At 42.9% G+C, this 138,481-nt stretch overlaps 4 protein-coding genes across 15 annotated transcripts; 1 reads left to right on the top strand and 3 right to left on the bottom strand.

Moving 5' to 3' along the window:
- Positions 1-2,196: 2,196 nt before the first annotated feature.
- On the bottom strand, positions 2,197-28,740 carry MEP1A (meprin A subunit alpha). Its single transcript, XM_042236872.2, has 14 exons — positions 28,662-28,740; positions 28,552-28,576; positions 28,413-28,463; positions 27,352-27,392; positions 25,949-26,024; positions 22,959-23,076; positions 19,946-20,121; positions 14,161-14,382; positions 13,532-13,681; positions 9,632-9,847; positions 7,379-7,852; positions 5,750-5,923; positions 4,342-4,639; positions 2,197-2,992 (listed from the first exon to the last, which is right to left on the bottom strand). Exons 1-14 carry the CDS (start codon positions 28,728-28,730, stop codon positions 2,836-2,838), a joined length of 2,247 nt encoding a protein of 748 aa, XP_042092806.1. The 5' UTR covers positions 28,731-28,740; the 3' UTR covers positions 2,197-2,835.
- A 35,864-nt stretch (positions 28,741-64,604) lies between these two features.
- On the bottom strand, positions 64,605-89,953 carry ANKRD66 (ankyrin repeat domain 66). 3 transcript variants are annotated; one of them, XM_027958359.3, is made up of 4 exons: positions 89,894-89,953; positions 76,928-77,105; positions 74,976-75,204; positions 64,605-66,842 (listed from the first exon to the last, which is right to left on the bottom strand). In XM_027958359.3, exons 2-4 carry the CDS (start codon positions 77,088-77,090, stop codon positions 66,641-66,643), a joined length of 594 nt encoding a protein of 197 aa, XP_027814160.1. In that variant the 5' UTR covers positions 77,091-77,105; positions 89,894-89,953; the 3' UTR covers positions 64,605-66,640. The 3 variants fall into 3 exon arrangements, with proteins under 3 accessions (XP_027814160.1, XP_060259208.1, XP_027814158.2); XM_060403225.1 differs by lacking the exon at positions 89,894-89,953 and adding an exon at positions 80,290-80,347; XM_027958357.3 differs by lacking the exon at positions 89,894-89,953 and adding an exon at positions 80,290-80,347 and having other exon boundaries at positions 74,976-75,114.
- PLA2G7 (phospholipase A2 group VII) lies at positions 89,141-127,860 on the top strand. Of its 10 annotated transcripts, none has more exons than XM_060403224.1 (13): positions 89,480-89,688; positions 90,825-90,966; positions 102,148-102,290; positions 107,965-108,086; positions 108,537-108,681; positions 110,575-110,668; positions 113,168-113,236; positions 114,202-114,328; positions 115,659-115,772; positions 117,014-117,105; positions 118,457-118,627; positions 121,530-121,678; positions 125,875-127,860. In XM_060403224.1, the coding sequence occupies exons 3-13, from the start codon at positions 102,182-102,184 to the stop codon at positions 125,877-125,879; spliced, it is 1,197 nt and encodes a 398-aa protein (XP_060259207.1). In that variant the 5' UTR covers positions 89,480-89,688; positions 90,825-90,966; positions 102,148-102,181; the 3' UTR covers positions 125,880-127,860. The 10 variants fall into 10 exon arrangements, 9 of the variants coding, with proteins under 9 accessions (XP_060259202.1, XP_027814155.1, XP_060259207.1 ...); XM_060403218.1 differs by lacking the exon at positions 125,875-127,860 and adding an exon at positions 122,318-122,569; XM_060403219.1 differs by lacking the exons at positions 89,480-89,688; positions 90,825-90,966; positions 125,875-127,860 and adding exons at positions 89,141-89,317; positions 122,318-122,569.
- TDRD6 (tudor domain containing 6) lies at positions 124,911-136,432 on the bottom strand. Its single transcript, XM_027958745.3, has 4 exons — positions 130,239-136,432; positions 129,083-129,207; positions 127,978-128,067; positions 124,911-125,474 (listed from the first exon to the last, which is right to left on the bottom strand). The coding sequence occupies exons 1-4, from the start codon at positions 136,291-136,293 to the stop codon at positions 125,445-125,447; spliced, it is 6,300 nt and encodes a 2,099-aa protein (XP_027814546.2). The 5' UTR covers positions 136,294-136,432; the 3' UTR covers positions 124,911-125,444.
- Between the last annotated feature and the right edge of the window lie 2,049 nt (positions 136,433-138,481).

The following is a 138,481-nucleotide window of genomic DNA, read 5'->3' as shown; positions in this document are numbered from 1 at the left end:
CTAGTCTCTGGGACACACAATGAAGAGGGGGCCACTGACTCTGCAGCCAAATGTGATCCAAGAAGATTCAGAAGTAAACAGTACAGCTGCCGAAAGGGCCGGCCCCTTGGGGCAGAGGGACAAGCTGACCCGGCTTTGCATGAGAGGCAGATGACTTCCGACTGCAGGGGAATGTCATATGCCTGGGAAATTACTCATAGCCCTCAGGATAGCTCTCAGCCCTTCTCTCTTGTGCAGGACATCCTTTTAACAAACAAAATCACAAGGAGAGATGAGGCTTAACATGGACCAACCTCCAGGAGAGGGACACAACATAGGACAGGAAATGTACCCTCCATGGAAAACAGCTGATAACTCTCTATGTCAACCAACATTTATTGAGTTCTTGCTATTTATTTGGTGCTGTCCTAGAATCTAATTTAAGCCTGACAACAACCCCTGACAGGGTGGAGGAAGTATTCTTTTTCTCTTCATTTTACAGATGAATAAACTAAGCACAGAGAGGTTAATCACTTTCCCAGAGTCACACAGCTCAAGAATGATACCGAATGCAGTGTCTGACCTAGAACATGAGCACATCGCCACCTCACTTGTTGCTTTCCTGTGATGGAGACAGACTCCCACGGTGGGGAGTGTTCTGAACACAGGAAACAAGAGAGGGAGAATCAGATGACACGAAGGGTGGAGAAGCTAAGACATCTCCAACCTTAATTCCACTTTATAATTTCATCTTGGGGCAGCCCATGCTAGTGTTCTGTGCAAACATGGAACCACTTCCTTTTCCAGTCTCTGATGGAGCATGAAAGGATGCCAGCTTTGCTGAAAGTAGATCTCTCCAATCTGAAAGTTAGACAGCACTCTGCACATATTTTAACTCTACGCTGTTGTCTATCACCCCATTTTATTACTCTGTAACCCTGCAGATGTTAAAGTGGGCTTACAGACGTCACTGGTGGTCCAGTGGCTAAGATTCTATGCTCCCGATGCAGCAGGCTGGGGTTTGATCCCTGGTCAGGGAAGTAGATCTCACATTCCACAACTAAAGATGCTGCAACAAGGACCCCATATGCTACAACTAAGACCCAGTACAACCAAATAAATAAACAGGTTTTAAATAAAATAAAGTGAGCTGGGAGGAGGTAGACAGCTATTACTTCCATCCGACAGATTAGTAAAGGAAGACCGAGCGTATGAGTGATTTTATGACAGTTGCAGAGCAAGTTACTAATAGATGGCCCACTCAAGCCTGTAGCCAGGGAGCCTAAAGTTCAGGCCTCTTTTCTGTCCACTAAAGCAGCAGTTCTCGCATCAGCATCACCTGGGAACCTGCTAGATGTGCAAATTCTTAGACTCCATCCCAGAGCTACTGAATGACAAATTCTGGGGGCAGTGCCTGTGATCTGTGTTTTAACCAATCCCCCTGGGTGCTGATGCAGCAAAGGTGCTGACACACCTTTGGCTAGAGAGTCAGTGTTCGGTGCAGAAGTTGCACCTGCTACAGACTCTTCTCACACCTGTGCATGAAAGGGACTCTTCTTAACCCCTTATGTTTATTTCCAGAACGGCCATGAAGTATATGCTTAGAAGGCTGATAATGTAACACCTTCCCAGGTGGCGCAGTATGGTGCAGTAGTGAAGAATCCACCTGCCAACGTAGGAGACGCAGAAGACTCAGGTTTGATCCCTGGGTCGGGAAGATCCCCTGGAGGAGGAAATGGCAACCCACTCCAGTATCCTTGCCTGGAGAATCCCATGATCAGAGGAGCCTGGCGGGCTACAGTCCGTAGGGTCACAAAGAGTTGGACACGACTGAGCAGCTGAGCACACACGAGGGATAGCCTGGACTACTCAGGCTCTGTTAAGTACTGATATTTTCTTTTAGGGAACTTCTGGAGCCAGCGTTTTCTGGGGCTTGTGTGGACTGAGGATGGGAACCTCAGCTCTCCTTATTTGATCTCTCTTGCAGCTTTCTCACCCCGGGCAGTTTGGTCTCCTTAGGAGCTGTGGAAAGAAAGTATGTCTACAAATACTTTCTTCTACCTAATACTTTCAATTTGTTAATAAGATAATTTTATATAGGAATAGTATATCAAATATATTTTAAAACTTAAAAAGAACTGAGGAAGACCTTTTGAATGATTATTCCCCACCCCCACCAAATGGACACACACACAAATTCGCATACAATTCTGGATGTTTTGAAGGTACTGACAAAATAGTTGTTGAATTTATTAAAGACTTTCCCCTCAAATCAGAGGAGGAAAGCAAATGCTGTTGCTTGGAGAAGCCTTTATTTAAAATTCTTTAACACACAAGATCCTCAAAGAATGATAACACTATTGTGTCCGATGGAAAAACAGGTATTTGAGAATTGGATTCTGATACAAAAAGAAGTGTGCATTTCATTGTCCATGTCTTACCTGCAGTCGAAAGCAGAGAGTTTCTATAGCTTAGTTATTCATTCAGATATTGGTCCATTCATTTGCTTTTGTTAAGTGATCCCCCGTGCTGGGCCAGGCAGGCTCCCAGGCTAACATGGTAAAGGAGGGTCTGCCCACATGGAGCTTACCGTCTTTGAGAAAGACAGTCTGTTAAAGAAATAATTTACAATCAAGTGATATGAGTGCTGTCACAGGACACCCTGGGTACATTGGGAGCATGGAGCAGGGTAACAGAACCATGTGGGGGCAGGGCTATAGAAAACAGAAGGGTCACACAGGAGGCTGGAGGCAAAACGAGGCTGAAGAAAACAGCCCCAAACTACACTGAGCAGCGGAAGCAAAGGGAGGGCCCAAGGGCAGGGGCATTTCTGCTTCTGGCTGACGTCCTTGGGCATCACTGCCTTGACGTTTGGTAAAGGATGGAGGTGATGGTGAAGGTCAAGAAGATCACGCTGGCCACGCCTCCGATCAGCAGGCCCAGGACGCTGCTGTGCACCTGTATGGCCTGACATCGCTCCCCCGTGTAGAAGAAGGCCTGACCTGAGACGCACCTGGGGAGACAGGACAGAGGGGAGGGTGGGAACCACATAAGCCCCCAGGGCTTCCTGACCCAGAGACCGACTCAGCAACAACAGCTTTGTTAAGAGCATTTGCATTCGCTAACCCCCATTTCTTGGCTTTGCTAATTGGAATTTGGTTACCGAAGATGTTGGCTCTAAGTACTGGGAATTCTGTAGTATTGTATCAATGTATCTGCACATTTGGAATTCTCTCAAAATAAAACTTTAACAAAGAAGAAACAAAGTGGAGATCAAAAAATGCTGAGAAGGGAACTTCCTGCTAATCCAGTGGTTAGGATTCTGCACTTTCACTGCAGAAAGGGTTCTGCATTGGGTTGGATCCCTGGTCAGAGAACTAAGATCCCACATGTCACAGAGTGTGGCCAAGAAAAAAATTTAGTAATTAAAGAAAATTTCCTTTACTATTAAAAAAAAAGGGAAAAATAATATAAAAATCCATGATGAATAAAAAAAGTCAAAGTTTAAAGAAAAAAAAGAGGTGAGAAGAAATGTTAATATTTTGAACCAATCAGACCAGCTCCCACATCTGCTACTATTGTGTCAAATGAAAGTGATGCTTCTGTCATCCCATACATCCTTTTATGAAATATTTTATACAAGCAACAAGCATCATCAAAAGAACTAGTAAATGTAACTAAGTACAGACAGTCCGACCGGGATGCAGGTCCCAGCTCCAACATTTACAGACAAATTACTTATGTCTCTAAGTTTCAAATTGCTTATGCCCTACTTATGTCTCTAAGTTTCAAATTTCGTGTGCCATAAAGGAAGGGCCTTTATGTCACAGGGTGGCTGTGAGGAATAATTCAGATCATGAATACATACTGCTTGGGGAAGCACACGACATACAGTAAGCAGCCCCCAAATATCAGATATTTTTATTACTATCATTGAAAACATAACTATGATTATGGGACGAACTAGTGGACAGTAGAAATAATCATAATTAATAACTCATAATAATATCTATAGTCAGGGAAGATTTAAGCTTGGTCCTGAGTCTCACCGTGATGGAGCATGGAAGCTAAAAGCTCTGGGTCACTTTCAGGACCAAGCAGGAGAGTTCAAAATTCCAACAACATTCAAGCTGTTGTTGACGATGCCCCAGAGGAGATTCAGGACTCTTCTGCTCTGGCAGGACCCTTGCTCTGCCCGTCAATTCGGGGCACAGCCTCGAAGTCAAGAGCAGCCACAGTTGACCACCTGATGCTACGGATGCCTGACCTGAGACTGTGCCTTCTAGCAGGGTAAGAAGACATGGGGCTCCTCTCTGCCACCCCTCACCTGTGCCCCCCCATCACCTCGACCACAGAGCCTACCTGCAGCTCACCATGCCCTTCACGTTCACGCAGATGCCCTCGTTTTGACAAGGGTTCGGGTCACACGGGTCTCTGAAGTACTGTGGCCAGTTGTGGTCCTCCAAGGGGCCCGTGTTGTCCACTGACCGCTTCTGTCGGCGGCTCTGCCCCTGGTCCAGGCTGCTCGGGAGGGCTGTCTCTAAGGGGGCCTTTCTCGAATCTTCTGAGGTCTGCTGCTCCTGGCCATGGAGAACAAGGCCTTGGGGGCGCAGCCTGCTGTTTTGAACTTGAACTTCAGTCTGGTTAAGATGGGTGATATCTTGAGGAAATAGACAAAGAGACATGAGGGCAACAATGCACTTCCGCTCCCGGAGAAAGTCCCTGGGCCGCGTCCACCTCTCTTGGACCTCACCTTTAGTGACACAGGAAAGTGGCTTTGAATCCAGTAGATTTTTTTCATGTCAGCTATTTATTTTTTTTATTGATGTATATAGCTGACAGATATTATATTAGTTTTAAGGTGTTCGGCATAGTAATTTGACATTTTTATAGATTACACTCCCCATAGGTGAAGGTGAAGTCGCTCAGTCGTGTCCGACTCTTTGCGACCCTGTGGACTGTAACCTACTAGGCTTCTCGGTCCATGGGATTCTCCAGGCAAGAATACTGGAGTGGATTGCCATTTCCTTCTCCAGGGGATCTTCCCAACCGAGGGATCGAACCCGGGTCTCCCGTATTGGAGGCAGACGCTTTAACCTCTGGGCCACCAGGGAAGCCCTAAGGTTATTATAAATATTGACTATATGCCCTATGTTGTACATTACGCCCTTGTAATTTATTTCATACATAGGAGTTTGTACCTCTTAATCCCCTCCCCCTAATTTGTCCCTTCCTCTACTACTCTGGTTCTCTATATCTGTGAGTTTATTATATTTGTTCATTTCTTTTGTTTTTCAGATTTCACATATAAGTGAAAACATAGAATATTTGGCTTTCTCTGTCTGACTGATTTCATTAAGCATAATACTCTCCAAGTCCATCCATGTTGTCACACATGGCAAGACTTCATTCTTTTTATGCTGTGTTTATTTTTTAAAGGAGTCAAATCATGGTTTTATTTATTCTGACTTAAAAAAAGAAGCATAATGTGAGCATGGATAGACTGATTGAGACTACACGGAAGTCAGTCTGAAAACTGTCACATTTGATTAATTATGCAAAAAGATGGCACTAAAATTGTAGTTTCTTCCAAGGACAGTTAAAATCAAGATAGAAGTCTTTGAAAAAAATGAGTAAAACGTTGTTCCCTTAGAGCACATCTATTTTTTAACCTAGTTGCCCCCCAGAATATCCCCACCTTTCATGAGCTGCTTAATCAGTAGAACACCCAGAACATAGGATTACATATTCAGGAAAGCCAGCAAAATACCTTCAAAGTCCACAAACATTATCAGGTCATCATTTTTAAGGAAGCTTCTCCTTTTCAGCATTTGGTGGGAGATGACAGCACTCCAACCCCAGTCAATGCTTCTGAAACAGTCACAGCTGTTGTCATAGGACCCCACGACCGAGGGCCTGTCCCAGATGATGGAGCCATTTATAGCTGCATAGTTACAGATAACAGAAAGTCACATCATCGCTTTAGCTTTCACTTTCCATTTGTCTTTGATGAGTATAGAGAGTTTTGCTGGATTTTTTAAATTAAAATATAATTGACTTACAATGGTGTGTTAATTTCTACTGTATAGCAAAGTGAGTCAGTTATACATGTATGTATATAAACATTTTTTAAACATTCTTTTCTATTATGGTTTATCATAGGATACTGAATATAGTTCTCTGTACTATACAGTAGAACCTTGTTTATCCATAAGGGCTTTGTTAATCAAAAAAAAATGTGTTGGAAAAAAATCAGGTTATTTACTTTTTCCAGGAGAATTAAAACTGAGAATTGGGAGAGGGAGGAGCAGAGAACCACTGCTCTGAAGGGTCATGGCCCACTCCTGAGTGACTTCCTCAATGAAGGGGAAGAGACAGCTATATCATCTTCCTTTCAAGGCTTACATCTCTTCTTTTGAAAAAAATAATAACTTGCCAGTTCCTTTGTTATGCAAATTTGCTTCCTAGACATACTGGCAATCAGTAGTAATTTAGGAGTCAGTGCATCAGTTTAGCACAGAGCCTCACAAACTCTGAGTATTTAATAAATGACTAGCAGGATCTGTCTTCTTGGACTGAGCTCGGTGAAGCAGAATCTGCCTGATTTGCTTGTATTCTAAGGAATTGGCACAGAATTTGGCACATTGCAGATCCTGTCTAGATGCGCGATGGATGAATTTATGAACACGAGAGAAGATGACATTGAAAATTTTAATTTACCTAGAAAAACGAAGTTGTTACTAAAGGGGAAAAGGAGTAGGGGGGATAAATTGGGAGTTTGGGATCCGCAGCTACAAACTACTGTATATAAAATAGATAAATAGCAAAGTCCTACCGGATGACACATGGAACTAAATTCAACAGCCTGTAATAAACCATCAGAGCAAAGACTATGAAAAAGAATATATATGTATGAGTGAATCACTCTGCTATACACCAGAAACTAACACAACATTGTAAATAAACTGTGCATCAATTAAAGAAAAAAGAAAAATTTAACTTAATGCTCCAACATGATGATATTTTTAAAGTTTATTTTAAATTGGAGGATAATTGCTTTATAATGTAAATTGCTTTACAATGTCGTGTTGGTTTCCGCTGTACAACGTGAATCAGCCATAAATATACATATATCCCCTCTCTCCCAATCCCCAAACCCAGCCCTCCAGGCCATCACAGAGCTCCTGGCTGAGCTCCCTGTGTTATGCAGCAGCTTCCCACTAGCTGTCTATTTCAGGCATGGTAGTCTTAGCAGCAGCAGCAGCAGCAGCAGCAGCAGTGGATATACCAATATGTGCCCAAGAGGGAAGTGTGAGAAGAAAGTTAATTTCTCCTACACAGATGGGAACCGGATCGGTTGGCCTTTCCAGGTGGAGGAGCAGTTCTTCCAACCGCCTACCTGTAGACGTCTGGGTCTTGGAGGTAGTAAACACCATGCTGGAGGACATTCTCTTCCTGACATCGGCTTCTTGATCGAGTATTGTCATGATCACCTGTCTGTTCTCCACTGGCCACTCGAGGACAGCATCGTTCTCTCCACTGCACAGGTGAAAGGTGAGTCCCAAGTACCCAGAGCTCCCAGAGCTCGTTCTGCCCTGAGGGTACAAGCTCAACCCCAGACCGTAGCCCTCTGAATTATAGAATCGAGGGCTCTGGAGTTTGTCCCCTTTCACCGTGTTCTGCAGGACCTGGGAGAAATTCCGGACTGTCCAAACCCCCGTGGGGCATGGGGTTTCCGTCAGAGTGATGTCATCCAAGTAAATTCCCCCACTCGAGTTCTGGGGGTCACCTTTTGTGCCCTGGAAAAGGTAGCGAAACTTCTTTTCCTCTCTGAATGTCACATGGGCAATTTTCCAATTGTGGTCAAAATCTCCTGAGGATAGAGAATAAAATTGGTGACAACTGTGGCCAACATTTTTGGAGCAGTCTTTTGAGCCTGGTACTGTGGCAAGCGCTTTACATGAATGATCTCATGTAATCTTCACAAATGAACACAGGAGAGATCTGCTATAAACTTGTTAAGGAATGTTTCCAAAGTCATATATCTGATATGGGAAAACAGTTAAACAAGAAAGAAAGCAAAAAAGGACCCACTCTGATTTATCATGAAAATCTTAATCATGAATTTGTTTTCTATTATTATTTCATCCTGCAGGTTCTTTCCCCTGGTACAAATGCACCATATCCCTTAATATTAGCACTGCATGCTCCAAACATTTGATAAGACAAAAGTCAAAAGATGGCAATTTCACATGTCCGTATTTACAATCCTTATAACACAGCAAATTCTCGCCTCTTAAAGGGCACCTACCTGTCATCCCTCCATTTAATAAAGATGCTCTGTAAATTTCAGCCAGAAAAGTGAACTCCTCAAAACCATTATTTGTAGCATTTTCTACTCACAGAGTGGCCTGAGTAGAGACAATCTGGGCCCCTGTTCTTCTGAGTAGTCTTTTACAAAGGAAGCCTCCTCCCTTCAAGAGCAGCAGCTTATGGGGACTTTTCTGGTGGTCCAGAGGTTAAAACTCCATGCTTCCACTACAGAGGGCATGGGTTCAATCCCTGGTTGGAGAACTAAGATCCCTCATACGCGGAGGCATGGCCAAAATATTAAAAAATATATATATAAAACCAACATTGACTGGCTTTGGGGACTTCCCTGGCAGTCCAACAGTTAAGATTCCACTCTTCTAATAAAGGAGGCATGAGTTTGATCGCTTGTCAGAGAAATAAGATCCCACAAGTTCCATGGCACAGCCAAAAAAAATGTTTTTTTAAGAAAGAGCAGCCACTTCTTCTGGAAGTACAGAGAATGCTTCCTTTACCTGGATTCCTCATTTAAATTGAGAAATTCTTTGCTGAATGAAAAAAATAGAAAAACACATTTTCCCCTCTCTGTTTATGAATGAACCACCACCACAATAAAAGGAATGTAAGTACTTAGCTTTTATAATCCTGGATCCTGATTTTCAGTCAGATTGCTCTCACATCCCCCTAACTACCTTGGCATTTTATTAATATGATTTTCGTGATCTTTTCATAGAAATACACAAAATATCACTTAGGAATATATAAATGATTTTTAATGAAGTTAATGTATATGAATGGCTTACTTTCCACCAAATTCATGAGTAGGTTTCGAGGTACTTCAGTGTATTAAATAATGGTATCCTTCACTTTGCTGAAACAGATGCAGAAACAGTTGTGGTCCACTATCTAACCACGTTCTTTCCCCCAGCATCAATTCCTGCTTGCTTTAACCTTCCGGTCTCCACCCTTGAATCACCAGTTTTCTCTGTCCTGGCTTTCTCCAAAGTTCCAGAGAAAACTGGATTTTTACATTCCAATTGTTTCCTTTCTTCTTTCCCTGATTGGCCTCTTACAATAGTATAGTTCAACCTCACCTGAAACCGCAGCTTTTGAATGGTTAAAGCATCCATTGAGTGGTTAAAGCATGCCAGGCATTATGCATTTGGGAGACAAGAAGGGAGGCCAAGGAAAAGGAGGAGGAGACAGAGGAGAGGAAGACGGGGAGGATGTGGAGGAATGGAGACAGGCAGGAGGGTGGAAAGGGCGGGGGAGGGGAAGGAGGGCAAAGAGCACAGTCCTGGGTGCGAAGCCCAATCAGTCCCCGCAGGACGCCTCCAGGTACCTTGAAAGGTCTTCACCTTGACCAGCTTGCGCACGTTGCCAGTACTGTCATCCCTCCTGATCCAGACGACCAGTCTGTCTGAAGGGCTGCCTGACATTCTATAGAAAAACTGCAGGCATTGCTGCTTCCTCTTTGGGTAAAGAATCCGAGACTCCAACATGGCCGCCTCCTCCGCTGCCCCGAAGCTGGTGTTCAAGTACATGAAGTAGCCGGCGCCTATGGACAGAGGACCCCAAAGTCCCATCTCTGCCCATCCACACCCCCGGCTTCCCTCAGCCCGGGTAAGGTGACAACGGTGAGCCCCGGCCCTCATCCAGGCAACAAAGGCTGGAGCTCTTTGGGGAAACTGGAAAGGTTGTTTGTCAGCAAATACTTTGTCTCCATAGACAGAACTGCTGGTCGAAGCCGTAGCACTCCACTGTCTCTTTTTGATCACCTTTGTTCCCAAAGCTAGGGAATGTACACCTTTGACTTAAGGAAATACAGGGTTTAAGCAAAGTTTGATGGAATTTAGTGTCTATGAGATGAATTCCATCTTCTTCATTACATTTGTTGTTAAAGATTCATCCCAAGAAAAAGAGCAGGCCTCCTAGTTATGTCAAAAACTGTGGGATTCCAAGTTTTAAGGGTTGGATTTTACATATTCACAATGATAAGGATTCAGTTTCAACCTTTTCTAGCCTAATAACTGGGTATAGATCAGTAGTAAAGAATCACCTTTCCTATGTTGAAAGAAGAGGCATTCAAGGCATGTTAGGGACCAATTGAAGGTTTCTCCTGAATGGAAAGAAAGCCTTGGAAGGACACTTAAAATAGGAGGTAAAGGGTCTATATTTGTGCCAGAGGTTGGGTTCGCCCAACTCAGGTATCTCAAAATTCTCTCCCTTCAAACAGGCAAGTGGCTAAACACATACATCACTTGGAAAACCAGCTCACTTCTTCAAAGTCAAGGGCAATGAACAATTTTCACATATAAAGAAGTCATTTAAACTTACTCCAGTAGTCATGTATGGATGTGAGAGTTGGACTATAAAGAAAGCTGAGTGCCAAAGAACTGATGCTTTTGTTGATATTTTATGGCTTATTTTGCAATAGTTTTCTGAATTAGAATTGATGCTTTTGAACTGTGGCCTTGGAGAAGACTCTTGAGAGTCCTTGGACTGCAAGGAGATCCAACCAGTCCATCCTAAAGGAAATCAGTCCTGAATATTCATTGGAAGGACTGATGCTGAAGCTGAAACTCCAATACTTTGGCCACCTGATGCGAAGAACTGACTCACTGGAAAAGGCCCTGATGCTGGGAAAGATTGAAGGCAGGAGAAGGGAACAACAGAGGGTGAGATGATTGGATGGCATCAGCGACTCAATGGACATGAGTGTGAGTAAGCTCCGGGAATTGGTGATGGACAGGGAAGCCTGGTGTGCTGCAGTCCATGGGGTCACAAAGAGTCAGACATGACTGAGCTACTGAACTGAACTGAACTGAACTGAATACTCAACCTCTTACCAAATGCTCCGCTCAAAACATTTCACCAAGTAAAAAGGAAGTGAACATCTGGTACAGTTCTGCGTTCTGTGACACTATAAATCCCTGCTTCATCCTGCCTCATACATGGGGCACATGCCTTCCTCATTGACTGCAAGCAATGATGTTTAAAGAAGCTTTCCACAAAGCTGAAAAATACAGTAATGGCTTTACTATTTCATCAGGGAAAATTATATTTTCCTGTATGTTCTTCTCAATACTTGATCTTACAAGCCTGAGACTTATGTGTTGTGAATTGCCGAGGGCTTGGGTTAAGGTAAACAAGAGCTCACAGGTCTAAGAAGGTGTCTAGGTGGTCCTTGATCAGGAATTCCACCAGATAAAGTCAGAAGTGTGAAGTGCAAATTCAGATCGGGGAGTTAGGAGACCTGAATTCTTGCCCTGATGCTGCCACTGACTGGGTGTGCACTCATCTTTCTGGGAAGCGGGAAGTGGGAAGTGGCTTCTATCCTTCAAGCTCTTTGGGTCTATGCATCTACCCAAATAATGCAGTGCTCTCTAGCAGAGGAAACCTGGTCCCATTAAGTGCCTCCTGTGGAAGAAGCACAGTGGCTGATCAAGTTAACCTGATAGTTTTTCAAGATCATTCTTCTGGGTCGTGGTCCATTCCTTTCCTACTAAAGTGCTAGAATAGTCAGTCAGCAGATTCTTCTCACACAGAGATCACGTTTCTGTTTAGCTGGAACTTGCACGTTAACCTAGTAGCAAGCCTACAGGAGAGATTAGATTAGAGGCTACAATGGGGATTGAGAGAGAACTTCAGTTATAAACCACCCTTTGGACACTGGAGATTATACATTTAATAATCTGATATGTGACAGAGACTTTCACCCTCTATCAAGGTGGGAGGAAGAGGGGCCATGGTTTACAACCTCTGACAGTCCCCCTGGTGGCCTGGTGTCTTGGTGATAAGCTGGGTTCCTTCTGTGAAGGAACTCTAACCAACAGTCACACAGGTATGGACTAAGGGACTTGATAACAGCCCAATCTTTAAAGGGCAATTATAATCTGTTACCCCACCTGCTTGCAAATAGGGTTGACATGATTTCAATACCAAGCACATAATAAAAGGGTCTTAAGATAGAAATTTAAAGATAAATAGAACCTCCAGAGGAAAGGGAAAGATGGGAGGAAAAAGTAATAGGGAGTGGAGCGGCTGGACTGCCCTTTAAGGCTCTGTATGCTTTAGCTCCTTCCATGCTCACAATGAAGTATCAATAGCTTGATGGCTTGTTATTGTTATTTAGTCGCTCAGTTGTGTCCAACTCTTTGTGACCCCCATGGACCCCAGGCTCCTCTGTCCATGGGATTCTCCAGGCAAGAATACTGGAGTGGGTTGCCACTTCCTTCTCCAAGCTTGATGGCTTACAAAAGCCAAAAGGCTTAACAGCAGCAACAGAAACAACTTCTTGTGGTCACAATTAGCCAGATGGAGCCAGATTTTAAACCCAGGTCTCCCCTGATTTTATGGCTTTTTTTTCACTGCACAAATCATGTGTAGGAACTATCTGAAGTTATGCTATTCATTATGGTGGCTACCAAACATGCATGCTGATCAATCATCTGAACTGTGGTCAGTCCAAAGTGAAATGTGCTTTAAGGAAAAAACACCACCAGAATTTCAAATACTCACTATAAAAAAGGGTGAAGTACCTCATTAACAGCTTTCATATTGATTACACATTGAAATGCTAAGATTTTGGATATATTGGATTAAATAAAATATATTATTGAAGAGACTCTTTTGTTGCTTTTTTTATGTGACTGTTAGAAAATTTTACATTACATATGTGGTTCGCATTGTAGTTCTGTTGGAGGGCACTGCTCTAGAGACATTACCCTAATTTACAAACTTTCATCCTTTTTTTTTAATTAAATTTTTTTTATTGAAGTATAGTTGATTTACAGTGTCATAATAGTTTTAAGTATGCAGAACAATGATTCAGTTTTATATATATAAACTGAATTTAGTGATTCAGTTTTATGTATATATATATGTATATTATATATATGTATATACTACAACTCTCCCTTATAAGTTATTACAAAATAATGAGTATAGTACCCTGCACTACACACTATTGTATATAAAATAGACAATCTGTAAGTACAAAGTTGTATCTTATCAACCATCTATCTGTATCAGTTTTGTTATTGCTTATCTTTCTTTTGCATGTCCAGAACCTGGATGCTTTCTATTGAGTTAATAATAAAGATATGAGAAATGTTTTTTGTCCTCATTTAGAGTGTCAGGTTTGATAACAAACATTCCTACTGAAGCAAAACCTGCGGCTGCCGTTACCCCTTGAATCTGGTGGGCCACCTCAGCGTAGCTTCTCGCTGCCTTTACTGACCTGTGCATTGTCCCGCCAAGGTGTGATCCGCTTGTCCAGGCTGAGTATTGTCCTCATGGACCCAGTCAGTGTCATCTCTGGTACCCTGAATCATCCCACAGATGTTTGCTTTCTCAAAATCACAATGGTCCAAAAAGGTATGAGTTGTGGCTGCAAATGATATTTTTGTCACCTGGTTAAACACTTGAGGCATACAAAAAGAATGTGTCTCAGAAGACTAGTGAAGCCACTTTGGACGACTCCTCTCTGAGGATTAGATGACTCTAGGAGCCACTAAGCCCGACAAAGAATTCTGCAAGATGCAAAATACTTTCAAGCCTGTAACTATCTTGAGCTTTACGTGATGATGCATCCTTCAGAAGGAAGCCAAAGAAGAAGGACAATTCCAGCTCCTTTCATTGGTCCAATACTCTCATTTCATAAAACGCAACTACATAATTGATTTTCGTAACCATTCTGTCAGGTAGGTGTTGTATTTTTTTCTAAGGAGAGAGAAACTAAGTTTATGTAGTCTGTGCATTTCCCTTAATGAAATGGACAGGAAATCACAAAATTAACACAAAGGAAAATGTACAGAAAACCTATAAGGTCAATGGGGGTACCCAGTCTTCAGACTCAGAGGTACTCACTGCAGTTGTACATTCGATTCAGCCTCTCCAAATCAATGGCACTGAAATCCATACGCTGCCCAATGATGGAGTTAAACTCAGGGATCTTGGCCGTGATGGTAGGGACACTATCATTCTTGTTAAATGAGAGAGGCCGGTAGTGCATCAGAGACTCGTAATCATAGGGTGTGTTGAGGTCTGTGATGAAGTTGTCATCATAGGTATTAAAGTTGTGCTGGTAACCTGTCAGGAAGGGAGTCCATAGGTCCTGAGTAGTCATGCCATTTCTCTATCCTACCCTTTGACTAGATACTCAAGCAGAGACCAAAAAGGGGAGGGGCAGAATAAAATTTCTTTAAGTATATATAAACATTTAACATATTTTATAATTATATAATATATATGCAGAAGGCAATGGCACCCCACTCCAGTACTCTTGCCTGGAAAATCCCATGGGCAGAGGAGCCTGGTAGGCTGCAGTCCATGGGGAGCCTGGTGGGCTGCCGTCTATGGGGTTGCACAGAGTCGGACACGACTGAAGCGACTTAGCAGCAGCAGCAGCATAATATATGTAATTATTATGTATTTATTAATATTTACTAATAATATTGCAATGTACTGTTGTTATTTAGCCACTAAGTCACGTCTGACTCTTTGCAACCCATGGACTATAGCCCACCAGGCTCTTCTGTCCATGGGATTTCCAGGCAAGACTACTGAGGTGGGTAGCTATTTCCTTCTCCAGGGAATATTCCCAACACAGGGATCAAACCCACATCGTCTACACTAGCAGATGGATTATTTACCAGTGAACCACCAGGGAAGCCCTATTATAATGTATTAGAATGCTGTATAATAGTATATAAAGTTATTATAATGAATATTAAAGTACATGTTATATTAGTAACAAATCTACACATAGAATTGATGCTTTTAAACTGTGGTGTTGGAGAAGATTCTTGAGAGTCCCTTGGACTGAAAGGAGATCCATCCTAAAGGAGATAAGTCCTGAGTGTTCATTGGAAGGACTGATGTTGAAGCTGAAGCTCCAATACTTTCGCCACCTGATTCAAAGAACTGACTCATTTGAAAAGACCCTGATGCTGGGAAAGATTGAAGGCAGGAGGAGAAGGGGAAGACAGAGGATGAGATGGTTGGATGGCATCACCGACTCAAAGGACATGAATTTGAGTAAACTTCAGGAGCTGGTGATGGACAGGGAGGCCTGGTGTGCTGCAGTCCATGGGGTTGAAAAGACGTGGACACGACTAAATGACTGAAATGACTGATAAACACATATATAATAGTATATAATATAAAATGTATGTTGTTAAATGTATATTTAAATCAAAGTTTCATTTTTATTCATACAAATGTGTGTGTATGCATAAGACTTTAAGAAAGAGAAGATAAGCTATCAAAGTGGAGGCAGATATTCCTTATGGCATAAAAAAAGAATTTTTGAATTCAGAAAAATATTCAGGATTGATTCATCTCACTAACAGCCTAGTACCTCATCCACCAAGAGTTATACCTGGACAACTCTCCAACAAGTTAGGAAAAAGAAACCTGAGGGGCAAAGGGAAAGTTTAGCAGCTAACAAGAACATCACATCCGATAAATCAAGGCTCACATTCTCCTTTTCCATAAAATTCCCCATGATGAAAAAAATAAAATAGGAAGAAAACAGACTTTCCTTTCAAAATAGAAAAGGAAAATATTTTTGATGAGATGAGGCCAAGGAAGAGAATATGCACTGTAAAGTGAAACGTCGAAATGAGACACCACTCAGATGTCCTTTTAATTCAGCAGCCACTAGTAACTTACTGTTGTGGCTGTAGGAATGGGAAGTTTACAGATTTTTCATTTTCTCCTTAGGGAGTGACAGGAAAACTGAATGAGAATGCTCAACTCTCCCAATCACAACTTTCCACTTTCATCTCCCTCTCCCTTTTTAGCTTCCCATCCAACTGTATTTAATAATTAGAAGAAAATGTGATCACCTTTCAAAGAAATCAATGCAGGCACACTCAAGATTGGAGCACTCTGGCAGGTGGTCTCCAGATACTTTCGGAAAAGTCCGTGAACCCCTCTGATCCAAAACTTGTTTAACTATAAAACGAGAATACTGATGTTTCATCCTTCCAATTCACAAGGGTTTTGTGGGGACTTAACCCAAGAGGGATCAAAGGTAGGACTGACTGCAAGAAATAAATGACCCAAATAGGGAAGGAAGAAAGTCATTCCTTCTAGAGCACTTGGTCCTTTGATGGTAGTTAAGAGGGTAACATGATGAAAAGTATCAGAGTGGTATGAGGACTGAGGACTAAGTTCTGGGATCTCCTGGTGACTCTCAGCAGCATCTTAGGCAAGGTATTTTCAATTCACCAGCTGCTTTCCTTAACTTTCAATATAATCATTGGATTAGAAGAGATGACTTTATTCTTTATTATTCAAGGAGACTTATCAGAATGCTTTACCCAATAAATGTTTTAATACATTTTAAAATTTAATTCAACACAGTTTTGTCATGCCTACTATTTACTGGGAGCTGTGCTAGGTGGGTGGTGGCCCCTGGAAGTGACTAGGACAGGCATGGTCCTGCCTTCAAGGAATTCGTAACCGAGGGCTTGAAGAGGAAGTGACCTTGTAAAGCAGAGATCATAGGCAAGCCTTTTATGTAAAAGGTCAGGTAGAAAATACTTTTGGCTTTGCAAGCTGTATGGTGTCTGTCACAACTACTAAACTCTACTGATACAGCTGAAAACCAACCATAGGTAATACATAAACAAGTGGGAGTGGCTGTGTTTCCATAAAGCTTTATTTACAAAAGCAGATATGACCCACAGGCTGTAGTTCTGTAATTTGCAGATCCCTGCTAAACCTCAGAAGTGTTCTCCTTGATGGAAAAAAACAGATTCAGGAAACACAATTCTGACTTCAGAAACAGAGATGGATTTGGAGAGAGAATTGTATCGCCAATAGAGTCTCTAAGGTAAAGTAAGGTAAGGTGAAGTTGCTAAGTCATGTCCAACTCTTTGCAACCCCACAGACTGTAGCTTACCAGGCTCCTCTGTCCATAGGATTCTCCAGGCAAGAGTACTGGAGTGGGTTGCCATTTCCTTCTCCAGAGATCTTCTTGACCCAGGGATCGAACCCAGGTCTCCTACATTGTAGGCAGACGCTTTACCCTCTGAGCCACCAGGGAAGTCTCTTCTTAGGTTAAATAATGAGACTGCCATCAACTGGAGACAAGATGCAGCAAAAGTCATAAATTACCCTGAGTAATAATACTGCCATTGCTTATGATCTTAACTGGACTGAATGTCTCGCTTGAGAACATTTCTCCAGTGATGGTAGGCAGTTTAGGTATAAGGAGTTACACCTGATGAAAACATAGACCAGAGATGAGCAAACACGGTGAGTCATCCACGCTCAACCCAGAGCTGAGCACATCTGCAAATTCTCCTGGCAAACGTGCAGAATCCCTCAAGAAAGGGGATTTCCTATAGCCTTTGTTGTTGTCGTTTACTCACTAAGTCTTGTCTGACTTTTGCGACCCCATGGATTGTAGCCCATCAGGTGCTTCTATCCATTGGATTTTCTAGGCAAGAATACTGGAGTGGGTTGCCATTTCCTACTCTAGGGGATCTTCCCAACCCAGGGATGAAACCAGTGTCTCCTGCATCACAGGCAGTTTCTTTATATAAAGGAAGATCTATAAAGTTTCTTTTGTATAAAGGAAAATCCTTTATATAGCCTGCATGCACGCTAAATCACTTCAGCTGTGTCTGACTCTTTGCAACCCTGTGGACTATAGCCTGCCAGGCTCCTCTGTCCATGGGATTCTCCAGGCAAGAATACTGGAGTGGGTTGCCATGCCCTCCTCCCAGGGATCTTCCCATCCAGGGATCAAATCCACGACTCCTGCATTGCAGGTGGATTCTTTACCACTGAGCCACCAGGGAAGCCCTCATTTAGCCTAAAACCATCTTAAAAGCTCTGAGCATCATGTTCTTCAAGACCTGAAAATGCACATATTTTCTGCTTCCTCATGTCCTTTTCAGCAGAGTTTAGTATACAGAGGAGAAAGTGAGAAATTCAGGCCTCTAGCAAACACAGACAAAGTCTAAAAACCCCCTGAGCCTCATATTCTGAGATTTGGTTCTTTGACTTTTGACCTGCCCTCTTCTATCCCCTCTACTCCTTTGACTTTTGACCTGCCCTCTTCTGTCCCCTCTACTCTGGGTCTGGGTTCAGACCCAGATATAAAGCAATTAGGCCTGGAGACAAGCACATGTTCTTGATCTATTATTTCATACCTGGTAATGGATTAGGGTTTTTGGTTAAGTTTTTATTGACACTGTTATAATATTGCTTCTTTTTTATGTTTCGGTTTTTTGGCCACAGGCGTGTGGGATCTCAGCTCCCTAACCAGGGGTCAGACCCTCACTCCCTGTATTGGAAGGTGAAGTTTCAACCCCTGGACCGCCAGGGAAGTCCTTGGATTAGGATTTTACAAACCGCATGCTTTCTCCTCCTCCCACCAGCACTCCACATTCATAAAATATCAGAATAGGAGGTGTCGAGAGGGACACGTACTGTAAACCCCATAGGCACTTTTGATAGAATTAGCCATCTGTACGCCCTCCTCCTGTGAGAACCAGTGATGCGGCTTCCTCCCAAGGAGCTACTTCTGGCAGAAGTCTTTTGGGGATTCACATTTTATTTTAAAGTATGGCCGGTACTTCCAAGTTCATAAAACTATTAGAGATGCACTACCATCTATGAAGTCATATGTGAACCTGAGATCTAAATGAAACAGATAATTACAAGGCCATGATTTGCTTCATGAAAACCATGAGTGGTCATTGCTAAGGCATTTCCAATCCATTAAGGTTTCATTAAGCTATCACTGCCAAAAATAATGCTTTTCCACCTCCTGGACTAATTTCTATTTAAAAACTAGGTGTTTTCAGAAACGTGGCATGGAATTTTCCCCCACCCATTGGGCAACTCTTTGATAATAATATTTTCATGTACTCAAAAGCATTCAGCTTAGTTGTCTCAAACAAAGAAGGTAGGTAGTGTTGAAGGGAATTCAACAAAACTAAAAAACATCAGAATTGTTAGGATAACTGCAAAATAATATGTGAAATAAAACTGTGTTATCCTTTACAAAGTATGGGCTGGGGGCAAAAAAAAAAAAAAGAGTCACTTAGGAAGGAGAAAGAAAAGATTTATATGTTTTGGTTAATCAAAACTCCAAACTATTAGCTACAGTCAACAAAATTGGAAGTATAATTTCAACTAAAAGAGCTTTTTTTTTTTCTAATGTAGTTGTTGTTCTGTTTTTAAACATCTATCGTTGATTTGGTAGAGCACAAAAGTCCTCAAGTGTCTCAAGGTTATTATACAGTTTCTACTTTCCTAAAGTTACATGAGATTTCACATCCAGAAAAAAGGACCCTCACATCCTCAAGGATCTAGCTCATCTTACACACTAAGACAGGAAGTAGAATTTTAGATAGTTTCAACAATAACACTGAAGCAAAACAAAAGCATCTGATTAACTTTTCAACCCCATATTGAGATGAACACCATTCCTCATTTCCTGAGACCCTTATCTGGGATCAATTATGATCAGATCAACTCAGCCCAGAGGAGAGGTCATAGTCTGAGTTCCTCCTGGAGAAACTGAAGCTCCTGTTCACACATAGGTTTGGCCTGGTCATCCCAGGGTTGATCCCAGCAAGTGATAAACATAATAGCAAATCCCACCCAACCACCTTGGGTTCATACACACCTGGAAGTATTTCATCCCACCAGATATTCACATAATCATCTCTGTCCGTCCTTGACTGCTCATGGTAAAACCCCAGAGCATGCAAAATCTCATGTTCGACAATGGCCTTGTAGTCACATCCCTGACCAATGGAGAGGTTCTGCCCCACGTGTCGGTCACCAACCTCAGACCAGCACCTTTAGAAAGGAGAGAAATTTTCTTTTATTTAGAAAATTTTCAAGTGGCTGTAATTCCTCAGTTTCCAGAATACAAATTTGAAGGTTAGGTTTGATTTTAAGAAGAAGTTATTATTAGCCTTTTCATAAGCTCATGGTTCAACCTGCGTGACTGGTTAAAAAAGCAACATTTCCTGGAGGGATTATTATGTAGGCTTTACAAGTGACAGACCGTTATAAAGGTGGTATCTACTTAGAAGCAAATCAAACCTAATAATGCATCAGGTAAAAAGAAGGAAAAAAATGGCTATTTTCTTCACCTTCACAAACCCATGGGGCATTCCAAAAAATAACGCTATTGCTTTTATACCACAAAGTTGTCTCTGAGTGGTGGCTGTGGTTGATTTATACTTTCTCCTTTACATTTTAATGACTTTTCAAATTTCCGGTAATGAGAAGGTATATGTTTTATGATTATGAAAAAGACCCTTATTAAAAATGCAAGTTCATCAAGTTCATATCTTGGGATTTTTCCCAATCTGCAGCATTATGACAGCACACAGCAGGTTGCCTAACTTATGTCTAAAAGGCTCTAGGCAAGAAGGACCCATAAATTCCCTCAGAAAATAGTGGACTCAGGAACTGCTGTCAGAGACTCTAAATTCCTCGTATGCAGGCTCTTTCCCTCTTTTTCCCAATTATTTTTGTTTTTGCTCAGAAACCTGATTTTCCATCTCTATTAGCAAACCAGGAGCCGTACACAAATTGTCTCCTTGCCCCCTTTGAGTTGAGGAACAAGGCTCTATACACTGATCAGAGCTCAACAGAATGAGAGATTTACCAATTATTTTAAATGCTACCAATGAAGGGTGAGTTCCTTGGTGACAATCACATTAAATTACCTGCTATTGCTTTCCCCAAATTGCTAACATCATATATGTTCAAATGCTAATAGACTTGAATTCTACTCAAAAACGAATCTTAGTTATTTTCTAACAGCTTTATTAAGGTGTAATTTACATACCATAAAATCCACCAATTTTAAGGGTACAATTTAACGATCTTTAGTAAATGTATTGAGCTATCCAAATATCACCATGTTCGCCTTGCCTCTCAGATAGTTTGCAATTCTTACCAAGTCAGAATTTACTCTGCAAAATATCCACAATCCAGAGGAAGCATATATTATTTATCATTTTTAGCATCCCTCCCTCAAAGAAAAGTATAAGTCGTAAAATACCATAGCATTACCATTCTGAAATTTTGACCTTATCTTTCTGGAAGAGCCCCGTTAACCTCCAGCTTCAGAGCATCAGTATCTCCAAGGGTTTGGGGTGCTTTGGGCCAGTTATTCTTTGGAACTTCTTCCTCCCTTTTCCTCTCCCTCTAACTTAAATGTAAGAGACATCCCAATCACAGGCAATAAGAGTCCCTAGATTGATGTTTTGTTTTTTCTACGAAAGAATTTTATTTTCAAAAAACTTTATAATTTACTATCTGTTTATCTTTTATTGAAATATAATGTCTTTATAATGTTAGTTTCTGCTGTACAACACCACGAATCAGCTATATATATGTATATCTCCTCCCCCTTGGACCTCCCTCTCACCCTTCCCCCATTCCACCCATCTCGGCCACCACAGAGCACGGAGCTGAGCTTCCTGTGTTATACAGGATTTCACCTCTCTTCCCACTCTCCATTTGTTCTGCCTTCTTCTCTGCCTCTCCAGTCTTCTCCCTTCTGCATCTCTCTGACGCTCAGCGCTGCTCCCCCTGACCCTTCGATTCCGGCTGCGTTAGAGACCCTGCGTCTGCACTCACCCTAGCATATTACAGCTTTTCACTTGTTATTACCCCCACGGCCCCTCCTGCCAAGTGCGTACCTTGTGAGGTCTAAGACTCTTTCCTTTAGAAACTAAAATGAACGCTAACTTCCTTCTTTACCTTTGTTAGTCATCCATGGGGATAAACAAAATCCCCACCTTCACAACTAGACAACCAAATCCAGGCAACACCTAGAGGCTGTGATGGGAACTGCAATATGAAGAGAAACCTCCAGGTAGGTCTTTTTGTTTTAAGTTTGTATTGGCCTATAGCTGCTTTACAATGTTCTGTTAGTTTCTGCTGAACAGCAAAGTGAATTGGCTATATGTATACATATATCCCCTCTTTTTTTTTTGGATTTCCTTCCGATTTAGGTCACCGCAGAGTACTGAGTTTCCTGTGCTCGACAGTAGGTTCTCATTAGTTACGTGTTTTATGCATAGTATCAATAGTGTGTATATGCCAATCCCAATCGTCCCACTCATCCCATCCTCTTTTCCCCTCCTTGGTATCCCATGTTTGTTCTCTACGCCTGAGGTACATATATATAATGAAATATTACTCCACCATTAAAAAGAATGAAATTGTGCCGTTTGCAGAGGTGTAGATGGGCCTAGAGACTTTCATACATAGTGAAGTAAATCAGAAAGAGAAAAGCAAATATATAATATCACTTACATTGATAGAACTTTTCAGAAAAGTCTAGCCAACGGAGTACTAATAATCGAAAACAGTACCATCAAGAGAATGCAGCTTTGATAAACTTGATTTTTTTTTTTAAAGGTTGTAATTTAAAACATGACCTCAACCCAGAAAAGGACTGAGATGAGTCTCCCTGGTTCCTAGAGGTATCCAAACAATGCATTCTTTATAGAGCACAATAAAAATGTGATGCCACTTAAAAAAATTCACAGTGAAATATTTGATTTTGCTTTTAGTTTCTTTCCAATTTCTTTGTTTAGTCTTTGAAAGGGATGTGTCGCTTTTTATAAATCAGAGGATGGATTTCACACTCTGTAACATTTCATACTCACCCACTAAACTCCTGAAAGATGATGTATGAGCTCTCGCCTTCATAGGGCTTGAAATCCACGCAGGACTTGAGGCGGAACATTTCAAAGGCATAGAGAATGGCTCCTTTGGCATTCAGTGCTGTAGAAAACAATAAAACTATCAATGAGCCTTAGCTAGATCTTGGATAATATATATAACTTAGAAACATAGAAACTCATGCTGCTGTATCAAATCCACTGAAGTCCATGATAAATTTTTTGATAGTAAATGTAGCCCTTGGAAACGAAAACTGACAAACCATTTGTGTATATAAACACACTAAATGTTAAATACATAATGTGTGTGTGTATATATATATATTTATCTACAAAATAACAATACACTTATGGTATGTGTGGCTGAACAAAATCATAAAATAATTTCCCCACTTTCTCCCTTTCGTTTTCCCTCATTTAAGCAAAAATTCTGAGTGCATTGCCTCAAGAGACCAATATGGTCGAGCAGAATTGACATCACTTCTGTCTTCCGGAAAAACAGATAAATTACCTTGGAGAGAAGCAGTGAGAGTGGGGTTCCTTCCCCCAATCTAAAGAGACTCTCCCTCTTGCTGGAGAAAGACAGCTGAGAGAGGTTTGAGGGTTCTGAAATCATAAGAAGTTAAGTGTAATATTTATGCAGCTTCCCTGTAGGATCCCCATGAGATGACAAGGCTAGACAGGGAGTTCTGCAGACAGCCTTAGAAAAGATTTCTGTAACCCAAGTTTGGAACCAAAGCAGCAAAAACCTATGTACCTGAGTCAGCAAGAACAGTAGATGCCTGTTAGTAACCTTTGTGGATTGATGACCAAAGATCAAATGTCACTCCTCTTGCTTAACCTGCACGTGTGCCTGCCTTGGTATTGTGTAAGACAAGGACGAGGTGGAGGAGAAAGATACACCAGAGGAAAGGAGACTGTTTCTTGCTTTGTGTGTGTGTGGATTTTAACCCCATCAACTCGTTGGTTGTAGGTCTCTAAGTTAAAAATTAAGCTAAGTTCTATAAAATTAAATTGTATTCTTGCATACTTGATTTTTGGGGATTCTCCCAAAGAGTTTATCATTTTTGGCACTTTACCATGTACTTATCTCACATTTTTCTGGTCTTTATTTAAGGAACTCTTGAGTTGGAGACTCTACACTCAGATGTCATAAAATCATATTAAGGTCATTAAAGGAAGTCACTGGAATAATTAGTAAATAAATTATAGAAACATCACAGAACAACAGCAAGAGCATGCATTAAACCTGTTTGAAGGTTTTCATGAACTTTTATGTATTCTCATGGAGTAACATCTTTAAATTGAAGATATGTACCCCAGACAGCTTGGTTGCCACAAAATATAAGAAAAAAGTTTGATTATAATTAAAGTCATGCTGTCTATAAGACTGTGTTTCTTTTGTTATCTTCAACCCAAATGGTGGAAACACTGAGAGTGGTGGATTTAAAAATCCCATCTCATCTGTTTGCAGGGTAGGAATACAGATGCAGACGTAGAGAGTGGCCATGTGGCCTCAGTGAGGGGAGGGAAGGGTTGGACAGATTGGGAGATTAGGACTGACATACACTCACTACCATGTGTAAAATAGATAGCTAGTGAGGGCCAATGGCGTAGCACAGGGAGCTCAGCTAGGTGCTCTGTGATGACCTGGAAGGGTGGGATTGGGAGGGGAGGAGGAAGGGAAGTTCAGGAGGGAGGAGATATATGTATTCACACAGCAGATTCACTTTGCTGTACGGCAGAAATTCACACAACATTGTAAAGCAATCATACTCCAATGAAGAACATAACTGAGAACAATAGCACTTGTTTCTATGTAGCTCTTCTCCAGAAAAGGCGCTGGAAGCAACACTGGCAAAAGTGATGGAAAATCTTGAAACACAATCTGCGTCTCCTGAGAGCCGGAGCAGCCCAGCAGCTCATCAAGACTGAGCAACGCTGTCCCAGCTTCCCCTCTGCTCTGGAGTCTTCCCATCCGCAGAGGATGGGCCTCCCAGACAGGCAGCGCGTCATCGTGGCTGTTGAGCCGTCAGTCAGCTGCTTGAGGTCAGCCAGTGTCCACACATGGCTTCTAATATTTATTTTATTTCCACCAACTATTATTTCCAACAATGAGCAAAATCTAACTTATTTTTCTTGAGATAGAGAAGAACAGAAAATTTTAATACCAAGGAACGAGAATGATGAACATATGAAATAAAGCCTTTTCTATTTCTCAAAAGTGTGACATGTTTGTTTTGCAACAGAAAGGGAAGAAATCAATATGCTGAAACTGGTATCCTGGTACTATATTTAGAGTCACTTAAATAGGTGTTGGAGAAGACTCCTGACAGTCCCTTGGACTGCAAGGAGATCCAACCAGTCCATTCTGAAGGAGATCAGCCCTGGGATTTCTTTGGAAGGAATGATGCTAAAGCTGAAACTCCAGTACTTTGGCCACTTCATGCGAAGAGTTGACTCATTGGAAAAGACTCTGATGCTGGGAGGGATTGGGGGCAGGAGGAGAAGGGGACGACAGAGGATGAGATGGCTGGATGGCATCACTGACTCGATGGGTGCGAGTCTGAGTGAACTCCAGGAGTTGGTGATGGACAGGGAGGCCTGGCGTGCTGCGATTCATGGGGTCGGGAGGAGTCGGACACGACTGAGCGACTGAACTGAACTGAAACAAACTCTTATCTCAGGTGCACATTTTCATTGCTATGATGTCAAATCGTATTTCATTTCTGTTCTTTGTGTTGCTCTCTTGGTCTAATTAACATGTTAGTGTGTTCTGCATTTTAAAAGTACTATTTGATATTCTGTATCTTAGACTGGTTAAGCAGCATGGGTTTCCATAATCAAAGAATCCTCAGAGCTTAGAGACTCCCTTAGATGCTGGCAGTTACTCAACTTTGAAGCTGATGACCAGGAAGAGAGGGGAGAGAGAAGAGTTCAACTCAAGGCTTCTAATGAAGAACAAGTAGTGTTACCCAGATTGTCAGCCAAGATGTAAGGAATGGGGAACTTCCACCTGGTGCTTGGATCTCTCAGGCCATTTCTGGAATTCTGCAGAAACAAAAGGCAAAGCTGACTGGACAGCTGGTCTCCTTGGCTTCCTTTCCCCTTCTGTAAACTCCCATATCACAAACAATCTGTCACACTATTCAAATAGTCAAGTTGTCTTCAAATTATAAAAACAATAAATATTCATTACAGACAATATAGAAATTTCCAGATAAATTTTTAAGACCAAATTAAGGATGCGTGTTCCTTGAAAGAAAAGCTATGACTAACCTACACAGCATATTAAAAGCAGAGATATTACTTTGCTGATAAAGATCCATATAGTCAAAATTATGTTTTTCCAGTAGTTATGTATGGATGTGAGAGTTGGACCATAAAAAGACTGAGCACCAAAGAACTGATTCTTCCTAACCGTGGTGGTTGGAGAAGGCAATGGCAACCGACTCCAGTACTCTTGCCTGGAAAATCCCATGGACCGAGGAGCCTGGAAGGCTGTGGTCCTTGGGGTCGCTGAGGGTCAGACACGACTGAGCGACTTCACTTTCACTTCTCACTTTCATGCATTGGAGAAGGAAATGGCAACCCACTCCAGTGTTCTTGCTTGGAGAATCCCAGGGATGGCGCAGCCTGGTGGGCTGCTGTTTATGGGGTTGCACAAGAGTTGGACACGACTGAAGCAACTTAGCAGTAGCAGTAACCGTGGTGGTGAGGATTCTTGAGAGTCCCTTGGACTGCAAGTGGGTCAAACCAGTCAGTCCTAAAGAAAACCAACCCTGAATGGTCATTGGAAGGACTGATGCTAAAGCTGAAGCGCCAATACTTTGGTCACCTGAAGAAGAGCCTACTCATTGGAAAAGACCCTGATGCAGGGAAAGATTGAAGGCAAGAGAAGAAGGGGACGACAGAGGATGAGATGGTTGGATGGCATCACCAACTCAATGGACATGAGTTTGAGCACACTCTGGGAGCTGGTGACGGACAGGGAAGATTGGGGTGCTGCAGTCCATGGGACTGCAAAGAGTCAGATGTGACTCAGTGATTGAACAACAATGAAAGAGACCTACATTTCCTCAAAACTGAAATAGTCACTTTCAGTATGGCGGTGGATTTCCTTCTCTCTCATTCTTCGTTTCTTAGGAAAATTGGGTGGACAAGGAATTTAATAATTATAGACTCTTTTTTCTGGTCGCTAATGATTTCATCTTTTTTTAACCAGCAACCAAAGCGGAAGTCTTTGTCCATACAAATTATGGCTGAGATTCTTTCATCTTCATAATGGTCATCTCAGGGCTGGACACAGAGCAGAGGCTCACTGTCCTGTCACAGCCAGTCCTGTGGGAATGTTCTGGTGTCCCTAGAAGGTACTCACCTGCAGGAGGATGTCCCCTTGAAAGAGGTCCAATCCTGCAGCTAGATGTGGATTTAAAAAGAGAAAGATTTGAACAAGAATTGCTAAAATGCATCTCTTATAAAATGAGTCCTTTCTATCGTTGTCTTTAGTTGTTGATCTTTATGTGGTTAAACTCTTTTTAAAACAATACAAAAATCCATTTTAATTGAACAAATGTAAAAGCTAATAAATATCATATATCGTCATATCCACTGTTGCCATTTTTTTGGAACAAGAAAACTTGGAGGGTATTCTGCTTAGTAAAGTAAGTCAGACAGAGAAAGACAAGTATTCTATGTTATCACTTACATGTGAAATCTAAAAAATAAAACAAACTAGTGAATAATAAAACACAAACATAGAGACACCGAGAACAAACTGTTTACCAGTGAAGATTGAAAAGGAGGTTAGGAAGGGCAAGAGAAAGGTAGGGGATAAAGAAGTACAAACTACTGTTTATAAAATAAATGTCACAAAGATACAGTGTACAGCACAGGAAATATATCCAATATCTTATAGTAACTATGAATGGAATATTATCTATAAAAATATTTGATCACTATGTTGTACATCTGAAAGGAATGTAATAGTGTAAATCAACTATACGTCAATGAAAAAAAGAAATCTTGTCCAAGAATCTTGAAAAGTGAGAGGTGAATTAGAAGGAAACTTTTTGGTCATCGGTATCAAAACTCTTGCACTCGAGGGATCGAAATGGGACTTCTGAGATAGGAAGTGAGGTACTAGGTGATCATTTCAAAATGAAGACTGGAAAAATGATTTTTTTATAAACAAAAATTTTGTTATATATTTCTAGAGCCACTGAATACTCACTAGTTCTAGAAAGTTCAGTCTAACCATTATTCTCTTTTCATGTTTCCATTTTTCAGAAATGCTGAAAATTCTAATGAAGCACCAATGAATAGTTCTCTCCTAAAGTTACTCAATATCATACTCTGAAAGTTAAGAGATTTTCAGCAATTCTATTGCAGGGTTTTAAATTATTTAAAGATATTAATAATGGCAGAAATTACACCCACCTAAGTTGATTTCTGAAATATCCTTCTGTTCGTCAAATTCTCCATCATATACTGTTAAAAGTGGGGAGAAAATTGTTATCAGTCTTGCTGAGCAAAGAAAAGTTCAGAAAACTCTCTATGTATTTCAATTAGTTCTTACCACTTCCTTTAGAAAGATGGTTAATCTGAAAGAAATAAATATACAGAAAAAGGATAACATATACTAGAATTAATATTTCTAAATACCCTGAAGAGCAGAACTCTACTTACCGATACAGCTGCTATGCGGGCAAAAAACAAGATGAAAGAAAGAATGCAAGCCAATCTCGTCCAAATCATTGTTGCAAGTGAACAGATTTTAGCAAAGACACCTTGTGATAAGCAAAGACACCTTGGACCTTGCTCTGGCTGTCTTATTAGAAACTTTGACCCTTACATATGTTCTGTAGCATTGAAGTCACAAGAGAAACTATCTTTGCTGCTTTGAGGACAGATACAAAGTTTCACAGAAAAGCTCAAGTTCCAGAAACTAGAGAAGTTTGAAAAAGTCAATACTGAGATGAGCACATAAAAATAAGTAACATTCCTACATACCAGCAATAACCATTCATATACATAGCATAATATAACAGGTAAAAGATCCATTTCATAATAGGAATAAAAGCTATCTATAAAATGATAACAAATTACTTAAATAAAAATGAATTAGAGTTGCATGTAAATATAAAGTAATTATTGAAGAACATAAAGAGCTGTGTATACACACACATATATATTTATTTACTATATGAAATATTCATGGACAGGAAGACTCAGTATAATAAAGATGGCCATTCGTTTGATATTAGTCTATAAACAATGTTATTTCAATAAAAATCTTTTTAAAAATATTTAATTGAAGCATAGTTGATTTACAATGTGGTATCTGTTTTGGGTGTACAGCACAGTGATTCAGTTTTATATATATATATGCATGTATTTTAGATTCTTTTCCTGTATAGTTTATTACAAAATATTGAGTAGAGTTTCCTGTGCTATACAGTAGGTCCTTGTTGGTTATCTGTGTTTTATATTTTATATACAGTAACATGGATATGTTAGTCTCAACCTCCTAATTTTCCCTCCTTCCCCCTTTCCCCTTTGGTAGCCATAGTTTGTTTCCTATGTCTGTGAGTCTCTTTCCATTTTGAAAATAAACTAAATATATCTTTTTTTCTTGATTCCCCACATAAGTGATATCATATGATATTTGTCTTTCTCCATTTGCTTTATTGCACTTAGTATGATAATATCTGTGTCCATCCATGTGGCCCCAAACAGTATTGTTTCATTCTTCGTTCTGGCTGAGGAATATTCCATTGTATATCTGTACCACATCTTCTTTATCTGTTCCTCTGTCGATGGAGATTTAGATTGCTATCAGCCAAATGAGATTTTATCTTTCCCTGTCTTCTTAGACTTATTTGCACAACTTACTCTAGTGGTGAAGTTGAAATCAGATGAATAGAAAAATTGAATCCTACATCTACCACTGGGCAGGTGTGGCATTTTGAGCATTTGCTTTCCATGTGTCAAAAAAAAGAGGGGTACCTATTTCATGGGTCTAATGTTGAGATTCAATGAGACAACCTATGTAAACCACAAGTACCAGGAACATAGGAAGCACTCAGTAAACTATAACATTTTTATCCATGTACACACCTCCTGGCAAAGGACAGGCGTCCTCTCTGCTTAGCAGAACCTCGGGGTGGGAGCATATGTCTTCAGCAGATACAGCTTCTCCCTGGTGAGTTTCACTTTATGATCTCGATTGCAGGTGTTAATTAGTTACCATTTATTTGCAGTCCCAGGCACTTCTGGCCCCAGGGTGTCAAGTGAGCAAGACTGGAGCCTCAAGCCCTAGGTTTGAAGGGGCCTGTACCTTTGCAGTTAAAAGACAGATTATGCAATCCTTGGGGCAAGGTCCGTGTTTTATTTTCTGTACTTGCGCTGATGTTTGGCACACAGTAGGCTGTTGGTGATCATGTTGAGTGAAATACAGTAAAAATGCCATTTTTTAAAAAATGTTTTACATGTAGTGATATGCTCTGAGTTCAGTGAGGGCATTTTACAAATCAACCAGTAGAGAAAGCAGTGTGAATACTGAAAGAAGAAGGCCATCGGCAGGTGGAAAGAGGGACAGCGCTCCCTGAAGTGTTTCAGACATGCTCTAGCTTCATGAAAGCCCAGGCCAGACCTGCTCAGGACTAAGACTGGAGGCTGCCAACATCCTCTCACCCCGTCTCCTTCTCCGGAGTGTCCTCTACCAACTGCTTCCTCCACTTTCTGCTCTCTTCTGAGACACCTGGTCCTTCTCCTTCACCCACAGAGTTCTGCCCTCAGGTTAATCTCCAAAACACCTGCCTTTGCTGTACCTTCAGGGAATCAGCCTGTTCCCTGGGGATTAGAAGCTTTTAGAGGAAGAGTTGGCAACTCTTTTTCTGAAAAGGTCAAAGGGTAAATACTTCAGGCTGTACAGATCCTGTAGTCTCTGTGGCAACTATTCAAATCAGCTCTTGCAGCTGGAAGGCAGCCAAAGACCTGAGCATAAAGGAGTGAGTGTGGCCATGTCCCCAAAAAACTTTGTTAACAAAAATATGTAAAGGGGCATAACTTACTGACCCCTGAGTTTTAGAGAATTGACTCCTCAAGATGGTGGAGAGCAGTTCAGTTCAGTCGCTCAGTCATGTCCAACTCTTTGCGACCCATGGACTGCAGCATGCCAAGCTTCCCTGTCCATCACCAACTCCCAGAGTTTACTCAAGCTCATGTCCATCGAGTCGGTGATGCCATCTAACCATCTCATCCTCTGTCATCCCCTTCTCCTCCTGCCTTCAATTTTTCCCAGCATCAGGGTCTTTTCAAATGAGTCAGTTATTCTCATCAGGTGGCCAAAGTATTGGAGTTTCAGCTTCAGCATCAGTCCTTCCAATGAATATCAGGACTGATTTCCTTTAGGATGGACTGGTTGGATCTCCTTGCAGTCCAAGGGACTCTCAAGAGTCTTCTCCAAGGCCACAGTTCAAAAGCATCAGTTCTTCAGTGCTCAGCTTTCTTTATAGTCCAATTCTCACATCCATACATGACTACTGGAAAAACCATAGCCTTGACTAGACACACCTTTGTTGGCAAAGTAATGTCTCTGCTTTTTAGATGCTGTCTAGGTTGGTCATGACTTTCCTTCCAAGGAGCAAGCATCTTTTAATTTCATGGCTGCAGTCACCATCTGCAATGATTTTGAAGCCCCCCAAAATAAAGTCTGTCACTGTTTCCACTGTTTCCCCATCTACTTGCCATGAAGTGATGGGGCTGGAGACTATGATCTTAGTTTTCTGAACGTTGAGCTTTAAGCCAACTTTTTCACTCTCCTCTTTCACTTTCATCAAGAGGCTCTTTAGTTCCTCTTCACTTTCTGCCAGAAGGGTGGTGTCATCTGTATATCTGAGGTTATTGATATTTCTCCCAGCAATCTTGATTCTAGCTTGTGTTCCTCCAGCCCAGCGTTTCTCATGATGTACTCTGCATATAAGTTAAATAAGCAGGGTGACAATATACAGCCTTGACGTACTCCATGGTGGAGATGGAGATGGTGATAACAGTTATAACAGAAAAAACAGCAGCAGCAACTGACAAGTATTGACCTGTATCAAAATATAGTTTTTATTGTGGCCTGGGCCACTATTCATTTAATCTTGAGAATAATTCTATGAAGTAGGCACTATCTATCCCCATTTTATAGACTGAGAAACTGTATACATACACAATGGAATATTACTCAGCCATAAATAGAATTAAATAATGTCATTTGCAGAAACAAGGATGAACCTAGAGAGTATCACATTAGGTACAGTAAGACAGACAGAGAAAGACAAATATCACATGAGATTGCTTATATGGGGATACTAAATAAAGATACAAATGAGCTTATTTACAAGACAGAAATAGACTCCCAGACATAGAAAGCAAATTTAATGGTTACCAAAGGGAAAAGGGAGGGAGGGATAAATTAGCATTTGGGATTAACAGATACACACTGCTCTCCACATCCAAGCGGGCTTTCCATAGGCTTTCATCTTGATTTCAGCATTTCCTCCTCTATCGGATCTAAAGAAGATATTGTCACCCACATTTTATAGTGTGAGGAAGACACACAAGAAGCTTACTTCATTTTTTCCCAATTCCCTTCCTATTTATTGAATCCTCATACAATACTTGAAATTGAAGCAGACTCAGCTGAGAGCTCGAAGATTGCCCACTGATTTTAGGAAAAGTCTCTAACTCCTGCTGATAACAAGGGTGATCACTCTCCAAGAGGTCAAGTTGGACCATGACATGTGGGAGGAAAGACTAAATACACGAGAATTGTTGATTAAAGGGAAGATAAAAAGAGGGGGAGAAATAAACTGGGAGATTGGGATTGACAGATACACACTATTATATATGAAATAAATAGCTAATAAGGACCTACTGAACAGCACAGGGAACTCTACTCAGTACTCTGGAATGACCTACAGGCAAAAGGAACCTAAAAAAGAGTGAATATATGTATAACTGATTCACTTTGCTATACAGCAGAAAGTAATGAAACATTGTAAATCAACTATACTCCAATAAATAATTTTTAAAAATAAAGGGAGGGTACAATTGGGATGGGCTTTTCTCTGAAAGGAAATATGACTCTCAAGAGGAAGAGGTCTAGCTAGTTTCTACTGTCAAAGGATAAAACGAAAACAATGTAATGAATTTGCTGTCCTTTAAGGGGAAACAATTGATGGCCTGGGGGAGTAGAGGGTGTCACAGGTCTCCCGAGGGATTTGGGGCAAGCGTTTCATAGAGCATTTGAAGAAGTGATCAGAAACCAAGGCATAACTGGCTGGGGTTGCATATCTGACCTAATTTAGAAAGATCAAGAAGCAAGGAAACAAGCATTGACCCCAGAGTTGGCTTGGCATTTGGGGACTGACCCGAATAGATTTTCTGTTTGTCATCAAGCAGAGAATTCACGAGAAAATGAAAGCTTTGTTTGGCTGATGTATTGCCCTGGGCAGCAGTGGGTCCATCCTGAGCCTAGAAACGTATTTCAACACTACTATCCCTGAAGTCAGGAGACAAAGAAACAGGCTAAAATTTCAGAAAAGACACTCAGTTGTTGGAGGCAAAGCCCTTCCTGATCATCTGAGGATTCTTGGATCCTGCTGTGTTTCAAGGAGTCAGACAGCATTAGCCACAGAGAATAATGCCAGAGCCGCCAGCTGGAGGGGGAGGCAAGTGTGAACAGATGAAATTCTTCAGAAAGAGATGATGATGGAAAAGGAATAGGTGGGGCCTTGCTTGGGGATTTTTCTTTGTCCTGGGAAATCATTCAGTTTTGAGGTCATCTAATGGAAGCAAGATGATGGTAAGTCGGATGTCTCACTTGATTCAGAGAACAAGAGTCTCAGCCTTCTTAGAAAACAAATGAGAATTGCCATCTCATTTCCCTTTGAAAACCACAGCATTGTTTTTGGTACAGTGAATTCTGCTATGCAAGGGGCCAGCAGGTCCATTCAGACCAATTACATTATCTGCCACTTGAACTGGAATCTGAGTTAGCACCAGGGAAAGGTAAAGGGAAGGCCTCCATAGGAGCATTATGGGAGGTTTCAGGGATAATTGGTCAAAGTCAATCAGGAGGCTTCCTAAATTAGCAACCGGTCTGTTTACGTTCCTAGGTTGAATCAAAATTTTCAAAATAAGTTGATCTCATTATCAGTGGGGAAGATGGCAGTGGCAGCCACTTTTCACAGCAATGTTCACTAATGAGAACAGCTCTGCACGCACAGGCAAGCAGGAACATCAGTCACTGATGCCCTGTGAATAGATGGACTACATCAAGGGTTCCCAAGCCCGAACAGCCTGGTTCAGAACTGGGCTGCAGAGCAGGAGGTGAGCAAAGGGCAAGCAAGCTAAGCTTCAACGTATATTTACAGCCACTCCTCATCTTGTTCTCCCATAACCCTCAGATGAGACTGTCTAGTTGCAGGAAAACAAGCTCAGGGCTCCCATTGAGTCTGTCTTATGGTGAGTTGTGTAATTATCTCATTAGATGTCACACTGTAATAATAATAGAAACAGAATGCACAAAAAATGTAATGCACTCAAATCATCCCCAACCCATCCCCTCCTTAGTCTGGAAAAACTCTTCCGTGAAATGGGTCCCTGGTGCCAAAAACATTAGGGACTGCTGGGCTACATGATGGCACACCAGGAAAGGAAGAAAACTAGCCATCCCTTCATTTTCCAGTTGAATTTCTGGGAAGAGCAGTTTGTAACCCCCTACAAGTTTTCCTACCTTGAATGGCATTTCTTGCTATTCAAATAATAGCAATGATTATGATAACAACCAGATGACGTTTTAGGCATTCATTACCTGGCAGTCATGGTGACAACAAACTCTGGAAAATTCTTAGAGAAATGGGAATACCAGACAACCTGACCTGCCTCCTGAGAAATCTGTATGCAGGTCAGGAAGCAACAGTTAGAACTGGACATGGAACAACAGACTGGTTCCAATTAGGGAAAGGAGTACGTCAAGGCTGTATATTGTCACCCTGCTTATTTAACTTCTATTCAGAGTACATCATGAGAAAGGCTGGACTGGAAGAAACACAAGCTGGAATCAAGATTGCCAGGAGAAATATCAATCACCTCAGATATGCAGATGACACCACCCTTATGGCAGAAAGTGGAGAGGAGCTAAAAAGCCTCTTGATGAAAGTGAAAGAGGAGAGTGAAAAAGTTGGCTTAAAACTCAACATTCAGAAAATGAAGATCATGGTCTCCAGTCCCATCACTTCATGGGAAATAGATGGGGAAACAGTGGAAACAGTGTCAGACTTTATTTTGGGGGGCTCCAAAATCACTGCAGATGGTGACTGCAACCATGGAATTAAAAGATGCTTACTCCTTGGAAGGAGAGTCATGACCAACCTAGATAGCATATTCAAAAGCAGAGACATTACTTTGCCAACAAAGGTGTGTCTAGTCAAGGCTATGGTTTTTCCAGTAGTCATGTATGGATGTGAGAGTTGGACTATAAAGAAAGTTGAGCACTGAAGAATTGATGCTTTTGAACTGTTATGTTGGAGAAGACTCTTGAGAGTCCCTTGGACTGCAAGGAGACCCAACCAGTCCATCCTAAAGGAAATCAGTCCTGAATATTCATTGGAAGGGCTGATGCTGAAGCTGAAACTCCAATATTTTGGCCACCTGATGTGAAGAACTGACTCATTTGAAAAGACCCTGATGCTGGGAAAGATTGAAGGCAGGAGGAGAAGGGGATGACAGAGGATGAGATGGTTGGATGGCATCACCAACTCAATGGACATGAGTTTGAGTAAACTCTTGGAGTTGGTGATGGACAGGGAAGCCTGGCGTGCTGCCATCCGTGGGGTCGCAAAGAGTTGGACACAACTGAGCCACTGAACTGAACTGACTGAGGCATGGTGTAAAATGCTTTCCATAGGCTATTTCATTTCATTCTTGCAATAATTCCATATGGTAAGAATATTGCCCTCATTTATAAAAGATTGAGCTCAGAAAGGTTATATATAGTACCCAGAACCTGAAAAACATCAAAAGGGAGAAATTGGCTTAATGATGTGTTTCCTTTCTGGAGCAGTCTCCATTCTCAGTCACTTAGTTACCAGTGTATTGTGCTCATTCATTCATTTGTTTATCTATGCATTCAGCCATAGAGTTATTATCAGGTGCATCCTCTGTGCTGGGCATTGTGTTAGGCATTGAGGACGGAGTTGTGAACCAGACAGGCACTGTCCTTGCCTTCATAGAGCTTAGACAGAGGTGAGCATCATGGGAGGAAAACATTTACCACTATTTCAGAAGATCCCCAAGTAAAGATGGATCAGCAGGTAAGTAGATAAACAAATGGTGATGTATTCACAGATCACAAGAGGATACTGTCACAAGGAATGCTACTGCACAAGTGAAAAGGGTTATATTACACTGCTATATTTAAAATGAATAAACAACAACGACCTAGGGTATAGCATAGGGATCTCTGCTCAATGTTTTGTGGCAGCCTGAATGGGAAGAGAGTGTGGGGGAGAATGGATACCCATGTACTCATGGCCGAGTCCCTTTGCTGTCCACCTGGAACTATTGCAACATTGTCAGCTGGCTATACTCCAGTATAAAATTTGTAAAAATAAATAAAATAAAAATTAACTAATTAAAAATAAAAATGACTGGTGTGCTAGTACATGCAGAAACATGAATAAATCTCCAAAGCATTATGCTAATAGAAAGAAGACAGATAAGAACCATATGTTGTGGAATTCACTTATATAAAATACTGAAAAAGGCAAAACTATAGTCAGAATCCACATCAACAGTTGCCAGGGACCAGATATTGGGAGTAGAGAGAGACTGGAGGGCAAAAGAAAAGATTTGGGGTAAAAGAAATGTTCTATATCTTGATTTTATTGGTGGCTATGCAACTGTGTACATTTGTCAACACTCAAAGAATTGTTTGCTAAAACCGGTGAATTTAATGGCAGGTTAGTTACATCTCAGTATAGCCGACTTAAAAACAATCAGAAACCTGGGGTCCACTTCCCACCCCTTTCACTAACATACAGGTGACGTTGGGTGAAATACTGAATCTATGTTTTCATTTATTCTTTTGTAACATGGGGCTCATGAGACCTGTTCTGCATCTTCTGTTACTAAAGTGAATGTGTTTGTTCAAGCATATCCAGCTCTTTGCAACCCCAGGGACTGTATATAGCCTGCCAGGCTCCTTTGTCCATAGAATTCTCCAGGCAAGAATACTGGAGTGGATTGCATGCCTTCCTTGAGGGGATCTTCCCATTCCAGGGATCGAACCTGGGTCTTCTGCACTACAGGCAGATTTTTTTTACCATCTGAGGCACCAGGGAAGCCCCTTCTATTACTAAGCAAGAGAATTTCAAATGTGCAGGATAAAAGCTTTACAGGATATTGAATGTCGTGTGAATATGGAACTTCATTGTTATCGTTCTCTCACTGGAGACTATTCTATTCTAGGTGCTCAGAGATCTAGAGTGAATTTAATTTGGTAGGCTTCATAGCATTTGGGGCCTTGATCTTCTGGTAAGAGGGGCAGCCTCAGAGGCTGTGACAGGGCTTCAGAGTCCCAGGTCAGTGTGTTCCAGAGGAGACCCAGCCATCTGTTTTGGATTTGGACCATCAGGCGACTGAGCCAAAGGGACAACTTCTGAAGGTCTTTGCCAATGGCCACACATCCCTACATCATGAACAAATCATGTCCTCTGCCCAGCTGGATAAGAGACACATTCCGAGGGTGGATCCATGGAGCCTGGTCACAGAGCAAAACAAGGAATAGACGGTTGGCTGTGTGTTCCGAAAAGCTCCTTGATCCTCATCCAGGAATTTATCTCTTTTGTGTGAGCTGTTTTTGAAGAAGCACAAACTCTTTCCAACTCTGAATGCAATTCTCACACCACCAATTTTTATTTAATTTGGTTTACAGTTGCATAAAGCACCAGTATTTACACTATTCACACTGGGAAGGAATATGAGTAGCACAGAAAATCCAGCTTGGCATATGACCCACCCAGCTGGTATTCGATCCCGTTACCAAAATTCTCTTGGTCCCATGCTAGATGCTGAGAAGAAAACAGGAATAATATTGCATGTTCCTTGTTCTCAAGGGCTTTAAATCTAACTTTTTTGAGAGTTCATCCTCCTCGTTTAGTGGGTAAAGAAAACAAAAACAGTTAAAACATGTTAAGATGTTCATTTTGAAACATTTAATAAACTATTTAAAAATATGAAAAAGAAAAAATCACCACCAATCATATTCTTGACATATAGTCTGTTTCTCCCAGTTTCTTATTATTTATATATGCATATTTATAATAATATAAAACTTTATCCACTTAAATGTTGGCCACCAGAGCTCTCAAGGAGTCATTGACACCTATTTTGGCTATATTATCCTTCTTCAGAATGTTCATTTGTGCTCAATCTTTCCCCAATAGATATCCACCAATGCAGAGTTTTGTCAAAAACACAGTGGATACTTAGATGCTTCAGCTTTTTAAAGTGCTAGCCACTCAGTTATGTCCAGCTTTGTGACCCCATGCACTGTAGCCCGCCAGGCTCCTCTGTCCATGGAATTCTCCAGGCAAGAATACTGAAGTGGGTAGCCATTCCCTTCTCCAGGGGATCTTCCTGACCCAGGGATTGAACCCATGTCTCCTTCATTGCAGGCAAATTCTTTACCATCTGAGCCACCAGGGAAGCCTCGAACTTTTTAAAGGATCATGTCTATTAAGTTTTTCTATATTCATCATTACTACTTATTCAATGCAAAAAGTTGGAAGACACGATACAAAAACACTAACTTCAATCCCACCACCAAAAATAACCACTGCTAGGAGAAGGAAATGGCAACTCACTCCAGTGTTCTTGCCTGGAGAACCCCAGGGACGGGGGAGCCTGGTGGGCTGCGGGTCCACGGGGTCGCGAAGAGTCGGACACGACTGAGCGACTTCCCTTTCACTTTTCACTTTCATGCATTGGAGAAGGAAATGGCAACCCACTCCAGTGTTCTTGCCTGGAGAATCCCAGGGACGGGGGAGCCTGGTGGGCTGCCGTCTATGGGGTCGCACAGAGTCGGATACGACTGAAGCGACTTAGCAGCAGCAGCAGCAGCAGCAGCAGCAGCAGCATCTTGGTATATATTCTAGATTTTCCGCCATGCTTGTTTTTCTTTATAAGAATGTTAGGTACGTGAGGTTTATAAACTGGGCTATAAATGTTTCTTCATGTCAGTAGCTATTCCTCAGCATCCTACTTCTCAGTGGCTCCATATAATTCCACTGAATGGATGAGCCAGATGTAACTAGCCAAGCCTGTGCTATGTGTGGAGGTTGTTTTCAGTTGATTCCTCTTATCACAGGCTCTGCTGTAGTAAACATCCCTGCCCTTGCAATTGTACACACGTTCAGTTTATTGCCTTAGAACAAATTCCAATAAGTAGAATTGCTGAGTCAAAATATACTGAGTCACTTCATGTTTTTCAAGGGATATAATGAAAAAGACCTCCAATTTTTCCAAGCTCAGAAAGTATGTCACAGAAAGATGAAGGTGGTTTGAACTCCTTTAGCCAAAGACCCTGAGAATGCAGAAGTTAACTCCTTAAGAGGGAGGGAAAGCAATTGTACGATCGTTTGGAGACTTACAAAAGGTAACACAAAAGTGAGAAATATTAGGATCAATAATATGGACAAAGCAATGTCCATTCTTATTCTTTGTTGAATGCTGTGATGCATGTAATAATACATTTACCAAGACAGAGAATATGTTTCCAGTAGTAGACCTTTCCCATGGGACAATGGCTATGAGCACAATAGACATGGCAGAATCTTAAGGGGCAACGAAAGTCACCTGTGTTACCTGTATGCTGCAGCCAGAACAGACAGGCATCATTAAATGACTTTAAATCATTAGCATCATTAAATTGCTTAGTCTTCACTCAAGCCCTCTGATGTATGTTACTGACCTAATGTACCTGGCTCCCTGTCAAATTCACTTGTTGAAGCTCTAACTTACAGTGTGGCAGTATTTGAGGATGGAGTCTCCAAAGAAGTCTTTAAGGTTAATGACTTAGGGGTAGGGGTAGAGCCCTGATCTTATTAAAAGAGCACCACGGAGCTCACTTTCTCCTCTTCATATGCATGCGTTAAGGAAAGGCCAGATGAGGAGACAGCAAGAAGGCAGTCATCTACAGGCCAGGAAGAGAGGACTCACCAGAACCCAAATTTGCAGAAACCATGATCTTAGGCTTTCCAGCCTCTACGACTGTGAGAAAATGAATTTCTGTTCCTTAAGCCACCTAGTCTGTGGTATTTTACTCTAGCAGCCCAAGCAGGCTAGTACCCCATGAAGACTATCACCATCACCTATGCTATAGATGAGAAAACTGTGAGAAAAATTAATAATGTGTACAAGGTCACACAGTAAGCAGTAACCACCATTTAAATTCATCTCTCTCTGATGCCCATGTTCCATCTGCTTTATCCCTTTGATTCTCCAGTTGGAAAAACTGATGACTATTCTCCAAGTGTGACTTGAGACACTCAATTCAGTCATTTTAGAATCACGAAAGTGTCCATAGTCGTCCATCTCTTCCTCTAAAAAGCCAGAGGGAGTGGAAGGTGGCAGGGAAACTCAAGAGGGAGGGGCCATATGTATAACTATGGCTGATTCATATTTTGATGTATGGCAGAGAAGGCAATGGCAACCCAGTCCAGTACCCTTGCCTGGAAAATCCCATGGACAGAGGAGCCTGGTAGGCTGCAGTCCATGGGGTCGCTAAGAGTCAAACACGACAGAGCGACTTCACTTTCACTTTTCACTTTCATGCATTGAAGAAGGAAATGGCAACCCACTCCAGGGTTCTTGCCTGGAGAATCTCAGGGACGGGGGAGCTTGGTAGGCTGCCGTCTCTGGGGTTGCACAGAGTCGGACATGACTGATGCAACTTAGCAGCAGTAGCAGCAGCAGAAATTAACACAATATTATAAAGCAATTATCCTCCAATTAAAAATTAAAAAAATAAAACAAACCAAAAAGAACCCCGTGTCATCTTTCCCAGAGGAGAACCCAAAGTCTCCTATTTTGTCCCCCTCTTATAAAAGTCTGAAATCCTAAGAATAATATTTTTAAGCCAAAGAATCTGACATGTACCCCCCTCTCCAAAGGTACAACCCACATGTAACTTTAGAATTTCTGTCCAATTATCTAAACTCAGTAAGAAGACCAACTGGGCTTAACCAGTTTACCCACAAATGCAATTATATGGGCAAACAAACGTCAAACAGGAGGCTTGACTCAATAAGTGGTCATCATTGAAGCTAAATGTAATTATTACATCACTGAGAGCTACTTAATTCTTGTAATGATGTCTTAAAATTCTTTTGAAATTACAGGCATAATGAAAGTTTACTAACAAAAATAATACAAAGAACAAAGTCTGCATTATGTTCTCAGCTTTTTCTTTCTTGAGCCTCATTAACACTTGCAAGCCAGGCACAGACTTTCTCAAATGCCTTTGTTGTCAATTAAATATCCATGTGGATGTACATACTCACAAAAGATTTCAGACTGTGTGTCCTGATCCTAAAAAAAACATGTAGACAACTCACCTACTAACTTTTGCAGCCATCTTTACTCAAAGAAGCCCCTATCAGGACTTTCCTGGTGGTCCAGTCGTTAAGACTCCACACTTCCCCTGCAGGGGGAGTGGGCTCCACCCCTGGTCCAGAAGCTAGCATCCTGCCTGCTGTGCAGCCAAAACGTTTTAAAAAAGAAGAAGAAGCCTCTACCTCAGTTACCATCCACCTAACTACTCCAAAGCAGAAACTCAGGAACTATCCTTGCCTCTTACTCCTCGTAGCAATCAATTTTAGTAAGTTCTGTGGATTCAGCTTCATAACCAACTCTCAAAACCATCTGCTTCACACTCTTCCTAATAATCCCCACTCCATCACAGGTCAGCATCACCCATCCCTTCGAAACTGGATCAGCTTTCTAAGTAGATCCCCCTTCCTTCACCAATTAATTCACTCAGTCTATGGTGAAAATCGTCAAGAATGTTTAAAGAATGCAGAACAGTAAGACATTACAAGAAGCTGGGTTTTTTTTTAACTTGCCATTCTATGAGTATGCATTCCTCTTGACATATATCTCTATGTGGTCTTTTATATTAATGCTGTTTTCATAAAGGGTCTTGAATTCTTAGCACAACCTCAGATTTGTGATGCTTTTTGATTTGAAGGCAAGTTGCTAACTTGTTGGCGCTTTGATTTTCTTATCTGTAATATGACGTCACACCTTCATGATTAACATCTCATATTCTAAGGTTCTGTGATGTCTTGACTGGAATGGGTGAATTTAACTTAGATGACCATTCTATCTACTACTGTGGGCAGGAATCCCTTAGAGGAAATGGAATAGCCATCATGGTCCACAAGAGGGCGCCCACTTTCCAGCAAATTGGAGGTCCCTGTAGCCTTGGTTTCACAGAAATCATTCTCTTAAATTTCAGAGAAATTTCAGCAAGCACAAGATGTTAGTCAATTTAAAATGCACTTGTAATTTATTCAGATATTTCAAACCATAACTGTTAGTATAAATAAATTTCAATTAAAAAAGCAAATGTCCTCACAAATGGAATGAATCTGACTTTATCCATGATTTTGGAGTGATAAAATACATAAAATTTGTGTGACACTAGACTTGACATTCTAGTAAACACTACAGAGAATCCCCAGTTCCTTAACTTACCAGGTCATGCTTTCTAGTTACTTTGGTTTGTTCTACCTCAGAGGATTGTTATGCAGATTAACTCAAAGTATCTGGAAAACTGGTCATACCAAACACCCTCTTCCAACAACACAAAAGAAGACTCTACACGTGGGCATCAGAAGATGGTCAACACCGAAATCAGATTGATTATACTCTTTGCAGCCAAAGATGGAGAAGCTCTATAAAGTCAGCAAAAAGAAGACCAGGAGCTGACTGCGGCTCAGATCATGAAGTCCTTATTGCCAAATTCAGGCTTAAATTGAAGAAAGTAGGGAAAACCACTAGACCATTCAGGTATGACCTAAATCAAATCCCTTACGATTATACAGTGGAAGTGAGAAATAGATTCAAGGGATTAGATCTGATAGACAGAGTGCCTGAAGAACTATGGATGGAGGTTCATGACATGGTACAGGAGGCAGTGATCAGGGCCATCCCCAAGAAAAACAAATGCAAAAAGGCAAAATGGTTGCCTGAGGAGACCTTAAAAATAGCTGTGAAGAGAAGAGAAGCAAAAGGCAAAGGAGAAAAGGAAAGATATGCCCATTTGAATGCAGAGTTCCAAAGAATAGCAAGGAGAAATAAGAAAGCCTTCCTCGGTGATCAGTGCAAAGAAATAGAGGAAAACAACAGAATGGGAAAGATTAGAGATCTCTTCAAGAAAGTTAGACATAGCAAGGGAACATTTCATGCAAAGATGGGCTCAGTAAAGGGCAGAAATGGTATGGACCTACAGAAGCAGAAGATATTAAGAAGAGGTGGCAAGAATACACAGAAGAACTATACAAAAAAGAACACCATGACCCAGATAACCATGATGGTATGATCACTCACCTAGAGCCAGACATCTTAGAATGCAAAGTCAAGTGGGCCTTAAGAAGCATCACTATGAACAAAGCTAGTGGAGGTGACGGAATTCCAGTTGAGCTATTTCAAATCCTGAAAGATGCTGCTTTTAAAGTGTTTCACTCAATACGTCAGCACATTTGGAAAACTCAGCAGTGGCCACAGGACTGGAAAAGGTCAGTTTTCATTCCAATTCCAAAGAAAGGCAATGCCAAAGAATGCTCAAACTACTACACGATTGCACTCATCTCACAGGCTAGCAAAGTAATGCTCAAAATTCTCCAAGCCAGGCTTCAACAATATGTGAACCGTGAACTTCCAGATGTTCAAGCTGGTTTTAGAAAAGGCAAAAGGCAGAGGAACCAGAGATCAAATTACCAACATCCACTGGATCACAGACAAAGCAAGAGAGTTCCAGAAAAACATCTATTTCTGCTTTATTGGCTATGCCAAAGCCTTTGACTGTGTGGATGACAACAAACTGTGGAAAATTCTGAAAGAGATGGGAATACCAGACCACCTGACCTGCCTCCTGAGAAATCTGTATGCAGGTCAAGAAGCAACAGTTAGAACTGGACATGAAACAACAGACTGGTTCCAAATCAGGAAAGGAGTACATCAAGACTGTATATTGTCACCCTGCTTATTTAACTTATATGCAGAGTACATCATGAGAAACGCTGGACTGGAAGAAGCACAGTTGGGAATTGAGACTGGTGGGAGAAATATCAATAACCTCAGATATGCAGATGATACCACACTTATGGCAGAAAATGAAGAATTAAAGAGCCTCCTGATGAAAGTGAAAGAGGAGAGTGAAAAAGTTGGCTTAAAGCTCAACATTCAGAAAACGAAGATCATGGCATCTGGTCCCATCACTTCATGGCTAATAAATGGAGAAACAGTGGAAACAGTGAGAGATTTAATTTTTTTGGACTCCAAAATCACTGCAGATGGTGACTACAACCATGAAATTAAAAGATGCTTACTCCTTGGAAGAAAAGTTATGACCAAACTAGACAATATATTAAAAAGCAGAGATATTACTTTGCCAGCGATGGTCCGTCTAGCCAAAGCTCTGGTTTTTCCAGTAGTCATGTATGGATGTGAGAGTTGGACTATGAAGAAAGCTGAGCACTGAAGAATTGATGCTTTTGAACTGTGGTGTTAGAGAAGACTCTTGAGAGTCCCTTGGACAGCAAGAAGATTGAACCAGTCCATCCTAAAGGAAATCAGTCCTGAATATTCATTGGAAGGACTGATGCTGAAGCTGAAACTCCAATACTTTGGCCACCTCATGAGAAGAGCTGACTCATTTGAAAAGACCCTGATGCTGGGAAAGATTGAAGAGGGAAGGAGAAGGGGATGACAGAGGATGAGATGGTTGGATGTAAATGGACATGAGTTTGAGTAAGCTCCGGGAGTTGGTGACGGACAGGGAGGCCTGGAGTGCTGCAGTCCATGGGGTCGCAGAGTAGGACATGACTGAGCAACTGAATGGAACTGGTATGGAAATAGCTTGAAAAAGTACTGAAATATAGGCTACTGCTTTTAGACAGGAGTTTATTGCTGAATAATCAGAACTCAGCATGTGTGTAAATTATCTTAAATATAATTAGAAAGTCAAAGAGTTGGACACAACTGACCAGCTAACACTTTCACTTCTCGCAAGGGAAGAAAAGGTCAAACGAAATCATAAAAGATCCAGTTTTTCTTCTTGAAATGTATTTACTTGGAATTTTCATAAAATGGAAGAAGGGTGCTCACACAAGTAGCATGTTTGCAGTCAACAGCATCATCTATTTTATTCTTTTTATGGTGGTTATCAAAATAAAGCCATTGAGCCAAGCACTCTCCTTATAAAAGTTATCTGGGGCAAAATTCCTTACAAAAGCAGCAAAATATTTTGGAGAATGATGAAGCAGTTTTGAAGGAAGACTCTTCCAACTATTTAGAGAAATTGATTCAAAGATGCTCATTTATGGGGTTTAGGTAAATTGTAATGGGATTTGATGATGGAGAGTGGTAATTATGAAATGGGTAGGGGAAAATTGATAGGGAAAGGCCAGGGAAAAGAAAGGAGGATGGACAAATTAATAGTCAAAGGGACCCTGTGGACAGGCAGACATTAGGACCTGAGGTGTCAGGACCTCAGCCACCAGAAAGTAGCTGCCAAGAAAACCAGACATTCAAAGGACTTAAAATGTCTCATCAAAGGCAAAGCAGCCACCCAGGAGGCTGATCAGGGCATTATGAGATGTGAGAGATGACATTTAAGGGGCTTAAAAAAAATAATGTTATTTATCTATTTATTTTTTTGCTGTTCTGGTCTTCATTGCTGTGTGGGTTTTCCTCTAGGTGCAGCTAGTGGGAGCCACTCTCCAGCTGTAGGGTGCTAGCTTCTCATGGCGGTGGCTTCTCTTGTCCTGGGGCACGGGCTCCAGGGCACTGATTTCAGCAGTTGCAGCACCAGGGCTCAGTAGCTGTGGCTCCAGATCCTACTGTGGCATACAGCCTTAGTTGCTCCTTGGCAGGGGGATCTTCCTGGATGAGGGATCCACCCAGTGACTCCTGCATTGGCAGGCGGACTCTTTACCACTGACTCACCAGGGAGGCCCACAAGGACTTCTTATATGAGGTTATAGAAGTGGTAGAAAAAACATGGAATTCTTCTACATGGGTTTGAGTGGCTTTGAAAACATGTATTAACGTCCCTGAGGCTGAGTTTCTTCAATTGAAAAATGAGATTAATGACACCTGCCTCTCAGTGTTGTAAGGATTCAATAAAGTAATACAGAGAAACCCACATGTGGTAAACACTACAAAAGCGTCATTAGGATCCTCCTTCCTCCCCTTCATCGTCATTATGATCATCATTGTTTTTCTTCTAAGGCTTAAAGATGGAAGTCTTGAAGTAGACGTACCTAGTTATGGCTTGTATGCCTTCCCAAGCGTGAAAACCAAATCAAAACAAACACTGATAAGGTACAACTCTATGGCCAAGAAATTCCACTCCTAGGTGTTTACCAAAAAGAAATGAAACAATATATAAATAAAATGTTCATTGCAGTTTTTTTTCTTTTTTGCAATAAGAACATTTAACCTAAGGGCTATCCTTTTGACAAAATTTTAAGTACACAAAGCAGTACTGTTAACCAAGTGTAATGTTATACAGTTAGATCTCTAGAATTTCATCATCTTGCGTAAATGAAATTGAATTTCCACCAAATAGCCACTTCTCATCTCCCAGATCCTGACAACTGCCAACCCACTTTCCACTTTTCTGAGTCTGGCTGTTTAATATACCCCTTCCTGTAAGTGCAATCATGCCGTGTTTGTCCTTCCAAGACTCATTTGTTTCACATCAGGTAATATCCTTCATTTTCATCATGTCGTTGTATATTACAGTATTCCCTTCCTTTCTAAGGCTGGTTAATATTCCACTGTATGTATCCACTACATTTTCTTTATCTGTTCAACCGTTTCCATATCTTTGTTTTTTATGAATAAAACTTCTCTGCAGTTTTAGCCATAATGACCTCAAACTGGAAACATCACAAATGTCCATCAAGTGGTGAATTAATTTAAAAACTTGTGCTATATTTATCTAGGGTACAAACTATGGACTCAATCAATAACATAGATGCATCTCAAACACACTGTAGTGAGTGAAAGAACCCAGATGCTAAGGAATGAATAGTAACTATTTTCTTCGATAAAGTTTGAGAATAGGTCAAAGTAATTCATGGCAAGCAGGAGTCATAACAGAGGTTAGGGGGGGAAGGAGATGGTAGAGATTGATTGGAAAGGAGTCTAAGGGGACTATCTTGGGCTTTAGGGGTATTCTAATCCTGTTTAGAGTAGACATTTCACAAGTATACACGTTAAACTGCTCTGGTAAGCTCTGTGCATCTGATGTCTGTAAATTTACTTCAGTAGTCTTCCCAGGTGGCACAGTGGTAAAGATCCTCCTGCCAATGCAAGAGACACAAGAGACACGAGTTCAATCCCTGGGTCGGAAGATCCCCTGGAGGAAGAAATGGCAACCCACTCTAGGATTCTTGCCTGGAAAATTTCACAGACAGAGGAGCCTGGCCGGCTACAGCCATGGGGTCACAAAGAGTAGGACATGACTGAGCACACACACAGTATTTTTGTACTTTGGGGAAAAAAGACAAAACAAATCGAAACAAACAAGACCAATATTTGACTAGCCCCAGAAAGCTCACAAAACAAAGCAGGACTACCAAGATATAATGGAGGTCACACACGTAGAGATAACTTTTCTGGCAAAGAGACAGAAGCAAATAGTGATGAATAAAGCAAGAGCAACTTTCCAGAAGGGCAGGCACATGCATAGCCATTCAGAAAATAATCAGCTGATGGAGGCCATCTAGCAGAGGCTTCCCTCTGTGACAGCTGACTTGTCAGCAGGCATAATCGAGACCTCTGAAAGGGTTGATGGCGCTCATCCTGAGAATGTGTGTATTTTTCTATGAAAGTGTCTATTAATTTGTCTGTTCATCCAATAACTGGGCCCTCTGCTTGGCTGGATGGCATCACTGACTCAATGGACGTGAGTCCGAGTGAACCCCGGGAGCTGGTGATGGACAGGGAGGCCTGGCGTGCTGCAATTCATGGGGTCGCAAAGAGTCAGACATGACTGAGCGACTGAACTGAACTGCTGGCCCTCTAAAATAGGTCCATAATCTGGCTACTTCTCATGGCCTTTGCAGCATCCATTGTTGCCAAAGCCACCATCCTCTCTAGTCTGATTATGACAACAAGCTCAGTGATGGGGTCCCAGCTTCCACCCTGCCCCTCTGCAGCCTGTTCTCAGCACAGTAGCCAGATACATGTGGCTCCCATTCACCAGTGGCTTTCCATGAGCCTTTGAACAGAATGCCTGAGTCTCAGCTTGATCCCAAGGTTTCATGAACCAGGTGCTCTTCACCTCTCGAACCACAGCTCCTTCCCTGGGACTCCTCCCCTCCCTGAGCCCTCCTCCTGCTGCCCATCTATGCTCCAGCCATAGTGGCTTGTTACTGTAGCTTTGACATTTTGAGCTTGCCCCAAGCTCAGAGTTTCATATTTGCCATTCCCTCCACTCAAAATTCACTTTCACTTTTCCACTCAAAATGATCCTTCTCTACAGCTTTATTCTGGGTCTTTCTGTGGGGGTGTTGGGGATGAAATTGGCATTTAAGTCCCCTTCTTGAGTAAAGCAGTTTGCCCTCCCTAATGTGGATTGGCTGCATCCAATCAGGGGAAGGCCTGAAAAGAACAAGAGGCTGATGCTCTTCTAGGTAAGAGAGGATTCTTGTGTCTGGGGACAGAGAGAGAGAGAGAGAGAGAGAGGGATCTTCTAGAGGCTCAGTTTTTTGTGGGTTTTTATTTTCATAAATACTTAATTTTTCCCACAGCACCTATCATCAGCTGATATGCTGTATGATTCTGAGTTTATTTGTTTATTGCCAACCCCCCTTGTGTAAGTTCATGATGGCAGGAACTTCATTTTATTCTCTGCTGTATTTCTACTGCCCAGCGCACAGCAGGTGTTCAGTAAATGCCTAAAAAATTGGTCTATTCCAAAGGCTATCCAAGAACACACAAAAGGCTTTCTCTCCAGACATCTAGAGTGGTGGTCCTCCCACTTATGTCATTCATGAGAATCCACAGGGGCCTTTTATAGGTCTGATTTTGTGCTTTTAAAATACAAATTTGAGAAGAAGTCTGTAAGCTTCACCAGACAACCAAAGGGGTCCAGGGTATGAAATGGTTAAGAACTTACCCTGCTCAAGGAAAAAGGCTTGAAGGCAGGAATGAGGGCTTCCTCTTTGGTCACAGAATTTAAAACAGTGCAGAAGCTCAGCACATGTTTACTGAGCAGAGGGAGGCTGGGGGGCCCCTCAGCGGGCCCACCAGCTCACAGTGGCTGAGCATAGCCTTCGTGCCTGGTCCTGTGTGAGATACTGCTCATGCCTCTTTCCACTTAATTCTCACAGGGACAGTCTTTCTAAGACAGTCCATTAGTCTCCTCGGCTCACAGACGAGAAGTTTAGAGACATGAAGTTTCCAAAGTTAAACTCCTCACAGATACATCTGGCAGGGAATCCAAGCTTTCATTCCCTGGGCTACACTGCCTCTGGAGGCTCCTCTCCCCTGGGCTAGCCCAGCACTTCCCCAGGGGGTCTTCATACCTGTTTCTTGCCCTGCTCCAATCTGTCTGCACGGCCACTATGTCACTCTCCTCCCCTACCGGGAAGTCCCTCCTAGGCTGCTTGACACCATCTAAGTGCCATCCTAATGCCAACTCTGAGTTGCCTTCATGTTACCCTCCTGGGACCCCCCACCCATCCCCACCCCATGGCCACCCTTTTCACGGTCCATCTTCGTCTGTTATTGTTTTGGGTTGTTTAACTTTTTGCCTTCCTAGCTGGATGGGATCTAGTCTGTTTCGCTCATTTAAGACAAGCAGCACGCACAGTGCCTGGGCCATGATTGTCAGTAAGTGATGGATCCAATTTGTGAGTCATAAAGATATGGCTGTCTACTGTGACACATCCATCTATTTTTTATGAAATGCCTAGAAAAGATAAATCTACAGAGAAATGGCATCAAGTTTGCTGGGAGAGGGAGTGGGGAGTACAGCCTATGAAGCAGAAGGGATCTCTTTGGTGTAATGAAAATGGTCTATGATGTTATAAAATTCTTAAAATCATTGAATTTTGCACTTACAGTGAGAACACTTTTGACAGGTTATTATCCATGTCAAACACATGTATAATATTGAGGTATAATGCACATGAAATCTCAATAAAACTGTTAAAAAAAAAAAAAAAAAACCTAGTGCCTGTCAGCTGTTTGCAAGTCAGTTCCAGAGATTTCTCTGATGGTGGGAAAGGTACTCCCACATGGTATGTAGCTTCACATTTTTGTAAAAGCAATAATATTCAGACATCAAAGCTCACTGTTTCATAGGGAACCTTAACTTCTCAGTGGAAGATATTCACTACTTTGGATTCTTCAGGGTATGTGATCAAGTTTCATGGCAACCGGTAAAGAATTTCAGAGTCATGTGGTTATGTGAATTAAATTTTTAGAAGGAAATCTTTGTGGCTTAGTTTGCCTGAAAGCTAGAATGATGTATAGAAATGGGATGATGATGTAGAAAGCAGAAACTGTTATCTCCAATTTCTGAGCCTTTGGGGCCATGTTGCTAAACAGTCCTTTCGTTCCTAGTGGGAAGAAGGTCACTCCTTTCTCTCCTACAGATTCAGCAAGAGTTTGAAGTTTCCTAGGCTAACATGGAGGGACATAGGTGAAAACAAGTGGGCCTGGGACCCCAGTCATATTCTAGGAGGGAGCTGCTTCTTTGCTCTGTTCTGGTTGAATGAGAGGCGGCAAGATATAGCCTGCAAGGGGCTGCAGCTGGACCTAATGGAGCTATGAAGTTGCTATACACCATGCTCTGGTTCTCAAACAAAACCATAGCACTTCTCAGGCCAAAGGTCCTTGGAAAGCTCAAGGCCAGCTGCCCCAAAGCCCCTTGATCTTATGGAATTTAAGACTGCTGGAGTGTGGCAGAGAGAAAGTTCCACTGCTCCAACCCTGAGTTGCCTCTTGCTGGGTTATTGCTCTCCTGCACTAGAAAGATTGGTGGTAACTGATGGCCATGTAGTTTGTCTGCTGCATTTTACAAGACGGAAGGAAGCTTCAGGAGGAAGAGTGATTCAATGGCCAGAGGACTGGGCTGGAACACAGAAGACCTGAATTCAAAGGCCAGTGTTATAACCAATCAGCTGTATGACACTGGGAAGATCACTTCTCTCTGAGCATCTGATTGTCCATCTGTAAAATGGAGGCGTCTGAGTTAAACGAATTTGAAGGTCCTTTTGACTTTGATACTAAGAATATTAATGACTCTAATTTCCTAACCTTGGTGTCAGGAATATCCACATTTATTCCTACGAGGCAGGCACAGTTTTCACTGCTTATAAACAAGGAAACTAAGGATAAGGCAGGCTAACCGAATGGCTCAAGTTCAAGTGAAAATGTTAATCATCCACTTGAACTTGTGTCTGACTCTGCAACCCCGTGGGCTGTAGCCTGCCAAGCTCCTCTGTCCAAGAGATAGTCCAGGCAAGAATACTGGAATGGGTTGCCATTTCCTTCTCCAGAGAATCTTCCCAACCCAGGAATTGAACCCAAGTCTCCTGCATTGCAGACAGATTCTTTACCATCTGAGCCATTCAAAGTGCTTGGAAATGGAATTACTTGAACTTACCCAGATCGTCTACACTGGGTCCTGAACTCCAGCTACACAGCAAAGTGTGAGAGGATGTTCTTCGTTCCCTGGCTTGGGGGCACCATTAACATTTTCAAAGGCTACTCACTGCTATAGAAAACCTTTAGATTGTTTTCCTCCAACAGTATGAAACTTTTAACAGTTATAACTTTTAACATACAGAAAATTAAAAGAACTTTACAGAGACTCTGTCATAACTATTTGTTACTAGCTCTGTTTGCTTTGACACCTATCCAGCCATCTAGCCATCCCTCTGTTCCCCTATCAATCCATCTTATTTTTTGTAGAATCCTTTGTTTTTAATTAACTTTGAGAAAGGTTGCTCCCATCAGGTTTTCTCAGTTCTTTCTCCCTGGTCACATATCATTTAATCATTACAAGAGCCAATGGAACAGAAGTTGGAGAAAACAATGTCTACTCTCTACATCATCTTCCTATTTCTTACTTCTTTAAAAACACTTTTTTTGGCCCTGCGGCACTCAGGATCTTAATCCCTAAGCAGGGATTGAGCCTCCACCCCCAATGCAGTGGAAGCGTGGAATCTTATCTACTGGACCATCAGAGAAGTCCCATCTTCTTATTTCCACACATCATGCTAGTCTTCAAGCAAAGTCAAAAAGCTTTCTCTAACACTCAGTACTAGAACTCCCATGACAATGTGACCCTGAGCTCCTTTATCCTGCCTTAGTGTGAGTTGCTCAATCATGTTCGACTCTTTGCAACTCCATGGACTGTAGCAGCCCACCAGGCTCCTCTGTCCATGGCATTCTCCAGGAAAGGCTACTGGAGTGGGTTGCCGTTGCCTTCTCCAGGGGATCTTCCCAACCCAGGGATCAAACCCAGGTCTCCTTCATCCTGCCTTACAGATGAAGAAACAGGCTCATAAAAGTTAACAGTTGTCTGACTGTCATTTAGCTGGGGAGCGCTGGAGCTCAAGCCTCTCTAGGGTTAAAGCTTTGACTCTTAGCCCTATGCCCTCATGTCTTTTGACGTGGCAATTTCCCCATCATAGGCATTATGCTTTATCTTGAGCCAATCTTTGTTTATTTCCTTCAGGGATTTTCTCCCTAGGCAATTAATATCTTTTATAGCCAAACAAAACAAAACAAAAACAACTGAGGGTTTATTCACTCTGTTATGATTAGAAATTCAGATACAGTATCTTCGAATAGTAAATTACATGGCCATTCTCTCATAAAGCTTAACATTTATAGTTTGGGCGTGTGAGTCATCTTGTGGATTCTGTAATAGTTGTTGCTTTTACAAACCAATGCCTTTGAACTCAGTTCACAAGCTTGACTGTTTCCTTTAAATTTCTTTTCCTTTTGCTTGTCCTGCTCTTGAAATAGAAGAGGTTTCATCAGGGGGCACCAGAGTAAGTGTTGGCACTGGTGTGATGTGGGATTGTTCAGATTACTCAGCATGGCTCTCAAGACCCAAGCTTATCATCCTCAACCTATCAGCTTGGCTCAAGAAGAAGAAGAAAAAGTCGCTCAGTCATGTCCAACTCTTTGCGACCCTATGAACTGTAGTCTGCCAGTCTACTTTGTCCATGGGATTCTCCAGGCAAGAATACTGGAGTGGGTTGCTGTGTCCTCCTCCAGGGGATCGTCCTGATCCAGGGAGTGAATGTGGGTCTCCTGCATTGCAGGCAGATTCTTTACCATCTGAGCCAAATTCCCTGGCCAACCTGCTTGAGTGATATGCTCTGTAAAATAAACAGGTCACAGAAGGACAAATATGGCACAATTCCATTTATATGAGGTATACAATATAGCCAATCTGTAGATGTGTAGGGAATCTACCAGAGGCAGCAGGAACCAGGGCCCAGTGTGCAGAGGTCCAGTGGTACCATAGACACGTGGCCAGGCTGTGGAGCTGGATAAGTCCAATTTCCAGTTCTGTCCTTTGCCACTCGTATGGCCCGGGAAAGTTACCTAACTTCCCTCGACCCCTGTGTGCTCTCTTATAACATCTGCCTCACAGAATTATTGACTGGGACACAGTAACATGCCCAGCACGCTTGGTAAATATTGCCAGGTGTTAGGGAAATTAAATGGAAGTAGTCTTGTTCAGGCTTCAGAGACAAGAAAGCAGAGCAGGCCTCTGACCTTGTTTCCAACCTCCCTGGACACTGCCCTGACTACGCGCCTGCTGTGAGTGCAAGCCCAGGGGACCATAGATAAAATAGGGGGCTGCTACTGCTAAGACGCTTCAGTCGTGTCTGACTCTGTGTGACCCCATAGATGGCAGCCCACCAGGCTCCCCCGTCCCTGGGAGTCTCTAGGCAAGAATACTGGAGTGGGTTGCCATTTCCTTTTCCAATGCATGAAAGTGAAAAGTGAAAGTGAAGTCACTCAGTCGTGTCCGACTCAGCGACCCCATGGATTGCAGCCTACCAGGCTCCTCCGTCCATGGGATTTTCCAGGCAAGAGTACTGGAGTGGGGTGCCATTGCCTTCTCCAAAATAGGGGGCAGATCTTGGAATAGTTGAGCCCCTGGAGGGGGTTTGACCAACCAAGCGCCAGGCTTAGCAACATTCCATGGTTTGCAAGACAAAACAACATTGTTAAAAAAAAAAAAAAGATTAACATAAAACCAAAGAGCTACAGTTTGCTCCTGTCAACTACCCACTCCAGTACTCTTGCCTGGAAAATCCCATGGACGGAGGAGCCTGGTAGGCTACAGTCCATGGGGTTGCAAAGAGTTGGACACAACTGAGTGACTTCACGTAAGAGCATTGCTAATGACTGAACAACAAAGGCGTTTGCCATCTGCCTCTAGGAGACTGAATCCAGTGCTGCCATAGCTGTTGACTTTCAAAAACCCCTGAGGGAGTTCAGCGTGGAGTGAGGCACCCTGTGCTCCACAGAATCTGGTGGGACAGGTCTTTAGACCTTTGTTAGGAATAGATTTTTAGGATGTTTTCCAGTTCAGTTCAGTTCAGTTGCCCAGTCGTGTCCGACTCTTTGCGACCCCATGAATCGCAGCATGCCAGGCCTCCCTCTCCATCAGCAACTCCTGGAGTTCACTCAGACTCAACGGCCATCAAGTCCGTGATGCCATCCAGCCATCTCATCCTCTGTCGTCCCCTTCTCCTCCTGCCCCAATCCCTCCCAGCATCAGGGTCTTTTCCAATGAGTCAACTCCTCGCATGAGGTGGCCAAAGTATTGGAGTTTCAGCTTTACCATCATTCCTTCCAAAAGAAATCCCAGGGTTGATCTCCTTCAGAATGGACTGGTTGGATCTCCTTGCAGTCCAAGGGACTCTCAAGAGTCTTCTCCAATACCACAGTTCAAAAGCATCAATTCTTTGGCACTCAGCCTTCTTCACAGTCCAACTCTCACATCCATACATGACCACAGGAAAAACCATAGCCTTGACTAGACGGACCTTAGTTGGCAAAGTAATGTCTCTGCTTTTGAATATGTTATCTAGCTTGCTCATAACTTTTCTTCCAAGGAGTAAGTATCTTTTAATTTCGTGGCTGCAATCACCATCTGCAGTGGTTTTGGAGCCCAAAAATATAAAGTCTGACACTGTTTCCACTGTTTCCCCATCTATTTGCCATGAGGTGATGGGACCAGATGCCATGATCTTCATTTTCTGAATGTTGAGCTTTAAGCCAACTTTTTCACTCTCCTCTTTCACTTTCATCAAGAGGCTTTTTAGTTCCTCTTCACTTTCTGCCATAAGGGTGGTGTCATCTGCATATCTGAGCTTATTGATATTTCTCCCGGCAATCTTGATTCCAGCTTGTGCTTCTTCCAGTCCAGCGTTTCTCATGATATACTCTGCATAGAAGTTAAATAAGCAGGGTGACAATATACAGCCTTGACATACTCCTTTTCCTATTTGGAACCAGTCTGTTGTTCCATGTCCAGTTCTAACTGTTGCTTCCTGACCTGTATACAGATTTCTCAAGAGGCAGGTCGGGTGGTCTGGTATTCCCATCTCTTTCAGAATGTTCGATAGTTTATTGTGATCCACACAGTCAAAGGCTTTGGCATAGCCAATAAAGCAGAAATAGATGTTTTTCTGGAACTTTCTTCTTTTTTCCATGGTCCAGCGGATGTTGGCAATTTGATCTCTGGTTCCTCTGCCTTTTCTAAAACCAGCTTGAACATCAGGGAGTTCACGGTTCACGTATTGTTGAAGTCTGGCTTGGAGAATTTTGAGCATTACTTTACTAGTGTGTGAGATGAGTGCAAATGTTTGGTAGTTTGAGCATTCTTTGGCATTGCCTTTCTTTGGGATTGGAATGAAAACTGACCTTTTCCAGTCCTGTGGCCACTGCTGAGTTTTCCAAATTTGCTGGCATATAGAGTGCAGCACTTTCACAGCATCATCTTTCAGGGTTTGAAATAGCTCCATTGGAGTTCCATCATCTCCCCTAGCTTTGTTCATAGTGATGCTTTCTAAGGCCCACTTGACTTCACATTCCAGGATGTCTGGTTCTAGGTGAGTGATCACACCATCGTGGTTATCTGGGTCTTGAAGATCTTTTTTGTACAGTTCTTCTGTGTATTCTTGCCACCTCTTCTTAATATCTTCTGCTTCTGTTAGGTCCAGACCATTTCTGTCCTTTATCGAGCCCATCTTTGCATGAAATGTTCCCTTGGTATCTCTAATTTTCTGGAAGAGATCTCTAGTCTTTCCCATTCTGTTGTTTCCCTCTATTTCTTTGCATTGATTGCTGAAGGTTTTCTTATCTCTTCTTTCTATTCTTTGGAACTCTGCATTCAGATGCTTATATCTTTCTTTTTCTCCTTTGCTTTTCACCTCTCTTCTTTTCACAGCTATTTGTAAGGCCAACCCAGACAGCCATTTTGCTTTTTTTCATTTCTTTTCCATGGGAATGGTCTTGATTCCTGTCTCCTATACAACGTCAAGAACCTCATTCCATAGTTCATCAGGCACTCTATCTATCAGATCTAGGCCCTTAAATCTATTTCTCACTTCCACTGTATAATCATAAGGGATTTGATTTAGGTCATACCTGAATGGTCTAGCGGTTTTCCTACTTTCTTCAATTTAAATCTGAATTTGGCAATAAGGAGTTCATGATCTGAGCCACAGTCAGCTCCTGGTCTTGTTTTTGTTGACTGTATAGAGCTTTTCCATCTTTGGCTGCAAAGAATATAATTAGTCTGATTTTGGTGTTGACCATCTGGCGATGTCCATGTGTAGAATCTTCTCATGTGTTGTTGGAAAGGATGTTTGCTATGATGAGTGCATTTTCTTGGCAAAACTCTATTAGTCTTTGCCCTGCTTCATTCTGCATTCCAAGGCCAAATTTGCCTGTTACTCCAGGTGTTTCTTGACTTCCTACTTTTGCATTCCAATCCCCTATAATGAAAAGGACATCTTTTTTGGGTGTTAGTTCTTAAAGGTCTTGTAGGTCTTCATAGAACCATTCAACTTCAGCTTCTTCAGCGTTACTGGTTGGGGCATAAACTTGGATTACCGTGATATTGAATGGTTTGCCTTGAAATGAACAGAGATCATTATGTCGTTTTTGAGATTGCATCCAAGTAGGGACTTCCTGGTGGCTCAGACGGGAAAGCATCTGTCTACAATGCAAGAGACCCGGGTTCGATCCCTGGGTCAGGAAGATCCCCTGGAGAAGGAAATGGCAATCCACTCCAGTATTCTTGCCTGGAAAATCCCATGGACAGAGGAGCCTGGTTGGCTACAGTCCATGGGAATGCAAAGAGTCGGACACGACTGAGCGTCTTCACTTCACTTCACCGCATTTTGGACTCTTTTGTTGACCATGATGGCTATTCCATTTCTTCCGAGGGATTCCTGCCCGCAGTAGTAGATATAATGGTCATCTGAGTTAAATTCACCTATTCCAGCCCATTTTAGTTTGCTGATTCCTAGAATGTCGACGTTCACTCTTGCCATCTCTTGTTTGACCTCTTCCAATTTGCCTTGATTCATGGACCTGACATTCCAGGTTCCTATGCAATATTGCTCTTTACAGCATAGAACCTTGCTTCTATCACCAGTCACATCCACAGCTGGGTATTGTTTTTGCTTTGGCTCCATCCTTTCACTCTTTCTGGAGTTATTTCTCCACTGATCTCCAGTAGCATATTGGGCACCTAGTGACCTGGGAGTTCCTCTTTCAGTATTCTATCATTTTGCCTTTCATACTGTTCACGGGGTTCTCAAGGCAAGAATACTGAAGTGGCTTGCCATTCCCTTCTCCAATGGACCACATTCTGTCAGACCTCTCCACCATGACCTGCCCGTCTTGGGTTGCCCTGCAGGCATGGCTTAGTTTCATTGAGTTAGACAAGGCTGTGGTCCTAGTGTGATTAGATTGACTAGTTTTCTGTGAGTATGGTTTCAGCTTGTCTGTCCTCTGATGCCTTCTTGCAACACCTACCATCTTACTTGGGTTTCTCTTACCTTGGGCGTGGGGTATCTCTTCAAGGCTGCTCCAGCAAAGCGCAGCTGCTGCTCCTTACCTTGGATGAGGGGTATCTCCTCACTGCCGCCCTTCCTGACCTTCAACGTGGGATAGCTCCTCTAGGCCCTCCTGCGCCCGCGCAGCCACCGCTCCTTGGATGTGGCTCCTCCCGGCCGTTGCCCCTGGCCTCCAACGCGGGGTAGCTCCTCTTGGCTGTTCCTGCGCCATTGCAGCCTGGCACTCTCAGCCGCTGCCCCTGACCTCTGACATGGGGTAACTCCTCTTGGTCGCCACCCTTCGGGCATGGGGTCCTCCCGGCTTCTGCCCCTGACCTCTGAGATATTATGATCTCAATGATTGCTTCTCCTCATATTTAGAGAAGCAAGAGTTGACTCATTGGAAAAGACTCTGATGCTGGGAGGGATTGGGGGCAGGAGGAGAAGGGGATGACAGAGGATGAGATGGCTGGATGGCATCACCAACTCGATGGACATGAGTCTGAGTGAACTCCGGGAGTTGGTGATGGACAGGAGGCCTAGTGTGCTGCGACTCATGGGGTCGCAAAGAGTCGGACACGACTGAGCGACTGAACTGAACTGAAAGCCCCTCATGGTGACATCAGATCCTCATGACTAACAAAAACCTTTTGTAAAATGAGCGCTTCATGGCATTGAACTCCCCTTCACCAAAATCTTTATATATTGACTTTCCCCACTGCTGCTTTGGAGCAGTCTCTCAGAACAATCGGAGATGCTGCCTCCTGGACTGAAGTCCTCATTTTGCCCCAAATAAAACTTAACTCACAGCTCTCAAGTTGTACATCTTTTTTTAGTCGACAGTCCCAAACTGATGATAATATTAGTTTGCAGCCTGGGATTATTAGTGAGAACACAAACACAACAATTTTGAAGTCTCACCCATGGAGTGATTATGCTGCCTGGGACCTATTCCCAATGGGAACTCCAGACTGCTGTTACAGGGGATTTCCTACTGCTGTTTGACTTGAACCTGGATGCTGTCAGCCCAATTAGGAGATGTATGTGGGTTATGATTGTATATTGAAAGTAAATTAGAAAATTCTCTATTAACTATTGAAAGTGTTTATTTGTGTTTAACTAGTGGTTTCTTTTATTGACAAATCCTTCAAGCCTGAAACCAAAATTAAAACTTTTGGCAAAACACCAGGCAGTGAGCAGCCCAGCTTGACAGGTAGTGGCAGTCTCGATGGAAAAGAATTCAGATGTGAGATAAGATTATACACTTCAGTTCTGGAGTGGGTTGCTATTCCCTCCTCCAGGGGATCTTCCTGACCCAGGGATTGAAACCAGATCCCCTGCTTTGCAGGCGGATTCTTTACCATCTGAGCCACCAGGGAAGCCTGTGTGAGACATGGGATTTGGTTAACATTTTTCGGTAGGGTGTTTTGTCTTCACCCATGAAGTTTTCTCTTTTCAGGACTTTTAAGTGAATACTGCCTGCCAACAGAGTATAGAGGACAGAAACAGAAAAAAAGTGTTGGCTTGAATTCATAAGTTCAAAGAGGAAAGTCAGAATGCTGGTAAGAGAAAGCTTTAATAATGTTTTTGGCTGAACTCAAGTTGTTTGGGACTCTTTCTCAAGCAATGCCAAATAATTCATGCTGTAAAAAATAAATTCCACAAGCTCCTTTGATATCATAAACACCAAACAATAGAACTGTTGATTGCATTTTCCCTGGCATTTTCAGGAAGACACACCCTGAGTGCTCTGTTCCATAATACAGTTCTTAGAATCTGTTAATAAATGATGGCTTTTAAAAATGAGATATAAAAAATTCCATGGCCAAGAAAAGATGTCCAGGTAATTTAAAGACCCTTAAATGTGGAAAGCATTGTAGCAAGTGCTTAATATGAGTTATCTCAGTTAATTCTCCCCACAAGACTATGGTATAAACATTCTGTCCTCTCCAAGTTACAATAAAGAAAACTATAGATGTTAAGCAATCTGCCTGAGGTTTCAGCTTGCAGGGTTAGAGTTCCTTTCAGTCCAGGCAGGTTTTCAAGATTTTATGAGCATCAGCCAGATGGCTTTGAGGCAGGAGGCAGATGGGCACCCGCAGGGTAAAGCAACTGGGGTTTCATTCCCTGTGGACTGAAACTCCAAGACAAGACTAACAGGACAATAAAGAGAGGAGGCTGGGCCCTGTTCAGACCACATATTTCTTTTCTTGAAGTTAGGAGACCTCCACCACCACACAGGCACAGAAAGTCTCCTCGGAGGGCAAGGGGGAGGAATTATGTCAAGAGATATTCTACCCAGACACCTTTTCGGTAGAATCCATCTTGGCTAAGAGATGCGTGTGCACACATGGGAAGACCCTGAGATAAACCAAGTATGGACTATGAACCCAGGCAAATTAAAATGGTTGACCAAAGGAAATCTGGAAGAAATGTCACATAAAAGTAATTCAAACTGCCTCAAGAGTGCGACTCAGGGACTCTCTCTCTCTCGCTGAGTCTGCCCACGTGTTTATCCACATATATTGTATTTTCTCTCTTAAAAAATATTTAACTTGTTTTACTACTTTCCATCTTTGTGGGAATTCTTTTCTGCAAAGCCTAAGGGCCAGGGCCCTTGTCACTGACCACTGATCTAGTGGCTAGGATCTGGTGCTCTCAACCGCTCTGACCCAACCTAATCTCTGACTGGGAACCCAAGTCCTGCTCCAAGCTGTTGAAAGCTAGGCCACCAAGATCAGCCTAGGGCAAGTCACTCAGCCTCTCAGAATTTTAGTTTGTGATGTCAACTGGGGATGATGATACCTGCCTTGCAGGTGTGTCATGAGAGTAGATATAATACACGTAAAGTGCTTAGTACAGAATCTGCATGGCAAAAAAAAAAAAAGAATCTGCACAGCAATAGCTTCATCATACAAAGAAGCTACTGTGGTGTCCTCTTTCTGTTGTTATTATAAAGTATACAAACTCGAGTGGGACAAAAATATATTCCTTCTCCTGATGCCTCGATGAGGATAACAATGAAAGGAGGACTCAGTAAGGACACTGGGAGGCCATGGGTTATGGACCCAGTGAAGGACCTTAAGAACACACACCACAGTTTGGTCCAAGTTTGTCCAACCAATGGAAGGAGGGCTATTATCTGTGCCACGAAACTAGGCAGGGAGTATTTATGCACTGAACAATGGAGAGCCTCACTCAACCCATAAAAGGCATTCTTCCTGGATCTCTTTGGGATTCTCAGGAAAAACTGAGCTCACTCCTATAAATAATACAATTAGCCATTACATGGACCAGGTACAGAGCACCAGTGCCAGCATCTTACACATCATCTCATCTGCAGAGCAACCCCAGGATGTAAGGATCATTTTGCCTGTTTCCTAGGGGAGGTTACAAACCTAAGCCTGCTTGACTCATATGCCCATGATCTTAAAATACTGTGCTTATGAAGAACGTTGGTTGTAAGGGAGAAAACAATCAATTCAATGTACTGTAAGCAAAAGAGGAAATATCATTATGGAAGTGGTATTTCACAGATTTCCTGAGTAAGGAGCCAGAACTGGAAACTAGAAAGGCTGTGAGCGTGCTCACTCGCTGGCTTGCTGTCTGTCTCTGTCCATCTTTTCTTTCTTTTTCTAGAACACTCCTCTACCCTTCCTCAGCCCCATCATAGAATTAGCCACTTCACTCTTCTGAGGTTATATGTTATTGGTCCATGTTCTCATGAAGACTTCACATTCCCAGGGGAAGACTCTTTATTAAAAATTCTTTTCTTTATTTCTTCTCCTTTTTTATTAAAGAAGTGGATGCATCATTGATAATAAAGTATTTAGGATGCATTCCTTTAAAATTTTATTTATTTATTTTCGCTGTACGAGGTTTTAGTTGCAGCTCTTGGATCTTTGATCTTTGCTGTGGTATGCAGGATGTTTAGTTGGGCATGTGGGATCTAGCTCCCTGACGGAAATCGAACCTGTTCCCTGCATTGGGAGCATGGAGTCTCAGCCACTGGAAGACAGGGAAGTCCCTTTTCTTATTTTATTACCCAGGTGGAGTGTGAAAGCTGAAGAGGGGCCACAGAAATTTCTGAGTCCAGCCTAGTCTTAAGTAGGAATCTATAAAACCCCTGGAGAGTGCTTACCCATCTGTTTAGACACTTCAGGGCGGCCAATTTTACTGTAGGAGTCCTGGCTCTTAAAATGTGCGTGCTCACTCACTCAGTTATGTTCAACTCTTTGCAACCCCATGGACAGTAGCCCGCCAGACTCCTCTGTCCATGGAATTTACCAGGCAAGAACACTGGAGTGGGTTGCCGTTTCCTTTCCAAGGGATCTTCCTGACCCAGGGATGGAACCACACAGGTCTTGTGTCTCCTGGATTGCAGGCAGATACTTTACCACTGTGCACCTGGGAGGCACGGGTCTTAAAATACCTTCCCTTTCACTATTCCTGCCTCTATTAATTCTCCTCCACGGAACCCACCTGGGCTGAGGGAGCAGGCCTGGTAGATGGCCCTAGCCCTTACTGTTGCAGGAAAGGGGACCCTTTCCAGGGCCTGAAACTGGGCTCTTGTCTAACACTCAGAAATGAATTGTCCGAGAAGACACATGTGCTGACAAAGCAAGAGATTTTATTGGGAAAGGACCCCCGGAGGGGGAGCAGTAGGGTAAGGGAACCCAGGAGAACAGCTCTGTCACGTGGCTTGCAGTCTCGGGTTTTATGGTAATGGGATTTGTTTCAAAGAGATCAGCCCTGGGATTTCTCTGGAAGGACTGATGCTAAAGCTGAAACTCCAGTACTTTGGCCACCTCATGTGAAGAGTTGACTCATTGGAAAAGACTCTGATGCTGGGAGGGATTGGGGGCAGGAAGAGAAGGGGACGACAGAGGATGAGATGGCTGGATGGCACCACGGACTCGACGGACGCGAGTCTGAGTGAACTCCAGGAATTGGTGATGGACAGGGAGGCCTGGCGTGCTGCGATTCACGGGGTCGCAAAGAGTCAGACACGACTGAGCGACTCAACTGAACTGTCTTTAGCCAATCATTCTGACTCAGAGTCCTTCCTGGTGGTGCACGCCTTGTTCAGCCAAGATGGATGCAGAGAGAATTCTGGGAGGTGGTCAGACATGCAGTGTCTCCTTTTGACCTTTCCCAAATCCTGTCGTAAAACAACTCATGCAAATAGTTACTATGGTGCCTGGCCAGGGTGGGTGGTGTCAACCAGCGTGCTTCCCCTAACATTACCTCCCAGCTTCTTGTCCACAAGCTCCTATCATTAATATTCCTCTGAAAATGCCAGACTGGATCTGCCACCAATTTCCATGCCATTTGGTCAGCACAGCACCTGGCGGCCAGTGCCCAGAAAGGCAAATTGCCCTAGAGGAAGAGCCATTAGGGAGTCACTCAGGGGCCAAAGGCAATGATAAGGGGAGAGGGTGGACATGAAGACCATCCTGCTCCTGAGGATGCTTAGGAGTAAGGACCCCAGGAAGGTCCTGGCTGGGATAGGAAGGCCAGAACCTGCAGTTTCCTCCCCTCTGGGCCCAGCTTGGTGTCTAAGGTCCTGAATGGGGTCTTTCTGAGAGTGTGACCAGGGCCAAGGGTAGGAGGAAAGTTATGACAAGGGGCTCCTGAGAAGACTGAGGTTTCTAAATCAGCAGGGGGGCTCAGGGAGGGCAATGAGTGCCCAGTGAGGGAGGGGGCTTACCAGTGGAGGGGTCCATCAGTGAGGGGCCCTATGAAAAGATGGGGCTCAATTTAAGTGATGAGGGGGAAAACTATAGGACTTTCTTTTTGTCAACTTTGGGGTCTCAGTGTTGCAGCCTGGGCCCTTTTCCACCCACTTCCACCCCTCACCCCTCTCGCTCCCTCCCTTCCCTCCTTCTCCCTTCTCCCTTGGCTCACAAGCCACTGCTTAGGCTACAATTGGTGAGGGGGAAATGTGTGAACTTGGAGAGAGGATGGAAACACTGCACAGAGGTCAAGGGCAGTGTGTGTGTGTGTGTGTGTGTGTGTGTGTGTGTGTGTGTGTGTGTGTGTGTGTGTGTGTCTGTGGAGGGGTCAGGACAGAAGTTGGAGACCACCCCCTCCATGTCCCCTGAGTTTAGCCTCATCTTCTAGAACTGAAAGGTTGTTGCTGAGCCAGGAAAGATGCCAGGATTCTTGGCCTCTGGAGGAGAAGAATTCAATCTGGGGCCAGTGACGAGTCTTGATTGCTCAGAGCTTTTGTGTAATAAAGTTTTATTAAAGTATAAAAGAGATAGAGAAAGCTTCTCACATAGACATCAGAAGGGGGCAGAAAGAGTGTCCCCTGCTAGTCTTTAGCCAGCTGTTCTATAGCTACTAACAGTCTGCTAATCAGAGAAAGGAAACGTCTCAAAACTCAGAAACTGGCACCAGGGCCCTCACCCAAAACATACATTTTGAGATAACATTGGCACGAGGTGAGTTGTCCTGGGCCATAAAATGGTTGACATGAATCTTGAAGGGAGGCAGGTTTCCAAGCAAATACAGTCTCATTAATATAGCTTAAGAGAACATTTGCATAAGTAAATCATGCTGGTTTGTCAAGTCGGTTCTGAGTCTTAGGCTCTGTCCTCTGTTCTGAGGACAGAGTCTAGGGCAAGCATGTTGTTCATTAACATAGCTTAAGACAAACATTTCCATAAGATTTGAGAAAAGTTAAGTTCAGGTAGAACCAGGTGTCGTCACGGCAACAAAGAATTTTAAAAGAAACCTCTTTTAAATTTGTATAGAGAAGTGGAAAAAATATAACGCTAGTAATTTGCTTCCTCCTGCTGCTTAAGAGAGAGATAAAAATGTCTGGCACTTGCAGCCTATTTCCTCCATTTGGAGACTCCTGTCCTTCCTGCCTGTTACCCTCTCAAAACCAGCAAGCCCAGGGTATCCCCATTCACACTCCCAGAAGAAGACGCAGTGGTCCAGCTCGAGCTGCTGCTTGTTGAGGACCAATACAAGGATGGCCAGCAGGAACCACATCTATAAACTGCAGGGATGAGAGAAAGAAAATTGATGCTCCAGAGGGATGAACACTAGCCAGGGTGTCCTCCACAGCTACACTGGTTTCCTGTAAGATGCTCAAGCGTTTATTTATTTTAGAAAATTCAACCTGTATTTATATAAGTATTGAGGAGCATATAATTAACACAATGTCAGGTGCCTCAAGACATTGATTTTGGCAGAAAAATTAATAAACTTAGAATGCGGGATAGACAATTCAAGGGCACCAGATCAGCAACTTAGTGGAGATTCTAAATATTGTCTGTTTCTACTGTAGTACTGTTTCAGAAGGAAACAAAAGCAAGCCACCTATGCAATTTTAAACACTCTACTAGCCACATTTTTAAGAAACTGAAAGGAGAAAGGCAAAATTCATGTTAGTAATATGTTTTATTTAATCCCAATATTCAAAATATTATATTTCAACCTGCAATTAATATTATTGATGAGCTATTTTATATTTTTTATTCTAAGTCTTAAAATTACCATCTGTACTTCACATTTATAGCATATAATACCTGATCTATATTTAGATATCCTAAAATACACAGTTGATCAAGTAAAGTTATAGTTACAAGTTCCATGATTTTATCCCAGCTCCCATAAGCGGAATAAAATTAAGGTTTTAATTTTCACTGAGCTAATGTTATGGCCAAATTTTTCTGCTAGATTGTGGGCTTGTACCCCACCTACACACACACACACAGACACACACACACAGACACACAAATATCTGGAAACTCAAAGCTGCATCTCTCCACTTCTTTTCTTGGTCTATATTACAACAAGTAATTTTTTTTTTTCATAGATTAACTGACGTGAGAATGTTAGAGATGTCTGAGATTTTGTTGTTGCTTTTTTTTTTTTCCATTGAAACAACTAAGTTTCCTTAGCAGAAGTTTTCTTTGCCCTTGAAACTCTGTAATTGCATATAGAGGCTCAGGAGATGCTGACAGTGCAAATCGCTGATGACAAAATGCAAGCAGCTGATACTGTCTTCTCTTGGTAGCTCCTGGAGACAATGGGTATTGACATGGAGGAACAGCCCATGTATAGAGTGCCCAGGCTGGACTCGAGGACTGAATGACAGATCAGGAGCTACCAGTCAAAGCCATGTGGGTAATTGAGGATCTTGGAGTAAAATCATGCCAGGACAACACATACCTTACAACACCTAGTCTGGCACATGGAAAGTGTCCCGCCAGGTAACACAGCTACAGTCCCTGGGAGGCGGGCCTCTCATGCTCTCCTCTCCTTGGTATTGCTGAGCCTGCTGGGGCCTCCGGTTTTCTTGCTCTTTTTCTGATTAGTGTTTTTATTCCAGGAAGGAAGAGACAGCTCCAGCTCCCTCTTCTTGGCATCCCAGTCTTCATCTCGCTGATCGAGTTGCAGCCCCATCCGCCTGGCGGCCTGGCGATATTCCCAGCACTGAGGTTCAGCCCTAGGAGAGGGAAGCCAGCTCTCAACCCCGACCCCTGCATCAGACAGCATGTCCAGTCTGTGGAGGGGCCTCTCCTCTACCTTCTGCATGTGGCCTGGGCACCTAGGCCATCCACTCAAGGAGAAATGAGGCCAAGTTCAAGCATTTCCAAGTGTACACGTAGAGAGGTCTCAGACATTAAAGAAACTATCAGTACTTTGAGGTGGAGAAGACTGGGGTGCTTGGGTCAAATGTTCATAGAATCAAAGACAAGCACTTAGCTTGAAGGCCCTGCTCATTTTTAAAATGCTCACATCAATACAGGTCAAGAAAGACTGCCCTGTTTGTACGTACGCTGGAAGGCTTCTTGATGGTCGAAAAGGGAGGGGACCCCATCCCATAGTAAATGTGGACATGTACCCACAGGTCTGTATGATGGGATCCATCTTAGAAAAAAGTTGCTCGTGCTTCTTGGGAAGGGTTCATGGACCATCAGGGGTAAAAAAAGAAACAAGATAATCGGCCAAAGATAAACAAAGACCCGGAAGGACTAGCCTATGTACGTGATTTCCATACTGCTTTCCGCCTTGCTCAGAACGCCTCACTCCTCTCTGGGTACGTATCTCTGCCTAGTGTCTGACTTACTGTGCTCCTCATTAGAGAGGATGTCCATATCATTTCTCTCTGAGTGTATATCTCTGCCCTGCTTCTGAGTCATATAAACAAACTGTTTTCCTGTGTGCTCTCCCATACATTGTGAAAGTGAAAGTCACTCAGTCGTGTCCGACTCTTTGTGACCCCATGGACTATACAGTCTATGGAGATCTCCAGGCCAGAATACCGGAGCGGGTAGCCATTCCCTTCTCCAGGGGATCTTCAAAACCCAGGGATCGAACCCAGGTCTCCCGCATTGCAGGCGGATTCTTTACCAGCTGAGTCACCAGGGAAGCCCCCCACTCCCCCCGCCCCATACATTGTGCTGTGTCTCTAATAGTAAACTTCGTACCTTTTTGTACAGCTTTTGCCTCCTTGAAACATTCTTGTTTTCAAACAGGGGCAAGAGCCCAGGGCCACTTTGCTTCTCGCCTCTAGCCCCTGGTGAGTAGTGTCTAGGGCTCTTGGTTTCCATCCAGGTTACCCAGGTTTAATTCCTGGGCAGGGAACTAAGATTTCGCTTCAGGACAGCTCACTGCTCTCTCTCTGAGATCAGAAGACTGTTTTCCTTCATTTATCTATTTTATTTAAAGTTTTGTTTTGTTTTTTTAATATGGACCAGGACTGAAGCAACTTAGCAGCAGCAGCAGCAGCAGGACCATTTTTAAAGTCTTTATTGAATTTGCTACTGTCCATGGGGTCACTAAGAGTGACTCACGACTAAAGCTGCTTAGCACACATGCACAATATCGCTCCTGTTTTAGGTTTTGGTTTTGTGGCTGTGAGGCATGTGGGATCTTAGCTTGAATCGCCTGCAATGGAAGGTGAAGTCTTAACCACACTGGACCACTAGAGAAGTCCTGTCGTTTATTTTTTAATGGCATATTTCACTGATTATAAAAGCTGTGTCTGTTCATTGTAGAAAATGTTAAAGTACAGAAACATGTAGAGAAGAAAATAAAAATTACAGTCACGTATATGTTGTATGTATAGATAGATTTATGTAAAGCATAGTTAGATGATATATATACAAATGAGATATATATGTATATATAAATCATAGAATCGGTGATGGAAAAATAGATGAACCAATCATCAGACATGCACAGGCAATGGGAAGCACCCAAAAATACTGTTTTGTATATGAGGCCAAAGGTGAGTATGCGACTTCTTTAAGGACACGGGTGAAAGCCAGTTCACAGAGATAGTATTTGAGTCAGCATGAGGACAAATGCAGTTTGAGAGGACAGATGATCGTATAGCCAGAGCAAACAGTATTTAAAATGCAAAGCATGATGAAATGCACCATTCATTCAGTGGGTAGCAAACCAGCTTGTTCCCCAGCTCCTGTGCCCCCAACAAGATGGTAGTGACCTCTCCATATTCAGACCACACAGTGTCCCTCCTCCAGCCTGCTCTTCCGACCTCTGTCACTGTCTATCATGCATTAGTGTTATTTATATGAACAAGTTACCTCTTCTCGGAGACAGAGAGCTTCTTATTGCCCAGCATTGTATTTGCTGTATCATTACATCCTTTTTAGTATTTAGTTCAATGGCATGCATATGAAAGTGAAAGCGTCAGGCCCCCAGTCGTGTCCGACTCTGAAACCCTATGGATCGTAGCTCTGTCCATGGGATTCTTCAGGCAAGAATACTGGAATGGGTTGCCATTTCCTTCTCTAGGGGATCTTTCCAACCCGGCGATAGAATCTGTGTCTGCTACATTGCAGGCAGATTCCTAACTGTCTGAACCACCAGGGACCTGCTGCCATGCACATAGTAGGGTTCAAAAATAATTGTTTTCTTAGATTTTACTGAAGTAGAGTTGATTTACAATGTTGTATTAATTTCTCCTGAAAGAAATATTTGTTGAATGAGAGATTGACAACTTAAGAGAAGCTGAGTCAAGGATTAGCCCTAGTCCAGTAGCTGAGACTAGCCCTTCTGCTGTGGGGGACATGGATTCCATCCTTGATAGGGGAACCAAATCCTGCCTGCTGTGTGGCCAGAAAAAAAAAAAAAAAAAGAGAGAGAGAGAATTTACTGAATTGAATAAAAACAAAAATACAACATATCAGCTTAAAATAACTATAAGGGGAAACTAGCACTTTTAAAAAGAAAAAAGTGAAAATCTGAATTGAAAGTTGATTGTTCCACTAGGATACCTAGAATATTCTGAAAACCATCAGATCCTGTCTAAGCTTCTTTTGATATTCTTTTATATTTTTTTTCCCTTCATCATCCTAGCCCATGACCTCACCTACTTGCAAAATGAAGCATTAAAAGATTCCTTATGTGATCTCCTTGCCTATAGGGTAAGTACATTCAGTCCAACGTGCACAGCATCATTGCCACCTTTTCCCCTACAGGAGTAACTTAGCTAGAGCCTCTGTTTCATCTTGCCAGTCCTCTGATGTTATGCCCAGAGTCCAAGTCCCCAAAACTGAGAGAATAAGACGTCCACAGCAATGCAAAAGCATAAAGGGGTTTATTGCTAACTCGAGTTAGGGCCCAGGTCTCATCCAGCACAGTGGAATCCGACAAAGCCCCGAGCTCTGAATCACAGCTGCTTATATACAGGTGGTCTTTTGTCTCAGCAATAGTGTAGTTGGCGTGTGGTGATTGACTCAACCTTGGGTCATCGTCGTGATTGACTTAACCTTGCCATCATCGGGGGGGACCTTGGTGTCATTGGGGACCTTGGTGGGGCTTCCCAGAATTATGATTCATGCTTACAAGAACCTGAGGCTTAGGCCTAGTGTGGCCTGTCGAGCCTGTCATGGCTCAGGTCAGGTCCCAACACTGATGAGTTCACATCCACTTGCTTGCTCACCCATCCAGCCTTATTCTCCTTTCCTCTCCACTGTGAAGGCTCTATTCTGCCAGAGCCACTCATCCCTTCTTTGTCTTTCCACTTCCTCACATCCACACACAACCTACACGCATTTCCAACTTGGTACCTTCACTCCAAATCAGCAATCTTTCTCCCTCCTCCATTAACCAAGTCTTAGCTAGCTTTTAGGATCCAGATTAATTTCTCCTTAACCAGAATTCCTTCCCTCTAAGCCCCGGCTGTCACAGCAAAGTTCCTCATAGGAGATGATAAGTAGAAATGACTTACACGTGATGTGGTTGATTGCCCTTTGTTGTATTTGTCTGCTCAGCGCTGCCTGCCCACTTTTCCTGGTAATAGCACTCATTCCCCATTATATGGAAGAATCGCTCCTCCTCCACTTCAGTTACGCTGCAATTGGGTATCCTAGTCATTCACCCACCGGTTACTACAGAGGGGCTGAGATTATTCAGAGAAATTCAGTAGAGGAGAACCAAGGACAGGCCCCTGAGGAATTACAGCATCTCAAAGGCATGCAAGAATAGGAACATAGAAAAATCATGAGAAGAAATGGCCCTCGAGTAGGAGAACCAGAAGATAGCAGCAGCAGATAAAACAAGGAAGAGCAACCAAATACCAGATTAAGTGGAGGTAAGATGTGCACTGAAAAGAGGCCATTAATTTAGCAGTGAGATCTCCATCAATGAGAGCTGATTCAGTACGATGGGGAAGAAGTCTGAAGAGTCGGGGAAGAAGTAGAGACAATTGCATAGAGGACCTTTCAAGTAGCTTAGAAATGTAGGGAAGAGGAAAGGCATAGCAGACACTGGAAGGACCTCTAACTCTTCGTGTGTTTGTTTAATAAAAGCTATCTGAGCATGTTCAGAAGACAAAGAGAAGGGAAGAGGAGGAATAGAGAAAACTTAAAAATACAAAAGATGAAACAAAGAACAAGGAAATGATGATCTTGCAGGAGACATAAAGGTTTGGATAAAGGATCCATTTGGAGGGATAACGCTTGCCACAGATGGATGAATGGGAAGGCAAGAAGGAACAGATATATATATTATGTTGGTTTGAGAGGTTTGAAAATGTTTACCTATGACTTTAACATTCTTTATGAAGTGGAAGGCATACATTCTGAAGGACAGGCTGAGATGTGATGGGGACTTACAATTGTCAACAGTTGAGAAGGACAGGAAGCAGCGGCCAGAGTAACTAAGGGCTTGGCTGGAGACGAAGTCTTAGAACTTCTGGTGATACTGCTCGACTTATTTGTGGTCTTTTCCCGAGAAGAACAAGAACAGGGATGGAGAAGACAGAGACCTACCCAAGGCTAGGAATCCTGGGTATATACTATAGAAGGACCAAGGGGTGGGAAGTTAAAAATAGTGGAAAAAGAGTGAAAGAAGCAGTGTATCAGGGCACAGCAAACAAGAGAAAAGGGTGTTTTGCTCACCGTCCAATTCTACAAAGGTTAGCCTGCTGCAGTTACTCTCTGCACAGTACACTCTGTGCTTCAGACAGAAGAGATTGAGGAGATGAGGTACTTCATTCAGTACTCTGTGCTTCTGACAGGAAATGAAAGATGATGACAGGATGCTCTGTGCTTTGGATAAGTAGGTTCTTTAGTTAGATGTGTCTCAGGAAGAATTGTAATGAATCCAAAGATTCTTGTATCTTCCCATACATAGAAAAGCACTATAATCATCACACCTCTTCTTTGTGATGACCAGTAATCTTTTACCAAGATGTATCCTTGACTGCACGTATTCCTTTAACCAAAAAAATCATATATAGACTAGCCTTGCCCCCACCTCTTGAGATCAGTTTCTCAGAACTACTGAAAGGCTATCTCCTGAGCTAAAGTCCTCAGTAAGACCTCAAATAAAACTGAACTCACAGTTCTCATGTTGCGCTTTTTTCCTTTTAGCCCACAGTGTCCAGCTGGCAGACAGAAGGAAGATAGTAAAACCTTCAGGGAGGTGAGAGGATGGAAGGGAAAGAATTTGAATAAGACGAAGTCTGGGACTCAGATACCTGCTGCTGCTGCTAAGTCATTTCAGTCGTGTCCGACTCTGTGCGACCCCATAGACAGCAGCCCACCAGGCTCCCCTGTCCCTGGGATTGTCCAGGCAAGAACACTGGAGTGGGTTGCCATTTCCTTCTCCAATGCATGAAAGTGAAAAGTGAAAGTGAAGTCACTCAGTCGTGTCCGACTCTGTGCAACCCCATAGACTGCAGCCTACCAGGCTCCTCCGCCCATGGAATTTTCCAGGCAAGAGTACTGGAGTGGGGTGCCATTTCCTTCTCCAGTGCATGAAAGTGGAAAGCGAAAGTGAAGTCGCTCAGTCGTGTCTGACTATTAGTGACCCCATGGACTGCAGCCTACCAGCTCCTCTATCCATGGGATTTTCCAGGCAAGATACCTGCATGAGGATTCAAAAACTGGGAAAATGAAGACAGGGAGTCATGGTCACAGGGTGGTATGTTACAGTCTTAGAGGGTCCAGGAAACAATGCTGCTGATGTTGAGGTCTGCAACAGATGGAGATTACTGAATGCAGGCAATGACAGCAGGGTCAGGGAGAAGAGAGAATCTTAAAGTTAGGACTCAAGGTTCTGCCTGTATTTCCCAAATCACCTTAATGATTATTTTGAATATTTTTAGATGGGACACCACTTTTCAACATAAGCAAAGATTTTACTGGTTTAACTTTCTGAAGATGACTGTATTTCTGAGAAGGGCATTTCACTATCACCCTCGTTCCCCAACGAATCTACGGTTAGATTTACTCTTGATTTCGTTTTGGTTTTCAAGCAATGTTGTCCTCACTCTGCTCCTTTACTGTCTCAACTATGAATTACTTACTAACCTAACCAGATTATGTTGATGCTGTTGTTTAGTCGCTAAGTCGTGTCTGACTCTTTGCGACCCCATGGACTGTACCCTGCCAGGCTCTTCTGTCCATGGGATTTCCCAGGCAAGAACACTGGAGTGGGTTTTATTTCCTTCTCCAGGAGATCTTCCCAACCCAGGGATCGAACCCACAGCTCCTGCATTGCAGGTGGATTCTTGACTACTCAGCCACCAGAGAAGCAGCCAGATTATACATTCTTCAATTTTATCAACATCCCTCTCAGAGCTAGAACCTTCATGTACATGAAAGTGAAGTTGCTCAGTCATGTCCGACTCTTCGCAACCCCATGGGCTGTAGCCCGCCAGGCTCCTCTGTCCATGGGGATTCTCCAGACAAGAATACCAGAGTGGGTTGCCATTCCCATCTCCAAGGAATTGAACCCAGGTTTCCTGCATTGCAGGCAGACTCTTTACCCTCTGAGCCACCAGGGAAGTCCAATCATGTACATGTTGCTAAGTCACTGCAGTTGTGTCCAACTCTGTGCGACCCCATAGATAGCAGCCCACCAGGCTCCCCCGTCCCTGGGATTCTCCAGGCAAGAACACTGGAGCAGGTTGCCATTTCCTTCTCCAATGCATGAAAGTGAAAAGTGAAAGTGAAGTCGCTCAGTTGTGTCTGACTCATAGCAACCCCATGGACTGCAGCCCACCAGGCTCCTCTGCCCATGGGATTTTCCAGGCAAGAGTACTGGAGTGGGGTGCCATTGCTTTCTCCGAATCATGTACATAATTGATACTTAATTCTATTTGAATGATTGGCTGAGAGAAAAAACAATTAATGGGTGCTAGAAAAGTTCTTAACTTTCGTGAGTGTGTAAGTAGGAGAGTCACAGATAATTAGGCATTTTAAAAAGTAGAAGGCCCCTTATGGATGATAGCAGCCTAATTCACCTGCTTCATTTTAAATATGAGGAAACTGAGGGCCAGGAAGGAGACAATTTGTCTAAGGTGACAAAGCTGGTTTGAAGACTTTTCGAGCATCTGAAGGGGGTCCAAGAATCTTGTACTATCTCCCCTTTTCAAATTTGTGTCCCACTTCTCCTATCTCAGATAGTTTATGTATAGTCTAAGATAACAATTATAATTATTAAAATTATTGTAATAATCATGTACAGTTATAATAATTATAACATTGCATAATTTTAAAACAATAGATTTTCCCCCCAAAATATAATTTTTTAATTAATTAACTGCCTGACATGCCTTTTCTAATTTTTATTTTCTATAAGGTAATGATAACTTTTTTAAAAATGGAAGTATAGTTGATTTACAAAGTTGTGTTAATACCTGGTATACAGCAAGGTGATTTTGTTTTACATATACATATATGAATATATATATTCTTTTTTCAGATATTTTTCTCTTATAGGTTATTACAAGATATTATAAGATATATTGAATATAGTTTCCTGTGCCATACAATAGGACCTTGTTGTTTATCTGTTTATATATAGTAATGTCTGCTAATCTCAAACAATAGCTTTTGATATTATATTTAATTATAATCTAAATATTGTAAAATAATATAATTTCCACCCCAAACTAGTCATTTCAATGAAATATTAATAAAAACTCAAACAACGATTGGTTGGATTGTGTCACTTCATTTTCAGCAGCCTGAGACCACTGAATTGGTAAAGACCTTGGTCACTGATTCTCTGCCCTTTTTTACTGTAAATACAGTCCGTGGGGTCACAAAGAGTCAGACACAACTGAGCATGGAGCACAGCACCAAAGGAAACTTACTTTTCCAGGAACGCCACACAGGCTTTCTGCCCATAGATCTGTGCGATCCTCTTTGGCGTGTCTCCAAAGAAGTCGGGGGCGTCGATGGCGGCATGCAAGGCATGGAGGGCTTTGAGCACGTTCAGATGGCCTGATTCAGCTGCAAAATGAGCGGGGGTCCAGCCCACATCAGTTACCAGGCACGGCCGGGCTCCGTGTTCTATCAGGAGCTGTAGCACCTCCATGTGTCCTTAGATGAACCCAGAAGAAACAGGAGGTTAAGATGAAAGAGTCTCCGCCAGGCTGAGGCCAGAGCTAGCCTAGGTGGCACAGAAGAGGGGGAGACATTTGCCCTTGAGGCCCCTCCAGTTTCTTAGCATCACCCCTTCCTCTGTTCTCCCTCTTCTTACCAGGGACTCAGGGCCCCACCTCAACCCCTTTGCTCCTGTTCCGGGTCTGAGCCCTCGAAGGATTCCCTCTGCTCCTTTCAGGATGCTCCCCTCTCTTGTCCATTCTTGCAGATGCCACCCAAGAATTTGCTTTTTCTCCTAAGTTACTCTGTCCACTCCCCAACTCCCCATCTGAGCTGGCACCCATACGTTTCCCTCTGCTTTCAGCAGTACCAGTGCTGATTGCAAAAGCAAATATTTTGTAACAACAGGGATGGACCTTGAGGGGCATGATCCTAAATGAAATAAGGCAGACAGAGGGAGACAAATATCATATGATCGCACTATAGGCAGAAGCTAGAAACAAAAACTGAGCTCACAGCTACAGAGAACAGTGGGTGGGTGTGAAATGGATGAAGGTGGTCAAAAGGTACAAACTTCCAGTTATAAATGTCAATAGGATGTAATATATGCTATGGTGACTATCATCAATAATACTCCATTGCATACTTGAAAGTTGCTAAGAGGGTAGATCTTACAAGTTATCACAAGGAAAAAATATATATGATGACAGAAGTTAACCAAGTTATTGCGGCATTTGACAATTTATGCAAAATGGAATCATTATGTTAGACACTAAAACTGATATAATAATGTATGTTAATTACATCTCAATAAAAAATACTTTAAGTCCCAGTCATGTGAAAACTAGCACAGATTAAGTGCTCGTGCTTTCTAGTCATATAGATGTGGGTTTATACCTGAGAATAAATACTGCTTGCTAACCATAACAACCTAGATGAGAAACAAACGGCTGAAGTTTAGTTTCCTTATTTGTATAAAATATCACTTATCTCACTGAGTTCTTCAGAAGTACAAATGAAATCACCGGCAAAAAGTACATAGCACAGAGACCGGCATTCAGCAAATGTTCCACTGACAGGTGCTTTAGTATAACTCCATTCGCTGCGCTTAAATTTCTGCAAAATTCTCCCAACTGATTTCTTTGGCTTGCTTCCTGCCAGCCCAGTCTCCGTACAGGAGTCGAAACAAATTTTTAAAAAGCAAAGTTGACTATCACACTTTCCTAACATTCTTTAATGGTATTCTATGGCTGAAGGTCTTCACAGGCCCCTTGGTGGAGTTTCTGCCATTTTCCATCTCCAGTCCTATAACCGAGACTAGTTTAGCGTGCCCCTGGCCATGAACAAGACAAAGTTCCTGTCCTGTGAGCAGGAACGATGCTCCATTCTGCTAGAGGTTAAGAGGGCAGAGGGCTAGTATTAATTAGGAGTCCCTACGTGCTAGGCAATGCACACTCGCTATCTTCCTGAATTTTCACCGCAAAACAGCATTACTGCTCTCATTATGCAGATAAATAGACCAAGACTCAGAGATGTTAAATAAGTTGCCTAAGGTGCTACAACTAGTTTAAGTGGTGGTGCCAGGACTGAAATGGTTGCCATTCATGTGTCTGATTTCCAAGAAATGTTCTTTCTGCTACCCCACACCGACTGCCTACCTGGAACCTCATGAACAGTGGTCTTGAAAGGAGGGACCTATATATAGGCATTGCCCACTCACCCTTGATCGCAGCCCAGTGAAGTGGGGTTCGGTCATTCCAGTCCACGTCCTTGTAGTTTGGGTTACAGAGACCTTTCTTCAAAATCTTTTTCACTGAATTGTAGTCCCCTGCAGCCACAGCTTGGTGGAGCTTTGTCATGTCGGACAGTTTGGTCAACTCCATGATCAAGAAAAGCAACTGTGGGAAAAGCATGCTACTTAGGAAATTCTCTACAGCACTTGATTTCTAGCGAGTGATTCCATAGGGTTCCCACTGTTCACTTTCTTTTTACTTCATACATTGGCATCCAGGGTTGCCTCATGTGTGTGCCCTATTGAGGGTGTATTGGATCTTAGCTACTATGCGGTTAGTGCCTGCCGATGCCCCATCCAAAACCTTTCAACAGTTCCTTTCTACCTATAGGATTATAGACTAAACTCAAGGGCTGACATTTGCTAATTGGCCTCAAACCACTTCCCAGTACTACTTCCCACTCCTACTCCAAAGTGATAGCAGTGTGACCCTGAGTTAGTTGCGTATCTCTGTACCTCATCTTTCTCATCCAAAGAGTGAGTATAATTAGCCAGGGTCTTGTGAGGACACAAGGACAATTCATGTGAACAGTTTATACTGGACACAGACCAGGTAATTAACTATCGTTGCTACACGAATTCAAGAGATGGTGAGTGTGTGGGGTTATTCAGCTATGTCTGACTCTTTGCAGCCCTTTGGACAAGAGCCCACCAGCCTTCTCCATCTGAGGAATTTTTCAGCAAGAATTCTGGAGTGGATAGCCATTTCCTCCTCCAGGGGATCTTCCTGACCCAGGGATCAAACACGCATCTCCTGTGTTTCCTGCACTGTAGGCAGATTCTTTACCTCTAGCCACCGGGAAGGTAAACAAATAAAATGGCTAAATTGTTTACAACATTAAGAGATAAACCCTCAGTTCTCAAATTACAGTCTGTAGACAGGACTTCAGGGAATTTTTCTGGGGATCCATGGGGTCAAAATTCTTTTTATTATACTATTAAAATGTCATTGGTCTTGTTCACTGTGCTAATGTTTGGCCTGATGGCTCAAAAGTAATGATGTAGAAAACTGCCGATACCTTAGTGTGAAGCAAAGCTGTGTCACCAAACTGAACTAGCAGTCAAGGTGTTCTTCACCATGGTACACACAGAGTGGAAAAAAACAAAAACAAACAAACAAACAAAAAACCAAGTTCTTGAAAGAAATTAAGGCAGTAAAAATTATTTATATCAGGACTTCCTTGGTGGTCCAGTGGTTAAGAATCTGCGTGCCAATGCAGGGGCAGGGGTTCCATCCCTGGTCCAGGAAGATCTCACAGGGTAAATAAGCCTGCAAACTACAACTAGAGAAAAGTCCACGTATCACAATGTGCTGCCACTAAGACCCAACACAGCCAAAAGTAAATAAATTTTGAAAAAGGATAGATACTTGGGTGTCAGCCCAAAGTGGTTCTAAATCTCTGAGCATGCAGGACAAAGACACGTCTTTTGCAGGAAGTGCATATGCTGAGTAACCAAAGATGACACAGGTTATGTTTTATCTTTTTGGCTTGCATTTTTAGTAGAAAAACTTGACACTGGAGCATTTGCTCAATGATAAAATGAAATGGGAAACAGAAATACTAGAGGATTTCCAACTTGCAGGTGTCACAAAAAGTCACACCATTGTGTCTGGGAGCCTCTTTGCCCTTCTCACAAACCTTTAAGCAGGTTTATGCAAAAATCAGCCCCATTTGGTTTGCAACTGATTTCATCCCAAGGATATTCCACAACTTCTCATGGGAAAGTTGCAATTTAAGTGTAAGTTTTCAGTGGAATATAAGCAGAAGATTTAAAAAAATGTACAGAGCCAATAAGCACATGAAAAGATGCTTAATATCATTAGTTATTGTGTGTGCATGCTAAGGCACTTCAGTCATGTTCAACTCTTTGCTATCCTATGAAATGTAGCCCACAAGGTTCCTCTATCCATGGGATTCTCCAGGCAAGAATACTGGAGTGGGTTGCCATGCCCTCTTCCAGGGGGATATTCCAACCCAGGGATTGAACCTGTGCCTGCATTGCGGGTGGATTCTTTACTGCTGAGCTAATGGGCAAGCCCCATTAGTCATTAGGTAAATGCAAATCAAAACCACAATGAGACACCATTTCACAGCCACTGGGATAACAAATAATTTAAAAGGCAAATAATAACAACTGTGAGGATGTGGAGAAACTGGGATCGTCATACCTTGTGATGGGAATAGAAAATGATGCAGTCACTTCGGAAAGCAGTTGGTAATTCTTCAAAAGACTGAAATTAAACATGGAGTTCTCATATGACCAGAACTCCACTTCTAGGAGTAAACCTAAAAGAAATGACCACATGTGTGGCCATATGACCACACAAACACTTGTACACAAATGTTTATAGCGGTATTCTTCAATACAGAATACTTCAAAAAGTGGGAAAATATGTCTAACAGATGAATGCAGAAATAAAATATGGGATACTCCTATTTTATTGGAATAGTATTTGAAAATTTAAAAATGAGGACTTGCTACATGCTACAATTTGCATGAACCTTGAAAACATGCTAAGTGAAAGAAGCCAGTCACAAAAGACCACGTGTTGTAAGATTCCATGTGTGTGAAATGTCCAGAGTAGGCAAATCTGTAGAGACAGAACGTAGATTATTGATGGTCTAGGACTAGGATGATTTGGGGATGGGAAGTAAGCCAAGGAGCATCGGATTTCTTTCTGGGGTGATGAAATGTCCTAAAATTAGGTAGTGGAGGGTGATGCTTTCACAACTTTGAATTTATTAAAAACCACTAAACTGTGTACTTGAAAGAGATGAATTTTACGGTGGTTGTGGTGGTGGTTTAGTCACTAAGTCCGACTCTTGCGACCGCATGGACTATAGCTTGTCCAGCTCCTCTGTCCATGGGATTCTCCAGGCAAGAATACTGGAGTGGGTCGCCATTCCCTTCCCCAGGGAATCTTCCCGACCCAGGAAACCTGAGTCTCCTGCATTGCAGGCAGATTTTTATGGTATGTGAATTATATCTCAAAAAAGCTGTTTAAAACTCATTGATACTATTAATTAGTGCCTTTCTTACAAAAAGCCAAAACATTATTTGTAGAAAACAGAAACAATTCACTAAGCCTACCATAACTGTGAAAATTTAACAAAATTTCCAGCACTAGAATCCCTGTAAATTTGATTGTGCATTTGAATTTCCATCTTTCTCATGACAGGTGTCTCAATGTCAAAAAGTTGTCAGTAAATATAAGTTCTAATAAATAAGAATGATCTGAAATAATTTCAGTAAAGATCTGGAGACAGAATCAATGTAAAAATACTCACTATCTTGTTTGCAATCTGCGATGCTGCGGCTTGGCAGGAAGTCCTCGCTGCCTGTCTTGTTGTGTTCACACCCTGGAAACTGACTCCGCCTGCTTCATTAAAGCCCATCAATCAAGGTCAGCCTCACTAGGTGGGCGGAGACTGTCCGTCTACTGGCACTGACGCTATTCAGCCGTTCCTGTGTGCTTCTGTAGTTCAACCGAGGTCTTTAACAGGCTGTTTGGAACTCTATTTGATTAGAAACCATGAAAATTAAAAAACAAACAAAAAGATCACCAGTTCCCAAGATACCATGGAGGAGATAAGCTGTTGGTAGCCAGCTCGGAGCAATGAAAACAATATGTGCCCCTCGTTTTCAGCACACTACCATTGTGCTTTTTAAAAAAAAAAAAAAAAGAAGTATTTACTTAAATTTAATTATTATTTATTTGGCTGCCTTGGGTCTTAGTTGTGGCATGTGAGATCTAGTTCCTTGACCAAGGATTGAACCTAGGCCCCCTGCAATGGACCACCGGGGAAGTCCCTGCTATTGGTTTTTGTTTGTTTGTTTGCTTAATTGTTGGATAATTGCTTTATAATGTTGTGCTGGTTTCTGCCATACAACAATGCGAATCAGCTATAAGTATACTTATATCCCCTCCCTCTTAAGCCACCCTTATCCCACCCTTCTAGGTCATCACAGAGCACCAAGCTGAGTTCCCTGTGCTATACAGCTGCTGCTATTGTGTTTTAATTCATCTCTTACCAATTCTCCCACCCCAGCTAAGCTCAACATACAGAGTAGATGCACAGTAACTTCAAGTTTGAGCTGGCCAGTTTGCCACTCTCTTACAGATATACTGCTTCTGGGTGACCCCCAGTTCAGGATGCTGTGATTTGATCCTTTTCTATCTCCCTCCAATTTGAAAGAAGATAATAACAAGCCTATACAAATTTTACTCTTAGTGCTTTGGTCTATTTACAAGTTTAATCATGTGGAGCAGGTACAATTATGATTCCTACTTTACAGAAGAGCAAACTAAGGCCACAGTAATCAAGTAACTCTCCTAAGGTTACAAAGCCAGTCGTTGGACAACTCAGTAGTTTGGCTGCAGTAGCCATGTTCTTATCTATTCTGCCAATGAATATTCAGGACTGATTTCTTTTAGGATTGACTGATTTGATCTCTTTGCTGTCCAAGGAACTCTCCAACACTGCATTTTGAAAGCATCAAAGTCGCTTGCCAAGATAAATCAAAGTTGCTTGCAAAAGCAATTGAAGTTTAAGCTTTCCCCACCTGGGAAACAATGCAGTTCCAGTCTCAAATCAATATTGGGAAAGAGACAACACAAGGAGATAGAATGGTGATATGGGAGCTGGGTGTGGCAGGAAGGAAATTAACTCTTTGTTAAATGCTTTTGTGCATCAGATCTTGTTCTAGGAGTTTTATGGATATTATTAATACTAATGCCAAGTCTGAAATATAGGTAGTTTCCAAGCAAGGAAACTGAGGCTTAGAGACCTTAAGCCTACTTAGACCAGGTCTGTCTACTTCCTGTTGGGAGCTGAGTGTGAGAACATTAATCAGACTCAGTACCTAGTGGTGTTATTGTCAGAATCTAGATCTCTGGGAAGTTCTGGTGTTCCTTGCACTCAGGCCGGGAGGGTGAGAGTCAGGGTTCATTTGTGAATTCTGGATCACGTGTTCCCTTCCTCCTATAACCAGCTTGTAGGAGCTTTCATGGCGGTCCCTAGTGGTGCAGTGGTTAAATAATCTGCCTGCCAATGTAGGAGACTTGGGTTTGATCCTTAGGTTAGGAAGATCCCCTGGAGGAGGGCATGGCAACCTACTCCAGGATTCTTGCCTGGGGAATTCCATGGACAGAGGAGCCTGGCAAGCTGTAGTCCATGGGGTCACAAAAGAGTCAGCATGACTGAGTGATTAAGCACACACATGTATTGTAGGAGCTTTCCTGGGGTCTCTTTGTTAGGGAGCAGGAACTTGGTTGACATCTGGGACCATCCCTAGGATCAAGAAGAGAAGGATGTGCTGGGTCTAGGATCCCAGCTTTTCTGCTGATCAGCATAAGCTGGAAATGTGTGCCAATCCAGGGTGAGATTTATGAAAGCTTGTTCTAGGGAGAGAAGATTTGCAGACTGGCTTGTTTTCTCTAAGGTGCTAATTTGCCATCGTGTATCCTTCAGAGACCACCTTCAGAGACACAGCTGTAGTTCTGCTCTCAGCCTCTCCTGTTTCTGCACAACTTGTATGTGGGTCTTTGTAGCTTCATCGTAGGCTGACGTTTGTATGGACTTCACTTCCACTGAGTAGCCTTTGTCCAGACATTTCATCTTCCCTGTCACCTCCTGTAGGCCTGCCTCAGGCTCAATTCCCTTAAGGAAGTCTCTCCCATTGCTCGTTCAGGCCCAGGGTGTCTAAAGAGGCATTGCAGGATGCCTTGTCGTGTTCCCTAAACCTGCTTTCACTTTTAGAAACAGTCACTTTATCAAACACCCATCAAATAAACCAGTTTGAGGATGATACATACTTCTTGTCAGGATCCAGATCAGAAGGACAAGATTCTACAAGTAAAAGCAATACCCCAGCATGGAGGCCAGAATGACTGTGTAAAAGTGAAAGACCTAAATGAAAAGGAGTTTGAGGCCAGATCCTGGAAGGCCACAAACGCCACATCAGGACATCTGGACCTCATTTCTCCCTGTGCACAATAGAAACCATTGACGGTTTCTGAATGGGGAAGTAAGATGATTACAAGTCCAACATTTTTAGAGAAGTAATTTTGTCACAAGGTGGTATAATGTCTTCTGGGGGAGGGCACCCATAGAAGAAGGAGAAAGTTAGAAGGCTTTAAAAATGCATATACTTTGAGAAAATGTATTGCTAGGGATTCATCACAAAGAAATCATTAAAAACATGTACAAAATTTAACTTTAAGAATGTGCACAGAAGTGCTATTTCAAAAACTATGAATTATAAATAACCTAGTTTTCTAATAAAAAGGTATTAAACTGTGGTGTTGGAGAAGACTCTTGAGAGTCCCTTGGACTGCAGGGAGATCCAGCCAGTCCATTCTGAAGGAGATCAACCCTGGGATTTCTTTGGAAGGAATGATGCTAAAGCTGAAACTCCAGGACTTTGGCCACCTCATGCAAAGAGTTGACTCATTGGAAAAGACTTTGATGCTGGGAGGGATTGGGGGCAGGAGAAGAAGGGGACGACAAAGGATGAGATGGCTGGATGGCATCACTGACTCGATGGACGTGAGTCTGAGTGAACTCCGGGAGTTGGTGATGGACAGGGAGGCTTGGCGTGCTGTGATTCATGGGGTTGCAAAGAGTCGGACACGACTGAGTGACTGAACTGAACTGAAACACAGCTTTCCAGATTTTCATTATGAGGCAAAATAATATACACCCTTTTTAAACGATACTGTATATGTGTATTTATTAGCTTGCTAAAAAGTTAGTATTATACTGTTGTTGTTTAGTTGCTAAGTCATGTCTGACTCTTTTGTGACCCCATGGACTGTAGCCCACCAGGTTCCTCTGTCCATGGGATTTCCCAGGTAAGAGTACTGGAGTGGGTTGTCTTTTCCTCCTTCAGGGGATCTTCCAACCCATGGAACCCACATCTCCTGCATTGAAAGGCAGATTCTTTACCACTGAGCTACCAGAGAAGACCTAGTATTATACTGCTAAGTTAAAATAGAATATTACAAAAATGACCAATAATGTAGTTTATATGTATCATTTGTTTTATGACAAAAAGCTTAAAAGAATATACGTTGAATTTAGATTAGTTGAATGAGTGCCTATAACTCAAGCAAACAAAAGAGACGTTTTGTAATTGCCAAGGACAGAGATTTTAAGGACTTGATTAGGGTGGTAGCTGTGGAAATGGGAAGGAGAAATTGATGACACTGTAAGTGCAGAATCAGATAACTTGGCAGCTGGATAAGAGAGTCAAGTGACTATGAATCATAGTGTCACTGAGAGAAACCAGGTGTCTTGGACTTAGTACAAAGCCTCCTATATCTTGACTGAGTTTAGTAGGGGTGTTATCAATGACTGGAGCAAGCAAAAATGTCCTGGAGACCGGTTTGGCAAATCAGAGTATATTTACTGAATGGATACAAACAAGTCAGTTGTAACATCCATAGTTCTAAGAGTCCATAAATCAGTCAAGTCTACAGAAGGTATTAAGACACTGCCAAGGAGGAAGGATGGCTAAGCCTGGCATTGGATCATGACTTTGGAAATTGGCTAAAATACTGAATAAAAAATTCTTTGTATTCTCTCCACTTTTGAAATTTAGAGGCATGGGTGTCTGAGACCTGGTGTCTTCTGGAAGGGAGTCACCTCTGAAGTACTGAGCTTCAAATTCCATTCTCTTACTGCAACCATCTACCTTCCCATTTCTGTCACTCTGCCTCAGGGTAGGTTCCTCCAACCCACTGGAAATGACCAATAGTTTTCAGTTTTCCTGGTTATCCATGTTATTCCTGGTATGTGTGTAGACATGCAGATATGAATTCTTTTTCCTGAAGCTGTATATGTGCGTTTGTGTGTGTGTGTGTAGTGTGGTCATATAGATATGAATTCTCTTTCCCTTAGGTGCATGTGTATACATACATATGTGTATACAGATGTATAGATATCTAGGCATACATCTAAATATCAAGTGCTCACTATGCTTGCAAAATATTGTTCAATGCAATTTACATGCATCATCTCTTTTAATAGTCATTGAACTCCTGTGATATAGATGTTGTTATTATTTGTATTTCACAGATTAGGAAGTGAAAGTGAAGTGAAAGTCACTCAGTTGTGTCCAACTCTTTGCAACTCCATAGACTATACAATCCATGGAATTCTCCAGGCCAGAATACTGGAGTGGGTAGCCTTTCCCTTCTCCATGGGATCTTCCCAACCCAGGGATGGAACCCAGGTCTCCGGCATGACAGGCAGTTTCTTTACCAGCTGAGCCACAAGGGAAAATATCGAATATGAGGGTTCCCTCATAACCCGAACCTCATTAGGTAATTATTTAACAATTATTTAACCCCTCAGTTAGAGGGGTTACAAGTCTGTAAATTGCCCTAGGCCTTTGAGCTAATAAAGGTAGAACTGATTGGAGCCCAGGTCTGTCTGACACAGCCCTCTTAATTACTGCATTTACCTCTGGAAAGATATCTGAAAAATATGCACCACATTGTTAAATAATTACCTAATGAGGTTGGGGTTATGAAGGAACCCTCATATTTGATATTGTCTCCTTTGTTTTGTTTAGATCTCTATCTAAAAATTCCGTATTTCTACATTAACATCAATCCCTTCCTTTCTTCACTGACTCTGGCTAATTTGCTCTCCCAGGTCCAGGCCCATGTAATCCTCCTCTCTGGCCTAGTTTCTAGTCTGGCAAACTTTCCTTCAGAAAGTTCAACAGACTGCCTCCATGGCTAAGGAGTGGATTCCAGTCACCTCAGGGCTCAGAAAACGTCCAGCATCCTCGGGCAGATCTCCTGACCATCCCCCAGATTTTCACTCTCCTTGTTTTTGCTTTCACTCACACTGTCGCCATATGTCTTTTCTTTTGTTTTCCATTAACTGTCTTAAAAGTCTACACATATTATCTTCGTATCCTCATCTCTTTACCTTACTGACCCCCTGCCTTCACTGCTCTACTATACTCAAGTTGATTTAAGGGTTAACAAGACCTTCCTAAATGGGAAATCTCATAGCCCTTGCTTTAGTCCGTTCTGTTTAATCAACCATGTCAATCATATTTTTAAAACTCCTTTCTCTCTTGACTTCTGCAAAGCTTCTCTTTCCCATTTTCTATCCTCACTTTGACCAACCTCTCCTTTTCATTCACCGCCATCTCTTCCTCCTATCTTCTTCCATGAATGTGATGTTACTGGGAATTTTATCTTCTGCTTCTGTTCTGTGTAAACCCTCTGTGCCAATTCCGTGCATATTCTCAGTACTTTTATCTCCTAATAAACGACTTCTGTCCAGGTCTCCACAATTGAGCTTCAGGCCAGTATAGCTAGCCACTCAGAGGTGTGCTGGCTCTCTAGAGGGACAAAGATCACATTTTGTAGTGTTTGCTAATTCCTATAACATGAGGTTCTCACTGTGATGATTTCAAGCCATCCATGTGAAATCACTGCAGACAGAGATGGAAAATGTGCACTCTCTCCAGCAGGGATAAGTTTTAATTTTAAATTTAAGTAATTTAACTTTTTTTTTTTTCTTCTACATTCTGTTATCTTCTACGGGACTCAAAGATTTCCAAGTTTCCAGTTATACACTTTCAGTTTTATTGAATCCCATTGTTCCCTCCAGTTTCACTGCTTTAATCAGGATGGGTTAGTTTCTAGGCCAAGGCACAGCCATCACCCAGGGACTTCCCTCCTCCGCTTATCTGCATCACAGTCTCTTTTCCGTGGATCCTGTGCAGTAAGCATACCTTTCACTTCCCACCCCTTCCAAGGAGAATTAAAAACTCACTTCTCAGAAACCTCACAGTCCTGGACTTACCTACATAGGCTGGCTCACTATGGTGTCATTTCCTTAGCCTCCAGGGCTAGTCATCCTTGAAATGGTACCTAATATACAGTTTGCCCTCAATAAACACTGTTTGAAAACACTACTGAGTACATTATTACTATTTATTCCAATATCTTGATTGAAGATACAGTCATCAGAGTTAAGAAGCACTGCTGTGTTAATGCGGAGAAGGCAATGGCACCCCACTCCAGCACTCTTGCCTGGAGAATCCCATGGACAGAGGAGCCTGGTGGGCTACAGTCCATGGGGTCGCTAAGAGTCAGACATGACCGAGCGACTTCACATTCACTTTTCACTTTCATGCATTGAAGAAGGAAATGGCAACCCACTCCAGTGTTCTTGCCTGGAGAATCCCAGGGACGGGGGAGCCTGGTGGGCTGCCGTCTGTGGGGTCGCACAGAGTCTGACACGACTGAAGCGACTTAGCAGCAGTAGCAGCAGCTATGTTAATGAGAAATGGAAGTAAGAATGAAAAGGTAAGACACGGCAAAACAGCTCAAAACAGAATCAATTTATAAACAGAAGTGAATTTTTTTCACCACATCAAAACAAAAATAAGGGACTTCCCTGGGGGTCTAGCAACCCACTCTAGTATTCTTACCTGAGGAATCCAAGGACAAGGATCCTGGAAGGCTATAGTCCATAGGGTCACACAGAGTTGGACACTACTGACTTAGCATGGCACGGCATGGCTAGGGGCTGGTGCACTGCAGGGGGTGAGGGTTCAATCCTGGGTTGGGGAACTAAGATCTTGCATGCCTCATAGCATGGCCAAAAATATTATTTTTTTAATTCTTTGAGCTCTTATATTAAAAACAAAAACAAAACCCTTATCAGACCCACCTTATAATCTGTATGTCTATGTTGACTTGCCATCCTTTTGGAATCTGAGGCTTATTTATTCATTTCACTGGACTAGGGTTGCCAGAAAAACTATAGGAAGCCTAGTTAAATTTGAATTTCAAACAAATAACACATAATTTTAAGTATAAGTAGGTTTCAAATATTGCATGCAATCGACTTATACTAAAACCTTTTTGTGGTTTGTCTGAAATTCAAATTTAATGGGGTGTCCTGTGTTTCATTTACTGAATCTGGCACCCCTACATTGGAAACCTTCTTAGGATGTTAGCCTGCTAAATGCTAGCCACTCTAACATCCTCAGAGAGTGTGATCTGATTACAATGAGAGAAGGCATAGAGCTGGCACTGAACAAAGAAATAAACTATTTCATACTAGCCTTCAAGACCTGCTTTCAAAGCCCACCGCCTTTTTAGGTGTGATGATGAATCTTCTGATTTTGTCTTCCAAATCTTCACCCAGTCTTAAGGGCAAAGGGAAGAGGTCCTGAGAGACCTCTTGAGTAGGGTATCATGTTCCCTTTTAGATTAATATTCTGGGGCAGTTTGTATCATAGGAGTTTATTCCAGGAAGTACAGGAAATTGTCACTAGGCTGAGATAGGTTAATTTAAATTTGCATCTATTGTTAGATTTAAGTGTCACAACTTCTTTAAAGATAATACTGTTAAATACCAGTGTGAATGCTTCTCCCATGCCAGGTTCTGTCCTAAGTATTTCATGTATATTTCCATTTCATTTTCACAAGGTGCCTCTGACTAATGTATTTTGATTAGCTCCACTTTACTGATGAGGAAACTGAGAAGCAAATAGGATAAAGAACATGCTGAAATTCACGGCCACTAATAAGCATGAGAAAGGAACTATAATCCATGCCTTCTTATCCAGTGTGTGTGTACTACATCAATTCAGTCGTGTTCCACTCTTCCACACTATGGATGGTAGCCTGCCAGGCTCCTCTGTCCATGGGATTTTTCAGGTAAGAATACTGGAGTGGGTTGCCGTTTCTTTCTCCAGGGGATCTTCCCGATCCAGGGACCGAACCCATCTTATTCAGAGTCCTCCTAAAATAAAAAATTAAATAAATTTCATCTACAGACCTGTCAACCTTGCCAAAAATAAAAAATACAAAGAATTAACTGCTCATGAATTTCAAATTATTTTCTCTGCGTCTCTCACTGAAGCTTTAAATGAATAGTATTAAGTTAGAAAGTGGATTGAGGAGAAAGCATTGAAAGGAAGGGATTTCAGTTAAACCCCATGAACTGGGATGGCTCCTTTTAACACCGTTTCCCCCAATAAAAGCTCTTACTGATTGCCCTTCACTGTATTTACGCAGAGAAATGAAACTAACTCAGGGGCGGGTCTTCCAAGCCGAAGCATCTTCCACATAAGTTCTGAGTTGGCGTCCAATACGCTAATACTACCGAGCGGAAAGCGGGATACGCGGGGCATTGCGGATCGCAGATGGAAAGAGCAGCCAGGGACTCAGTGAAATAAACAAAACAAGGAGTTAATGAAACTGGGAAAGGTCTGATCAGAATAGAGGCTGAGAATAGGAAGCGGGGATGCAACACCTGCCCTCTACACGTGGGGGTAGGTCCCCGGGGGGTAGGGGGTAGAGGGAAATTCATCCGTGGGTCCAGCTTGCGGACTCCAAGCCCTGGGGTGTGCGGTGTGCGCGGAGCTCGCCCGTCCCAGCGCCCCGATCGGTGGGAGGCCGGCGGCCACACAGCTCCTCCCCGTCCCTCCTCCCGCGGCGCCTGGGCAGGCCAGGGTCGGGGCCAGCAGACCGCCCGGAGCTGAACGTGCGCAAAGCCGGCGCGCAGCCCCCCGCCCCGGCCCCGCGGCCGCGGTGACGCGGTGCCTGCGGGCGACAGAGCCAGCAGTGCTGGGAGCCAGCAGGCAGCAGGCGGGATCATAAAGCCTTGTCCCGGTTCCCGCGAGCAGTTCACCGTGGCGTCCGGGTGAGGAGGGACCCCCGGGCGGGCCGGAGCCCCGTGCGGCCGCGGGCTGGGGGTGGGGTGAGGGTGGGTGGCTGGGATGTTGGGGGATAGGAGGATGGGGTGAATGGGAAAATGGGGGTGCTGGGGAGGCTGGTGCGCTGGGAAGATAGGGATGGGACGATGTGGGTGCTGGAGGTTGGGGGACTGGGACTCAACCCGCACTCACCCCCAGGCTGGAGCTGGACTCACGGTCCCCGCCGCCCTCCTAGCAGCGCTGGATCTTTGTGGGGAGGGTGATGGAATTTGAATTCAGTTCTCCCAGACCTTTAATTTGGAACTGAGAGGGAACACACACACACACACACACACACACACACACACACACGCACGCACGCACACACACACAGGAGGGTGATGGAATTTGAATTCAGTTCTCCCAGACCTTTAATTTGGAACTGAGAGGGAATCCACACACACACACACACACACACACCCTCCCTCTGGGGGAGTGTTGCTCCTTCCGGAGCCCAGTGCTGAGAAGCTGCGTAAGACCAGAATCAGAAAAACAAAGCGGTCCCGCCTCGACTCCCTCACACACTAGGGACAACTCAAGAGTTCTAGGCTGCGATACCCTGAATAAGGGAGAGGCTTTTTTTTTTAAGCCAACGGAACTAGAAAGCAGGGAATATATTCTCTTTCCCTTCACCCCCTGGAGCCTCTCGTAGACCTTTCTATCTCTGAAAACGACAAGGTCAGGCTTTCATTCAGACCTGTGTTTCCCGGGAAGGTTGCGGAGGTGAGAGGAGGGAAGAGGGAGCGGTGCGTGGCTGCCCTTGAAGGACTTAGCTGATCAGGTTCTAGACGGGTTTATGTTAACAGATCAGTCTTGCAAAAATTACCTTTGACCCCAGTAAGAATGCTGAGCCAGGAGGTTGGTCTCTTTGAGTAGGAGCTGGAACTGCTTCAAAGTGTTGATAGTTACGGAAGCCACAGTACGTGGTCTTGGGCTAACACCGAACTCGGGGATCTGGGCATTAAGTATTGGCCTGGACCATACGAAGGAGAAGGGGCAGGGGAAGGGAAATGGGAAAGGGATGGCTTTCTGGCCACCAGAAGGCACTGGTGAGCTGCCAGCATTCTCCGATTTCCTCGCGAAGGGCTTTCTGGTGGACCTGCTGAAGCTGGTGAGAGAGCCCCGTACTTGGCCTTTTCTCGCCGTCTCTGCTACTCGTCGCATATCGGCGCTGAATATCACCCCCATCCTCGGCCATTTGTGCAAGAACTCCTGTCACGGCTGAGGTGATGATGCTTTTCGTGTAAATGGACCTTCTTACTCAAGCCGTTGAGGGTGAAGGGCTAGTGGAGTTGAGGGGGCAGTGATTACTTTGGTTCAGCCACTCCTTTTCCGCGGGCTTCCCTGGTGGCTCAGTTGGTATAGAATCCGCGGGCAATGCGGGAGACCCGGGTTCAGTCCCTGGGTTGGGAAGATCCCCTGGAGAAGGGAAAGGCTATCCGCTCCAGTATTCTGGCCTGGAGAATTCCATGGACTGTATAGTCCATGGGATCTCTAAGAGTTGACTGAGCGACTTTCACTTCACTCCGTTTACAGCTGAGAAATTATCGCTGAGGTGTGAAAGAGTTTGCCCAGCATCTGGAGGAGTTTCCAGCAGGCAGAACCCTGGGCAACTGGTTCCTCATTTCTCCTCCACTGTGTATCTGTACCTTTTAAACTTCAGTGGCGAGGAACACGTGTTCCATCACCCAGTTAGCTTTGTGATCCAATACAGTTTACCACCATCTTTGAGGCTCTCCCTGTAGAGCATCAAGGAAAGAGCTAACTAGGTACCTGGGCAACTGGAGTGGGCCCTGAGAATGCCAGCTGGTGTTAGGAGTCTGTATTCCTTACCTTGACATCTTAGAAAATGGATATTTCCTGAAAACAAAGACCATCCTGAGGTTATTTAGGATCATTCGGAGGATCAGCCTGAAATTTTTTTCAAGACCCTTTTGATAACTGAGGCCAGACTTCTTGAGACATTGAGAAATTTCCATAAACGTGATCACTGAAGACAAAGTAAGGAGTGAAGAGAAGCTGAAGGGAACATTTAGCTCTAAAATCATACTGTTCCAGAATTTCTAGATCTTTTTTTTTTTTTTTTTTTTTTGCTTTCACTAAGAAAGCAACTCTTTTTCTTATTTAGAAAGGCTAATCATATCCATTTGTCAGTATTTTCAGCAGTAAGGAAACTAGTTTAAAAACATATAAATGTAAGTACAGTCAGCAGTAACTGCTATGAAACGGTTGTGAACATGCAGAAAACGTAGGCTTTCCTTTTACCAGAACTTCCAGAATTTTGAGAAAGCTTTGTAGTTTGAAGGGACAGGCCGTGGATTCTTACTGCCTTTCTCTATGAAGCCAAGCACCTGTTCAGAGTCCTGTCCTTTGCTCCACGTTACAGGGATGACTCATAACACACTAATAGACACAGTCTAATAGTCTATATATATAAGCTTGTAATTAAAAAAAAATAAACATAGCAGTTGAGGAGAAAGAAAAACTCTGCTATCTAAATAGGTATCAATTGAATTAAGTGGGCTAGTTGATTCCTAGTACAAACTTCATTCATTCCTTCATTGACCTCAAGAAATCTTTATTGAGCACCAACAACATGTCAGGCGCAGTGAGTATAGCAATGCGGTCTCTTTTCTCATGGAGTTCACTTTCTAGAACCAAGGGATGAGCAAGGTCAGTTTGGAAAGGACTAGATGTTTTAAAGCAAATGGGGGAAAAATGCTGTAACAGAGTACTGGTATGTGTGTGTGTGCATATATGTGTGATGGGCTTCTGGACTGGGTTTTTAAAAGAGACTTTCCTGAGAGATGGCTTTAGGATGAGCCTCCAGGGATGGACAGGCAGTTCTGGTGGAGAGAACCACAGGCACACAGGGCTGGAAGCTAGCTTGATTTGGTCCAGGCATAGCTGAGGGCAGTGAGTCTGCAGAAGGGAAGGAGGAAGGTGGCAGAGGCATGAGGCTGAATCCAGGTCGGGCAGAGACTTGGAGGCTGAGGTGAGCAGTTTGGACTTTGTTTCAAGTGCAGTGGGTAGCCTTGAGTGGAGGCAAGACTTGGTAGATTTACATTTTTCTCAAGGGTTCCTCTGGGAGTCTGTGGAGGATGGGTAACAGGAGGAGAAGAGGAGAGGTGATGAAACTATCTCCAGGTATATTTATTATGGAGATTTACCAGAGTGTGGGAGCAGTCTGTGTTTTGGGGCAGTATGGGAAGTCACTTCATGTTTCTGTCTCAAATTTCCCATCTGCATAGTGAGATGACATTGCTCTGTGTGGTCCACTCATCTTGCAAAAACAAATAAGCTAATGAATATATTCTTTAAAGTAAAGCAGTCCTATTTGCAAAGCAGAAATAGAGACACAGACATAGATAACGGCTGTATGGATACCAAGCGGGTAAGGGGGCGAGTGCGAGGAATTGGGAGATTGGAGTTGACACTATACACTATTGATATAAAATAGATAGAATAAAATAGATATAAAATAGATACTGTATATAAAATAGATAACTAATGAGCACCTACTGTAGAGCACAGGGAACTCTGCTCAATCCACTGTGGCGACCTGAATGGTAAGGAAGTCCAAAAGGGAGACAATATATGTATAAGTGGGTTTCCCTGGTGGCTCAGCAGGTAAAAAATCTGCCTGCAATGCAGGAGACACAGGAGGTGCGGATTCGATCCCTGGGTCAGGAAGATCACCTGAAGGAGAAAGTGGCAACCCACTCCAGTATTCTTCCCATGGACAGGAGCCTGGTGGGCTTTAGCCTGGTGGGTTACAGTCCAAAAGGTTGCAAATAGTTGGATGCAACTAAGCACAAGCACCTGTGCATAAGTATAGCTGGTTCATTTTGCTGTACAGTAGGAACTAACGCAACATTGTAAAGCAGTTGTACCCCAATAAGAATTTAAAAATGAAGTAATGTAAGATCTTGTTACGATTCTAATATGCTAATATTATGCTACTTTGAATTCCTTGTGCTTCATTTGCTGAAATTTTATACCAGTTTCAATGTCTTTTTCTTTATTCTTTTCAATAAATATAATTTACTAAACATAAAAAAATATTATGCTCTGCCCAGGGTGTTGAAAACCTAAACCAAGAATTACTAATGAAACATACCATCATAGAAGGCAGGGAAATTAATGCTAACATGATAGCCAGTTTGCTTTTTAAACATATTCCATCAAAAATTTTAATGTGGGATAAAAGGTAGTTTATTAAACTGATATTCAGCACAAATTAAAATTCAGAAATGAGCAATGATGGTCAAAAAGCACCAACATCCAGTTATAAAATATATAAGCCCTAGGGATATCACATATAGCATGATGACTATAGTTAAAAATACTGTATTGTATAGCCAGCTTACTTTTTTATTTAATTATTTTTTTAATTGGAGTATTGTTACTTTATTTATTTTAGCCAGCTTACTTTTAAAACTTTAATGTGATCAGATAAAATTCAGAATAGAAGCTAGACATGGAAACTTTTTTTTTAATTTAGCAGACTTATCTTTGTGCTGGATATGGCTGGATACAAATATGTTTGTGTGCAAAGATCTGTTGCCAACTGAAAACCTTTACATGACAGCAGAATTTCTGGAGGGGGCTGGGAGTCAGGGCTGAATAGGATTATTTCCCTTAGCGAAGCGGCCTCTCTCAGAGGAAACTCTTGAATTTTCCCTAGTTGATCACAGTTTCTGGGGGCCAGGCAAGAGTTTCAAAGTTGTTTACCAGCTGCGGTAGGCCTGACCTTCTCAGCAGCCAGACAGTTGAGAAAATCTGTTTCTCTTCCCTGCCTCATTTTGACACGCAGCATACTAGAAAAAAGGTGTCTGTCAGAGGGAAATAGAAGCCTTTCCTCATTTACATCTTGTGCAATGCAGTTCTTAGTGACTTAGTGGTTCCCCAGTTAGCTTCCCCTTGCCAGACCTTATTAATTATTGATTGGTCGGCTCATCTGAATATCAGCTTCAAGTGGCCAGACTGGTGATTCAAATTGCAGACAAGATGTGACCGTAATTCTAGAATCTGTACGCTTTCTCTCCTGCGTTTTTTACTATCAGAGTTCCTTAGGGTTGAGGGTGGTTAGGGCATCTTTAAGGAAGATGTTACAGTTTCTCCCAGAGGCCACAGCATCTTCTGTTTAACTTATATAATGCTTTGAAATATTGGATTAGGTGCTCTTCTTTAAAAATCAATCGGTTTTACATACAAATATGATTTTCTGGCTTTAACTGAAAAAAAAAAAAAATAATGAAGATCTGGTAACTTGAAGAGGTCATTCCCACATTGACAGCAGCCAACTGGGATACACCTGGACCCTTTCAGATGACCCCATCTACCGCAGCCCCCATCACTATTTTCTCTATTACACAGGGTCCGTTGAGCTCACTTAAGTTACCTAACTGGGAGCCCTAGGGTTAGGGTTATCTAGTCTGGCCTGTCCAATTCACATTCACCCTTATCCAACGCAGGAATTCCTTCTCCAGCATGCTTGATGGTGCTCCGCAGATGTGTGCTTAAACTGCTCCTGTGATAGAATATGGTACTTGTCGAAGAGCTCCAGCTAACAGAGTTCTACAGTCTGGGTCCACGTAGGACTCATTCCTTTTCCATAGAACTGTAGCTGTCATGTGCCATCTGGGTTTCCCCCAGCGTAAACATCCCTGTTTCCTTCAACAGCTCCCCATGTGACTTGTTGCCTTGTTCCCTCATCTGTCTGGTTATTGCTGGGTTATTGTCCCTTTAAGTAAACTTTCGTTTGTCAAAGCCTTTAAAGCTCTACTAGTTCAATGAGATGTGGTTTAACTGGCATGGAATGTACCAGAATGCTTCCAATATGGCTGCAAAGGGCCCAGAGATCTTAGATAACTTAACTGTTTGTGATTTGAAAACCACAGAGGGCAGCAGACATCTGGATATTTGCAAAGTGGAGGCAAACGAGCTCCCATGTTCTTAATATGAGTAGAAGCACGAAATTGGTTCCACAATGGGGAACTGCTGCTTCTTTTTTTTTTTTTGGCCATATCTCTTTTCTTAGGTTGTGAAATGATTGCACAAGAATTGTATCAGCTGTGCCCAGGATAAGAGGCTTTAGACTTTTCTGCAGAAGTGACTTGCATATTATACATTTGTGATAATGTCCATATTAAGTTTTGATTCTATTAGCTAATATGGTAGAAATAAAACAAATTAGTAGAGCAGGTATTGTGTTTTCTCTTTCCTAGTTTCAATAATAATAAGTATAAAGTAGGAAATGTTTGCTGATGCTTTTAAATGGAATTGTATATCTTTACTAAGGTGAAAACTCAGAGTCCAGCTACACCCAAGGACCCCTACCTTTTTCAGAATCCCGGTATGGGACCAGTTAGCTCTGGTAGAATCCTTTTTTTGATAGCAAGCTCTCTCTACATTGTAAGGAATAAATCATAAATTACCTGATTATGTTAAAAGTTCTTCCTTGTATTGACCAGGCATCTACCTTCCTATAGCCTGTTTCAGAATGGAATAAATATTCTTTATTATTAAAGAATATGGTTTATTATTAAAGGATATGGTTTCACCCACATCTTTTTATACCAAGGTCTCTCTATCTCAGCATTCTTTGCATTTTGAGCTATAAATGTCTGTGTTGTGGGTCTGTCCTGTATATTGTAAGATGTTTAGCATCATTCCTGGTCTCTGCCCTCCAGATGCCAGTAATAGTCACCTCTCAGTTTTGACAACCAAAAATGTCTCCAGACATCGCCAAATGTCCCCTGGGGAATAAAGTTGCCCTGGTTGAGAATTGCTGCTGTAGTCTGATGTTCAAGCTGCCTTTAGCCTGTTTCAGAATGGAGTAAATATTTTTCTTCATCAAACAAGGATATAGTTGCCTAGAATGTCACTTATAGAAAAATAACTGAATAAAATCCCATCTATGGTATTCCTTCACTGTTTGACATCTGTAGGGCTTCCATGTGTGTTGATTCTTCTAGAATTGGAATAAATGAAGGGGCATACCATTTTTAGGATTTTACTTCCCTGTGTATAATATTTTTGTGCTGTGCCTATCTCAGAAAAGTAGTGAAAAGATCAAAGGATATGGACAGTTGAAGTCTTGCCAGATTACCATCCAATAATCAGGATGCCTTTTATACCCCCATTAGAATCTCTGGTTTTGCTTTGGTAAATTTGGCACTGTTAAGGAGTAAATAAGTCCTGTGTTCCCAGCTTTTTTTTTACTAATTATTGCTGTCTGTCCAGTTACATCTTTCTCCAAGAAAAGATTATATTGGCTGGTGGTGGTGGTAGTGGATTTTCATACATTGTGATTGTGAAGACTGTGTGTCACTTTGGATTCCCCTGTTGTAAATGTCCAAAGTCAATATTAGACTTTTCAGGATCCTAGTTGTTCAATGTAAATACATTTCTAGCTAAGCTGTATCCCACAGTTGAGAAAAAGGCACTTTTCTGTGAAAAGAGGACTGGGAGAAATGAAAGACTTCTTATGAATTATTCCTCTGTGTTCAGATACTAGAGCCTTATGGTCATCCTCCCAAAGGTCTTAATGACCATCAGAAGATAAAAGAAGCCAGTGTCCCAGCACACCAGTGACTTAGAGCCAATTACAGTAGTTCTTTGTTTGGAAAAGCAAGAAGCGCTGTTTTCCTTTTAGCAACATGGGAAGAGTTTGGTCATATTTACCTAAATTGTGTGACACCTCCACAGAAGATGGGTGGCTTCTTATAATAAAATCACATAAAAGAATAAAACAGCTTACTTTAAGAAATAAAGCTAGAGAAGTGAATCAGAAACCAGAGGAACATTGTTAAGGACCTCCCCCACCAAATACATACAAATATGAGAAATTTAAAAAGATGAAGGGTACTGGACCTTTAGTGGGAGCAGCTTCATTCCATCTGGGGGAAAATGGACAAGAACCCCTCCATGGGGTTTCATGTGCTTATGGTTGCTTAGTACATCTACTAAGCACGTGGTGCTCTGTAGATGTTTGAATGGGTGGATGGTTGAATGAGTGGTCTGGTGGATAGGCTGTTGTGGTTAAGCCAGCACTGTCAAAGGTGAACACACAGTCCTGTGAGCATTGTGGGAAGGGGTGGGGCTTCTGGGCAAGGGCATCATGGGAAGATCCCCAACTAGATTAACTGGAGAATAAGATGAAGAGCAAATGCAGTGATGCATACATATCACATATGGAATTCATTGATGGAGAATTCATGTATCTTTGTAAATCTAAACCAGCGCATACACTGAATACTTAGATACACCTGCCTGCTTAGCAAGAGGGCTCAGAGTTATAGTTATTTGTCTTAAAGTAGATGGCTTCCCTGGTAGCTCAGACGGTAAAGAATCTGCCTGCAGTGCTGGAGAGCCGAGTTCAATTTCTGGGTCAGAAAGATCCCCTGGAGAAGGGAATAGCTACCCACTCCAGTATTCTTGCCTGTAGAATTCCATGGGTAGAGGAGCCTGGTGGGCTACCGTCCACAGGGTCACAAAGAGTCAGACATGACTGAGCACGCACATGCACACACACACACACACACACACACACACACGGTTTTCCGCACTGTTTCTAAGTGTATGGTTTTGTCTCATCTCCTAGATAAGACAGACCCATGCCTGTGCCTGTTTGCCCATTATGTAGCCCAGAGTTCTCAAATGGGGGCAGTTCCCCCCTGCTGCAGAAGTCACTTAGCAATGTTTGGAGACATTTTTGTTTGTCACAAGGGAGGGGGCGCTACCACTGGTATCTGGTGAGTAGAGGTCAGGGATGCTGCTAAACACCCTACAATACACAGAACAGACCCCCATTCCCAGGAATTACCTGGTCCCAGGTGTCAATGATGGGCTTCCCAGTGCCTCAGCGATAAAGAATCTACCTGCAATTCAGGAAACGTGAATTCGACCCCTGGGTCGGGGAAGATCCCCTGGGGGAGGGCGTGGCAACTCACTCCAGTATTCTTGCCTGGAGAATCCCATGTACTGAAGAGCCTGGCCGGCTACAGTCGATAGGGTTGCAAAGAGCTGGACATGACTGAAGAGACTGAGCACGCGTGCACGCACAAGTGTCAGCGATGCAGAGGGTGAGAAATCTGATGCGGCCAGAGCCTGCAGCACTTATGCTGTGCTGACAGCTGGGCAGGACGCAGTTACTGGCTTTTGGATCACTGGGGTCTTTCTTAGAAGGTAATCTTGAGAATCTAATCTACTTTGCTTCCAGTGGAGCTAATCTTGTTTCTGGGGAAGAAGGGAAAAGGGCACTCTGCTTGATGGTTGAGCTCTTTGCTGGCATTTTCTCACCTCATCAACTCTACAAGATAAGGTTGTTTCTTTCATTTCAATGATTAGGTGATTTGGGTTCCAGATACCCAATGACTGGCCTGGAGTTGATCCTTCTGATTGCAAACTCAGGCCCTTCCCATTGCCCAGCTCCTCCCTGGTGGCTCAGACGGTAAAGCGTCTGTCTACAATGCGGGAGACCCGGTTCAATCGCTGAGTTGGGAAGATCCCCTGGAGAAGGAAATGGCAATCCACTCCAGGACTATTGCCTGGAAAAATCCCAGGGACAGAGGAGCCTGGTAGGCTACAGTCCATGGGGTTGCAAAGAGTCTGGACACAACTGTGCGACTTCGCTTTCACTTTCCCATTGCCCAGGGGAACTTCCTGTCCAGATCTCCACAGGATCCACATTCTTCACTCCCCACCTACAGGGCAGGGCTCACTGCTGCTGCAGATCTGATGACTGGGTGATCAGGGGATGAGAGCTTCTGCTCTTAAAGTGGCCGCTAATTTACTGTGTTGTTCCTGCAAGTTGCTTCCCCTCGCTGGGCCTCAGTTTCTTTGTTTATAAAACAACAGAATTGGACTAATTAGTGTCTCCTAACTTCATCTGAACCAGAGTAGATTACCTCCATCATCATCTAGATCACAAAACTGGGCACACTTTTTTAAATTTTTAGATGATTTACATCTTTGTCTGTTCAGTGAGGCATGTGGGATGGGATCTTAGTTCCCTGACCAGGGATTGTAGCAACTGCGTCCCCTGCAGGGGAAGCCCGGAGTCTTAATCACTGAACCACTGGGCAAGTCCGAAACTGGACACCCCCTCTTTTTTTTTTTTTTTTTTTGGCTCTTTGTTGCAATGCGTGGTCTCCCTAGTTGTGGCGTGCAGGCTTAGTTGCTCCACAACATGTGGGATCTTAGTCCCATGACCAGGGATCGAACCTGAGAGTCCCCTGCAATGGAAGATGGATTCTTAACCACTGGGCCACCAGGGAAGTCCCTATTTATTTTTCTTTAACAGGGCACTCTTTGAAGCATGTTTCTCTTTTGTTTGTCATCTTACACTTCATCCCCACTCCGTACCCATGCAGGAACACACACACTCATATTCCACACACTGGGACTCTCTTAAAAGCCTAGTACAATGACTGGCTCATGGGTTCTAACTTGAAATTTTGAAAAACCTACTCCAGTTTTCGAAACTGAAACCAAAGCATACCTTTCTCCTAAAATTAGTGCTCTAAAGCAAAGTCTTCAATCTAACGTTATCCCTAAATTGGACCTAAAATATCTAAGGAAGTTGGAAGTATTAGTTGCTCAGTCATGTCTGAATCTTTGCGACCCCATGGACTGTAGCCCGCCAGGCTCCTCTGTCCATGAAATTCTCCAGGCAAGAATACTGCAGTGGGTTGCCATTCCTTCTCCAGGCGAGCTTCCCGACCCAGAGATTGAACCTGGATTCTTTACTGTCTGAGCCACCGGGGAAGCCCAGCGTATCTAAGAGGGTAGCTTATTTCTGGCAGGAAGCCGTCGATTTAGATTTAGTTGCTCAAGGAAAGAGCTAGGGTTTTGTTTCCTTTCTTTTTTCTTTCCTACTCAAGTGATGCTTGTTCATTGTCGACAGATTAGAAAAGCGCATGTGAGAAAGGAAAACTAAAATCCCCTGTAATCTTGCCCCTTAAATGTAACCATTGAGAATATTCTGGCTTTATATTCATCTAGATTTTATTTTTTCTATTTATGTATAAACGTGCATATTGAGCCTATATAGTGATTGTTTTTTTCTCACATGCCTCAGAGGGTGGGACTGGATAGTGAAGTCACTGAAACCTACCAGTCAGTAGAGGGCAGATAGTACCCCGATGGAGGCATGGCCTGAATGTGCTGGGCAAAGAGGTTACTGCCTTCTGTGCTCCCAGTGGCTCTGCCTCCTGGCTGTGCCCAGATGGGTGAGCTCTGCTTGCTGAGCTGGGAGGTGTCTTCTCCTTTTGCACCCTGGAGGAACCAGGTCAGAGATCACCTCCTTTCCTGGCCCAGGGAAACTTTGGTGATGGTTGGTAATGGCTTTGTGTAGTCAACTGGGAAGATCTCATTGAGAAGCTAACATGGAAGCCAAAACCTAGGAGTGAGGGAGCCAGTTATTTGGGTATCAGAGCAAAGAGCCTTCCTGGAAGAGGGACACAGGTTCAGATTCCAAGGAAGAGTAGGGGTGCCTGGATGCCTGGAATGTTTGCTGGATGGCAAAGGAGGTGTGTGGCTACAGCAGGTATGTGGGTGAGTGTGCAGGAGGGGCTGGAGGAGGGGGTCAGATCTGGAGTCTGTTGGGTACACGCTGTGGAGCCCTTAATGTTACTTTAAGGCCTGTGGCTTGTGCTCTGTGTGATATGAAGTCATCTGGGGACTTTGAGCAAGAGGAATGGCATTGTCACTCCAGCTGCTATATTGAGAATTGACCATAGGCTTTGGGGAAAACCAGTTGGAAGTTACTGCAAAATTCAAGAAGGAGATAGATGGTGGTGGCTTGGACCATTTCCATCACCCCGAAAAGCTGAGGGGGAAAATGTGCAAGGGGACAGATGAGGCACCGATCCAAGATAGTTTTTTGCTGATAAGATGTTAGCAAAGAGTCTTACAGTAATGTAATTTATTATTACCATGTTCCACTGACATTACCGGTTCCACTGACCTCAGCTTCTGCAATATGATGTTTTTACAAATATAGGGAAACATTAGCCAAAACATTGAGGATTTACTATGTGCTTGACAAGCCCATGTGTATGGTTATGATATGTGATTGTTATAATAATTATAGTTGGATGCTCTTCTTCATAACCTGACTAGACTGCTGCAAATTAGGAAACTAGTGGCCAACAAGCTAATATTCCAGCCTAAAAATGTTATTTCTGGGCTCTGCAATCCAGCATGACCAAGACCCCTAACACCCTAGTGCCTCCCCAAAACCTATCATAGAAAATGCATGTGCCATTTTTTCCCAAACGTCTTCTCCCTTCATAACCCATGGAATCATGTTACTAGTCCCTTAATCTCACTGATTAGTCAGCCTGTTTAAGTCCTATTTATTGCATGTCTGTGTTTCCATGTCATTCTTTGCCTTAAAGAAGGTTAAGCTGAAACGGCAGCTCAGCTTCGGAGATGTTACCGTCCAAATTGCATGTGCTTTTCTGCCTCTGCACCTGCCTTGCATTGGTTTATCCTTTTGACTGGCAAGACCTGAATCCAGTTGCCTATATTGAATCCCCAGGTAAGAGGTATATTTGTTCAAGGGCTTGAACTATCCACCTGTTGCCAAATTCGAAGTGGCCCCGGGGAAGTTATGTGTGGGGTTGTCTAAGAAGATGCTGATGGAGATCCTTAATTCTCCTGAGGGAATGGAGGGGCCTCAGTCTTTCTTCTTCCTACTGAACCAAGAGAAAGAAGTGCCTTCTTCTTCAACATCAGGACTGCAAGACAGGGACTTCCCTGGCAGTCCCGTGGTTAAGACTCTGCACTTCTAGTGAGGGGATATGGGTTTGATCCCTGGTTGGGGAAGTAAGATCCCGCATGCAGCATGGCCAAAAGAAAAAGACTGCAAGACTGCTCAGAGGAGGCCTTTTCAAACAAGCTGGAAGCTCAGTTTGCAATCACTGGGGAGAAAGTCCACGCTGCCTTTTTTCCACATGACTGCCATGCCCTCTGGGTATAGTAACACATCTCCCCTGGAGTGCCCTCCAAGGAAACCCCAAAACTGCCCCCACGATGGTGAAGAAGAGGCAGGTGTCTTGATCAACAGGTGTAGTCCTGGTTGATGGTGGGGAGTCCTGGTTGATGGTGTTAGAAGATGGTGATTTAGAGTTTGGATGCAGAGGGAGACAACCTTTTCTATCTAATGACAGGGAAAAGCAGGGACCAGCAGGCACTTGGAGTCCCAGCTGAGAATGGATGTGCATCCCTGCTCTTTCTTACCTTTTGTGGGGAGGGAAGGAGAGGAGGCGACAGAGGATGAGATGGTGGGATGTCATCACCACCTCAATGGACATGAGTTTGAGCAAACTCTGGGAGATAGTGAAGGACAGGGAAGCCTGGCATACTGCAGTCCTTGGGGTCACAAAGAGTCGGACACGACTGAGCGACTGAGCAACAGTGGCAAAAGAAAGGAGGCGGAGGCTTGGCCAAGCCCAGGAGTGGTGGCCAGAATGGGACAGCCATCTCTAGACAGGGACATCTATGACCCCTAAAAGGACCTTGATTGCAAAGTGATTCCTTCTGGAGTCTTGAGAATTCTTGCTAATTCCAGAGAGTTGGGCTCAGGAATTTTCTCGTCTGCTCAGGTAAGCGGTGTTGGTGGCCTCTGAAAGGTACCATACTCTCTGTACCCACTGACCCGTGCACCTAGGGAGACATGGCTTCTCTGGGTCTAGCTATGCAGTGTTGACGGGTGGCTCCCGACTGCGACATTCACCAAAGATCTTTCATAACACAGTGCCTTACAAATCTGGCCCTACTTCATAGCTGGGGAAATGAACACAACAGCGGAAGAGAGACTAGGTCTTCTATGTTTGCATAGAAATGGCCTCTTATCTCACAGGTCCATTCATGCAACTATACTTTCCAGAAAGGTGAGGCATGAGTCATACCTCTTTGGTGACTAACACAGAGGACTCATAATCGAGTTCAAGAGGCCTGCAGCCTGATTATATTCATTCTCTCATTACCTTACCTGTAGGTTGGAGACAGGTGGCATCTTACATGATGAGCAGATTCTTTTACATCATGTGCTTTATACTGGTACAGGGTGGGAATTTCAAAACATGTTCCCTATTCCCCCATGTTTGAAAAAAACTTGAAAGCTGTTATTGAGCCAGCAGAAACTTGATTCATCTGTCATCCCAGCCCATTCATTCTAAACACTCAAAAAAGAATGCATGAATATGTTTTAAATTATTAGAAATAGTTTATTCAATAAAAGATGAAAGTAATATATGATTATTTGTATCGTTCGTACTAAATGAATACATAGAAAATATGGTCATATAGCTAAAAGGTTTATCAGCATGGCTAGAGATGTCCCATTTGTTAATGGAGGACATAAAACCATAAAGAGATGGTCATTTTCCTCACATTTGTACAATCCATCTCCAACCCCAGAAACAGACATTGGGACTATTTGATAAATGAACATCACCAAAAATGTATACTAAGATTAATAGCATACCATAGATTCTAATGCTCCTATTAAAATGAAGTTGAAGAAAAATAGGAAGTGACATCTAAAAGTTCTGAACCATAAAGCAGTATCATCTGGAGAGTGGCCACGCAACCTGGCAAGTCCCCTACCTGTCTCTTTTTTTCCATGAGGTGTGCTGATCGATGGCTAGAGAATGGGAAATCCAGAATCCTATCCATTAGCTATGGGCTGCTGAACCTTTTCTCTTTTTTAAAACTTTACTGAAATGTAGTTGACTTACATGTTGTATTTAATTTCTCCTATACAGCAAAGTGAATCAGTTATACACACACACACACACACACACGTGGCCCTCCAGCCACAGGGCCCTGGAGACCTATACTCAAACCCCAGGTCAAAGTTTTCTGAGACCTTCTCAGGGGTCAGGCGTCCTGGAGCTGGCAGCCGTGCAGTGTCACCTTGGCCTGGGCTCCTGAATGCTGGATGAGGCTTTTTGGTAGAGCAGGTTTTAGAGGACCAGGTTACTCTGAGGTGAGTGGAAAGGTTCCCAGAGCCTGGGTAGAACTGACATCTCATAAGAGGAACCTTGTGCAACATGGAATCTCCCCATGGCTCTAGAACTGAACACTCAATTCCAGAGGTAGTACCTCCCAGGCAGCTGTGGGTTCTCTGGAGCTCCTCACCAAACTGTGGTTTGAGTCCCTGTGGCCACACCATGGTTCCTGTGGGTGGGGGCTGCAGGAGAACCCAGGCTGCTCGTCACAGGCCTGCCCTTCTGTCCTCCGGACTTGAAGTCTTGCTATTACATCATGAAGGACCACTGAGCCGACAGTCTTAAATGGGAGAGAAAAAGCTTTTTGTAATTCTAAACAGACCCTAAAATGTTAGCCTTATAGGGAAAGCTTTTTAAAGAATTGTTTCAGAGGAAATGCCTTGGATTTTGTAACTATACAGAGAAAAATGGTATGATCTAGTGTGCGTGCCTGCTAAGTTGCTTCAGTCTTAGCGTCTGACTCTTTGTGACCCCATGGATTGTAGCCCGCCAGGCTCCTTTGTCCACGGGTTTCTCGTCTGCCTCCTTCAGCGGGTCTTCCTGACCCAGGGATTGAACCCGCATCTCTTATGTCTTCCGCACTGGCAGGCAGGTTCTTTACCACTCACAGCACCGGGGAAGCCCATGATCTGGTGTAGATCTGCTAAAACTCCTCTTTGGGCTTGAGTTTGGGTAACCAGAGTTCGCTAACTCTAGGGAAGGGACAAATAACCTCAGTTGTCTGCCTGTTATAGTGGTCATAACACACCTGTAAGTCAAGTCAGGACACGAGTTTGAGTGAGTTCTGGGAGTTGGTGATAGACAGGGAAGCCTGGCGCGCTGCAGTCCATGGGGTTGCAAAGAGTTAGACATGACTGAGTGACTGAACTGAACTGGTCAAGTCAAGCTACCTTGATTTATATGATCACTTGATCCTTAGAGCTGTCCTGATGGCTGGCCAAGTGACTGTATCCCCACTTTACAAATGAGGATCAGAGAAGGGGGTAAAGTGCCAAGGACAGAGCAGCATAGCTTGTAAGATGTACAAATGGAACCCAAGATAGCATCACTTGGCTCCAGCACCAGGGTCCATTCATCTCAACCACTGCCTTCCTTGGAGCTATCTCCTACAATTCGAACATGAATTGCTGACTGTGTGTCAGGCCAGGTGGTCTGGTACCTTAGCCCAGTGCTTCTGACAAAAGGCACAACTTTTCAGATTCAGTAGGATTGAGATGAGGCCTAAGAGCCTCATTCCCAATCTTCCATTTGATGCCAGTGATGCTGGTCTATGGACCAACTTGAAGTTGCAAGGCCTTATGAGTTGAAAGGCTCATCACTGGCAGGTGTTTCACACACCAGTGTGGAGGATGTAAATGACCTTCTTCTCATAACTCAACACCTTTCTGAGAGATGCCGTATGAAGTCAGATGCCATACATAGCATAGTTCGCCGTGTCTACGTGGCAGAGGCAGAATGTGATAGAAAGCATGAAAGACTGTCTAGCAAAGGGATCACCTCTCACAGTCCAGAAGAAGGAATGGAGCAGGTTAGTTGAATCTGGAAAAGTGAGTCAGATGCATTGATATGTGGTCTCATCATGCTGAAATTAAATGTTGACTTGATTGTGGGTTAGAAAGGAGAACAGGTGAGACTTCAGGTGTGTTGAAGGGTTTTGGCGCCAGAGAGAGAAAATATTTCCAGAATGGGTGGATAAAAGAATATATGCCATAAAGCACTTAACAGAGACGGAAGAGACCCAGTGACAGTGTAAAGTTTAGTTCTGGTCATTTTCACAAATATTTATTGAACTCCGGTCATTGCGCCAGACATTGTGTTAAAGATCCAAGGATACAAAGATATGGATGCAGCTCTTATGAGATACTCTTAGGAGACAGAGTAGTAAAACATAATTTTAGTCTAATGTGATAGGAAGGAAGATAAAATATATATACAGGGAATTTATTTAATACTGAGGGTGAAATGATTAAGTCTGGGGAATCAGAGAAGGTTTCAGAGAAGACCTGATATCCAATCAAGATGTTAAAGGTTGAATAGGAATTTGCCATGGGGATTTCAAATGCAGGGAACAGCATTTACTAAGGCGCAGATGCAAGCAACAGCCCACTGTGTTGCTCAGGAGCACATAGAAAGGAGGTAACTCACAGGGAAAAAGAATCAGAGAGGGAAGCAATGGACCTTCAGATTACCGAGGGTTTTTCTCACAGTGCCCAGAACTTGGGGCTTAACTTGTACACCTATGAATCTCTCTGAGTTTCAATCCCCCAGTAGAGAAAAGAAGCCACCCCACATTGGAAGGCATCAGAGATTTAAATATAACCTACAAACTGCCTTCCAGAAAGATTCCAAAACATGCTCTCTTCAAGGGAAAACAACCGGTGGAAGGAAGGCATTGAAGGATTTGAAGACTTGCCTGGTGAGATTCATACTTTAAATCCTTCCAGAAACTGTGTGAAGGACACTGTTGAAGGGGTCAGGATCCAAGGTGAACAGGATGTTCAGGAGAGATGGCGACTGTTGGGTCAAAAGCACTGAAGGTGTAAGTGAGACAGGTGAACTAGCAGAGCAGAGACATGCTGGAGAGAGGATGCTAAGCGAAAAACAAATGTTAGAAATTGGAACTTGGTTGGATGTAGATGGCAGGGGAGAAATAGTTAGGAGAGTAGCATGATTCCTAGGTTTCTGACCTGGGATCCCCCAGCTATGGAATTCTGGAGTGGCAGGCTGTATGGTTGGAGGGTGAAGCTGGGGATTTGGGAGAGAGTCATGTAATTTCACTCTGGACCATGGGCTTCACTATTCCTGTGGGAAAGTTGTCAGATGCAGATATCCAGTGGGAAGATGTGAGCCCAAATCTGAAATACCAGGTAAAGTTCATATTTAGGGAAACAGATTTAGGAAGTGGTCTTTAATATGCTCTGGATAGGAGTAGCAGGTAAGAGCAAAGATACACGGATTAGGAGGTGAGGATGATCTTAAGCATCTTAGGAGAAGGGGGATGTCGACTGCCATCTTTTTCCTCACCCAGTTCTTCACATACAGAGGGTCTTCAATAACTATTTGTGTATTTTACTAGTTAGTGAAGAAATGAAGGCCCAAAAACTATGGGTGGTCACTTGATTCCCTCCAAGTTTCTTGGCATAATCAAGTCTGGGGAGTCATGGATGACAAATGAAATAATATTGACCTGTTTTCCAGTATGGATCAGTAAGATACAAGCTCTGATGGCTGCTGCAAACATTGGTCAATCTAAAATCCCCAGAGGAAATGGATCTTATTCCGTCGGTTGTACAGACTTGATGTTTGATTACACTACTAAGGTAATGTTTTAATACCGTCTGTCCTTATATTCTAATATTGAGTGTGGCTATGGTCCATAAGAAGGTTTTGAAAACTGACCCTGCTCTCACCTGGGAATGACTCATTTTGTCATTGGTATGATTTCATGGCAAACCTTTGGCTGGTGAAGCCATTCCTCAGGTCACTGCTGTCTTCAGATCAACTTATCTATAAACTCGGTTTTCCCCCCTTTTCTAATGTCTGAAACCAGGCTGCTCATACTTTCTTTTCATTCAAAAAGCATATTTTTCTCTTTCTATTCCTTTTGACTATATTCAATCACCATGGCAACTTATCAAAAAAGGCTCTCTGGACCTCTTCACCCACAATAGAGGTATTTGGGTCCCCACTAATTAAATATGCAAAACAGCTGTTGGAATAGGTTTGAGAAGCAACTTGACTAAAAGCACATTCATTTCCTTCCTCTACAGGGCACCTTCTTGCGTTTGTATTATCCATCTCAAGATGATGATCACTCCGACACCCTCTGGATCCCAAACAAAGAATATTTTTTGGGTCTTAGTAAATTTCTTGGAACACACTGGCTTATGGGCAAAATTATGAGCTTATTCTTCGGTAAGATTTCTGTTGATCCTGCTTTGTAAGCACTAGACTACACGGAAAGCTTGAAAACAGCAAGAGTTTCAGGCAGTTAAAGATCAAAATAGATTGTCTCCAGTCTAAACATCTCTTAAGATGACCAAGTATTTCTTAAAAGACCAGGTAACTATCAGAGAATCAAGGGCTCTAGTTTTGTCTGTTTTGAATATGACAGGGTGGGTGGAGGGAGTGAAGGTATCAGACTTTCAGACAGGCTCCAACATCTCCCTATGGGTGGTCAGATTTTTCTTTCTTCCATTCTCTGTGGGGGCAATAATGCGATGAGAACAGCAATTGGGCTGATGTGACCTCTCCTTTCTCTACTATGTGCTGAAGTGTGTTTTACAGTTGGGCAAAGAGACAAAGAAGGCAGAAGCCACCATACCTTTCCATATCCTAAACCAAGGAGTGAAAGCCAATTTCTTATTTATCATAAATGAGGAAACTCCACTCTCATTCCCATAACCACCCCCAAGGGGCCAGCCTCTCTCACCAAGACAATCCAATGTGGATTCATCACTTAGTATGTCTACAATTCATTAATATTGGCTTTTGTCCTTTATCTGTCTCACCCTCTTGACCTGGTGTTAACTACATCTTCAAATTTCCCCCTCAAAACTACCTACACCTTTTGGCATTCATTTTAAACGTCTCCTTGGAGTTTTCTTAATAGCCCACTTTATATGAGAAATGATGGACATAATTACACGTCTTCATGATGCTGAATAGTTTGTAGGTCACTGCTATAGCAGTCATTACATTCGGTTTCTGTGGGCACATCTCCATTGTGTTGATGAGAAAGCGGAACACAAATAGTTGATGATAATGATTACCGTAATAAGTGAGAAGTGGAGGAAAAGACCATAGCCTCCATTTTGAGCCCTTTACTATGTGACTGGATAGGTGCGCTTTACATATTGTTGTGGTTCGGTCGCTAAGTCGTGTCTGACTCTTTGCGACCCCATGGACTGCAGCACGCCAGGCTTCCCTGTCCTTCACTGTTCCCTGGAGTTTGCCCAAGTTCATGTCAGTTGAGTCAGTGATGCTATCTACGTATGAAACTGAAGTCGCTCAGTCGTGTCCGACTCCTTGCGACCCCATGGACTGTAGCCTATCAGGCTCCTCCATCCATGGGATTTTCCAGGCAAGAGTGCTGGAGTGGATTGCCATTTCCTTCTCCTGGGGATCTTCCCGACCCAGGAATCGAACCCAGGTATCCTGCATTGCAGGCAGGGAAGGCCGTCTACATATATTCCCACTTAAATATGATTCTCACCAGTCCCCCACGAGAGAGCTCTATTTTCCTTCATTTTACTGAAGAAGACTCTGCGGCTCAGCGAGTTCTCTTGACCTGCACAAGGTCAGCAGCTCCTTGGTGGCAGAACTTCATCCAAAGCCACATCTGAGAGTGAAGTCTAAGGTCTCTCCATCTTTCTCTTTGACCTTGATCAAATTAGAGTGAGAGGAGTTTCCCATTTGAAGATTCTGAATCTCAGTATAATGCTCCTGAGGTTTACTGGTTGTTTGGTTTCAGAACATTCCCTTTGAAGTTTTGCCAAGATCTGGGATTGATGATAAGGAGCAGCCTTCCTGAACACACCTCTCAGTAGGAAATGTCTCACCTCAAGTTCAGAGCTGACAGTGAGAACTGATAATTCATGATCCTATGGTCTTAAGAAAAAAACAAGTGATTCATGCCCATGCTTGGTGGTTTCTAGTAGGAGACTTTTTTTACATGAATTTATTATTGATGCATAAAAGAATAAATTCCATCGGTCAGGTTTTTATACTCAGGAGATGTAAGTTAAATTAACCAGCAATATTCAAGTCAGAAAAAGACACTCATTATCACCTCCCACTGCTCTCTAGGTTCAATGACAACTCCTGCAGCCTGGAATGCACCTCTGAGGACTGGGGAAAAATACCCACTAATTATTTTTTCTCATGGTCTTGGAGCATTCAGGTAAAGTGTCAAGAGGCTGAACAATTTTAGCCTCCAGGGATCAATGATTGAATGCATTCCCCCTCAAAAAAAAAAAAAATAGGAGGACAGCAGATTTTGGAGTGTCAGGCTGGTCCTTGTCCTGGGAGGACTTAGAGTTCCTTCAGAATTAGCTGTGATCTGCTCATCAGTCCTTAGCCCTGTCTTTTCCTGCCTCCAGCCCATGGAGACCAGCCTCACAATAGAGGAGAGGGGCGGTTGCAATTTGGGTGGTTGTCTTTCTATATAACAGTATTTACACTCTCAAAATCATTCACTGTATTAGTTCAGGTTCTCCAAGAAATAGACACCATGAGTAGATTAGCTGTGAAAGGCGTGTATTGGGAAATGCCCATGAAGGATAGAAGGGAAGGAGCAGAGAAGATGGGGAGAGATTTCAGCCTGTGATGCAGGCTGGACAGTTAAGAAGGTGATGGGAAACAGAAGGACTGGATATGAAGGGTATGAATGTGGTACAGTTCTAAGAAAAACTGGGCCAGGCTGATGGAGGGAGAGCTTGACCAAGATTGGCTCATCAGAGTTCTGCATCTCATAGGAAGGGACCTATGGTAAACACACGCCATGCTCTGTCACTGGAACCAACCTACAGGAAGCCTTGCTTTACTTGGACCCACTGGGGCAGGAGCTGGGTGGGCTCTAGTCAACTATGGTCTCTGGATCATGACAGGTAGCATGTTTTCATGGCTACCACCCCATCTACTTTTTTTTTTTTTGACATATTCTCAACTCCCTTCCCATCTGCCTCAGGTTTATAAGAATTTTAGAAAAGAAAAAGTGGCTTTTAGCTGGTAAAAAAAAAAATCAGGTAGCATCTGCAGTGAGAAATTTTCACTTGTTTAATTGTAGCCCAACTAGTTACTTGATTCCTATGAGACCAACGATTGGCATCTCAGACTTCGAGGACCACATTCAGCCTGTTCCTGCATCTGTGTATACAGTTTTATCGAAACACCAGCCACACGCATTTACTTTCCCCATTGTCTCTTCTAGTCTTGCACTACAGTGGCAGAACTGAGTCTGAGACAAATAACGTAAGGCCCGCAGAGCTGGAGGCAATTACTCTCTGGCTTTTTACAGAAACGGTTGTGCTGACCCCTGTACTAGAAGATTTTCTCTTCCTGAGTTGGCCTTCCATCATCAGGAGAAGAAAGCATGATACTCACCGACCTCCTTTTTTTTCTTTATGGCCATTTACTCTGGAATACATAATAGGCATGAGTTCCCCTTCGATCCAGTGGTTAAGACTTTGCCTTTGAATCCTGGGGGTGCAAGTTCAAACCCTGGTCAGGGAGTTAGGATGCCACATGCCTCGCGACCCAAACAAAACAAAAGAAAAAACAGAGGCAATATTATAATGAATTCAATAAAGACTTTAAAAATGGTTCATGTTAAAAAAAAAAAAAGAATACATGATAGAAGAAGATTGTGCAGAACCAAGATGTGGAAAGATTCTAAATGTAGTTGCTTATTAGCACATGACTCTTGAACCATCTCCCCCTGTCTAGCCATTTACCTAACAGCTGACTTGTGTTTGGTATTTCCACTGTTTTAGACATGGTTATAAGCACTGAACATGTGTTAACTTACTAAATCCTTATAATAATCCCACCAGGTCCCAGATGTTATAACATCACCCTTCTGCAGGTAAAGAACCAAGGCAGAGGGAAGATGAGTGATTGATCCCAGGTAGACAGCTCGTAAGTGAAGGAGCCAGGATCCAATAACCTGCAGTGGTCAGAGTGTAGGTCCTGTTGTCTTAAGCATCACATTGTACAACCTGCCTATGTTACATATTTTCTTATCATGGCCTAGTAACTGGGACTTCCCTGGTGGTCCAGTGGTTAAGACTCTGTGCTTCCAATAGGGACATGAGTTCAATCCCTGGCCAGGGAACTAAAGTCCCCATGCCACTTGGTGTGGCCAAAAAATGGAAAAAAAAAAAAAACAAAAACAAACACACCTTATAATTATTCTAAAGCCAAAACTTTATTATCTGTCCCCACCGATGAGGACAGAAATGGAGTAATGCAAGTATTTAAAGTCATATAACTAGAAACTTGCAGAGCCAAGATTTAAACCCAGAACTCTCAAAGGCAGTATTTACCGTCACTGTACCAGTGTTTCTCAGCCTTGGTACCCCGGATGCTTGGGACTGGGTCATTTCCTGTTGTGGAGGTAGTCCTGTACATCACAGAATGGTTTTAGCAGTATCTCTACCCACTGGATGGCAGTAATATACCCCACCCCACCCCCACTCCTGATAATGAAAATACCTCCAGACATTGTCAAATATCCTCAGAGGACTAAAATCAGCCCCCTTTGAGAACCACGGCCCTATGCTTTACCCCAGGGCACACCTGCAGGGGGAGTCCTGCCATCCAATTCCCAGGTTTTATTTGTGGATCCTTTATTTGTGGATTCAACTGGTAGTTGAATGCTTCTCTCATTTTTGTTTTGAAGGACGATTTATTCTGCTATTGGCATTGATCTGGCATCCCACGGGTTTATAGTTGCTGCTGTAGAACACAGGTATGTCACTTGGTACGTGGCTGAGCTCTACCTTTCTTAAAGGTTTATACAAAGTACTGTTAGAGGGAATTCCTTGGTGGTGCAGTGGTTAGGACTCATTCTCACTGTCAAGGACCTGTGTTCAATCCCTGGTTGGAGAACTAAAATCCTATAAGCTGTGCTACTCAGCAGGAAAAAAAAAAATACTGGTAGAATTGTCAACTATGATTACCCATGACTGAGAAAAAAAGGAGACTGAATGAGATTGTCATGTATATAAAAAAACAGCTAACATTTCTTGAGTTCATTTTCATATACTATCATTGGGTTCATCATTGCGTTCATTGAGTGCCGTGTTCATATACCATCTCATTTAATCTTCTTAACAATCCTTTAAGATGTTACTATCACTGTTTCAAGGGAGGCTGAATATGAAGCTGAGGAAGGGTTCAGTTCAGTTCAGTTCAGTTGCTCAGTTGTGTCCAACTCTTTGCGACCCCATGAATCACAGCACGCCAGGCCTCCCTGTCCATCACCAACTCCTGGAGTTCACTCAGACTCACGTCCATTGAGTCAGTGATGCCATCTCATCCTCTGTTGTCCCCTTCTCCTCCTGACCCCAATCCCTCCCAGCATCAGAGTCTTTTCCAATGAGTCAACTCTTCGCATGAGGTGGCCAAAGTACTGGAGTTTCAGCTTTAGCATCATTCCTTCCAAAGAAAGAAGGGTAATTTGCCCCAAACTACACAGCTAGTAAGTGGTGGTGCTGGGATCTGATTCGGGAGAGAGTGTTCAACTCCAGGGTCTCCCAGAATTATGAAGACAGAGTGCCTTCTTTACAGGCAACAATGTCTTTTTCTTAGAACTCCCTTGGGGCCTCTTTGATTAAAAAACAATGTAGAGTGGAAGAAGGGAAGTCAGAAAGAATCAAGGACGGGGGTGAGGAACACGAGTGACATAAGTCATTGATTCTGTTTCTATCATAGAGATGGCTCTGCATCTGCGACATACTATTTCAAGAACCAGTCTGCTGTAGAAAGAGGCAGCAAGTCTTGGCTCTATCTCAGAACCCTGAAGCGAGGAGAGGAGGAGTTTCCTTTACGAAATGAGCAGGTACGTTGAGGAAGAGAAGAGGTGGCGTGCTGACCAAAAGATGCAGGCAAAATGATGACATTTGTTTATTTAATTATCTCACATAGGGCAGACTGTGCCCCTAGGTCTCCTTACTTCCCATTCCCAAAAGATATGTCAGAAGGTTCCCTGAGTAATCAAATTCCCTTAATGAAGTACCTGGGTCACAGTAAAAACAAAGACCAACATGGAAATCCTAGCAGATGACTGAATATTCAGAATTCTTTTGTGTTAGAACTAAAGTCTACTTTTTACTGAGGTGATGCTATGCTATGCTATGCTAAGTCACTTTAGTCGTGTCTGGCTCTGTGCGACCCCATAGACGGGAGCCCACCAGGCTCCCCCGTCCCTGGGATTCTTCAGGCAAGAACACTGGAGTGGGTTGCCGTTTCCTTCTCCAATGCATGAAAGTGAAAAGGGAAAGTGAAGTCGCTCAGTGGTGTCCGACTCTTAGCGACCCCATGGACTGCAGCCCACCAGGCTCCTCCGTCCATGGGAGTTTCCAGGCAAGAGTACTGGAGTGGGGTGCCATGGCCTTCTCAGACTGAGGTGATAGAGAATATTATTAAGAGTTCAGGCCTTAGAATGCAACTTTCTTTGTTTGAATCCTGATGCCATTACTCTGCAGGTACAGTGGGCTTATCTTGGACAAGTTACTTATTCTTTTTGTTTTGTTTCCATGTTTTAGCTGTTATGAAATAATGAACATTAACAGTATCTCTTATGAGGCTTTGAGGAAGACCAAGTGAATTAAAGCATGTTATTTTCTACCTCTGTGCCAAGCTTCACAGCTTCCCAGGTGGCTCAATGGTAAGAATCCACCTGCAATGCAGGAGACCCGGGTTTGATCCCTGGGTTGGGCAGATCCCCTGGAGGAGGAAACGGCAGCCCACTCCAGTATTCTTGCCTGGGAAACCCCATGGACAGAGAAGCCTGGTGGGCTACAGTCCATGGGGTCACAAAAGAGTTGGACACAACTGAGCGACTAATCAACAAGCCAAACTTTATAGTGGGTGCTTTTACATGTGTTACTGCATTTAATCCCACCTGCGTTTCACTGAGGTGGACATTATTATACAATAAATGGAAGCTCAGAGAGGTTAAGCAAATCCTCTGAGGACACACAGTGGGTAAGCAACAGAGCCAGGATTTAGACTAAGCGATGAGTACCTGCAAAGCTGGTGCCTGGCTCATTATGCTAGGCTGTGTTCTATAGGCAACTGAATTTTTGTCCTGTGTTTCACCCTCTACACAAGCTTTACGTGTTACAGCTCTTTACTTTGTCATGTCCTACTTCTAATCATCCTCTTAGTTACAGCAACGAGCAAAGGAATGTTCTCAAGCGCTCAGTTTGATTCTGGACATTGATCACGGGAGGCCAGTGACGAATGTACTAGATTTAGAGTTTGATGTGAAACAGCTGAAGGTGAGCTTAAAAAAAATTCATTTTCCCTTGGCCTGGACTTCTTTGTTGCTCTTATTATTGTCTGTTTTACTGCTATAATACGAGGTACAACATGATAAAGGGCTTCAAAAAAAAAAAAAAAAAGAGTACTGGGAAAGTATTCCAAGAGTGAGAAATGCGTTAGGTTGAACTATGTGTACAATTGCCACCAGCCACCTTTGATCTACAAAAAAAAAATTGGTAATTTCATATGTTCGATATAATATAAACAGTGGAAGTATTGTAATTTCTTGGGCAGCTCCTGCATCTTTTTGAGCTTGATCCTGAAACGCTGGTCAAAAGTTTTAGACAAAATGCTGGGGTAGGGTGGAAGCACATCCCAGTGGATAGTGTGCCTGAAGACTCAGAAGTGTGTGGGAGTGTGGAATACAAGGAAGGGAACAAACTAAGATGATGGTCTGTCCTCTGGACTGTGAGTCATTTGTGCCACTCAACTAGCCACTCCTGTCTCCTTGGCTTTGGACATGTGGTCCCCTTGGTCTGATGCCTCGTCCTCCTGACACAGACCTGCTTAATCATCAACCTAAGTCAGGCATCTCCTTATCTCCTTATCCATGAAGCTTGCCTGGGCCCCACTGCCCATCTGGACTGGGCTAGCCATCTACCACACATGCTCCTTGGCACCTCCTTACCTCGTCTGCGTTGTGTATCTGTAACTCCTTCCCAAAAAGACTAGGAATTCGTGGGAAATGAACTGCAGTGCCTGGTGCAGAGCAGGTGTTCAATAAATACTCAGAGTATGGACAAATTAATGAATGTGGAGTGCGGGAGAGGGAGCGATCAGCAATGACATTGATGGTGCCAGTGTGGGTGATGAAGAAAGCCATGAAGTTCACTTGTTTATTTGAGGTTTTTGTTTGTTTTTGTTTTGGTGCTGAAACCAAAGAAGTTTTTGTATATATATAGATAAAACTTATACATATGTTTTATAAGTATATATATGGATATGTTTTATAAGTGTATATATATAACATGTTTTTGTATAGAAGTGTTCATATATATAGGCATGTATGTATACGTACACATGTGTGGGTGTGTGTGGGTGTGTGGGTGCATGTGAGTGTGTATATATTTCTTTTCTAAGAATCAAGGTACTTAACCATGCCTGTGAAATAATAATCTTGTGATCCACAAAATCTCTGCCTATCCTCTGAACAGCCTGTGAGATACTTATGCATTTATGTCATGCTTTTTTCACATAGGACTCTATTGATAGGGATAAAATAGCAGTTATTGGACATTCTTTTGGTGGATCCACAGTTATTCAGACTCTTAGTGAAGACCAGAGATTCAGGTAAGAGAATAAAGCTGAGAGAGAGAATGCTAAGTTATTGGAACAGGAGGAAGTGATAACACATGTGATATAGAATGTATCCAAGTTCTTAGTGAGGAAGAGATCTTTGGGAGTTCACAAGTCCATTCTTTTGCCTCCATAAAATCCTTCGCATGAATTTTCCTAAACAGAAACATCTACTTTGGCTATTGAAAATTCTCCCCATCTCTGTTTTTCCTCATTATTATTTATCTGTTCAAGGGCTTATCATTTTCATTTGGAAATTTATCTTTATATATACATATTATCTGTGACATAATGATTGTAATAATAATGTTGTCATCTTATACTATTTTCTAGATTCCCCAATTGGCAGGGCATTTTTTTTTTAAAAAACTGTTTTACATTAAAAAAAAAAACTGTTTTACATAACTCACATTTGCACTATCTCAGCTCCAGGTTTTCATACATGAAATTTTTACTGAGAACATACCACCCACCTCCAAACTTTTATTCTTTGTATCTCAGCTTTGACATCCTTTTCTCTCAGAAGTTGATTCCAATTCTATGTTAGATGGGCAGGGCATTTTTAAATTATTATTTTTTCCACCTTTAAGGTTGAGCATGGGCTAAAATTACATAGCTACTGGAGTGGAAGTCAGGACCCCAGTCTTCTAACTTGAAGGAACATTCTCTTTCTTGAACCGTTTCATCCCAAACTGATGAGATCACATAGAATCAACCATGTAGAAAGTAGGATCATTCGTGAAACTTTAGCTCACATTTCTTAAAAGCTATTTCAACATAAGAAGATTCTCTTCTTTCATCCATTTAGCACATAAAATAGAGTCTCCAAAAGGCCAAGAAACACTGGATAACTTAACTTTAAAAATTGCATTTTCAAATGATATACTTCATATGCTTTTCTTCAACTCTCCCAGGGGAAGTATCTTTACACATAAAGGAAAGGGTCTAACTGTTACTCAGAAAGATATAATGATAATGAGAACATGGCAGGGTCCAGAAGAACTAGAAAGACAGGGGCAATAGTGCATAGACTGTATCTTTTCAGACAGACACCCCACAATTTTATAGAATTGCTTATTTTAAAATTGATCTTCAAGGATGACAAAAAAATTTTAAATGTTTCGAAGGGTTGTAATTCTTAAATGCCTCCTAAAGGAAATGGTGATGTAATTACAAGTTTGCTGCCTTGCAAAGCTAATGATATCCCCTTCCCACACTGAAAGGTAATACCTCTTCCACCCAGAGGGATCACCCATAACGAACTGGTGAGGTGTTTGTCTCTGAATCCCTGTGATATTAGAAATCCCTGCATGCGGGCAGCATTTAACCAGCCTTCTTCCATCAGGTGTGGCATCGCTCTGGATGCATGGATGTTTCCCGTGGCTGATGAAGTATATTCCAGAATTCCTCAACCCCTCTTTTTTATCAACTCGGAACGATTCCAATACCCTTCTAATATCATAAGAATGAAAAAATGCTTCTTACCTGATAGAGAACGGAAAATGATTACAATTAGGTGAGTATCAGTAGGTGACATTACGTCATCTGAAACAGAAACCTGAAACTTGGATACACAGTCAGTGAATATCATTGAGTAGCTAGTCTAGAATTGTTCAGTTTGTTGTTTAGACTTGGAATAAGGGAGACTGTTAGGTAATCTCAGTTTCCAAGTGCATTTAGACTTTCTCTTTTTAAAATGCACTTTTTTTGAGTAGTGTTCGTATATATCGTACATACGCTGATAATTAAAATTTGCATCAGGATGCATGCTACTTCTATCTGAATATAAGAGCAAGCCTACACATTTCTAGGACTGGGGTAGGGGGAAGTATTCCATCATTAGGCTTGGCTTAGAACATTTTTTTTTTTTTAAGTAAGATGATCTGCTGAGTAAGATGATCTGATCTGTTTACTCATTTGGTAAGTATATGAATTTATTAATTCCCAAAGCTATAATGGGATCCCTTTGAGGGTTGACAAGATACTTACATCGTGGATAAAAAAGAATTCCCATAGGGTTTTGAACTTGTAGTGAGATGTTACAAAAACTGGGCTTCTGCTTCTGTCTGAACCTGATTTACTCAGAAGGGCAGAGAAGAGGCGCCAGGAAGTAAACACACACTGTAAAGGCAATAAACACTCTGGAGACAGAATGGAGGGCTGTTTTCTAAGTGAAAGTGAAAGTGTTAGTCGCTCAATAGTGTCTGACTCTTACGACTGCAAGGACTGTAGATCACCAGGCTCCTCTGTCCATGGAATTCTCCAGGATAGAATACTGGAGTGGGTAGCCGTTCCCTTCTCCAGCGGATCTTCTCAACCCAGGAATCAAACCTGAATCCGCCCTTTGCAGGCAGATTCTTTACAGTCTTTGAGCCACCAAGTAAGGTGCTCATAAAAGGCTGCTTAGAAGAAATGGTGGTACAATGGGTCTTAAACAATCAAAAGGCTTTAGATAGATGGTGAGAAAGGACCCAGATATTTAAGGTAAGGATGTCAATGTAGCTTATTGGTATATGCAAGTCTGTTTAATTCTAAAAGAGAAATAGTAAAGAATACTCAGCCTTCCTTATTAGGCTATCACTCTCTCTGTTTTTTCCCTTCTCTGCCTCCCTGTCCTGACTTCCGTTTACTCTGACTTCTGCAGTCTGTCTTCCTGACCTTGGCAGTGAGCTGAAACTGGCTCCACTAAGGATACAGATGGCTGTGTTGCTATTGGCAGCGTCAGCCCTTGTCTCTGCATCCCTGCCACCTGTGGACTACCCCCATTTCTCCTCCCTTGGGTACCACGACTCCATTCTCCTGCGCTTCTCATGTCCTGCAGACAGCTCCCTTCTTTTCTCCTCCACATGCTCCTTCTCTTCAGGCCCTCTCTCCACTGCAGGCAGCATTCAGGGCTCTGCTTTCAGCTGTCTCGTGGCCCTGACTGTTTACCTCCTCTCTACTTTTGACTCAAAGTTTGGATTGGCATGGGGGAAACACTGAGCAGAGTTCTGGGCTCTATACTGAGTAGAGATAACTGAAATAATAGGGGTTTACTTAAAAGTAGCAAAGTAAAGAGGAAGAATGACATTGAGTGGGGCTGGAAAGGTAATTTTTGTTCTGTTCTGTTCTTTTACATTTTCTTGGCTGCACCACATAACACGTGGGATCTTAGTTCCCAGGTCAAACTCACGCCCCTTGCATTGGAAGCAGGGTGCCTTAACCACTGGACCACCAGGGGAGTCCCTGGAACGGGTGTGTTGTAACCTTTAGATATATGTGTTTGGTCACAAATTGGAAAAGTACAGAATTTGTATTCAACGTATTATCAATGAAATCTATGGAGGAGCTGAGACTGCAAAGTGAGAAAAGAATTGGTCTGAAAATAGAATCTTGAGGATTTAGGGGACGAGCCAGTGAAGAACAGAGTAGTGCAGGCACAGGAGGAAAGATGTGATGTCAAGGAAATAAAGTGGGGGAAAAATGCAAGAAAATCAAATGTCAAATGCCCAGAGATAGTAAAAACTGTGCATTGGAAGTGGCTGTTCTATTTGATGTTTGAGAGTGAAAGTCGCTCAGTTGTGTCTGACTCTTTGCAACCCCATGGACTATACAGTCCATGGAATTCTCCAGGCTGGAATACTGGAGAGCGTATCCTTTCCTTCTCCAGGGCATCTTTCCAACCCAGGGATTGAACCCGGGTCTCCCGCATTGCGGGCAGATTCTTTACCAGCTGAGCCACAAGTTCATCAATTAGCAATATTTATGAAGGGCTTTCCAGTTTGAATAATACAAGGCAAATTTTTGCTTGTTTTTTAATCTACTTAATCCAAGGCTGAAATACAAGGTGTTTTGCTCAACAGCAAATAGAGATCCAGTTAAGTGTGGTGGTAAGGGGGCAGGATTCTGGCTCTGGGTTTAAAGACCATCAACATAAAAACCATTCCATCTACTCAAATCAGAAGTGACCTACAAAGCAGGAATCACCTCTTCTAAAACCAAGATGCCAAGCAAGACAGGAATCTTTGCCTTATTTGTCTGGAGGGAAGGATGCTTACATACTCGTATGTGCATACTAAGTCACTCAGTCATGTCTGACTCTTTGCACCCTCATGGACTGCAGCCCACCAGGCTCCTCTCTCCATGGGATTCTCCAGGCAAGAATACTGGAGTGGGTTGCCAAGCCCTCCTCCAGGGGATCTTCCAGACCCAGGGACTGAACCCCCGTCTGTCTCCTGCATTGGCAGGCAGGTTCTTTACCACTAGAACCACCTCTCATACCCCTAAATGAACAGTCTTGTGACCCTTGAGTACATCTAGGGAGATCAGATTTACAGGTTTTGTTTCCTTGGGTTTTGGCCAGCATCTTTCCTGCACCTTAACTACAAAAATAATATTGTCTAACAAAGTGATTTGCAGATAACTCCTTTCTCTTTCAGGGGTTCTGTCCATCAGAATTTTGTTGACTTCACTTTTGCCACTGGCAAAATAATTGGCTACCTATTCACACTGAAAGGAGACATCAATTCCAATGTAGCCATCAGCCTCAGCAACAAAGCTTCCTTAGCGTTCTTACAAAAACATTTAGGTAAGATACGGCATCTTCTTTCCTGACATAGACCGGATGATTCTCAGGACAAAACTGTTTATCTTAACTCACTCGCATGTGCTCAGTCGTGTCTGACTTTTTGTGACCCTGTGGACTGTGTAGCTCGCCAGGCTCCTTCGTTCATGGGATTCTCCAGGCAAGAATCCTGGAGTGGGTTGCTATGCCCTCCTCCAGGGGATCTTCCCAACCCAGAAGACCAAACTTGGGTCTCTTGCATTGGCAGGCAGGGTTTTTTTTTTTTAACCACTGAGCCACCTGGGAAGCCCTATCTTAACAGCGTAAGTCCTATTTTAAAGGTTCCCAGTTGGTTTACAATGTAACACTGCAGTCAATCAGCTGGAAAACAATTTGTGGTTTTGTGTACTTGTGTCATAGGCAGCAAGCCTGCCTGTTAGAGCTAACAGTGTTTTGGTGAAGCCAGGTGGGGATTTCCATGCTCAGACAGCACAGGGCCTCAATCCTCTCATTCAGATGTTGCAGCTACCTCGTGCTCACAGGGGGCTTGTCGACTCCTTAATCTTGACGTGGTGTGTGTGGTTTGTGAGGCTAGGATGCCCCCTAGAGGCACTGAACTGTTTAATGCTCTCAAAAGTTGAATATGACATTTCTATATTGCAGGACTTCAGAAAGATTTTGATCAGTGGGATCCTTTGGTTGAAGGCGAAGATGACAATCTTATTCCAGGGACCAGCATTAACACAACCAACCACCAAGCCACTCTGCAGAACTCCACAGGAACAGAGAGACCAAATTTAGATTAAAAGAGCTTTTTAAAAAGTTTTGTTTACAAACTTGTCTTAAAGTGTGGGGTATATGATTTTAATGTATTTTCTCAAATAGCTCATATTAAAAAATGTAGGCTATACCACAGTAGTGACTGAAGCTTGTATTACTCTTTTTCCCTTTAAATTTAGAAAAAGATGGCTACATATGAAAATCATAGCAGCCTAAATTTTAGTTTTACTAAAGTGATCCTTTTTCACAGTAAAAAAAACAAAAACAAAAAACTGATTTTACATTAGTTCAACAGACACATATAATAAAACAGGCACAAGGCCACTGAAAATGTGTTACAGTGACCTACAACTCCTAAAAATATAATAAACAGATTTTCTTGCCTCTTTTTTTCTGTTATAGGCTATAGAATTGAGTTTTAGCATCATGGTCTGCTATGTAGGATGTGGCAGCGCTTCCACTTGACCTTGGGTCACAGTAAGAAAAGGTAGACCAGGTGGATAATAAAGCCACTGCTTTACCGTGGAATTAGCGCTAGGGCACACTTTCAATAAGACGACCACACGGGGACGGAGGCTGGTGACAAAACAAAGGCAGCAGATTAATCAGCAACTTGGTGATTTTCTTGCATTCACTGTGTTTACCCCAGAGACATTCTGTTTACTAAAGAAAGGTGCATATGAGTGGCCCTCGATTCCAGCCATCACACATAAAGTTACTGATTCAACCCTAGGCTGCGAAGGATATAAAGGGAGAGAATATAGGCGTGTGTATGGCTGACACATTTTGCTGTCCAGTAGAAAAATTAACACAGCACTGTACTCCAATAAAAATTAAAAACATGAAAACAGGGAAAGTGAAAAAAAAAAAGAGATCAAGATTCAACTTTGAAGAAAATCCAGTTTTGCTAACTTAAAAAGGCCATAATTTTTACTGCTTCATTTTCCATGAGATTTATTTAATGGATCTTTTAAGTTTTATGTGGAGTAGTAAAAGGAGAAAAGCACAATAAATGGAGGTGAAAAGATCACTGAAAGATGCGTACGCTTGCGCCTCTGGGAGTCATGGAAAACGTGTTTTGTTTCCCAAGCGGTATAGACACTTCTGCCACTCATCAGCCAAGTGTATTTGGGTCTAAGAATGGTCTTGTTCCTATGAATGCTGCATGATTAACTTTCACGAAAGCCAGTGAGAACAAGGGTAACCAGTACTTAGTCAGCAAGCCTGGTTAACTATTCTATGCCTATTCCTTTTGCCTTGTTAATAAGTGACTGCATTTTCTGATTTGGCACTCAGGCCTACCTTAATGTTTTCATGTGCAAAATCACTCCTTTTGAGAAATATAATTTCTCCTATAACTGTTCAGAGTAAATATTTTAAAATGAAGAGTTAAATTCTTTATCATGAAACAGATGGCTTTCTATAATCTGGCCTTCATACATCTTCTCTGAACTTTGCTCCCAGGAATTAATTCACAGCTACAGCTCCTACATGAATGAGCCAACTTTGTCCATTCATTATCCTAGAACAAGCAATATACTAATCTACTTCAATTACACGTAATGTAAAACCCTCTCCTTTTTTTACTTATTGAAATTTTACCCAACTTTTAAGGTTTTTAATTCTCCCTCTTCTCATCAGGCTTCAGAGTTCTCATAACGTTTCATACACACCTTTTTAGAAATGGACAACCATTTCAATAGAACTGATGTTCCATTCAATAGCAGCTCTTTAAAATCCTATTTGTGGCACAAGCTGATTCGAAAGGATCCAATGAAGTTTAAAAAAATATAACCTACCATAGTGTATACTGAGCCTCTTTCAGGGAAAAGAAGGAAATAGTTATCAAATGCCTGCTCCTTTTCTGGCACAATAAGTTATTTCTCATCTTAAAAACACTGCAAGAAAAGTTTTATTATCCCCATTTTACAGCTGAGGAAGATCAAGGCTGAACAATAATATAATAACCTGCCTAGGTCACATATCTAGTAAGCCGCGTACAGGTAAGGTCTATTTCCTAATGTTAGGATCTGTCTGCATGCTGCTACCTATGCAAAGCCTTGTTTTAAAAGCATGGGCTTTGAAGTTAGATGGGTCTAGGTTTGCTCAAGCCTCTCAGATTTGCTAGCTCTTTGCCAGGCAAATTATTTATCTTCTCTGGAAAGCTTCAACTTTCTCACCTATAAAATATGGGTAATATTAATATGCACCTCAGAATCAAGGATTACATGAAAAAAGTGCATTGAAAGGACAGTGAGGGACTAACACACGAACGCTACCATTTACCATTACTATGTATCCCCTAATTGTAGAACTGTGGTTTGTTCCATGACCACAGACTTCCTCTTTTTTTCCTTCTTTGCACCTTAGGTCCTCAGGAATTGAACCCCTGCCCCTGCAGTGGAAACTCAGAGTCTTAACCACTGAACTGCCAAGGAAGTCCCAGATGTTTTCTTTTTAATGAAATGAAATTATACTTTTAAGGACAAACTTTATTCAAATTTTGTGTCATATTAGTATACTTCTAAATTCAAACAGAGTATTAGTCAAAACCAGAACAGCAAAGCTTCAGAAACAAAACAAAAATTTTGAAGGAGTTACTGCTAACAAAGCCATCCCCCCAAGTAGCATCATATACTATGCTTGTCAGAAACCTACAATTTTCTATTTTAAACTATTATTCAGAAGAAACCAAAATACTCCTTTTTTTGCAATATGAGTAATGTGTTAGCCCAACTGTTTAGCCAAATAAATCCTCCCAACTGATTAGAAAGATGACATATTTAAAGGGAGAGGAAACATCTCAACTCCATATATACAGAAACAGCACTATAAATACACCACACAGGCAGTCTCAGATCTGTTTTGTTTTCAACACAAAGTTTTCAAAAATGACAATATCTTGTATTTACAAGCTCTCAATTTTCTCAAGTATTTTTGTTGGTCTGGTTGAGATGGCACTTATTTCAGAGCAGCTTTGAACTGACTGACCAGACTTATAGATCCACAGTTAAATCTCCATCATCTCCAGGCCTCTTTTCTGAAACAAAAAGAGAAAAACCTCAGGTTGAGAAAGAAATGTAAAAATAAGAAAAAAAATGGGGGGGGGGCACGGTGTAGGGGAGAGTGTGTTGTGGCTTACAGAATCTTAGTTCCCCGACCAAAGGCTGAACCCATGTCCCCTGCAGTGGGAAGCATGGAGTCCTAACCTCTGAACCACCAGGGAGTGCCCAAGAAGATTATTTACGTGGGTGCTACCATGACAAAATTCATGTCCTTTAAAAATGGGGAGAGGGAAAAGATGCATATTCTAATTACTACAGGGAATTATTCCTACAGATATGATTTTTTAAAAAATATTTTCATCCTCACACTATATCTATTATCATACAAAGTTTCTCTAAAAGATTATGAAATTGGCATATTTTATATTTTACTAGGATGATGTTCAGAGAAGGCAATGGCAACCCACTCCAGTACTCTTGCCTGGAAAATCCCATGGACAGAGGAGCCTGATAGGCTGCATTCCATGCGGTCGCCAGGAGTCGGACACAACTGAGTGACTTCACTTTCACTTTCATGCATTGGAGAAGGAAATGGCAACCCACTCCAGCGTTCTTGCCTGGAGAATACCAAGGACAGCAGAGCCTGGTGGGCTGCCATCTATGGGGTCACACAGAGTCGGACACGACTGAAGTGACTTAGCAGCAGCAGCAGCAGCAGGATGATGTTGGCAAATAGTTCTTTGTTCTCTTTCATTAGTGCATACTTTCACATAACACTAAAGTCATCAAGAGCTGATTTCATTCTCCACATGCCTCAATATTGAGAATCCCTTGGACTGCAAGGAGATCCAACCAATCCATCCTAAAGGAGATAGTCCTGGGTGTTCACTGGAAGGACCGATGTTAAAGCTGAAACTCCAATACTTTGGCCACCTGATGCAAAGGGCTGACTCATTTGAAGAGACCCTGATGCTGGGAAAGATTGAGGGCAGGAGGAGAAGGGGACAACAGAGGATGAGATGGTTGGATGGCATCACCGACTCGATGGACGTAGGTTTGGGTGAATTCCAGGAGTTGGTGATGGACAGGGAGGCCTGGCGTGCTGCTGTTCATGGGGTCGCAAAGAGTTGGGCACGACAGTGACTAAACTGAACTGAACTGAACCCTTAATTCTAAGAACCAGTGTGCCTCTTATGAAAAAGATCATGCATTAACCAGGAACATCCAACAAACTCAATCACCATATAAACTAAGAAACCTCCAAAGAAATTCCAAGAGATTATTTAACAAAGATCACTTGAATGTCTATATCTGATTAAGTAGATGCAAACCCTGACATGACCAGATATTGGAATTATCCAATACAGATTTTGAAGCAAGAAGTTCAACAAACACCAAACAGGATAAAATCAAGTGTCTAGACATAGCCCAGAAAATCACCCATCATATAATCTTAACTGAAAAACACAATTTATGTGTGTATGTACGATGAAATCAACCATGTTCAAAATATATTGTTTATATCCCACATAAACAAAAATTCTTAAAATCAAACCGATTAATCTGTCCTTGGATGGATGTCTTACAGGTGATTGATACTTTCTCCTTTTTCACTTCACCATTTTCCCAGATTTTCTGCATCAAATGTATTTTATCAAGGTCACAAAAAACAAACAATTTCCTTTTTTTATCCCAAAATGAAAATCAAGGAGGAAAACATTAATAAGTAGTTTTCCCAAAGAGATACAGGGCATAATATCCAGAAACATTGATTGTGTTGTTGCTGTTTTCCATTGCTGTTATTGCATTTTTTCTTCCATTATTCCTAAATACAAATGCTTAGAAAGCAGTTCAAGTTGAAACAGAGCAGGACCCTATGGTCCATGCCCCACTGTGTCCTCAGCCTGCCTTTTGTCTGAAAATCAATGCAATCAGAAAAGTGAGAAAATGCAGAAATCAAGGAAAACAGTCAAAGGAGACCAAATAATAACAATGTAATTATTAAGCATAGTCAAGGACCTTCTCAAGGGCTGTAGATAATATGCTGAGCCATATCCTGTGAGCTGCGCTGCAGAAATACCCAGATAGAGAAATTAACTACATGATGATCAGACTGTAGCCATGACATAACCTGACATAATTGGCCTCAAAGAAATGGAAACAAACTGGCCCAGGAACTGAAGATCAACTGTACCTAAAACAACCAAGATAATTCTGGTCAGACCACTGATGACCAGTTTCAGGATGACTGCCAGAGATGACTGTGTTGTTTCTACACTGTAGTACCTTCCTTCTGTCTATAAAAGCTCTTGCCTACTGACTGTCAGTGGGGGGAGTCGGCCTTTGGACAGACATCTGCCCTCCCCTCATCCCAACCCAGATGCCGGGATCTGAAATAAAGCAAACTTTCCTTTCCACCAACCTGGCCTCTTTAATGGTTTCTAAGCGGTGAGCCGTGGGACCTGCACCTTTCAGTAACAAAGCCACCTTTCCAAATGAACAACAGTCTCACTAATAACTGCTTAAATATACTCATACCTCAGATGGACTCTTATCCAATTTGGGTATACCATTCCAGACATTCTCAGGGTTTACTACCTCCTCTATGCCATTTGAAAGGTCTAAAACCTACAAGAGAAAAAAAGTAATAAAAACTGGTAATTCCAACACTGTCACTGATTTATGTTAGTTACACAGTATCTTTTTTCAAATGAAATACTTTAAAAGGCAGTTACAATGATTTTATTAAACTTCAACATTACATTTCAACTCAATGGTACATCAGTCCAAAAAAACATATCTTGAGTATCTATGCCTAAACATCAAAGACGGATGTTCTCAAATTCTCACGGTGTAAGTCTGCACATTCCTAATCCTTCCCCCTAGAAATTCTTCATTAGCCAGCCAGCGAGGGCAAAGTCCAGGAATCAATATTTAGGAAATGTGGCAAGGGATTCTGACACAGGTGGTTTTTCAAACCACAGGAAAAACACCATTTACTGAAGGTTTCCAGGAGATTTTACACTAGGGAATGATAGAGTCAGATTCTCATTTGACAAACAGCACACTGGCAATGTGGAGAAACAACTGATGGAAGACTAGAGGTAAACCAATAGAAGGTTATTAGAGGAATCTAGTCGGGGCTGGTTCCCTGGTAGCTCAGATGGTTAAGAATCTGCCTGCAATGCAGGAGACCAGGTTCAATCCTTGGGTTGGGAAGATCCCCCAGAGAAGGGAATGGCTATCCACTCCAGTTTCTTGTCTGGAGAATTTCATGGACAGAAGAGCCTGGCAGGCTACGTGGGATTGCAAAGAATCGGACAAGACTGAGCAACTAACACCAACAGCTGTGAAATGAGAAACTTAACCAAAATAGTGGCATTAGGTATAAAAAGTTTTAACTGAGATAAGAAGCGGAAAGTATGCAACTCCGTGACTGATAGGATTCCTGGGAGACAAAAGAGCCCTGAATGCTTAAATATAAACTTTTTAAATAGTTTTTGCATTGCATCAATTATCAGGGAGAATGAGGGGTAACTAATCTGTTCAATGGGATTTTCTAATCTGGTAAAGTTTGGTAAAATTTCCTAAACAATCTGCAAGTACATTTTGAGACAGAGGACTTCACTGCAATTCTACATACCTTTGTGCCCTCTTCAGCTATTTCCAAAATCTCACACTTAGACCACGTGTTTCTGAGACTTGACCACACAACACATTTGGATCCAACAGTAAATCCTTTCAGAGTGTACGCGTTCTCTGGTTGAGCTGCCAGATTGAACACAGCGAGAGTCAAAGCATATCTCTCAATGTTAGACACGCAAGCACAGCATTTCCCTACCACGCATTCACTACTCCCGTACCATCGATGTCATGGCACAGTACAACGTGTCCCGTCTCCCTAATTAACATGACCTCTATTTAGTTTTTACCACTGTATGTATGTGGACACACAGAAAGGGTGAGAGACGGACAAAGGAAGTATATGCACCATCACAGCATTCACAGTGGCCACTGCTTGGTGGTGGAATCATGCTGATTTTCATTCTCCTTAGTCTACTGTTTTCTCTATTTCGTACAGTGTAATAATATTGTAATTATGCAACAATCTAATAAATAAAATTGACATTTAAAAGTCTAACATTGATTTTTTAAAAAACCTCAAAGATAAGCTGCTTTGTGTAACTTTCAAATCTTATTACGTAGGCAAGAAAAAAGCAGCAAAAATAATTTATAAAAAACTTATTAAAAAGGTAATGGTAATAAGTGTTCTCCAATATTTACTTGTGGCTGTTAACTTTCTTGATTAATATAGGCTCCCTAACTCTATTCTTTTAAGTGTTTCAAAACAAACGGCAAAGTATATGTATGAAGAAAACCAGTTGTTTTAAAACTCTGCTAAAGTGATCCCCAATGTAAATTCATGCCTACATTAAGCTTGGCAAAGGAGCACTACATATTTTTAAAAACTGACCAAAAAACATAATGTCTTGACCTAGAGATGATCTGTTTACATTTGAAATGGGACTACTTTTTAGAGACATAAATTTTAAGCATTCTATTTTTAAAAGCAAAAATAATTCAGCATTTTGCAGTATATAAAGTATTATTTCACATTAATTTCATCATGTTTGAAATACCCTTCATAAAAATCCAAATCTAATTCTCTTTTCAGGTTTTCAACTCCCCCCCAAGTTATTTTTTTAATTCAATAAGAATTATCCTCTTCTCTTTAAGATAAATAACAGTTTTCCCCTAAGTTAAATAAAAGTGAATGGGGGGTCAAAAACGGCACATACCTGGGATATGATCTGGTAAGGTGTAATTGTGTTTCCTTGCATCTCTGTATTCTTCTTCAGAAAACAGAGCGGTCAGTGATGACATGGCATCTCTGTTTGTACACTCTGTAAATTCTTCTTTATAGATACTCATTTCAATCTGCATCTTGGCATCGAAAGTCTGTCTGCGCAGGCGCAGCCTACGCTCCTCATCAGAGCTTTCCGCACAACTGGATCCTCTCACGTCTTCAGTGCACAGGGATTCCTGGGCTTTCTGACTAACTGTTAAAGACAAAGGGTTTATTCTGTCCTCCAGACACAGCTGGGCTGCAGGCAATTCTAGCTCAGGCTGTTTCTCATCTTCACAGTTGAGGGGCAGCTGCCCTGGCAATGGTGGCAGGGTGACCTCTGGGTCACAGCCTTGGGGAAGAGTCATGGTTGGAGGCACCAGGCCCAGATCTTCTTTCTCCTCATCCCCGACCAGGGAATGCTGCAACTCGATGGATTCCAGCTCCAGGAACTCTTTGGACTCGTCGTCAGGAGAAAGTGGTACCTCGAGAGAATTTAGTTCCAGGACCTCCTTTGCTTCGGTGGCATGTGGTAAGAATGTGTTAAATCCTGACATTGGGGACTTATCATCAAACTTTGCTTTGTCACCAAATAGGCCCTTGATTTTTTCTTCCAGCAACTCAGTGCCAATCTTATCTTTGCCTGGGTTTTCAAAAGCTTCAAAAATGTTATCAGTTTTGGGGTCATAGAATTTACCTGGTTGCGTTTCAAGGATGTTTAAGTCTTTGTTGAGTCTTTCCAAGAGCTCAGCTGTCTGGGATTCAACATGGAGTATTCTCTCTTGTCCAAGTTTACTGATTGATTTCTTAAGTCCAACATCGGGACTGGGGAACACGAGAGCTCCCTTTATTTCTGCATCATTTTTTTCATATCTCAGATCACTGCCAGTCATACCAATCTTAGAATATTTCTTCATTTTCTCACTAATGCTTTCACCTTTGCTTTTCAAGTCAACGATGGCTAAAGGGATATCACAAACGTCCCTTTTGATGTCTAATATTGTTATCTCCAACACATCTTCTGTGACTATTTCATAAAAGTAGTCACATCCCTCACGAGGGCATGCGCCCTGTGAAATATTAAATCCTGAGAGGCAACATGGAAAGGCTTGCATGGGCACAGCCAAAAGCTCAGAAGGGATGTTCCAGAGTGCTTTTGGGTCCACGGAGTCTTCAATGTTTCCAAAGTCCACAAGCCTGATGGACACAAGATAATCTTCACAAATGCTGGTGACAAGGGCCCTATAATAATGCCCATCTTCTCTGTATCTCACTATGCAAGGATCTCCAATACGAGGGCAGTGGATACGACTTCTCTGATCTGTCGCCTGCTCTCCCGCAGTCTGAACTTCCACTTCTAAATGCTGAAGTTTCTTGGTATCCGCAAACTGACACCAAAAATATTCAGGTCCATCGATCACCGTGGCATAAGCTCTAATCATCTTCATCTTTGGATTATACCAGTTAAGAAACATAGAAGTGTCTACGTCTGTTTTGCTGACCGATGTGGAACAGGCCCCTTGAACTATCTGGGTAGAAAATTCTAGTTGAGATTTTTCACTGAATGCATATCTGCTCACTATATCTTCGGCTATGATCCCATGTTCATCAGCAAGAGTAACTTCCCATTTGTCTTGAAACTGAACAAATTCGCATCTTATCGGAGCCTCATCTGTCCTTCGGGAAAAGTAATGCGTCACTTCCTTATGGTTTAAAAGCCCAGGAACCCCAAATCCCTTTAAGGAACAGGGAATGCACAGTCCTGGTAACAGCGCATTAACACGGTCAAGTTTGCCTATTTTGTTTGCGTGAACCACAGAGACATTGCCATAATCTATAAACTGCACAGAGAGAAGGTCATTGGGTTGTGGTTCCTTGACCACAGCACGATACCATAAATTGTCTTCTGGGAAAACAGCACATATTACATCTCCTCTTTGCAAAGGTGGGCCTGCATAATATTCAGGCCTTGTTCTAGTATCATTTAACCTCTCTGAAAGATGATCAATTTCAGCCTCATCTTCTGTTAGCTGAACGTAAAAGTCTGAAAGGTCATTTACATGAGAAACATACACAGTTGTTTTAAATCCAGGCATTATGGCCTTTTTAGGGAGCTCAGAAATCTTTAGAGGCAAACCTCTGTCACATGAATCTCTTAGCTTTCTCTCTGAAAGAGAGGCTTCTAGTTTTGTGGCTTTCAAGGAGGGCTCCGCCGAACTTTCTGATTTCTTGTCTGTTGTTGATGGAGACACTTGATTATTTTTATTTCCCACGGAGTCCTGGTGCGGAGTGACTAAGCTTGTCTTTGTTGAACTCTGTAAAAATTTGAGTTCCCTACATGCTGAGCTGATCTTAGGTTTGTATGTTTCTCCTAAGAGTGCCATACTCTCTGGTTTGTTCTCTGATTTACTTAAATACTCTGTAGGTGACAACTTCACATCTTCCTTTTTCACTTCAAGAGTTTCAGTTGTAGAGAGGAGTGCTTTGCTTTTTCTTCTCCTTGTCCCACCTTTGTAACCCCGGAGCCCTAACTTCTCGTTAATAGTAGCATTAATTTGAATGCTATCATTGTATAGTTCAATAATCAGTCTTCCATCTGGATCTTTCGCTACGACCAGAGCCTTCAATGACTTATCTAAAACAGTCTCCCGAAACCACGCTGTAACTTCTTCTGGTATATGATCGGGAACATCAGATAACGAACATTTAATGGCTTGCATGGGCAAAAGTAAGACATTGTGCGCATCACTAGGCACTGGGCACAGATCATCACTTGTTACCACATGAATGTTCCCAAAATCAACAAAGAATACTTTATTTGGTTCTTTTTCTATGATTACCCCCCTACACCAGTTTCCATCAGTATACTTGGCAAGGCACAATGTGCCGGGGACTAAGTGAGATGTTCTTAAATGCAGCAAAACTTGACTTAATTGTGTAATATGATGGGACAGCTGTTCTAAAATACTTGCATTTCTTCCCAGCTGGCAATAAAATGTCCAAGGGTCATCAACATGTGTTATGTACACTGATTCTTCACTTCCGATTTTCATGTCATAGGTAGAATAGAAGTAAGAATGGAGCTGAACGGAGAACTCCAGAGGTTTCTGAAGTTTTACTGGTCTTGCAAGTCTCTTTTGTACCAAAAAATGGCATACACTCCGGAAAGGTGTTAGCAGATCCACCACATTAAACAGTTCATCATGAATGGAAGCCAGAGCAAATATTGTGCACTTTAATTCAAGATTGTTTTCCCGTGCATTATCTATAAATTCAATAAAAGCTTGGATTGCTTTTTCATCCCAAAGAAAAGGATTTTGTCCCATTGGCTGAATTAAATTATAAAGGCTGCACCTAAAAGCCTGAACCTTAGCCTTCAGAAACTCTTCAGTAATTGAATAAATATTCTTCACAGATATCATTTCTTTGTCCCCATAATCTACAAATATGATGTTGACATACTCTGAAGATTGTGCCCCAGTAATTAGAGCTCTGGACCATTTTCCATCTGCTGTTCGTTTTGCCAAACAAGCAGGAGTAGTTCCCTGGTGGGGAGGAGCTGCGTTGTTGCAATAGTCCTGAATACTACCCATGAGCGCTTTAAATCTTTGGGTGTTCCTGGTCAGCTGACACCAAAAATGGCCGGGATTTTCAACGTAAGATACTCTGACTTCGACTGTAGTTCCAACTTGTAGCTCTCCTTTACAAGAAGAGCCTGACTCAATTCCCAAGAAATTCTGTACCAGAGGAGAGTAAACAGACATTCTTTTCTCATTGTCCTGCACAAGTCCAGCTGAAACGTTTGTCATAACTGCTGTGTCAGTCACTACTTCTGGAACAGCTGTAGTTTTACCATCTCTCACGGCTTTTTGTTCTACTTCCTTCTTGGCAGAAGATATTCTGTTACTGTCTGTGGTAAAATGGTTTGAAACATGCCCTGGAGAGTGGACACTTACGGAAAGACTGTCCTTTGTTTCAAATTCGTGGTACTTGGCAAATCCAGCTTGAGCCATCACCTTACTAATGTTTTCCTCTCCCGCTCTTGATTCATCAAGAATCTCAATAATATACTGATTATCCTGCTTATCAAGGACATGGATAACTAACTCTTTGTGGAGCACAGTCTTTTTAAAAAAGGAAATTGCCTCTTGGCTCCAGTTTTCTTCCAAAGGCCAAATATCGGCCAGGGTGCACTGCAGGGCCAATACTGGTAGCCGCCTAAACTGAGGGAGCAGCATCCTCACGTCATACCGGTCCACGTTTTCTGAATTGCCCCGGTCAACTAAGAACACATCCACATTCTGGTCGTCTAATCGGGTGACCATAGCCCGGAAGTAGCCATTTTCTTTCCATTTGACACAGCAAAGATCATCGGCTTCGGGTTTCAAGATGACCCCATCCAGCTTACTGGCGGAGGCATAGAAACTGCACATTTTCTTCATCAGTTTGCTGAAGGTGCCATTGTGTTTCCTCAACCTAATCCAAAACTCAGAAGGATTTTTCACAAACTCCACCTGGGCGTCATAGAAGGTGTTCATCTTTAACCTGATAGATGGTAAGGTGGGGAGTGAAATCTCTTCATCCATTTCTTCCGCAGAAGACTGACACTGAAAAGCTGTTTCCGGTTCTTCCTCCTCTTCCTCCTCTTCTCTGCCCTGGCTCTGAAGGAACCGGTCAGCCAAGCAACAGGACTGTACTCCGAACACACAGTTAAGATTAATCCCATCTTCGCCATATAAGGTGACGTAATACACATGCTCGAAGGAACAATAAAATTCAATCTTTGCGTTCACTGCCTGGCCCAGAATCAGTGCCTTCAGGTCACCGACCTGTGACCGAGACCAACCTCTCCCACCATCCCAGAGTCCGTACAGTGCGCAAGGGTAGGTCACCACAGGCATCCGAAAATATTCAGGCAGCAAGTAGCGGAGGCTACTACAACTCACTAACTCCTTCCTTCCATAGTCGACGTGAAGCACCTGGGCACAGCGCTGGGGCCGGAAAGTCTCAAGCAAGAGCGCCCTGTACCAAAGTCCATCCAACCCGCAGGATGCGCAAGGAGAGCCAGGCTTGTCTGGGCTCTCCTCTCTCTCCTCCCAGGGGGCACTGGTAGAGCGCTCGTCCCCAGTCCCCGGGGAGCCCCGGTATACCTGAGCCATGCTTTCGGAGAGGCGGTGGATCTCCTGCGAGAGGCTGCGGAGCTGGCAGTGAATGCGGTGGGGATGGCACACCTGGGTAACCACCACGGGCTCCGTCACGCCCAGCTGCAGCTGAGGGTAGAAGTAATCCAGGCCAGGCTGCTCCTGCTTAGGGGGAACTCGCGGGACCACCGGGGCCCTGGGGCCCAGGGTAGGCGTTGCGGCCGAGAGGCAGCGCTTTAGCAGGGAGCGGAAGACGCCGTCAGGCACCTGCCGAGCCAGGCCGAGCTCCTGCATCTGCTGGGACAGCTCGGGCACCTCCAGGAGGACCAGCCGGTGGAGCAGCAGCACGTCCAGGACGCGCCCGTGCACTTCCTTGCCCTGCAGGTGCCTAAGGAAGTCCACAGCGCTGGCCGCCCAGTGCTGGGGCTCGCCCCCGCCCGCGCCGCCGCCGCCCACCGGCACCAGGCCGGCCAGCACGCAGCCCAGCACCTCCGACGGCAGGTGGAAGAACTCGCTGCGCCCGGGAGCCAGCGAGCCCGCCCCGGCCGCGATGGTGCGGCCCTCGTCCAGCAGGAAGACCCGGCTCTCCTGCGCCTGCCGGCTGACCACGCGGCCGCGGTGCCACAGCCTGCCCACCTGCACCAGGCACAGCTCGCCAGGCAAGGCCGAGGCACCGCCCAGCATCCACGGGCCACGCGCAGCCGCCGCCGCTTCCTGGATCTCCCGGCTCAGCCGCACGTACTCGTCTCGCCGCTCGCCCAGCAGCCCCCACAGCTGCACGGGAATCACCTCGGGCTGCACGTCCACGAAGGACACCCGCAGCACCAGCGAGGCCCCCGGCGTCGGCAGCCCGGGCGTCGAGCACATCTCCGCCGTGCTGCCCGGCCCGGCCCGCGAAATCCCGCAGCCGCTAGGAGGAGAGCCCCGCGGACGCGGGCTCGCCCGACACACGGACAGGGAAGGATACCCGGCCCGGCGCCCACGCCGCAACGCCGCCGCCGTCGCCGCTGGGCCTCACCTGCTCGCGCCGACTGGTAAGACCCGACGGCCGGCCCAACCGCCCGGGGTCGCGCCGCCGCGCAGGCATTTGCAGCGCGAGGAGCCCTGGCTTCCGGCCGCGGGCGGCGGGCGGGTCTGCGTGGGCGGGCGGGGCGGAGCCGGGCCCCCCGGGGGCCGCGGGGACGCAGGCTCCGGGCGCAGAAGGGGCCTCGCGGAGCCGAGGCGCGGCGGGATCCCGAGGCCACCTGTCGCTGCTCCGAGTCCCTTCGAGTCGCTTCGGCCCGGTCCGGGGAGCCGGCAAGCCCCAGACCTCGCGGGGACCTCCTTCTCGGCCGTCTGACCGAGACAGACGGAGCCCGGCGAGCCCTGCACGGTGCGAGCCATTGAAGAACCGCGAAGGAGAAAGGGAGGCGCGAACGGCACGTTCGAGGAGTTGGGCCAGAACTCTGAGAGACCCGGGGCGCTCCCCGGAGCGGACCGTGCGGTGGCGCCGGCGTCCCCGGGGCGGACATCGGCTGTGCGCTCTCAGCGACGTAGCCGCGGAGCCTGTCGCTGATAGTCTCTGAAGTCTATGAACTCGTTGGATCGCCTGGATAGAGTTATGATGAGGGTTACGTAGACTGTTAAATGCTTTCTTCCCCACGATTACGCCGTGTGTTTCTTTGCTGTTTTGTTTGCCCACTTTGCAGGCGTTTGGTCTCCATTTACGCACGGAGCTACTGTAGAACCAGACACCCATACACACTTGTAAAACTGGAAAAAATATGAATTTGTGGGTTATTCCAATGCCATTTTGGTGGTTTTGATTGTGTACTACAGTTGCTCAAGATTTGGGTAGGACTGGGTGAAAAGTGAATGGAAATTTCCTGGACATTTTTTGCAGCTTTGAAATTAGGTAGTGCTACCCTTTCAACTTTATTCTTTTTCCTCAAAATGGTTTTTGGCTATCTAAGGTCTTTGCTTTTTCCAATGTATTTGATTGAGTTGGCCCAAAAATTCATTCAGGTTTTTCCATATATTACAGAAAAGCTGTAACAAACTTTTTGGCTAATTCAATGGAATACACTTGTCATTTCTGGGGGAAAATAATCTTGAGATTTTTTTTATTAGGATTGTATTGAAGATAGTGATCAATTTGAGAAATTACATCTGAGCAATATTGAGTTTTCCGGTCCGTGGACATGGTTTCTCTCTGTGTTAACTGAAGTATTCCTTCTTTGTCTCAGCACTGTTTTATAATTTTCAGTGAACAAGTCTTACATGTAGTCTGTTAGATTTATACGTAAGTTTTTTATGTTTTTTTATGTTATTGTAAATGATATTGACCAAAAAATTTAGCTTCCAATTTTTCACTGCTAGTAAATAGCAGTATAATTTTGTGACTCCCAGGTAAAAAATCCAGCTGCCACTCTAGGAGATTCAAGTTTGATCCCTGGATCAGGAAGATCCCCTGGAAGAGGAAATGTCCACCCATTCCAGTATTCTTGTCTGGAAAATTCCATGGACAAAGGCACGTGGCAGGCTACAGTCCATGGGGTCACAATGAGTCAGACACGACTGATTGAGCACACACACGCACGCGCATATATTGACCTTATAGCTTGTGATTTTTGAAAACTCACTTATTCTAGTAGCTTTTTTAAAATATAGATTTCTTGGGAATGTGCACAGTTCTACACAATTATATGGCTACATAATAAATGTAGTTCTCTCTCTCTAATTTTTATACTCTTTATTTCTCTCTCTTACCTTATTATAATAACTAAGATATCCAGTACGGTTTAGACATGGTGAGAATTGATATTTTTTCTTATTCCTGATTTAGGGAGAAAGCGTGACATTAGCTGTGTGATATTAGCTGTAGGTTTCACTTAGATCCTTTTCAAGTTGAGGAAGTTCATTCTGCTCCTAGATTGTTGAGAGCTCTTATCATGAAAGGTTATTGAGTTTTATCAAATACCATTTCACATTCTATTGAGATAAATTGTCTGTTAGTAAGTTGAATTATATTGATTTTTGAATGTTGAACTAACCTTGTATTCTTGGGATACATCCC

This window comes from Ovis aries, chromosome 20, assembly GCF_016772045.2.
Source record: "Ovis aries strain OAR_USU_Benz2616 breed Rambouillet chromosome 20, ARS-UI_Ramb_v3.0, whole genome shotgun sequence".
NCBI lineage: Eukaryota > Metazoa > Chordata > Mammalia > Artiodactyla > Bovidae > Ovis > Ovis aries.
The sequence above is the reverse complement of the archived record's forward strand: the minus strand, read 5'-3'. Positions and strand labels throughout refer to the sequence as shown.

Bases quoted from the DNA above. Each gene is read 5' to 3' on its own strand.
- MEP1A (XM_042236872.2), bottom strand. From the start codon at position 28,730: ATGATTTGGACGAGATTGGCTTGCATTCTTTCTTTCATCTTGTTTTTT. The intron at 9,848-13,531 runs GTCAGTAAAGGC...CTCTGTCCATAG, and splicing joins CTTGGCGGGACAATGCACAG to GCGCCGGCTACTTCATGTAC. The intron at 4,640-5,749 runs GTATTTTGCTGG...TATTTCCTCAAG, and splicing joins AATGTTTGTGGACTTTGAAG to ATATCACCCATCTTAACCAG.
- ANKRD66 (XM_027958359.3), bottom strand. From the start codon at position 77,090: ATGGAGTTGACCAAACTGTCCGACATGACAAAGCTCCACCAAGCTGTG. The intron at 75,205-76,927 runs GTGAGTGGGCAA...GGTTCATCTAAG, and splicing joins TCACTGGGCTGCGATCAAGG to GACACATGGAGGTGCTACAG. The intron at 66,843-74,975 runs GTAAGTTTCCTT...TCCCTCTCCTAG, and splicing joins TGTGTGGCGTTCCTGGAAAA to GGCTGAACCTCAGTGCTGGG.
- PLA2G7 (XM_060403219.1), top strand. From the start codon at position 102,182: ATGTTACCGTCCAAATTGCATGTGCTTTTCTGCCTCTGCACCTGCCTT. The intron at 108,087-108,536 runs GTAATGTTTTAA...CTTCCTCTACAG, and splicing joins TGTTTGATTACACTACTAAG to GGCACCTTCTTGCGTTTGTA. The intron at 108,682-110,574 runs GTAAGATTTCTG...ACTGCTCTCTAG, and splicing joins AATTATGAGCTTATTCTTCG to GTTCAATGACAACTCCTGCA.
- TDRD6 (XM_027958745.3), bottom strand. From the start codon at position 136,293: ATGTGCTCGACGCCCGGGCTGCCGACGCCGGGGGCCTCGCTGGTGCTG. The intron at 129,208-130,238 runs GTATGTGCCGTT...TCAATCTGGCAG, and splicing joins CTTACCAGATCATATCCCAG to CTCAACCAGAGAACGCGTAC. The intron at 125,475-127,977 runs GTATGAGTATAT...TTTTTGTTTCAG, and splicing joins TGGATAAGAGTCCATCTGAG to AAAAGAGGCCTGGAGATGAT.